This window comes from Atractosteus spatula, chromosome 2 (assembly GCF_055471065.1).
Source record: "Atractosteus spatula isolate fAtrSpa1 chromosome 2, fAtrSpa1.hap1, whole genome shotgun sequence".
Lineage (NCBI taxonomy): Eukaryota > Metazoa > Chordata > Actinopteri > Semionotiformes > Lepisosteidae > Atractosteus > Atractosteus spatula.
This window is the reverse complement of record NC_142707.1, coordinates 210,934-353,451: the sequence shown is the minus strand read 5'-3', so window position 1 is coordinate 353,451 and position 142,518 is coordinate 210,934. Positions and strand designations below refer to the sequence as shown.

The 142,518-nt window shown below is 44.2% G+C and overlaps 6 protein-coding genes and 1 pseudogene across 21 annotated transcripts; 6 read left to right on the top strand and 1 right to left on the bottom strand.

The window, feature by feature from the left end:
* The first annotated feature begins 441 nt into the window (after positions 1-441).
* LOC148838849 (uncharacterized) lies at positions 442-20,030 on the top strand. 3 transcript variants are annotated; one of them, XR_016086366.1, is made up of 10 exons: positions 442-805; positions 8,620-8,655; positions 9,909-10,220; positions 12,440-12,748; positions 17,355-17,660; positions 17,813-18,103; positions 18,326-18,637; positions 18,859-18,987; positions 19,083-19,435; positions 19,988-20,030. XR_016086366.1 is itself a non-coding variant. In XM_088908689.1 (9 exons), the coding sequence occupies exons 1-9, from the start codon at positions 775-777 to the stop codon at positions 19,319-19,321; spliced, it is 1,965 nt and encodes a 654-aa protein (XP_088764815.1). In that variant the 5' UTR covers positions 442-774; the 3' UTR covers positions 19,322-19,945. The 3 variants fall into 3 exon arrangements, 2 of the variants coding, with proteins under 2 accessions (XP_088764815.1, XP_088764817.1); XM_088908689.1 differs by lacking the exon at positions 19,988-20,030 and having other exon boundaries at positions 19,083-19,945; XM_088908691.1 differs by lacking the exons at positions 17,813-18,103; positions 19,988-20,030 and having other exon boundaries at positions 19,083-19,945.
* A 519-nt stretch (positions 20,031-20,549) lies between these two features.
* Positions 20,550-23,330, top strand: LOC148838848 (uncharacterized; annotated as a pseudogene).
* A 3,386-nt stretch (positions 23,331-26,716) lies between these two features.
* Positions 26,717-38,854, top strand: LOC148838847 (ceramide kinase). Of its 4 annotated transcripts, none has more exons than XM_088905895.1 (13): positions 26,717-27,130; positions 29,304-29,408; positions 29,902-30,027; positions 34,331-34,459; positions 34,724-34,787; positions 35,229-35,374; positions 35,455-35,529; positions 35,916-36,068; positions 36,264-36,369; positions 36,636-36,727; positions 37,042-37,259; positions 37,693-37,804; positions 38,076-38,854. In XM_088905895.1, coding segments are annotated over exons 1-13 (1,440 nt in total). In that variant the 5' UTR covers positions 26,717-27,018; the 3' UTR covers positions 38,078-38,854. The 4 variants fall into 4 exon arrangements, with proteins under 4 accessions (XP_088762021.1, XP_088762007.1, XP_088762013.1 ...); XM_088905881.1 differs by having other exon boundaries at positions 26,728-27,130; positions 37,693-37,964; XM_088905887.1 differs by having other exon boundaries at positions 26,766-27,130; positions 34,331-34,561.
* Positions 38,855-39,824: 970 nt separating this feature from the next.
* Positions 39,825-64,219, bottom strand: g6pd (glucose-6-phosphate dehydrogenase). Of its 4 annotated transcripts, none has more exons than XM_088909064.1 (13): positions 64,172-64,219; positions 62,801-62,931; positions 57,003-57,040; positions 56,644-56,752; positions 51,833-52,050; positions 50,995-51,153; positions 50,746-50,871; positions 50,545-50,638; positions 50,248-50,434; positions 49,855-50,090; positions 49,533-49,609; positions 46,219-46,311; positions 39,825-43,453 (listed from the first exon to the last, which is right to left on the bottom strand). In XM_088909064.1, exons 1-13 carry the CDS (start codon positions 64,191-64,193, stop codon positions 43,363-43,365), a joined length of 1,581 nt encoding a protein of 526 aa, XP_088765190.1. In that variant the 5' UTR covers positions 64,194-64,219; the 3' UTR covers positions 39,825-43,362. The 4 variants fall into 4 exon arrangements, with proteins under 4 accessions (XP_088765190.1, XP_088765195.1, XP_088765194.1 ...); XM_088909069.1 differs by lacking the exon at positions 64,172-64,219 and adding an exon at positions 64,012-64,138; XM_088909068.1 differs by lacking the exon at positions 64,172-64,219 and adding an exon at positions 64,024-64,138.
* Positions 64,220-65,096: 877 nt separating this feature from the next.
* ikbkg (inhibitor of nuclear factor kappa B kinase regulatory subunit gamma) lies at positions 65,097-77,482 on the top strand. 8 transcript variants are annotated; one of them, XM_088907951.1, is made up of 16 exons: positions 65,109-65,346; positions 66,503-66,683; positions 67,455-67,711; positions 68,042-68,134; positions 69,704-69,826; positions 72,118-72,282; positions 72,407-72,483; positions 72,706-72,780; positions 72,923-73,058; positions 73,453-73,568; positions 74,099-74,251; positions 74,656-74,746; positions 75,453-75,596; positions 75,684-75,820; positions 76,444-76,529; positions 76,790-77,482. In XM_088907951.1, exons 2-16 carry the CDS (start codon positions 66,521-66,523, stop codon positions 76,948-76,950), a joined length of 1,977 nt encoding a protein of 658 aa, XP_088764077.1. In that variant the 5' UTR covers positions 65,109-65,346; positions 66,503-66,520; the 3' UTR covers positions 76,951-77,482. The 8 variants fall into 8 exon arrangements, with proteins under 8 accessions (XP_088764088.1, XP_088764094.1, XP_088764077.1 ...); XM_088907952.1 differs by having other exon boundaries at positions 65,113-66,130; XM_088907953.1 differs by having other exon boundaries at positions 65,115-65,346; positions 67,455-67,696.
* Positions 77,483-80,113: 2,631 nt separating this feature from the next.
* ssr4 (signal sequence receptor, delta) lies at positions 80,114-83,121 on the top strand. Its single transcript, XM_088907942.1, has 6 exons — positions 80,114-80,278; positions 80,769-80,887; positions 80,971-81,045; positions 81,135-81,224; positions 82,691-82,756; positions 82,883-83,121. The coding sequence occupies exons 1-6, from the start codon at positions 80,224-80,226 to the stop codon at positions 82,985-82,987; spliced, it is 510 nt and encodes a 169-aa protein (XP_088764068.1). The 5' UTR covers positions 80,114-80,223; the 3' UTR covers positions 82,988-83,121.
* A 2,469-nt stretch (positions 83,122-85,590) lies between these two features.
* sephs3 (selenophosphate synthetase 3) lies at positions 85,591-94,242 on the top strand. Its single transcript, XM_088907930.1, has 8 exons — positions 85,591-86,039; positions 88,681-88,784; positions 88,885-88,992; positions 89,839-89,993; positions 90,156-90,246; positions 90,607-90,706; positions 90,925-91,137; positions 91,464-94,242. The coding sequence occupies exons 1-8, from the start codon at positions 85,754-85,756 to the stop codon at positions 91,697-91,699; spliced, it is 1,293 nt and encodes a 430-aa protein (XP_088764056.1). The 5' UTR covers positions 85,591-85,753; the 3' UTR covers positions 91,700-94,242.
* Positions 94,243-142,518: the final 48,276 nt, after the last annotated feature.

The following is a 142,518-nucleotide window of genomic DNA, read 5'->3' as shown; positions in this document are numbered from 1 at the left end:
CAGCTCTTCTGATTGAATTTCGCGTTGAATGAGGAAGCTCAGCGTCAGAATCCACCTGCTGTGATTCAGGGTCAGAGCTGCAGGTGCTGGTAGCAGCTTCAGCACCAGACTTGAAAGTGAAATATTTACCCTCTTCTGACTAACAAGGTTTTGTAAAAGTGAAACAAACAAAACAACCACTAAGCCTCTGACACTCTGTGAGTGTGAAGTGTTTTACTTTCATTCTAAAATGTGGCTCCGCTAATTAAACCATATCTTATGATACAATCAAAAAATTGAGCTTGAGGGAGATGAAAGCCCACATCCTGTGTGCTCAAAAGCAAGAGCTGGAGCCAGAAATCTGTCTTCACATCTAGAGGGAAACACTCACACACCTCCTGTGTGTCTGTTCGGAAATGTTTTGACAGATGTTTGATTTGACACGTGCTAAAAGTGGCTCCTCAGAGGAGATGAGATGCAAACTAACAGCAGAGATTAAAATACAATGGAATGTTTTTGGCTCTTCAATGAATGCTGTAGATTTTAAAATTGGGGTCATTCTACTTTCATCTGTTGGATTTAGCTGAAGCAAAAGGTTTTTGCTTAAAACAGGAACATACAGATGCTTCAAAAATATGTGAAGGGGAAATCTTTTTTTTTTCAGCACAGCTACAAATAGCCTGCACTATGGTGGTTAGAGAAGGAAACCGCGCTGTCTTAAGTCTTCATCTTGGCTGTATTGTCTGAATGTGTCAGCAGGAGTTCTGTTCTGTAGGAGAACCCGACTGAAAGAAGATGCCAAGGACTCTCCTCACTCTGTTGCTCTGTAAGTTCTGTCTTTATTGATAATAAAATGTTTGTGTGCTCAGGCTATCCTAAGAAAATGTGGACAGACGGGCTCAATTAGAGATTTCTGCAACTCCGATAATGGTATTGATACATTTCACAGGGGGGTGGGACAGTGGTCAGCATGGCTGCCTCGCAGTGCTGGGACAGGTCAAACTAGCAAAATGTTACAGCTGTATAGAAATAAAAGTCAAACAACATCTTTTTCTGAACATCTGAATCAGTGTTTATCTTTATAAAATAATCTTCAAAAATTTTAAATACACTTAAATTATTAATACAAATAAATGTACTGAAGAAGTTCAAGTAAGTTGCTAGGTCAGCATGCATAGGCTGCAAAGGTCCAAATGTGCATAAAATAAATGTATACATGCAAAAAATAATTTCATACTTTTCAAAAACAATTGGGCTTTAATATCTTGTACCCAGTGTTCTTGTCCTTTACAGCTTGCTGTCTCTTATCGTATTGTCACGCCCGTTCTTGTTATATTTGTATTTCTTTTAATGCACACAGCTCTGAGCTCTGCAAGAAAGCCCATTCCATTTCCCCACCTCTGCCAATTAAACCCTGAGCTTGAGGCACTTCAGTTCAAATCTGCCCCTTTTCTGTCTTCTAAAGTATCATTGTTTTCCTAATGAAAAACAAATATTTTCACATTTGCAAGACCATACATTTTCTACATGAAAAGTTGTATGTGAACTGTATTTATGTCCAAGGCAGAAAGCTGAAAAATCAACAGTGTGGTTTGGCACATCAGCAGGGCAGGAAGCACAGTTGACTTATCAAGATGCTCTGTGGGTGTGGGAGTTATTGTCACCAGTGTACCATGTAAGAGTTTAACATCAGTAACAGGCCTGTTGGCCAGACACAGCTGCTGATGGGGACTGAATGGACTTAAGAAAGGTTACAAACAAGAGGAGGACATTCAAACCACCTAATATGTAGCTGATTTATTCCAGGATCTCATCCAGCTGTTTTTTTAAAGAAGCCAGGATATTGGCTTCAACAACATGGCTAGGCAGCGTGGCCCCAACCCCTATACCCCTTTGTGTAAATAAGTGTCTCCTGTTTTTATTTCTACTGTATATGCTCTTCCTTGTAGTTTCCACTTGCATCCTTTCATTTATATTTCTTTTCACGTACCTGTCAGTGTAGGGCTGTGTCCCAGTAGGCAAACTTGTGATCTCGTGCCCTTCGTATGTGTGTTCCTGCTCGGGTCTGCGAGGGCTCAGGGTGTCCCATGTCTGAATCGGTGTTTCCCGGGGGGCACATGAGCCCTTCTCTGAAGTCCGCATCAGAGTGGACTTCGCTAAAAGGGATCACCCACGATCCTTTGCAGAATGGTGATGTGTCATGTTCTAACCTATCAAAGCTGAGAGAAGTTGCCATTAAGAATAAAATATTCATGTTCGTAAAATTGAATTATTTAACAATTTTAAAACTCATTATTTTATGTACAAATAAAATTTCATTAGACTACTTTAGATTGATACTGTATATATGCTAGGTAAGAAGTGTTGACATTAATCTTTTATTTCGTCATCCCATTTCAACGGATGAATATTCATTTACCTCCAGTGTATTTTGTACAAGGAAAGACAAATTATTTAATACTACAAAGCTTTGAGGTATTGCCTTTTTTATCTTATTAATTTTACTTTTCCCGCTTTGAATCAATCCTGTTTAACGTGAATGAACACTTTATGTTCCTCACACTGTCATTTTGGTACTGGGACAATCCAGATGAAATGTATTTAATGTATTTAATAGTACAAAACTTTGAATAAACAGACTATGGTATTAACAAGTTTTTCTTAGTTTACTTCGCACGTTTTGAGTTCATACTGCTGCACATGAATGAACACTTAACCTCACTACTTTTGTACTAAGACATTCAATTTAATCAAACTGTGAGCAAAGAATGACATTTTTTTGAAAAAAATTCTCTCCCAGTGTTCGCTTGGCCACTGGAAAAGAAGCTGTGCAAAAACTGCACCAACAGAACGCGTTTCGACTGAGTCGTGTGACCAGCGAGTTGCATCAGGAGAGGATGTCATATTACCCCGTTGGTAACAGTGCTCCTCAAATTCCTGTGCACCTGAAGTCCACACTTGCACTGTGTCACAGAAGTGTGGACTTGGAGGATGGCTTAGGCTAAGTATGACCCCCAGGATGTTCTTCTGCAGAGATTCGAGAGCAGGAAAATCTTTTCTGCCAGTCAGGTCTCCTCAGGTAGGACAACAATCAGGCGATAGTCTCCAGAGTCAAGACAGCTGGGACTATACTTCACAGGGTTTTTAACAAAGGTTCAGGAAGGAGGAGTAATCAGGAAATCAAGGTGTTGCTTATCCCAGCTCTTCTAACCTCTAATTCTCCATGAACCTATAAACACTGCAGTGAGCCTCTCTCTCTTAATCTGATCCGCCCCTCACCTGTGCAGCTGCCCCTGGCCTCTCTCTGCAGGAGTTCCAGCCCCCTCCTCAGCTGCAGTCAGGGGTCTGGCCCTCAGACAGACAGTTTCGTACACCCAACTCATCAGTAAGCACTCCTGAACACATGGTAATGTTCTTCCTCGTGAATAAGTGTTTTTTTAATTGTAGCTCCTTAAATGAAATCTTTCTATTTAAAAAAATTAATAGACTTTTTAAAGTGCTGATTAATTTTCATTACTTCTGCTAAGGCTAGGGAAATCTTCAGTCTTTTAAAAGACATGCATCTTAACCACAACGCCTAGGATTGCGAAATGTGCTTATTTTCAACACAGACTTTCGGAAATTTAAAAACCTCTCCTGTTCCAGTATTTCAGGGTGATTATATATATATATTCTTATATCATCCTAATCATTAACAGTAAAGATGTATATTGTCCTAATTTTCTTCCACAGAACACTAAAATCTATCCACACAAATATTTTTCACAATGAACTTTAAAGCTGTAAAACAACTTTAAATGAGGAAATATACTTCCTTTATCTTATTCTGCATGTAACAAGAAAGAGGAACACTCAGAGGTGCTACTGTACTTGTGAGTTGCAATTTCACATATTTGTACAGAAGGTTAACAAAGTATAATCTAATTTGTGAAACACATTTTGTCAATTAGTGATCTGAGCTGCGAGAACACCACGTTGCACAGCAGAGTTTCTGATGAGGAAATGCATGATTAAGGAAACAGGGAGATTATGTTTTCATTAATAAATTCCTTACATTTATTAGCGCTTTTCATCCCAAAGTGTGTTTTCACAAGGAAGGAGATCCACTTCGTCCTCCTCTGTAGTGTAGCTCTGCCTGGGACACACAGCAGCAATCCTGCACCACTGCCGATCAGGGGGAGGAGAGAGAAATTGCTTCACTAGTTGAATATAGACGAATCTTTAGGAAGTCTGGAGAGTACTTTAGCTGGGACACTGAAGTTAACTCTCCTCTTTTGAAAAGTGCCTTTAATGACCAAGTAGTCAGAGGTCTTCAGTTTAATGTCTCGTCCAGAGAGCAGTATCTACAGCAGCATCTTCCATGAAGATGCAGTGATGTCTGCCCAGCGTTTCAAGAGGACCTTTGAGTACTAACAGCCATTTGGCCAGACAACATAATTTTTGTTTAGAATCATTTTCACATTGATTTGGTGAACTTTCTTAATCACATTATTGTTTAAACAACAGAAGTTATAAAAGTTAGTTGTGTGTACAATTAAATCACCACATGTGGACTACAAATTACCATATAGTTCTTTATTTGTCAATTCAGAACTACCTGTGTTTTTTTTATTTAACCCTATCCTCACACCCGATGAAGGCTCCACAGCTGAAACGTTGTGTTTTCTTTCTTCTCTTTTCAGCATGGAATAAACCTATTACTTACTACTCATATAGCCTGTATATTTTTTGTTAATAGGCTACAGGCAGTTTTTATATTCGTCAAAACTTAAGTCGTACAACATTTGCCAATGTAATCATTCTTGTGAAGCAAGACTCTTCTGTTATTGAGGCTTACGCAGAATGTAGTCGAAGGAACTGGCTTTTTTGATGACCATTTTCCTGTTCATCTGTTGCTAATTGTGACCCAGTTGTGAAGCGATGTGCTCCCTTCAGCTGCCTCCCTAAATTCTTTCTCTTTTTCTTCTTCTGCTCTCCTGTTTCTGTGACTGAACCATGTATACACAACAAAAGAATATGTATGTCAGCTGTTTATATCAAATACAAAAAGACTGGCTTGTCTACTCAGTTAACAAAATTTCTTAAGGAAATCTCAAATCTAGCTAGCTAAGTAGCCATGGAGACAATAACGTGGCGAGTTCGTCGGTTTGCAAACTTAGAACAGGTGAATGAAAACAGTCTTTCTTAAACACAAAGAGCTCAATACGACACCCTTGGTGTGTTACTTTTGGACAGTCGTTCTGAAAAATCTGTGTTTCTTCTCACCGTTCAAAAATTTTAACACGACCTCCACATGTGGAGTAGCCTACTGTACGTTGTTTATCACTGCTTTTTTCTTTGCTTTTTACAATGAACAGGAGGTGGGCACTTGTGCTCTGATGAGATCAATAAGGTACAACATTTTTTTTCCTAACGGGAGATCCGTACTACATACAGAAGGAAAAAAAAAGAAATTGGTTGGACTTTATTTCTACAAGCAGAAATGGGCACTTGGGCCAATGAGGGCTTGAGCCACTGGAGCCAGCCCGCTTTGCAGATCCCTGCTTTCATTATTACATTGAGTAAAAGACACAATTGAGCTGTAGTCACTATAAATGATTCAGTAGTTCTAATTAAGAGAAGAAGTGTGATCCAGTTTATTGGGTAGCACACCTGGCTGAACAAAACAACAGCCCATCTGTAAGACCTGGGCTGGAAGAAGCCCTAAAGAATTGCGAGAGACCTGGAACGCTGATGTGAACAAGGATACAATAAATTGTACATTTGCGGATGATGTAGAATTATATCCAGTTAAAGAAGATTAAGACCAGGATGATTTTAATTGGCTCCCTCCATCAAGTCTCAGATTCTAAAAGTCACATTTGGTGATACAGAAATTTTACCCTCAAATTCTGTTAGACCTTGGGGTGATTTTTTACTCTTTCCTTTCTTTCAAATGACAGTACATGTCTGCAAAGTCTGCAGCACATCCCTCTTTGCAAAATATCCCATTTAAGACCAGTTCTTTCTCTTACTGATGCCAAGTGAGAAGTGTTCAGTGTGGAGAATGAACCCTCTCTGCAAATCTAGATAGTACCTCACCTAATCCAAAAATGTTTGTGCCTGATTTTTATTTCAAGGCTTAGGAGAGTTCTTAATTGCTGCTGCATTAGCCATAAGGGGGCTAACCCCCTCCCACTTTGTACCCCAAATATCTGATATGCACAAAAGCCATGTGACTTTTCGTGGGATTTATTTTTAACTCAGCGTCCCCCAAACTGTCCATGACAGTCTGAGTCTGGCAATGTTTTAAATACAAATCCCAGTCATCACTGGCGATGAACACCTCGTCCAGGTAAGCAGAGGGCCCTGAGGTGTAACGAACAGTTCTTTCCGGACCCTATGCAGACGACACAATCCAAAGTAGTAAGGAAACACTGGGGAAAAAGGTCATGCAGGAATACTCTCCAAAGTGCGCTGGTGCACGGGGGAGGTGTGGCCGAGGCAAACAATCCAAAGGTAATCCAGATGGGGAATCCAAAAACACAAGCATAAGTCCATGCCCAGGCGATCCATCCAGGAGATTAAAACCAGGAACCGGGTCGGAACTGGCAGGGGGAACAGAGACAGAGACTTAAAAACATGACGCATCAGGACCCGGTCTCGCACGATATGGAAATCAGATGCAGAGCCCGGAACTGACTGAGTATCTGGCTTTTAAGGGGGACGGGAAGGAGGCTGGAACAAGGGGCAGGTGCACAGAATTATATCCAAAGTGAAAAGAGCCGGAGCGCCCTTAAGGAGGAGGGACTACAATCGTGACATGAGGATCGCGTCCGTAGGGCTCTGGAATTTCCCCGCAGCACCATGCAGGCCAAACGGTGAAACTGCAGTGGTACAGTTGTGTGGGATGAAGAAAGATGGTTTTCTCTTTAGACGTCTCTGCCTGACATCTAAAGATGTTTCTTTAGACTGGAATTTTCCAGTAACCTTTTCTCAGATCTGGTTTTTACTTTTCCCAGACTTTTTTCGAGCAGTTCATCAACTCAGAGCTTTGAATACTCGTCGATTTTTAAGATTTCATTTAGTTTCCTGAAATTATTACAAATCGCCACCTTGCACCCAGTTTAGATATTAGAACTATGGGGCTAGACCAAGGACTGGAACTCTCTTCTATAACTCCCAAATCTTTCATTTTCTGTACTTCCTAAATTATTTCAGTTTTCTTGCCACTCTATATGGCACCTCCAGTAAATTCACGCCAGTTATTATTGTACGCCGAGTTCTGCCGAGTAGGAAACTAAATCTATTTGCATTTCTTTTAAGGAAAACACTTTATGTCTTGGTATTGCCAAGGACAAAATCTGTCTTCCATACTGTTAGGAGGTTAACATGGTAGATTTGATATTTTCTTGTTTGTTGTTTATATTTTATAATTTAGTGATCCAACCCGTTCACCACCTCATGTGACCCCTACCATTTGTGTCATAGTTTTCTCTCACTAGAAGAAAGCAAAACTAACACTTTATCCCCTCTGTTGAATTCTCTCTCCCTAGCTCTTGGATCATAAGAAGTCTTTTGAGTATACTGTGCTTTTTTTAGATGTTTGTGTACTGTAGGTTTAATCTTACTGATATGATCCAGCATATGTAGCACATATTCCAGGATATTTTTTTGTCTATCTGGAGTCTCCCAGACTCCCTGCTTGATGCCAAGGATTTCTCCCAAAAAGTAATTCAAAAAGAGTTAAGCTTGTGGAAGCCTGGGGCCCTTTTCTTATTGCAAACATTAGAAATTGTAGGACAGGGTCCCAGTCTATCCTCTCCTGACTAATTAACCAGTGGTCTGCTGGTGAAATACCGAGGTTTGTAAAAGATTGAAATGCAGAAAGAAAGCAATGACACAAGTGATACATAAATGGAAAAAGAGTCCTACTTATTCCTTGGAAATGGTTTTGCTGGCAGTATTTTTAAGGGAAACACCTCCGGATAACGAGTAGTATAATAGACCATGACTGAAATATGCCCATCTCCTCTGGCGGTCCTGTCCAGACCTACCAAATCCATGACAATTATGTTCAAAAGGTGAGACAGGACTGGGAAAAAGACCAATGGGCAAATATTGTGGCCCCATTTTTTACTGGAGAGGCTCAGAAAACATACTTTGATCTCAAAGCGACTGAGGCATCCCAGTATGACCTCTTGAAATGGGAGATCTTGGCAAGGATGGGTGTCACTAGTTGTGTGGGGGCGCAACAGTTTCGCACCTGGAAATATCAAGTCAGTGTCCACCAGGCTAAAATAATGATTTCAATCTGAGGTGAATTCAGCTACCACAGTTGTGGAACTACTTGTATTATTACATTGTATTATTGGTAATATTACAATTACACTTCTTCTTCACTTTAATCACTATAATTTATAGCTATTCCAATTTCAGAGCCACTACAGCTTTAAACATTTACAGACTTCACCACCATGTTGCTATGGGTGCCATGTGCCAGTCGTGATCAGTTCAGGTTCCAGGACTTTCACAAGGCAAGCAAGCAGAAGAACAAAACCCAGGTTAGAAAGTATGAAGAAACAAGACCAATTATGCTTGTTGTCCAGTTCCTAGACCTGCAGACTTTGCTGATTTGCCTCTTCTGTTTCTTTCCTGCAGGTCAATGCCTCCTAATTCTCAACAAAAGTTTTACAAGTAGGTACCTTCACATTATATCTTGTCTGTGTGATTTTATAAGTCATGTTTCTAGTGTAAAAATGTCTACTAACATAATTCTAGATCTTTGAACAGTTTTCTCTGTGCAAACTAGGCATTGTGAACTGATTCATTCAGCAAGGAGTGGACACCACTTACACAAAACCTGTGTTACACTTCCCTTTTGCAAATGTTATTATTTGTTTTATTGATAAAAACAAACTGCAATCTACCACCCCACACAGGGAGAGGGGCTGTATAACCTTTATAAAAGTAAGTTTTGAAATAAGATATATGAGTACTGACGGACCTGCAAAGTTCAATGTGAGCTGGACACTCATTCCGCAGCAACAACACACAAAGCAGGTCTCCCGGTGTTTACCGCCTCCTTCTGGGAACAAATGGAACTGCAGAGTCCAAAGAGTGCAAAGACATGTAGGGTCACAGTGCCTTGGAAAAATATCCTTCTATCCATTAGCCATCCGTGACTCTCTGCCTCTCAATTACAAACCCATAGATTCACACAGCTATCTTCTATACAGATATTCCATCCAACACATACTAAAAATTATTTCCCTTCTTCACAGTTCCTCAGGCTCTGACAACTTTGCAGTGACAACTTGGGCTTCCATATCCATGCCCTCAACATGCACTTTGTTTTCTTCAACAGAGGATACCCCACCCATGTTATTGACAGGGCCCTTGCCCGAGCCAAAAACAGCCTCCGATCATCAGCCCAATTAGGAACTCCCGACCTCACAACAGGATTCCACTGGTGCTTCCCTACCACCTTAACACCCTTTCTATCCCCAGGACCATTAACGAAAACTTCCCCATCTTACAGGATGATCCATCTGATGGTACCCTCTTTTCTGACTGCCCCATCATCTCATATCGCGGTCCACATAGTCTGCATAACCTTCTTGTTCACAGCTCCCTTGACCACCCTCAGCAATCATCCACACCAGACACTTTTCCCTCTCACAGAGCTCGATTTAATGTTTTAATTCAATTGTACAGAATACACAATAAAATTGTAATTTCTGTATTTTTACATTTCCTTTCATGTTTCGCTGATGGGCCTGTACAACACTACACAGCACCGGATTTTTTTATCTTTTCCATTATTTTCGGTTGCATGTGTTCTGTCACAATTAGTTTCTTCATTCTTCCCATTCAATTACAGATTGTTTTTTAACAGACTTTTGCGCTGTGTCCTATCAGAATGTTTTTTTGTAATTCTTGCCCGTAAGGTGCAGCCCAGGTCAGGCTGGTCAACGGCGCCGGCTGCTCGGGGAGAGTGGAGGTCTATCACAGCGGCCAGTGGGGGACAGTGTGTGATGACAGCTGGGACACGAATGACGCTCAGGTGGTGTGCAGAGCGCTGGAATGTGGAGGTGCTGTGTCTGCTCCGGGGAGCGCACACTTCGGCCAGGGGAGTGGAAAGATCTGGCTGGACGATGTGTCGTGCTCAGGCAGTGAGTCTTCTCTGACACAGTGCACACACCCAGTATTCGGAACTCATAACTGTAATCATGGTGAAGATGCTGGTGTTGTCTGCTCAGGTAGGAGAGTTACTTTCATCTTACATCTTTCAGAGAAAACATTCTTGACACTTGGAGATTTTTTGACAAAGCACACAGCAGGAGGGTTAAGGTGGCAGCATTTCCGAGTGCCTTCAGAAGCGCCTGCGGTGCCCTCTGTCAGCCTCACCACTGATATGAACTTCTTCTTCAGGCTCAGTAATATACTTAATGCCAAATTAATTTAATTGCATTTTCAGAGAACATGAATGCAATAGGCTATGTGACTAATTATCAGTACTTGAGAATATAACAGATCTGTATTTAAATATGTTCTATTTTCACTGATGTACAGTTTTTGCCAACTGTCCCGCGAAGGACTGGCATCTCAGGATCTGCTCCCACCTTGTTCCCTGAGTTGCCTCTGGCCTCCTGAGGAACAAGCTGCTTTCTGATAACAGATGAAGGGATATTTAAAAATTGAACTCAACTCTATTTGAAAGGTTTTACCTTTACAATGTGCATACACCCATCTTTAACATCAAGTATGCAAATAAGTTAATTAAGTCTGTGGATAACCACGGACGTTTATTGGCGCCACAGAAAAAAACCTAATTTATACGAGATAGTATTGTGTTTATGCGAGAACATTTTCTTGTTTATTCAAGTAAATTATTGTGTTTAGATGCAATAGTTAATTTGTGAAAAATATTGCCTACTATATTAATGTTGTATTATATATTAAAAAATATTGTCCTGTGCAAAGTAGCATTGACTTTAACAACAGTTGAATATCATCACACTCCTATTTTTGAAAAAAAATCTAATGGAGCACATGTTCTGTCTTTTGTATAGATGAAGAACAACACAGTGTCAGTAAGCATTCCAGGTTAAAAGCGTATTGTTTTTGCCATTTATGTAACAGGTAGAAATGACACAGCTTTCCAAACGTATGTTTGGAACTCTCTCCCTGAGGATATCAGAGAGTCACCTTCTCTAAACTCCTTCAAATCCAGACTCAAAACCCTCTTCTTCAGAAAAGCCTTTACTGAACTGGTTCCATTCTTTACCCCTCTGCTTTTCTTAGTACTACCATCCACGGTCTCCTCTATGTATTGTAATTGTGTTTTATCTCATGTATTCTTCTTATTTATTATTGTTGTTATCCTGTAAAGCGCTTTGAGAAGCCACCTTTAAAGGCGCTATATAAAATAAAAGTTATTATTATTAGTATACCAAGTGTTATTGCTGGTAACAGTAAATGGCCAACAGTGTACAAACTGTGTAATGGGTTGTGTGCTGTCCTGGAATTCCTCTTTTGTTTGTTTGGCATTACCCCGTCTCTTTACATTCATGTCTGTGCAACCGGACACACAAATACTGTTTCTTCTCCCTTCAAAATACACTTTTCCTGAATTTTGTAATTCCAAATTCAAATGTATTTGATGTCAGCATACTGTAGGCTAAAAGCTTTTGAGGTTTTTGTGCTTAAAGTCTAAACGAGTGACCAATAATAACAGTACCAGAAGCCAACAGTAGGTGTTAAGTCTGACTGTCAAGTCAACGTGAATGTATTCTGTGCAATGTTAAAGAGTTGGCAAAAATCCATGTACAGGACATGTTTCTGCAGTTTCACATCAAGAAGAACATACGCTTGGAAAGCTGTGTCATTTCTAGTGGCGACAAAAATGTTTAACTCAGGAATGCTCACTGACACTCTTCTCTACTTCATGTATACAAAAGACAGAACATAGATTCTGCTCTTGTAGATAATTTTTTTACAAAAATAAGAGTGTGACGATATTCTACTGTTATTAAAGTCAATGCTACTTTGCAAGGGACAATATTAATGCATATATCATGTAATACATTAATATAGTAGGCAACATTGTTCACAAATTAACTATTGCTTTTAAACACAATAATTTTCTTGTATAAACAAGATACTTTTCTCATGTAAACACAATAAAATCTAATCTAAATTTTATTTATTTTTTCTTCCTGGCACTAATAAGCTACCATAGATAACACCATAAACTAATGAATTAAAGGTTGGTAGAGTATTTTTTGGAATAAAATAGACATGACACTGAAGTCAGATGCATGTTGCTACACTTGACATTCACAACTTCAATATTGAGAAACTGACATCTGCTTCAGAAACATTTTCTACATTTCTGCCATATTTTACATTGACAAGGTTCATTTCCTAGTTGTACTCTTGAGAGTTTGAATTCAGTGTGTTTCTTTGGAATTTGAAGGAGCCCAGGTCAGGCTGGTCAACGGCGCCGGCTGCTCGGGGAGAGTGGAGGTCTATCACAGCGGCCAGTGGGGGACAGTGTGTGATGACAGCTGGGACACGAATGACGCTCAGGTGGTGTGCAGAGAGCTGGGCTGTGGAAGTGCTGTGTCTGCTCCGGGGAGCGCACCCTTCGGCCAGGGGAGTGGAAAGATCTGGCTTGACGATGTGTCGTGCTCAGGCAGTGAGTCCTCTCTGACACAGTGCACACACCCAGAATTTGGAACTCATAACTGTAATCATGGTGAAGATGCTGGTGTTGTCTGCTCAGGTAAGGATGTCCCATTTTTCCTTACTGTTGCTGATATTGTGCGTAAAATTAACAGGATCCTAGGGAAGGCAGGAGATAACTCAGTTGTTGTTATCTATTTTGGCACAATCGGCATCGGTACAAATTTACACTTTCCACCTGTAACAAATTCAGACACTTTGGAATTAAATCAGTGGTTTCTGAACCTCTGAGTGTCTGAATCTGGTTGAAACTAAGGTATAGTTTTTGGAGAACACTGCCACCAAATATTGATGTTGATTCTAATTTAACACTAAGCAATGAAAGTAAAAATTGATGGTGTAGTTTTTATGGGGACTTCAACTTTCCTCTAACGGACTGGGAAAAACACACGGCAGTACCAGCAGCAGAAACTGAAATGGTTAATGACAGGTTTCTTACTCAGTTGGTTGGAGAACCTAAATGAAGAAAAGTTTGAATTGATCTTGTTTTTAAAAAAAAATCAAGACAGAGTGAATAAACTAATAGGGAAAATGTAATATGGCGCGCTTTAAAACTACAAAAGTTCCAATTTCAGAAAAGGAAGTGTTGGAGAAATAAGGTATAATGGGAAAGAATAGATATGGAATTTGTACAAGTGTATTCAAATAACTATTTATTCCAAAAGTGAATAAAATCATAACCTAAAAAAAGAGTGTCCCAAAACTGTCTGACAAATTCATTTGGAAACTATTATGAAAAGAACATTTCAAATGATTAAAAATGGGAAACTGTTAAAGAGAAGGAGGACAGCAAATTTAGAAAAAAGATACTAGAATGTTACTCTGCGACTGCTGCCCATTCCAGGATGTATCCTGTCTTGCACCTGTTGCTTGCCAGGATGGATTCTGGCTCCCCTGGGACACTGGATTGGATAAAGCCAATAGAAAATGGATGCATTGCTATTAGAATGGCCAAAACAATTATTGCAATTGAGGCTAAAATAACTAAGGATTTCGCATGAATACAACAGCCAAAATAACTGTCCAGGATTCAGTAAAATATATCTTTGACACTGCAATGGACTGGTGTCCCACCCAGAGTGTATCCTGGATAGACTCCTGCTCCCCTACGGCCCTGTATTGGTTAAAGCAGTTAGAAGATGGATGGATACCTGGGACAGTGATGGAAACCTTTAGGCCCGTGGTTCTCAAGCTAGGGTACGCAAAATGTCTCTGGAAATTTGTTGTGTGCACGGGTTTTCATGTTTTCTATTTTAATAAAATCAGTTTATGCGTCAAATACGCAGCCTACGTACAGTACTACGATACAGCACGCACTAAGAGTGGACACAAGAGCTACTATGTCGTTCTATACCTTTTATAGGAACGCGTGCTACGAACGTAAGCGGTCAATTGTATTTAAAAAAGTTATCTCAAGCAAATAGGAAGGTAGGAGAATGTGCGTGATTTTGGAACACTGGCAATCTTGTGAGCACAGGAAAGCGTGATATATAACTGAAAAATAGTTCAGGACTGTTCTAGGTAAATTTGAGAAAAATACACCGAGCGTCTCTGCGTCACCGAGCGCATGAAATAAAAACTTCTTTTAACTTCTGAGACGGATTCCTGAAACGGAAACGGGGGGAAATGCAAGCTTGCGGATTGCTAAAGCAGGTAAACCCCACACGATTTGTGAAGATTTGTGTTTACCGTTGGCAAAAGAGCTGACACGTATTATGTGTGGAGAAAAAGCTGCTAAACAGCTCGACCCGCTGCCCCCTCTGAAAGACACAGTCACTCGTAGAATTATTGATATGACGGAAGATGTCAAAAGTACCCCGATAGAGCGCGTTAAGATAAGCAGATGCTTTTCACTGCAATTAGATGAGTCTGTAGATGTCGTTGATTTGCCCAATTTGCTCGTTTACATTAGATATGAGTTTGAGGGCATGTCCCATGAGGACTTTCTGTTCTGTAAGCTGCTACCAACAGGAACTACAGGAGAGCACATATTTCAGCTTCTGAATGAATTTATTGAAGAGAATGGCATCGACTGGAAAAAATGCGTCGGAGTTTGTACAGATGGTGCTAGAGTGATGACAAGCCGACACAGTGGTGTAGTTGCACGAATTAGAGAGGTTGCTCTATACCACCTCCTGAAGAAGACTCCATGCTTGAAACGTTGTGTTTTCTTTCTTCTCTTTTCAGCATGGAATAAACCTATTACTTGTTCCTGTATTTCTATTGTTTTTTATCCCATACTCCAAAGGTGTACAGGCAAGTTTATTGGTTTCTAGAAAAATTGGCCCCGGTGCAAGTGTGTGTGTGTCTGTGTGTGTGTGTGCGCTGAGATGGACTGGCGTCTTGTCCTTGATGGATCCTGCCTTGTGCCCATTGCTTGATGGGAAAGGCTTCCATCCCCCTGCTACCCGCTATTGGACAAAGTGGTTAGAAAATGGACCAATTTATGTGAAGTTAAAAGAGTATAACACACAAGCAAGGCCTCATTTAGAACAGTGGGTACAAATTTGGTCACCACGTTATAGAACAGATATTGCTGCTCTGGAATCAGTCCAGAAAAGAGCAACATGCTACAGTACATTCTGTGGCTTAAATGAATGTTCCACACTGACAGTCGGGAGGAACTTGTTCAAGGCCCAGTCAGACTAAAAAGGAACAGACTAAAAAGGACCTGATATACTGTAAGTATTCAAAATTATCAAAGGCATTGACACAGTCTACCCAGCAGACTTCAGAATGAACAGCAAAACACAAACCAGAGGACACAATTGAAAACTCTGGACAAGCAAAGGTAAGATAGCAGGATAGCAAGCAGTTTTGCAGGGGCTCATGAATGGCTCAGTCATTACAGTGCTCCACCCAGATGGCTGAGCTCTACGATTAAAAGTCTAATTCATTTTCTGGCCCCAAAATTGGACACACAATATTTTAAGTTTCCTACTAGTTGCAGTTTCAGCATGAAACTGGCGCACATGAAATAGTGAGAGACGTTGTGCTGTTCTGTGTTCCAGAGTCCCTGATCCTCCCAGTAATCTCTGGGGTGACTGCAGCAGTGCTGCTCCTGGTGTTCCTGTTCATTGTCTTCCTGGTGTCCCTGATCTGGACACAATTGAAAACTCTGGAAATGCATTTAAAATCATGAACAGGAACCACTTCATTATGGAAATAGTTCCAGGATATATACAGTATATTGTATAGATCTCCCACAGATATATAGTTAGTAATGTAGATTTTAAATCAAGGGAGGTTATGTGAAAATTATATACAGTAATGTACTATACTAGTAATTCTGTCATGGATGTCGGAAGGGACGAACCGTGGAATGGCAGGAGAGTGAAAAGACTCTATGCGTAGCAGCGAGATGGGGGTTAGCCCGGGCTCAGCTGTTCAGGAAATGCCGTATAGAAACCTATGCCCTCAGGCCATGGACAGGAGCGACCTGGTGCTAAGCGGGTCTCAGGACACCCGAACCTCAATGCTGAGCGAGGAGAGAGCAGAAACAGGAAGTAAATCGGCTACCCAACAAGACACACCAGAAAGACATGAATCATCACAGGAAACTAGGAACAGGACAGAAGCAGAACGCCCTCTAGGTGTACTGGGCATGACAAATTCCTTATTTAGAATATTGTGTAAAATTTTGATAAACAAAATTCATGGCTAGTCTGTTGGCAGTTTAGGGAAGAGGAATCCGATATTTCCTCAATTGAGTGTTTTAAACAAGGAGGCAAGCAGCAGAGCCTTCTTACTCTTGAACAGAGAAATGTATGATGGAACCTGATTCGAGATCTCCAAATGGTTACAGAACAAAAGTTTGAATGAAGGTCAGATTTTAATATTGCTTTTCACCTGTCACTTTATCAAAGCTTCCCTGCCGCACATGCTACTGTGTGCTTATTTTTTAGCACTCAGCGTTTCACTTCATCGGAAACAGTCGTGCCTCACACTTGTTGCTTCATTGTGCTCATCCAGGATCAGAGTCGCTTTCTCACCTCTCTAGCCTAATCCCTCCACTGAAATGCGGCTCTGAACACTTTCCTCGCCTTTCCATTCCTTTTCTCTTTCTGATCTTGCCTGCTCTGTTCTTCCTTGGTCCTGAGGTGTTTTGGGGGATGAACACTGACCCCAGCTGTCATTCCTCAGCAAGGCGAATTAAAGCCAAATCATTAAAGCACATATTCCTTTTTTTCTTGGCTCATTTCAGTATTTTAAAAATTTGACCTAAGACCTGAAATAGCCAAAGGCATGAACCAGAGAACAGAACTGGAAGCTTCACGTATTAAATCCACAGTGTATTTAAACTGAGAGCAGGGAGCTCTTCTTTACACAAAGGGTTGAGGGAACGTTGACTGAGATGTGAGGCATTGTCAAAGTCAGTACCATGGCTTCTTTCAATTTATTTGTGTTTCTTTCACATGAAGATGGCAAACTTCTCCATAGAAACCTGGGATTTGTGTTCAAAATAATTGAGCCAGATATGATATATTCTAGATATTATTACATTTTCTTTAATTTGAATCCTTCAGCTTTGTCCAGCCTGTGTTGTTGTACATTACTGAGCTCATTTTCCCAGGTTGTTTTTCCCACTTTGCATATGAAACAATTTTGCAAGAGTGAATGATAGTCTTTTTCTTATCTTTCAACAGGTGTTATTCAGAAGCCCAGCCTGTCCCTGCTGTCCCCTCACCCTGCCTTCAGTCCTGGAGAAGACGTCTCTTTCAATTGCTCTGCCCCCTCCAGGCTCCACACCAGCATTGGCTTTGACTTGTACAGGAGCAGTGCTGGGAGCCCCACTGTGACCCGGACAGCTGGGTCCCCACAGACCACAGTGGAGCTGAGGGTGTCTGACCTGGACTCCTCACACCAGGGCAGCTACAGCTGTCAGTACAGAGTCCAGGGAAGAGCGCAGAACTTCAGCTCTCCTCGCAGCGACTCCATCAACATCACAGTGGGTGAGTATGTTCCAATGTTTTTTTTGTTTAATTTTCTCTAAATACGATTACACGATTAAATACGATTGTTCCTTTGCAGACTACACATGCTGACACAGCTACCCACCTGAACTACTTAATAATAAATATACTGATTGTACTTATTGTCCTAGTTGTCCTGCAGAAGCCACTCATCTCTCTCACTCCCCACTCTGGAGAGGTTCCCTGGGGGAACAGTGTTCACATCACCTGCTCCATCCTCACGCCGCCTGCAGGTGGCACATTTCACCTGTGGCACTCCGGGGAGTCACCAAGCCAGCCACAGAGAGCCAGCCCTGCCACATTCACCTTTCCCGCAGTGGACTTTATTAATGAGGGGTCCTATAGTTGTCAGTATCAGACACAAGTGTCCAGTCGCAATTTCTACTCTCCAAACAGCGATCATGTACATTTATCTGTGATAGGTAAGGATAGTTAAGCTATCCTCATCAGCACAAACATCAGGGTCTTATTTGTATGCTATTGGTTATGTACAGTGCATGTGCTCTGTGTTTGAAAGATTTCCAGGTTCCGTCAGAATGTGAGTTAACTCTGAGTGGCCTTTTTTTCTCCAATGTAGCAGAAAGTTGATGATATATACCGTCATATATACGACCTATATATATACAACCTCTGTTCTTTTCCAGTGACTCTGCAGCAGCCCTACATCTCCCTCAGTGCCCCTGCAGGGAAGGTGACCAGGGGACAAAACCTCACCATCACCTGCTCCACTGTGCCGCAGTACCCAGGTGGAATATTCCAGCTCAGGTTTATTGGGTCCAATGGATCAGTGATCCAGATGTCTTCACCAGCTGTCAATCACTCCGCTTCCTACTCCTTTCCTGCAGTGGAGTTTTCTCACCAAGGGAATTACAGCTGCCTGTATGAGACTCAGGTCTCCAGTCGCACATTCGCCTCCCCTGAGAGTGAACTTCTGCCCCTCACAGTGACAAACAAAGGTAAGATAGCAGGATAGCAAGCAGTTTTGCAGGGGCTCATGAATGGCTCAGTCATTACAGTGCTCCACCCAGATGGCTGAACTCTACGATTAAAAGTCTAATTCATTTTCTGGCCCCAAAATTGGACACACAATATTTTAAGTTTCCTACTAGTTGCAGTTTCAGCAACTGGACTGGTGCACATGAAATAGTGAGAGACGTTGTGCTGTTCTGTGTTCCAGAGTCCCTGATCCTCCCAGTAATCTCTGGGGTGACTGCAGCAGTGCTGCTCCTGGTGTTCCTGTTCATTGTCTTCCTGGTGTGTAAGAAAAAGAAGAGGAGCCAGGTCCAGAAGAGAGCCAGCAGGACAGGTGAGTTTCCACTTCTGTCTAGTGCATCACAAACCTGGTTGCTGGTCTAGTCCTTCCATTTAGTATTGGGATCTTTCTTTGCTCCCATGTTGCAGCTGTGATGAACGCATACGTGTCGAGCACAGGCAAGACCAGTGAAGACGAGGATTCGGAAAATGATTATGTGAATGCAGAGGTCTGTTTGGAGAAGCTTGATCATGAAGAGGCAGAGGAGGACAGCAGGTCTGATTATGAGGAAGTGGAAGAGGAGGAGGAGAGCGAGCCCGATTATGAAAACGCTAGTCTCCCCAACAGAGAGGCAGAGGAAGAAAATGAGTACGAGAACTTTGGCTGATAGTACTGCCCAGACTCTGGAATTCTGACCTTACAAATCGTTTGGAACTTGTCTGGATCTGTATTAAATCTAATGTCGCCCATCAATTGCAATTCACCAGCCTGTTACCTGAGGGTAGGTTTCCAGTGGTGAGAGGCAAGAGGCCATTGGCAAACTAGAAGGTGATCCTGAGTAACGGCTCTGGGGTTTGGGATGGACATGAGTGTCAGCGTGTTGATTCAATCCTGGCTGCAGAAGTGCTTCCCTTTCCCAGAGCAGCACCTCTCCTGCCTTCCATCCCAGCTCCCAGCTGCCTCACAACAGCCCTGAAATCCGAATCTTAGTGTGAGCCACAGCCTGGCAGATCTCACAGTCTCTGAGCTTTGTATGTTCAAAAGTGATTTACTGTATCAATATTCATTTAATTCATGTCTTTGAAATAATTCTAATTCTCAGGTACACATTTTAATTATTTAAATCATACTATGCTGAACTACACAGAATTGTATATTTCTGCATTAAATTTAAGGCAAAACATTTTTTTAAAAAAACTTACCTAACTCAGGTATTTCAATCTTAAACCTGTTTTTTAATTACATACTGTTGTTTAACTCCTTTATTATTTAATAAAGTGTTTTGTATCACAATTTGATTCGTGATAGCCTTGCATGTATTATTTAATTTCAGCAGCTGGCCAGGTGCTGAGAGAGGCGAGAGGGAGAGGAGAGGAGCAGAGCGTGTCGGGGCAGCTCACCTGGCTCAGGGAGGCCTGACCGCTCTGTGCTGCGAGGAATGAGCTGGGGAGCTGCTGCAGGGGTGTGGGTGGGGAGGCAGCTGGGGTTCGAGAGAGAGGCACCGTGGGAAGACCTGGGTGTGGGACTTATAGGCCTGTGGAAGTGTGCGGGATTAGGAACTAACCTTCCTGCTGAATTTCTGCTATAAACTCTAAATTGTTTTGTTAGAATACATGTGCCTTATGAGAGCTGAGTCTCCATGTCAAGAGCAGCCACATGCAGAAATTTGATGGTGCTTTAAAATCTACTCTGTGTTGTAATTATTTTATTTTCTTTCTCTGCTCATTCATGTTTCATACCACATGCTGTATATACAGTTTTTCCCAGTTGCTTATGCACTGTGACCAAATGCACACAGAGAGCGATCTGATCCCCTGAACAAACACAATCAGTCAAATATTTTCACTCAGTTCTCCAATATAAAAAGGTCGCAGAAGTGGTCAGTACAGAAAACAATGGAGCAACAAAGAGCATGTAGAGCAAGAGGTAGGGGAAGAAATAGAGGAAGAGGAAGACAACAAATTTCAAATTGAATAAGAGTCATTCTAATTGATCATGTACCAACCATGGAATGAGTATGCGTGAAGCAGGACGAGAGTGAAGCCCAATCTGAGCCGGTTCACTGTAGCTGGAATCATCCGAACCCTTAGGACTGAGAACAGGTGAGTGGGTAAAAAGCAGGATATTTGGCTTTCATAGCAGCAAGAGGACAGCATGTTTGAGTATTACTTAGTGTAGTTTGTATGCAGAATTCAGAGAAGCCCAGCGGCTGGTGGGCAAGACTGACTGCCCAACCCAGAACAAGAGACTGAAATGGTGAACATGGTGTTTGCAAATAATGCCCTAAGACACAAAGCAAACCAACGCCATATACTACAGGACAATGGAATGTTTCACAACATAGACCGTATATCCATATCCACCATTGTTCATGTGCTGAGAAGGTACAGGATGTCTATGAAGTAAATATATTGTGTGCCATTTGAGAGAAACAGTGATCGTGGAAAGAGATGTGCTACTTATACGCGCGGGTAAGCTTTGAATTTCCAAACAGTAGTACAGTAGTGTGCACTTGTCTTGCACAGATGTGTAGGGGAGTAGTGTGACAGTATACAGTACTATAAGAGAAATGCACAATATCCTCATCACTGTACCAATATGATTATGTCTTTATTCAGAGAATCTTGGAACTTGAAGCAAATGCTGCCCCAAATGAGTTTGTCTATGTTGATGAGGCAGGATTCAATCTGTCTACAAGGCGACAACGGGGAAGAAACATCACAGGACAGAGAGCAATGGTGGAGGTCCCAGGCCAAAGGGGTGGAAATGTCACCCTTTGTGCTGCAATCAGTCACCAAGGAGTTGTCCATCGGCCTGCGACTCTTGGGCCTCACAACTCAACACATCTGTTGGCATTCCCTGATACGCTGCATGACCGTTTGCTCCAACTCAGGGCCCCACACAACACTTACTGTACATGTATTTTGTCATTTGGGATAATGTAAGCTTCCACCACAGTGGTTGTCAGGGAATGGTTCACCAACCACCCTGAAATCCAGGTGGTGTTCCTTCCACCATATTCTCTATTCCTCAATCCAATTGAGGATTTTTTTCTGCATGGTGATGGAAGGTTTATGACCGTAAGTCTTATGAGCAAGTCAGTCTACTCAAGGGACTGGAAGAGACCTGTGATGTTTGTGCAGATGCTTGCCAAGCATGGATTCTTCATGCTAGAAGATTTTTTCCCGCTGCTTGGCCAGGGAAAACATCAGCTGTGATGTAGATGAAAACCTGTGGCCAAATCCACAAGACAGACAGGACAGTTTCTGAAGGCAGCATTTGTTTTTGCTTTCATACAGTAGTTGTGTTTGGCAGTTAACTGTGTTTTTCTTCATTTACAGAAAACATGTTGTGTATTTTACTGTAGTTTGTGTAAAAATGAAAGATCTGAGCATTCATTACAGTGAGTTTTTTTCCAAATGGTTTTATTCCATTTATTGCGTTCCTACAGGCATTTCCCCTTTTGATCAGATAATTTACTTTGTTGACAAACTGTGTTTTATTGTTGCTTTGTGAGAGTTACACATATGACACAAGTGTGTGGCATTCAGACCTGATAGTTTGGTTTTGAGGGCTGTGTACAGGATGTTGTTTTTCAGCCATTATGTGTTTTTTCCCTGCGTGTGCTAGATTTTGCAGCTGTGGTATTGTGTATTGGCGACAGTGTCAATGATTTTGTGATGTTGGTGAATAGTTCTGAGAATGATGTGTAAGCAATTGAGAAAAACTGTAATAACAAACCATGTTACAAACTTGAATAAATGTGTGTTTTTTTAAGACATTGTATTGTAATGTTAAAAATATTTTTAACATTAATTTTAATTTTTAAGATACAAGCACTTGAAGTGTCATAAACACAATAATAAAATACTGTACACTTGCAGAATGTAATCATCCTTTTCTTTAGTCATCAACAATGAAGATCACTCTACCCAGTGTCCATGTAAACATGATTATTACCTAAACCTACAATTCACATTCAGAATTCCCCTTCCTTTCTGTGTGGAATTTGCATGTTCTCCCTGTGAGTGTGTTTTTTTCTGCGTATTTAGATTTAGTCCCACCTCCCAGAAAGATCATTATACATTAGAAACTCTTCTTATTTGACATCTGTTTAAATAAAAGATTGGACAACTGTCCACTCAACATTTTAATACTACTACCTAGGCTACGACTTTTATTGTTTTCTACTGGTGTAAAATCCACCAATCTTTGTTGCAGCACAGACATTGACTAAAACATACAATTTCCCTTCTTTGCATGTCATGAAATGATATGCATGATTTGTAAATCTATATTTAGTCATATCTGTGTTTATGTGTGGGATCAGTAAGGTATAAATCTAACTGCAGCTCAAAATAGCAAATGTCTCAACATGAAAATTGTACATATAAAGAATTGTAACATAAAAATGATTCTTGATTAATACAATTTAACCTTCAACTGAAAATGATTCCTCAGATTGATTTTAAACGAGTGGTATAAATTGTCTTGCCCTTCTGTTATTGCTGTTTAAAACTGAAACACTGATGAGAACCCATGTTGTTCTTTAATTGCCACAGCACAGACATCAAGCGCTGCTGTTCCAGGTTCTCTAGCCTGTTGCCTCCTTGAACACCTCTATCTGGTTTGTTTTCCAGGTCGATTCTGGCCATGGAGGCTGGGAGCTCTGCTGAAATAATTCGTCCTTTTCTTAAAAAACAATTCCATCTCTAAATCATATTTTATGTATATTAGCATGCAATTTATACCATGATATACTATAATAATTTGTAAATTTTCTATACTTCTAAGACCCTCAAAACATGCTGATATTTTCTGAACCTAAATTCTGCAAATTGGTATCTCAGTGAAGTCACTGGTTTTGAAACTGTCACATAAATATATATATACGTTGTTTATACAATGTATGCTAATACTGGAGATGATGTGTCTTTTTACATTACAGCTCGTTCAGAGACATGAACTTGTCTTCTTGCTCAGATCCTTTGATGACACAAAACCGATAGCGTCAAGAAATCTCTTTTCCCAAACCCTTTTAAGTCATATGTTATATTTTTTATAATTCATTATTGATTCTTTATCCTTCTTCCCCTTGAATGGCTTGAACGTGTTTGAACCTGATTCCTACAATATTGTTGTCTGTTAAATCTTTGGGCACCCATCGCAGAAAGTAGCCTTGAGGGCTGTTCCCTGGTGGGGGTGATACAGTATAATAACAGCTTGACCCAGCTTGTAAACAGTCCACCTGCTGGGAACACCTGAGAGTAGGGAGCTGCTGACTCGGAGGGCATGGTGCTGCAGGGGTTTGTGCTGAATGGGAAAAGCTGTTGTTGAAAGGGATGTGATGTGAATGTTTGACTCTTTGCCTGTGTCTGAGAGGGACACGGGTGTGTGGACAGCGCTATTAATAATAAACCGTTGAAACTGTGGTGAGACGCAAAACAATATTCACCCAGCAAGTAAAGAGACGGTAGTTCTAGAATCGAATCCTTAAATTTTAAAATTAAAGTAAGAATGTGGCTCACACGGAAAACTGGAGCAAATTTCCCCGCAGTTAAGAACTCGGCTGGAATAGGCACCCTCCGCATTTTCACGGGAAAGCGATTGTAACTTGTTTAGGATAAAAGCGTCTGCCAAATAAATAAATTAAAAATGGAATAAGACTTGAGAGAATCAAGCTGTCAATTCTGACAGTGACCACAAGGTGGAACATTCAACGCAGAGACAAGTGACGTCATATATCTCCGAGTATGGCACATCAGAACGAGAGCCACACGCCTTCCCATATGGTCTAGCGGTTAGGATTCCTGGTTTTCACCCAGGCGGCCCGGGTCCGACTCCCGGTATGGGAAAAAGTATCTTTTTACTTAAATAATCGGTTTTCTAAATATTAAGTATAAGTAGGGTTTACTGCAGTTTTTGTCACGTGATAAAGTCATTACATAAGGAAATATAGACCGTTGTGCTTCTTCAGTTGCAAAGGATGCAATTCTCTTCCTTGGTTATTTTTAATTGTTTCATGATTGAACTCAAAGTCTTCTAACAGTTCTAAAAATTTTGAGCATATTATTTTACACATAAAAATTCTTATAGAGTTTTTATAATGGAACTTTTGTAGGAGTGAAAAAAAAACTGAACCGAAAATATGTTATCAACAATGTCATCTGCTCGATAAAGACCCTGGAGGAGCAGCTGAGTTCAGACCAGGACACACTGGGGTCAGCAGACAGGACAGACTGGGATCAACAGACAGGACACACTGGGGTCAGCAGACAGGACACACTGGGGTCAGTAGGACACACTGGGATCAACAGACAGGACACACTGGGGTCAGCAGACAGGACACACTGGGATCAACAGACAGGACACACTGGGGTCAGCAGACAGGACAGACTGGGATCGACAGACAGGACAGACTGGGGTCAGCAGACAAGACACACTGGGTTAAACAGACAGGACACACTGGGGTCAGCAGACAGGACAGACTGGGATCGACAGACAGGACACACTGGGGTCAGCAGACAAGACACACTGGGTTAAACAGACAGGACACACTGGGGTCAGCAGACAGGACACACTGGGGTCAGCAGGACACACTGGGATCAACAGACAGGACACACTGGGATCAACAGACAGGACACACTGGGGTCAGCAGGACAGACTGGGATCAACAGACAGGACACACTGGGGTCAGCAGACAGGACAGACTGGGATCGACAGACAGGACACACTGGGGTCAGCAGACAAGACACACTGGGTTAAACAGACAGGACACACTGGGGTCAGCAGACAGGACACACTGGGGTCAGCAGGACACACTGGGATCAACAGACAGGACACACTGGGGTCAGCAGGACAGACTGGGATCAACAGACAGGACACACTGGGGTCAGCAGACAGGACAGACTGGGATCGACAGACAGGACAGACTGGGATCGACAGACAGGACACACTGGGGTCAGCAGACAAGACACACTGGGTTAAACAGACAGGACACACTGGGGTCAGCAGACAGGACAGACTGGGATCGACAGACAGGACACACTGGGGTCAGCAGACAAGACACACTGGGTTAAACAGACAGGACACACTGGGGTCAGCAGACAGGACACACTGGGGTCAGCAGGACACACTGGGATCAACAGACAGGACACACTGGGGTCAGCAGACAGGACACACTGGGATCAACAGACAGGACACACTGGGGTCAGCAGGACAGACTGGGATCAACAGACAGGACACACTGGGGTCAGCAGGACAGACTGGGATCAGCAGACAGGACACACTGGGGTCAGCAGGACAGACTGGGATCAACAGACAGGACACACTGGGGTCAGCAGACAGGACACACTGGGGTCAGCAGGACAGACTGGGATCAACAGACAGGACACACTGGGGTCAGCAGGACAGACTGGGATCAACAGACAGGACACACTGGGGTCAGCAGGACCAAGGCTGGGCAGCGCTGCTCTGGAGGTTGAGCGACTGTATGGCCACACTGGATCATTTGCTTAACAAGGAGGAGTTAACAAGTTTACAATTGTAAACCCACTGGGTTTAACAAACACCTCAAAAATGAACAAGTAAAGATTATTTCTACGGTGAAGAGCAGAAAGGAGAAACACAAGGTGTCTGCTGTTGAGGTGTGAATCGCTAAAACCTATACATGACTGGAGAAGATTTGAATAGAAATTAGTATATTGTTGAGAGAAGACGGAAGCCCTGATCCTAATTTAAAGATAATTTTGTTTCCGATTGTTTGGGAGATCCCTGTTAAACGAAGCAAACAGAAAAGTCAGTGAAATCGTTCACACGAGGGGCGAAAGGGGGAACTATTTTAATATAAAAATATTAGAGTACAAAAAGCCACCGTGCAGAACAGCAGTCTGTGATCGTCAAGAAAAACAGAAGCTGGTTGGTGTCTCTGACCTACTTCTGACTCCAGGGCGGATAGTGTTTCGCCCTCCTGGGCGGATGACGTCACCCAGGGGGCAGCGCACCTCAGGAAACAGCAGGAAATTTAACTCGTGAGGGGGCGTGTTCTTGGGGCCGAGCCAATCAGAGAGCGGCATTCAAAACACAGGTGAGAGGCCGGCACGCAGGACACAGGGGGACAGGTAGAGGGGACAGTCCACGGAAACAAATTGCAGGGTTAGTTTCCGACCAGAAATCTTGTTAATAACAAGTGGTCTGCCTGTCAGTACAGCGCAGTACCGGCCACTCTGAGACTGGACTCCACTGGTCAAGGAGAGGAGGGAGACAATAAACATCCCAGCTTAGTGACCGGAGAGCAGCGCGCCTCCCACGCCGCGTTGTCAGCGTTTTGACCCGATCAGACCCAGGCTGGGTGGTGCCGAGGAAATGGATTGGGTGCAGTCGAGTCTGCGGGTGGGCAGGAAGAAGTACTCGGCCCTGCTGAGCTGGTCCTACTTCAGATGGACCCCGCTGGACCCCAGGAATCGCGAGGATCCGGGTAAGGGCTCGACCCGGCCGCGCGCCACGCCAGGCTGGTCTCTTCCCTTCCGGAGTCGCCGAGTGCAGCAGCTCACGGTTCCCACGCAGATGTACGGCTAGATCTTGTATTATCATGGGATTGTTGTTTACTATTCAGCTTATTGCCCACCGGTATGGATATTACTACAGCTGTATTGAAACTGACACAGATCTGATTACTTACGGCATCATTTGAATGAAAGAGAAGTGCCAGTTACCTGGTTAAAATTTCGTGATGGAGTTGATGACATGAGAAGTCTTTAAGACAGCATGTTTTGTCAGTGTTATGGTTTCCATTCTCTTGTTTTAATCGAAAGAAATCTGGCACCAATGACTGTCTTAAGTGTGCTAGAATACACTGAACACTGTCCATGTAGCCTAGAGAAGGAGGTGACAGCAGGAGTCCTGCCACACGGGACTGTGTTGTAGTCCTTATTACTGTTTGAATTTATTTGGGGCTATATTAGTCGAAACTCACTAACGCTTGCACCCAGTTAGAGAGCTGTGTTTCCTGGAGCTGTCTGAGTGCTGTTCTTTGCTCAAGGGAACAACAACAGTGCCCCACCCAGGATCTGAACCTGCTGCCCGAGAGCCTGCAGCTGGTCGGCTGGTTCCGGTCTGTGGCTTGTGAATGGGCTCTGCTGAGCCCACAGCACACCTCTGAGTTCAGAGCTGGGGCTCGGACAGCCTGGGCACAGAATGGCAGCTGGAACTGGCAGCAGAAACGGCATTTCTGTTGGCTCTGCACTGAGTAAAACAGACAAAGGCAAATACATGATGTGACCAAAAACAGAGAATGAATTGTGTATATATGTTCAGGTGTGTAGCTGCGTCAGCATGCGTAGGCTGCAAAGGAACAAGTAATAGGTTTATTCCATGCTGAAAAAAAAGAAGAAAGAAAACACAACGTTTCAGCCGTGGAGCCTTCTTCAGGTGTGAGCTTTAAATACAAACCTATTGTACAAATAAATACAAACCTATTGTATATATATGTTCACAATGGGAATTCTCATGCATGGATATAAAGGTAGCTGGAAAGAATAAACATCTTGATTTGGTTTGGACAAAACATTCTTTGATCAACCATTTCCTTCCATCTCTATTAGTTATTGTCCAACAAAGGCAACGTTTCTGTTTCTCGTAGAGCTGTGTGCACAGTGTTGCTGAGGATGAAACATTTATAAGCTGAAGGGATGTGGACTTTGGGCTGTCCTGGTGTCTGTCTCTGTCCTCGCACAGGGCAGAGGTGGCTGCCGGTTGAAAAGCCGCAGATCTGCAGCCTCACCAGGCAGCTCTGCTGGAATGACGGGGATGTTGCTAGACAGAACGCACAAGGAGTAAACCTCCCCTCGCCCGGGATCTTAGTCTGTCTGGTTCTGTCAGTTTCAGTGTCTCAGAATAGCAAGTGGAAATATTTGAAAAATGCCTCTCACGAACACAAGGCAGAAGCTGTGGGAGCTGGACTGCAGCACCCTGCTACCCGCACATTTCTCCTGTCTCCTTCACCCTTGAGCTTTATCATGGGAGCCACACCCTCACCTGACACAGGGGCTCTGGACTCCGGCGTGGCGCCTGTCACCTCAAGTTCTAAACAGCTCCTCACATGGGAGACATGTTGAACTGATCCACCTGGTGTTTAGCAGCACCATGATGTCCCTTCTTCACCCTCTGAAAGAGCTGACAATTCAGAGAGACTCAGGAGACTGCTCTAGAGGAGATTGTCCTCTGTCTAGTCCAGTGCAGGTCTTTGGTAAAACGGTGGCTTAAGTGCAACTAAGTAATTCCAAGAATCACCAATTAATTAAACATCTGCTCTGGTTGAACCCTGTTTCTGTAATGGTAGGCTCTGTGTTTAATCTGCTTTCACCTTAATGCTTAAAGGCCTGTCTGCAGCAGTTCCAGCAGCACTAGTGACTGCCCCTCTCCACTGAACACAGTCACACAGCAGTGTAATAATCCCTTTTTAGGTTTTTGTAATATTGTACTGATGTATAGACATATATGTTTTTGATATTTTCCTGCACAAAATTACTTTAAATCGGAAGGTAGGTTTACCACGAGCTGGTGGTGCTTCTAAAGATGGCTGAGCAGTGAGAGTCGGGTCTCCCTGCCAGGCACTGCTGGACACTGAGCTTCTCTGTGTTGTGCTGCAGAGAAGGTGAAGGTTGTGCCAGTGATGGAGCTGATTGCAGTGGAAGAGGGGAAGACGCAGATTCTGCCCAACCGCAACAAAGAGGAATCTGTGAGAGACTTCACCGGTGAGTCCTCTTTGGCTCGAGGCCTTATATACTCTGTGGAGCAGCCCACTGTGGCCTGGAGCTGCAGCACCCCTGATTCTACCGTTGAGCTCAGCACCGTCCAGTCTGTGACACAGGCATGTCAGAAGTACTCAGACCCACACTGTGGTGGCACATTTGGTAAAATTACAAAATGATGCCTAATGTTTTATTTCAACCAAATATTTTATTCAAAATCTGAATGTTTAAATTGAAGACTTCTAGAAGAAAGATAAGTTACAGTAATTGAAATGTCAGTTGCACAAGTATTCAGACCAGTGAGCTCAATATTTGGTGGAAGTCCTTTTGGCAGCAATTACAGCCATCATAGAGGAATGATCAAAGCAGTGGGGTCTTACCATGTCTTGTCCCGTGTCTGCGTGCGTGTGTCCACCCCTGGCCTGTGTCTGGGTGTGTGTCTGGCCCGTATCTGCGTGCATGTGTCCACCCCTGGCCCGTGTCTGCGTGTGTCCAGTGTTTTACGTGCAGCGGAGCAGCAGGAGTCCTCGCTGGTCTGTGGGGCGGACTGTCTTCACGGCTCCCAGCCAGGACCTGCGGGACCAGTGGGTGAACGGGCTGAGGAGCAGAGTTCAGCAGCACAGTAAGTCATTGGAATATAAGCTCCAATACAAAGAGAGGAGGCATTGAGCTCATCTAGCTTGTTTGGTAGTTAATGGCTAATTGATCCAGTTGATCCAAGTTCATCCAGCTGTTTCCTCAAGGAGGCTTCAAGTCACTGATGCATGTCGTATTACACTGTAATACAGTCTGATGTTTTCCACTGTTGTCTGTCTGTTAGTGTCATCAGTTCTGTGTGTTGGGAGACATTTCTTTGCAGTGGTCATGTCAGCAAGGAGATATCTTTCCTCTGCCTTGGCCATTTAATCAATCTAGCCCTTTTGGTTACTAGTTGCTAATTGTTCCAAGAATCTTGCCCAGCATTTTATTTTTTAACATTTTTATGAAAAAAAGTAGGATATTAGCTTCAGCAACATTGCTGGGCAGCTTGTTCTAGACTCCCACAGACCTTTTTCGTAAAGGAGTTCTTCCTGTTCTTGATTTTAAATAATAATAATATAATAATAAACTTTTTTATATAGCGCCTTTAAAGGTGGCTTCTCAAAGCGTAATGCAAATGTATTTTGCCAAAGTTTCTACTTTTGACCTTGGGATACATGTGGCTCCCTGAAATATTAAGAATTCAATACAAAATTCTCTTACTTGCATTGAATTTGCTTTGAATTTGCTTTGAATGGTCTCATGCCCCCTTACCACAATGAACTGCTCTCATGCTACAGTATGCTCCACTCCACCTTGTGTTTGCACTGTCACTGATTCAGTGAGGCAGACTTTGGGTGAATGGATTTTATTCTGCTGTGTAGCAAGGCTGTGGAGCCACTGTCCTAAATGCAGTAGGAATTGTGACACCATCATTACTATTTTTAGACATTGTATTTTAGTATGGTCTGATGATGTATTCTTTTTATGGTATGATGTGAATACCGTGCAATTGTATGTTGTACAATAATCGAGATGCTGATGCATAAAAGCATGTAGCAAAGATGCGGCGCTGTGCTGTGTACTGTGATGTGCAGCACTGTGCACACTCGACTCTGCCCTCTGATACGCACCAGTACAAAGGGGTCACTGCGCACACTCGACTCTGCCCTCTGATACGCACCAGTACAAAGGGGTCACTGCGCACACTTGATCGCTCTGCCCTCTGATACGCACCAGTACAAAGGGGTCACTGCGCACACTCGATCGCTCTGCCCTCTGATACGCACCAGTACAAAAGGGTCACTGCGCACACTCGATCGCTCTGCCCTCTGATACGCACCAGTACAAAGGGGTCACTGCGCACACTCGACTCTGCCCTCTGATACGCACCAGTACAAACGGGTCACTGCGCACATTTGATCGCTCTGCCCTCTGATACGCACCAGTACAAACGGGTAACTGCGCACACTCGATCACTCTGCCCTCTGATACGCACCAGTACAAATGGGTCACTGCGCACACTCGATCGCTCTGCCCTCTGATACGCACCAGTACAAAGGGGTCACTGCGCACACTCGACTCTGCCCTCTGATACGCACCAGTACAAAGGGGTCACTGCGCACACTCGATGGCTCTGCCCTCTGATACGCATCAGTACAAAGGGGTCACTGCGCACACTCGATCGCTCTGCCCTCTGATACGCATCAGTACAAAGGGGTCACTGCGCACACTCGATCGCTCTGCCCTCTGATACGCACCAGTACAAACGGGTCACTGCGCACACTCGATCGCTCTGCCCTCTGATACGCACCAGTACAAAGGGGTCACTGCACACACTCGACTCTGCCCTCTGATACGCACCAGTACAAAGCGGTCACTGCGCACACTCGATCGCTCTGCCCTCTGATACGCATCAGTACAAAGGGGTCACTGCGCACACTCGATCGCTCTGCCCTCTGATACGCACCAGTACAAAGGGGTCACTGCGCACACTCGATCGCTCTGCCCTCTGATACGCACCAGTACAAAGGGGTCACTGCGCACACTCGATCGCTCTGCCCTCTGATACGCACCAGTACAAATGGGTCACTGCGCACACTCGATCGCTCTGCCCTCTGATACGCACCAGCACAAACGGGTAACTGCGCACACTCGATCACTCTGCCCTCTGATACGCACCAGTACAAATGGGTCACTGCGCACACTCGATCGCTCTGCCCTCTGATACGCACCAGTACAAAGGGGTCACTGCGCACACTCGACTCTGCCCTCTGATACGCACCAGTACAAAGGGGCTACTGCGCACACTCGATCGCTCTGCCCTCTGATACGCATCAGTACAAAGGGGTCACTGCGCACACTCGATCGCTCTGCCCTCTGATACGCATCAGTACAAAGGGGTCACTGCGCAACACTCGATCGCTCTGCCCTCTGATACGCACCAGTACAAACGGGTCACTGCGCACACTCGATCGCTCTGCCCTCTGATACGCACCAGTACAAAGGGGTCACTGCGCACACTCGACTCTGCCATCTGATACGCACCAGTACAAAGCGGTCACTGCGCACACTCGATCGCTCTGCCCTCTGATACGCATCAGTACAAAGGGGTCACTGCGCACACTCGATCGCTCTGCCCTCTGATACGCACCAGTACAAAGGGGTCACTGCGCACACTCGATCGCTCTGCCCTCTGATACGCACCAGTACAAAGGGGTCACTGCGCACACTCGATCGCTCTGCCCTCTGATACGCACCAGTACAAAGGGGTCACTGCGCACACTCGATCGCTCTGCCCTCTGATACGCACCAGTACAAAGGGGTCACTGCGCACACTCGACTCTGCCCTCTGATACGCACCAGTACAAAGGGGTCACTGCGCACACTCGACTCTGCCCTCTGATACGCACCAGTACAAACAGGTCACTGCGCACACTCGACTCTGCCCTCTGATACGCACCAGTACAAACGGGTCACTGCGCACACTTGATCGCTCTGCCCTCTGATACGCACCAGTACAAACGGGTCACTGCACACACTCGATCGCTCTGCCCTCTGATACGCACCAGTACAAACGGGTCACTGCGCACACTCGATCGCTCTGCCCTCTGATACGCACCAGTACAAACGGGTCACTGCTGACACGTGAGAGACGACACTCCCCTAGCTGTTGCTGTGGTAGCAGGGCGAATGTCTTTGGGTGGTGTTGCTATTAAATGTTTTATTGACCTGAGGCAATGAGAAGTTTAATAACAATGTTGACTCACACGATAGAGAGAGACAAAAGAAGGAGGGATACAGTGTGAACATCTGCCAGTATCCAAGAGCAGGACTGCTCAGCATGAGCAGTGCCAATGTACTCCTGACCCACAGGCTGACTTTGAACTTGCTCTTATCTTAAACCTTGCGCTAACGCCAACCCACAAGGACCAGGCTGGCTGGAGAGAGAATACTGGATCTAGTTTTTACAAACTAAAATAGTTTTTGATGTGTGTTTCTGCTCTTTTAGTTTAATTTGGTAGATTATGATGTTTTGAAAGTGACTGGTCCACTGTTTAATAAAGAATTTTGCGTATATGTGTACAGATATTAACTGGAAGAACCAAATTTGAGGAGATGCTCTGACAAAGACAGTAACTCCTAAGAAACAGACATCAACAAGGAGGTCCTCATGAGGCAATTTATTTTTACTTTCACCATAGGTGAAATTAATTTCTGTATATAGAACAGTAAATAAGTATAGAAGACCCAGTGTTGTGTGTTTTTCAGAAACTGTCAGGCAATAGCTTGTTTTCTAATGCTGTTGGGAACCTACTTTATTTGCATTCTTCCCTTTCGAGAAATATTCAACTGTTTCCTTCTCGCTCTCTGCCAGTGCCTCCTGCTTCACTCCTCCCAGCTGCCTCTTTGAGAAGAGTCTACTCTGTCTGATGAATTAACCCCCCTCTCTCTCAGTGCAGTGTTCATGTACTGGAGTGTCCAGTCAGTGTGTCTGTATTAACCCCTCTCTCTCTCTCAGTGCAGTGTTAATGTACTGGAGTGTCCAGTCAGTGTGTCTGTATGAACCCCTCTCTCTCTCAGTGCAGTGTTCATGTACTGGAGTGTCCAGTCAATGTGTGTGTATTAACCCCTCTCTCTCTCTCTCAGTGCAGTGCTCATGTACTGGAGTGTCCAGTCAGTGTGTCTGTATTAACCCCTCTCTCTCAGTGCAGTGTTAATGTACTGGAGTGTCCAGTCGGTGTGTCTGTATTAACCCCTCTCTCTCTCAGTGCAGTGTTAATGTACTGGAGTGTCCAGTCAGTGTGTCTGTATTAACCCCTCTCTCTCTCAGTGCAGTGTTCATGTACTGGAGTGTCCAGTCAGTGTGTCTGTATTAACCCCTCTCTTTCCTTCTCTTCTCTCAGGTGACACTCGTCCTCGCCGGCTGCTGGTGTTTATTAACCCCTTCGGGGGGCGGAGGTGTGGTCGGAAGATCTACCAGTCGCAGATCGTGCCCCTGTTTGAGCTGGCAGGCATCAGCACACATGTGGTTGGTGAGAGAGGGAGGGACGGACTCTTTTGGACTTTCTTTATGGTCTGGATTGGAGGGACGGGAGGCTGGTGTGGGGAAGACAGGGGAGGCAGCAGAGATGCAGGTGAGGCAGAAAGAGGGTGGGAGAGAAGGGGCAGATGGAGAAGACAAGGGAAATATTGGGAAAAAAAAACAGAGCGATAGTTTACAAGACTCCTGCAAATTTCCCAGTTTCAGACTCTCTGTTCCAGAGGCTGGACACCTCTTACTTTCCTGTCTCTGCTAGAAACGGAGAGAGCAAACCAGGCCAGGGACCACATCCTGAAGAAGGACCTGGGTGGGTTTGACGGGTGAGTGAGGGAGGGATGGGGGTCTTCTCACAGGCTGCCATTTTCTGTATTCTTTGCATTAACAGTCCATCCTTGTGTATTTCACTTTTCAAACCTAAATGAAAAAACAGTTATTCATTTCAATAATTCTTATTTTGTATTAATTTAGTACAGCCAAAAGGCTATGATGCAATTTAAACAGAAATAAAAAAATCCCACAGGACCACGTAATACAGTTCTGAAATGAGCCTTCTAACTCTAGGGTTAGAGCATTCCCTGCTTATTATTGGTCGATGTGATTTGTCAGAATTAATTAAGTCATCTCTTCTGATTCCATAGCTGACAGATTATTGTATGATATGACAACTGTGAACACACTTGCACTGTGCAACTTCATGTAAAAGCCTTTACGTCCACACAGATGTGTGTATCAGTGAATGACGCTTCGGTGTCTGTGTGCAGGCTGGTGTGTGTGGGCGGGGATGGAATGTTCAGTGAGCTGATGCATGGCCTGATTGGACGGACACAGCTGGAGGCGGGGATATCAGAGCATGACCCCACAGTGACCCTGCAGCCCTGCAGTCTGAGGATAGGCATCATCCCTGCAGGTAGGTCTGGTCCCTGGGGCTCCAGCCTGTGCTGTTGCAGGCACCTGCATAACCCTGCTGTGTGTGTTTGCATCCCTCAGGGTCCACAGACTGCGTGTGCTTTGCCACAGTGGGAGTGAATGACCCCATCACCTCTGCCCTTCACATCATCATAGGTAACCCAGCAGGCCGCTCAGTCACACAGCTACTCTCAATAAAGGTTACTGTGGGATGTCATGCAATAATTGCTTACACTTATGTAGCACTTTTCTGGACTCTCCACACAAAGCACTTTATAGCGCTTTACAGGTAATGGGGATTCCCTCCACCACCACCATCCAGCATCCACCTGCATAAGTTTATTAAAATATTGCACAGTTAAATAAGTCATGGCAAAAGAATGGTACATCCTTGGGAAAACAAAGTTAATACATCGAATCAACAAGGTAAAACCCACCCTTTCTGCCTCAAGGTATAATAAATCAGACTGTGTGCAGTGTGAAATCACATTAGGGCTTGCTCAATCATTGGTCAGTGACACCGACTGCTCCGTCTCTCCTAGGTGACGACCAGCCCCTGGACGTGTGCTCAGTGCATCATCGGAACCAGCTGGTCCGCTACTCCGTCTCGCTGGTGGGATATGGTTTCTATGGTGATGTGCTGGAGGATAGTGACAGGCGCCGCTGGATGGGACCGGTCAGATATGACTACTCGGGTCAGGGAACACTCTCTCTCCCTCTCCCAGGCTCTTTTCTTCTGTCCTGTCTTTTTCCTCCTCTGTCTCTCTTCTCTGGGCTGCCTCTGTCAGAGTCTGCTGATCTGTGTCTGTCATTGGCCTCCTCTCCTGTGTCAGAGTAGTTTCTCTGCACGTCGGAGAGTAGTGTGTTAACAAGCTCTTTCCTTCTTTCAGGTCTGATGATGTTCCTGAGTAATCGTTCCTATCGGGGAACTGTAGAGTACCTGTTAGCAGACAATCAGACTTCCAGCCCCCGAGACAAAACGCGCTGTCGCTCAGGGTAAAAACCGTTCCGTTCTGGTGAAAAACCCTTCTGCACTACATAAATGCCATGACGTACACAGAGTAAATGAATAATTGCACAAGGTAAATATACCTTTACACCAGCTAGGCATTAGGAAAAAAATACTTCTGTACAAGCTAATTAGTGCCTAGCCAGGGGGGTAACTTTCTTCTTGCCCCAAGCCCCTGTGCTGTGTCAGAACTCTCTCCTCAGTGAAGAATGCTTGTCTGTCCTGGAGTTGAGCAGTCTGTCTGTGCTTGCAGGTGTCTGGTGTGCTCCGAGAGTACAGAGCGGCTTTGCAGCCAGACAGATTCTTCTCTGGACACTCTCTCCCAGGACAGCTTCCAGTCTCCAGGTAAGAGCTACTGCTTCAGAGCCCTGAGCACTTCACAGCTGAGCAAAAGCCCTGCCTTGTTTCACCTGCTGCTTCAGTACTGACTGCTCTCTGTATCTGTGCAGTGCCGGTGTCCAGCAGTGTAGAGGCACGTGTTTCCCCCTTTCTGTCCCCTCCTGTCTGCCACAGCCACAAGATTCAAAACAGGTGTATTGAAATGACAGGGAATCACGGTGCATAAAGAGAAGTGCAATACACCATGTAGAGCCCAAGTCCGTATTTCCCTCTTGGTGCAGTGTTAGTGTACACTGCTCATTAATGGCCTCTCTATGAAGCGAGTTCCAGTGATGGAGAGGGGCAGTGGCACACTGTGGAGGGCCGTTTCCGAGCAATCAACCTGACCTGCATGTCCAGCGCCTGTCCCAAGAGCCCTGACGGCTTGTCTCCTTCTGCCCACCTGGCCGATGGCACCGCTGACCTCATCCTGGTCAGGCAGTGTTCTCGCTGGTCCTTCCTGACACACCTGAGCCGGCACACCAACAACAAGGACCAGGTGAGAGAGGGAGCGGGAGCTAAAAGGTACAGACAGACACACGCACCTCTGGACAGCTCACACGGACAGACACAGTGTTCAGTGGTGAGGGGAATATGTGTATTAACCCCCCTCTCTCTCAGTGCAGTGTCAGTGTACAGTAGTGTGCAGGAGGAGTGTGTGTATTAACCCCTCTCTCTCAGTGCAGTGTCAGTGTACAGTAGTGTGCAGGAGGAGTGTGTATTAACCCTCTCTCTCTCTCTCTCTCTCTCTCTCTCTCTCTCTCTCTCTCTCTCTCTCTCTCTCTCTCTCTCTCTCTCTCTCTCTCGGTGCAGTGTCAGTGTACAGTAGTATGCAGGAGGAGTGTGTTTATTAAACCCTCTCTCTCTGTGTGTAGCAGGACAGTGTCAGTGTGTAGTAGGTGTGTATTGACCCTTCTCTCTCTGTCTGGCAGTTTGATCTCCCCTTTGTCGATGTCTACCGAGTCAAGGCACTGAGGTTTTCTCCTCCCCATGAAGAGGAGGATGATGAAGATGATGAAGAACAGAGTCCCACAGCTGACGTGTGTAAGTACCAGCCAGTGGCAGAGAGAGACAGCGGCTCGGCGACGAAGAGGCTGGAGAGAAGGAAGAAGCAGGTCCTGTGTGGAGTTTGTGGAGACGTTCGCTCTCGCTCCTGCTGGAACTGCGATGGAGAGGTGCTGCCACACACTGCTATACTGGCCAGGTGAGCTGTCTGTGGCAGGGCCCTCATCTGTGCGGGCTGGCCAGAGATGTGTGTGCGGGTGTGCTCGTGTGCGAGCGTGAGCTGACCAGAGCCGTGTGTCTGTGCTTCCAGAGTGCACTGCCAGCTAATCCGACTGTTTGCTCGTGGGATTGAGGGGCCGTTCAAGAAGAACAAGGATGTGCGGCTGCTCTGTAGGTGACCTGCCCACCTGCTGCAGAGCAGAGAGAAAACGTTGCTCCTGGGGGACTGCTGCTGCCACAGGGGCTGTGCTGACACGGGGCCGCACCAGGAAAGGGCTGTTAGTGGGTTTGGGTCACTTGACACGCACTGAGAACCTTGGGTATCTACGGCCAGACTGGAGGGGTTCACCTGTGCCGGAAGTTCACAGCTGTTGACACAGCTCAGTGCAGTGACACGAAAATGTGAAGGACTGTCTCCTGAGCCATTTCTCTCTCGTCAGTGGTTCAGTGTACTGTTATTTTTATGGCGCTCGGCAGAAGACCCTTTCTTTGTCTTTGTTTTACTTCCATTAATATTCCTTCTTAAGAGAGGAAGATGATCAGGGGTCCATCAGAGTTTCAACGAGGGCAGGCCCACACTGCAGACACTCTGTAAACCTGCAGACGGGCTCTTTTCCCGATGGAGATCAGCTCTGGCAGATCTGTGCCCCTCCGGGGGCTGGGGGCCGGGGGGCCGGTCACATTCGGGCTGAGCTTCCATGTGCTTGTGATCCCCATAAGACATTCCTTTCCAGGACTTTTTTTATATTGTTTTATAGATGTAGGTGTTGTCCATTTGTTTAATCAAATGTGTATGTGGCTTTGTAAAAATGTGTATTATAATTTGAAATCGCAATAAAATAGGAATTAAATTGTGCCTTTTGAAACAAATACATTCTATTCGTCTAGCCTTGTGTCTTCACACTACGCTGTCACACACACGTGCTTGCCACTAGTGTAACTGCTGCAGACTGACTAGACAGGACATCCTGCATTCTGTAGGATATTCAAATACATGAAGCCAAATCTCACCCCGAGTTTTTTCTAACATGACCGTTTTAAATCCTCTGCAAAAGAAAGTATGAGTCATGAGCTAACAACTCCTTGAACACAATTTACATGAAGTAGATTAAACCTTCTAATTGTATTTTGTAAATTGGATACTAATGTTGACTTACAACAGTCTGGACTGTGGCTCTCCAGGGGCAGGAGGGACACCCCTGGTGTATATGTCTGTTATTCCTACTATTTTAGGCATATATCTCTGTACTCGAAATAATTAAATACACCACAGCTGCTATTGGTTCTAATATTCACTTGAGACCATAAACTGGGTCAGGGTACAAGACCGTAACATCACTGTAAGAATGAGCATCAGATGGGCTCAAGCAGAGACTAAACAAGAGACTTCTTGTCAGACAGCAGCATGAATCTATTTTCAGGAGCAGATGGTGACAAGAAAAGCTGGTGATTTGTCTGAAAGTGTTTAGGACACTGGGGTTACATCATGAGACCATGACCTTGCAGGAGGGGTGGGAGAGTGTGTTTATGGCTTCAAGGAACCCCAACTGTGAATTCACTTCGCCTGTGATGGACTGGGGTGTCAGATCAGGAGTGGCCTCTATCATCACGGTAGCCCAGGCAGGACCATCCTCCTCCTCCTCAGTACGCTTCTTCCTGGGTGCTTGCTCATATAGATGCCATCGTTTAATTCCTGGAGTGCTCACCTCACAGCCCTGCTTCTGCTGGTGGCTGAGGGGAGAGGACTCTTGCTGTGGTGCAGTTTTGAGTTTACAATTCACTAAATCCTGAGCAACCAGCCCATGGCTTCCTGGCTGAAGAAACACCACACACACAAAGCTGCTCCAGAGCTGAAGCTATTTATTAAGACTTTTTTTCAGAAAATCTTTTCCTTTTCTCAAAAAAAAAATACAAAATGCAAAAGCAATTCTGTTACAAAACTGCAGGCTCCAGGCAGTGTGAGGTTTGTGGTGTGAATCAACACCAGCATCATTAACATCACTGCTGGTTAACACTAGAAAAGATAGGAAATAATTAGCTCACAAAGTAATTAAGAGCTCAGCAAACATGAAACCTAGAAACCTCCTGCAACCCTGGCGGCTCAGTCTTGCCACTGTATTTCAAGGTGTCCCCGTCTGTGAGAGGAAGAGGGAAGGAGACTAAAGAGCTGGCTCACTGAGCGATACAGCCTTTCAGCTGCACAAGATCAAGGCAATTCATTCATATGAAGGTAATGTATCAAATCCAGCAATGACAGGGCCTTACCAGGATTGCAATCATCCCAAAACTTTAACTTGCTTCCACACAGCTTCCTTCCAGACACCTGTCCCTTAGGACTGGGTCTGGAAGTTCCAGTCAGCATTGGGGTGATGTTGACGTTGGTTAGAAAAGCCGGCTACTTGGAGGAGATGAGTTGGCTGTTTTTCTTTCAGTTCAGTGAACTGAAACGCAGACTACCAGCAGGGACACCTTATTGCCACTACCCATAGAGCCCCAGCACTGCCTGGGCCATCACACACCCCCAGAACAAGCAAATAAAGAAAAACAAATCTAAAAGCAGCAAAAATGTAGACCACCACCCGTGCGGTTCTTATTACATTATTTCATTGAAGCTTTAATAAAGAATTATTAAAGGATTCTAATACACAAAAAAACTCTCAAAAACTGAAGGTAGCTTTGTATTGTTATGGAAATGCTAATATACTGCCAGAAACACAGCAGCAGCGAGAATAGAGAGGCTGCACAGAGTCTTACCCTATGAGGTACGAATATCCCTTCTCCTCCTCATCAAGCAAGCCTTGCTCTTCAGCACATTGGCCATTGATTTCTTAAAGATTTGAACGTTTCATGGTACTTTATTTGAAATTCACTGTAGAGAATCATGGTGTAATAAGGAATATGTCAGAGACGTTTGCTCTGTGCCTGAGGAAGTGGTTGAGTCACTGAGATCCCTCAAGAGTGCTTTATCAGCTGCTGGAAACCAGACAGACCAGCCAGACCAAGTACCTTCCTCCATTCCCACATACAGGGAAATTCTCATATCTTTCAACTACAAACACAATTGAAAAAAAAAAGATCCCAGCATTTTTAACTATAAAATATTTAAAATATTTGGTGCCCACTTTATTTTTTAAAGAAATAATTAGTTGGATTTTTTTGCAGCCTCCAATTGGGAATTGCCAGTTGTTAATCGGCTGGACTTTATATCTTTGCACCTGCGGAGGAGGAATGGTTTGAATGGGTAATCTCTGAGCTGCGAGGCCAAAACTGCATTCGGACAAGCACCTATGCTAAATATTGCATTGAAAACAAAAATGCAACGTTTATAAAATGGACTCGCAGAGGTCATACTGACTCGCCCACCCCTGCCTGGGTCAGACGCCTGCATGGCCGGGCGGAGCAGTGTGCTCGGCCTCACTGCTGCCACTACGCTGGAGGAAACCACTGAAACCCTGAGGGCCATCTCAGCTGACTGCTCCAGCGGAGCTCCTCAAACACTCACTCTGCTCCAGGACTTGGGGAGCCCCCAAGCAGGCTCCTGTGTAGAGCCCTTTCATAAGACAAAAATCAAGGATTCCTCAAGTCATTCTATGGGATAGCTTCTGGGATCTATAAGGATTTAGGGTCCTTTAATTCTGCAGGAATGCTGTATGTGTCCTGCAGGACTCGGTGTCCTCCTGAGTTTGACAGCAAAAATCACACAGGTTTTAAAACTACAACAATGTACTTCAGCACATGCGATTGATCATTTTCAGGTATATTTCATAAGTTTAAAGAGGAGTGTTTGAATGCAAAGGAATGTATGTGTCCTGGCCTTGTGTACAGCATTATTGTCCATCCCGATATATCATATCAGTGTATATATTTGTACAACAATATAAATGCTGCTTACACTTGAAGTAAAAATACTGATAACAAAGTAAGACCCTGGTTCAGACGCTTTGGTCAGAATAAGCAAGATTCAAAGTTCAAAGCCCCAACCCCTATATTAAGACAGGTGATTCCTGAGCTCCAGGATCAATCAGCAGTATTTACCAAACCTCAATCAATACTAAGCTTTTCAAATTCTAAGACTGACTGCACTGGCTGTGGGTTTATTGCTGTTTATTTTATCGAGGTTTATTACATGCAAATATAAGTATAAATGCAGGTTTGTGTTTTAAAGCAATATTGGAGTTAATTTCCTCATCTGCCCTAGAGGAGCCGGTCAGCAGTGTCACAGCACAGTGCCACTGACCAGACACGTACAGTACCGCACCAACCAGTCGCTGCATATAACAAATCATGGAAAAACATTAAAAAAATAAATATAGGGTAAATGCCCCAAACAAATTTAAATATTAGTGACTTTTTGTCACAGATTGCATTACTAAAAAAAACATTCAAGTTTTATACCATTAAACTTAAAATATAAATTGTCTTGAATATAAGGTTCTTTTCTACGGATACTGAAGTACAGGCTTGAACAGCTGTAGGGGTGCTCTTGTATTCCTGAACAGAACTGTGCCAAGGTGCCCTGGCAGAAAACAGCACTACTGTCCTCTCAGGCAGGGCAAAGGGGGCAATGGGGCACTTTAAAACCATAGTAGTTCAGGTGGGTAGCTGCGTCAGCATGCGTAGGCTGCAAAGGAACAAGTAATAGGTTTATTCCATGCTGAAAAAAAGAAGAAAGAGAACACAACGTTTCGGCCGTGGAGCCTTCTTCAGGTGAGAAGAAGAAGACTCCACCTGAAGAAGGCTCCACGGCCGAAACGTTGTGTTCTCTTTCTTCTTTTTTTCAGCATGGAATAAACCTATTACTTGTTACTTTAAAACCATGCTTGGTGTCCAGTTTCACTGGGGCTAAACAGCAAAGGAGGGCTCAGACCTCAATAGGAGTATTTAGGGAAGAGATGACCGAGATAAGAACTTGAATGTTTTTCCATTAAAAAAGCACAAATCTTGTGTGCAAGCGATTACACATGCGTTCATTCTCACGCACAGGCAGAGGGTGAGTCATAGTGTCGGGGCCAAAACTGATTTATCTGAATTATGAAGCTGTCAAATTTAAATGGCAGTAAATTGGAATGTGTCAAATGACACCAGACAGACTAGTTTTTACAAATGGAGCTTATCCGGTCGAATGCAAGCCAGTAAGTGGCACAAACAATGCTGTTTAGTTAGCTTTGAACACACAGGTTTAACAGCAACTTAAATTTCTTTATTGTATATCAAATAGTTAAGGCACAGCATCCTCTCCCACAGCCTGGTGTCTGTCCCTGAGCACGTTCACCTCTGTGGACCTGATCATCATGATGGTAAACCTGCTGTCAGGCATGTAAACTGGAGCTCACCCACACCCCCCCCCCCCCCCCCCCCATCCTGTGCCTCAGTGTCCCTCACAGTTTGTGGGGATTCACCCACTTGTACGTCCCCTCGTACCGGAACCCCACCTTCTTCAGCAGCCCATCTGCCTCTGCTGGCCCCCGGCTGAGGAGAGAGAGAGGGACAGAGAGAGGTCAGGGGAAGAAGAGCTACCTCCTCTAAAGCCTTCACTGTTTACTGTAATTGTACAGTGCAGACCTAACCCTAGAGAAATCTGAATAGTTCCAAGACAATGAAAAACACAAACATCAGCATAATCCAGAGAAATACAGGGGGAATCCATACAGGAGCTGAAAACTTAAGACAGGGTCTAACATCTGAAGAGAAACAGATCAAATGCAAAAGAAAGAAGAAACGAAATAAGGATAGATAAGGGAAAAAAAGAATGGATGGAATAAAAATGAAAAAAAAAATAGACCAAAAAATAAAAAAGGGTAAAAGACAAAAAAGGAAGCCTATAAAAAGCCTGTATGTAATTTTTTTTAAATATGTTTGGGAATGAAGACTTGCAGTTTAGCTGTTTTGTATTTGAAATGCAAGTTTTGGGGAAACTATCCCCAGAAATAAGGGGGGGGCCCAGTCACCAGGCTCCCCCAAGCCGAGTCTCCGACACCAGCTGACACTGAGCCTGCAAACACAGCAACCGACAGACAGCAGCCCCCGTCAACACTACCGCTGCTCCAGACCACACAGCCCAGACACACAGTTCCCCCCGACTCCCCCCGAAACCACACTGTCGTTGCTATAGATCACACAGGCCACAGCTCACTGAGGTTCCTGAGAAAGAAACACTCTACCCTGGACTTCATAGAGTTCAAAGAAATTATTTTGGCAAGGTTAACAGAGGCAGCTAAAAGATACAATACAAGGTATTGAAATTAGCAAAAGTACGCAAGTCCAGGACGGCACTCAAACAGCACAGGACTGAAATGAAAGACATGCAACAGTGCAACAAAGGACGCAGATGTAGCTGAATTAAGAGAGGTGTTGGAGCTCACAGAGAGGACTATAAAGGTCCACAAAGAATAATTGAGGAAACTCGCCACCTCTCACAGTAGCACCAACAGACATCGAGGAGCCCTGAAGCTCAGGACACAGCATCACCCAAACACAGAGCAACACTGACAGACACCAGCCTGCAGAGACACTCACTCTCCTGTGCTCTGACATCACCAGACCCCCCTTCCATCACACTACAAACACCAGCTTACCCCCCTGCCCAATGCCCCCCTTCACACACCTCAAACCCTCACACCGCCCCTGCCTGCAGCACAGCGCCTCTCAGGCAGACAGATCGGCAAGCACAGAAGCGTGTCTCTCCCTTTCTCCCTGCTCACTGAATCACATACCCAATTCATCCATGAACATAGGCGACCTCATTAATCAGATAAAGGGAAGTAGATAAAGAGAGGAAAACAGTGAGTTCTGTACACAAACCCTCATTCGTGATTAGGCTAGTGCCACAAAGACATCTAAACATCTAAACATGTTCGGGAGAGATCCAGGGCTAAATTCCGTACAGAAGACTGCAAATTTCCTTCAGGACAAGCGTCACACCCAAAGCCGGAACGTTGCGTTTCTTTTCTTCCCTTTTCAGCAGGAATAAACCTTTACTTGTTCCTTTGCAGCCTGCGCCTGCTGACGTAATCAGACTTGACCTACGTAATCTACTGTATAATGTTCTACTGTGACACTGCAAACAGCCCTGAGCTCCTGGGGCAGGAGGGGGGGCACTGCAGAGCCCTTCACAGAAGCCAGGGGGTTTGCTGTCCATATCTCCTGGACACCTGTTTGTGCGTCACTGGGCTCTGTGTCCTGGCAGCCACTCTCCCTGTCGCTCCGCGTTCTGCTCCCCCCTTACATCAATCGGCAGGAGGTGACGGTCGAGAGGAAATGCAGGTGAATACCCAATTGTTAAAACATAGAGCACGTTGTCGATCTAACTTTCCTCCACTCAGGTAAGTCAGGTGCTGCACACTAACAATAGACACGCCAGTGTCGGATTTCAGACTCAGCTGAATTCCAGGAAACGAGCTTAGTGGGAACAAAGGAAAACTAGGCTGGTTTACAGTACATCAGCATTTCTTAAAAGGCAAATAACTATAATTATCTTTGCATTTAGCTGAAGTAACTGGATAACATCAAGCACCCGATAGTAAGTGCATATATTGTCTAACAAACCACATTTCTGTACTTCTAAAGAGCAAATGTATTCAAGGAGGTAAGAGCAGTTACTCAGACCATGATTTAATCGAGGTTTTTCTGCTGAAACTATGTCACACTAACAGTTCTTAGCCATTTAATACAAATGTTACAAGTAACAATGAAACAATCAATGTTATACTGCTGGCTTCAAGCCAGCTCAGAGCTCTGTGCCTCACTTGCCCTGATGAGCACCGAGAATGGACAGCCTGTTCCAGAAACCCCAAGCCTCCGTGCAAAGCAGTGTCTCCTGTCCCACATGTGTTAAATACAGCACATCCCCCTTAGTTTCCCCTAGTTCCCTCTGGGTCATGCACATGTAACACATTTGCTTACACTTTCAGAAATCACCCGAGAACCACAGGGTGAAACAGAAATACTGTATTTCTTATTCAGCAGAAAATATATTTCATATATTATCATAGTGAAGTCAACTTCTTGCATGACCAATAATTAATTAATTTGTCCCAAACATGAAATCTGTTGCTGTGGGGAGAATGTGCTCCTGGCAGCTGTAAGAACACTGTGCAGTCACAACAGAGTCGAGATATTCAACCTGGGTCCCCCATCAGACCAGCACAGTACTGCAACAGCCAGTCACACTGAGACAGTGAGCTGCAAGGAGCTTATTCTCTCCACTGCTGCACTGCCCCACTCTCAGCACCGACCTGCCGTAGGTATAGGGGAGGGGCTGTATTTTCTCAGACTCGATCTTGTGCAGAAGCGGGGTGAAGATCCTCCAGGCCTCCCTCAGCTCGTCACTGCAGGAGAGATAACAAGACACTGTCAGGCACACACAGGACTGAAAGAGCAAGAAATAAAATAAAAAAGACCGAGGTACAATGTGGTCATGTGCAGTGGGTGTGTGAAATGCTACAGACAACAGGAACTGGGGAGGTACGGACCTGAACTCCTGCATACAAGCTACAAGCTTGTATGGAAGCTCTGGAAACTCTTAAAAGCTCTTAAGCTCTTAAAAACTGTTTCCAATGACAGCCTTTGATACGTCCATATGAAGGCACTATAGAGCCGCCCATGACTGCAGAGTCAAACTGTGTGGTTTTACCACAGCATTTCTGCATCCATGTAATAACTATCAAACTTGCAGTGCCAGGTCCTGTATGATACACCAGGCAGAGCGAGACGAGAAGCTGCTGTGTTGGATGTGTGTGCTGGAGCAGCAGTCCGGTTGGTGCAAACACAGATGCTCTGTGAACACGAATCTGTCTGCCGCTGTGTGGGGAAGTAAAGACAGATGACTGGTATGAAGAGAAAAGGAAATGACCTGGATCAGCGCCGAGCTCATGGTGACACAGTGAAACACAGCTCTAACCCTGATGCACGTGGAGCTAAACTTAGCCTGTGGACTGTGCACACCTCTATAACAGTAATCAGCAGGGTGGGGTTTAATAGGGAGAGCTGGAGCTTAATCCATCAGAGCGCCAGTCTCACAGCAGAGGAAGAGAAGTGTGGCCGGAGGTGTCTGACTGGGGCTGCCTGCCATTCTTCACCAAAGCCAGAGCCTGAGACGGTCAAGGACCCTGGTCCTCTTGCACACACTAACCGCCTGCAGCTCAGTCACAGTGGGTATGAGTTCACAGTGATAAGAACAATCACAGTCTTTGTTACTTTCCTTTTCATATCCTCAACAAGCTCTTCAACAGATCCCCTTATAGCTTTATTTTAACCTGCCATCCTGCTCCTTTTAGCATAATCAGTACAGTGACTCAGCCAGCAAGTTCATGCACAGGAGTGATTGTCTGTGAAATGAGAGCAGAGCTCCATCTGCTGGAGAGAGCCTGCACCTCACTCTTCGTTTGCTGGCCCACTCCTCTCGAAGAGATGGACACCAGAGTGTTGTTTTCCTTCAGGGAAGGCCCTGCTGAAGTTCTAAACTGATCTTTCTGAATTGTTATACAGGCACTTTAAAGCTTTTCCGATTTGATAACATTAGGATTTTCCCCTCTTTTTTGTAAATATTTCCCTAAATAGTGGTGGGAAAAGCAGTGGTGCAGCTTTGGTGAGCTGTATTATATTGGTGAATCCAGCAGATGGCAGCAGAGTATAACAACAAAGGTTTTAGACAAAAGAGAAGCGGCCATTCACCTCATCTACCTCATTTCACTGAAGCCAGTCGCTCTGAGGATCTCATCCAGCCACTTCTTGGAAGAAGCCAAGGTTTTCGCTTCAACATCATTGCATCAGCACTGAGCAAACGTGTTCCAGACTCCCACAACCCTTTGTGTTCTCAGTGTTAAACGCACTTCCTCATAGTTTACCTTTATTCATTTGGCAGATGCTTATTCAAAGCAATAAGATCTGCTCAAGATGTAAATACTGAAAGCATTAATCAATTAAAATGGTGACGCATTGACTGCGGCAGACAATTTTGTGTTCCCCAAAACATCTGCATTTATTGCAGTTTGGCATTGTAACATCGTAACTAACTGTGGCTGAAAAGCTGATCAACACATTTGTGTTCTCTAGAATCGACTACTGTAATGCTCTTCTCGCTGGGGTATCTAAATCTACTTTGAACAAACTCCAGTATGTCCAGAATTTGGCAGCCAGAACCCTGACCAGGTCTAGTGCAAGTGATCACATTACTCCTGTCCTGGAGTCCTTGCACTGGCTTTCTGTCAAGTTTCATGTTGACTTCTGCATGGCTTGGCACCTCAATACCTGTCTGAACTATTATCACCCTACTCCCCATCTCACTACCTTCGCTCCTCTAATTCTAGCCTCTTGACTGTCCCCCAAGCCCGTCTACATTGTATGGGTGACAGGGCCTTCTCCTGTTATGGCCCCAAGCTCTGGAACTCTCTCCCCAAGGATATCAGAGGGTCACCTTCTCTAAACTCCTTCAAATCCAGACTCAAAACCTTCTTCATTAGAAGAGCCTTTACTTAACTGGTTCCATTCTTCACCCCTCTGCTCCTACTGTATTTTCTACCACCATCTACAGTCTCCTCTGCGTATTCTCACCGTGTTTATCTTGTGTATTTTTTATTGTTTATTTTTAAATTGTTGTTGTTGCTGTTGTCATTCTGTAAAGTGCTTTGAGAAGCCAACTTTAAAAGGCACTATATAAAATAGTTTATTATTATATTATCATCATCTGCAAACGTCACAAATTTACTCATCATATAGATTCTAACACAGATCTCTGTAGTGCTCTGCTAATTACATCACCTTTATTGGTGCATTCAACAATTCTTAATCTGCACATAGACACTTTTTACACTAGTTTTGGCTCTTATCACACCCTTTTAACAACAGACATGATGTTCGCCATGTTTCTTTAAAACAGAACCAACTACTGTATACATTTCCTCGCCAGTTTATTAAACTCTATGGGCTGCTGTGCTCTAGACTTTGATTCTGGTAAGAAATGTGAATGGCTGCCTGTAAAAGTTCTCACTCAACGTAAATTCCAGTCACTCTGCAGCTGCATGCTGTGCTGCAGATGTCTCCATATCGGATGTATTGCCGATATCCTGTACTGGAAACTGCCAGAGCCAGGAACAGCCTCATAGCAATAAGCACAACAGCTCCACACAACTGCTGCTACTTCCCCCCACTTCCTCCTCCCCCACCACCCCTTACCTGGCGTCTCCCTCTCCCTCCATCACTCATCCTTCGGCCACCTAACTGCCTCCCCCAGACGCTGCCCAGTACCACTGTGGTCCTGTCCCATAGCTCTTTACGAACGAACTCCAGGAAACAGGGGCTCGTCTTGAAAGGACAAATTCATCCAGACATTTTCAAAAACTGCTTTTGAAAAAAAACCCGAACAATACCGGGCCACATTGAACAGGAACCTCACCCAGCAGACGATGAGCACAAGGCTGGATACACCCTGGATGGACAGCCAGTCAAATTAGAGACCCCAGCTAACCTAGACAGCTCATCTTCGCACGACAGGAGGAAGCTGAAGCAGCAAGAGAAAACCAGAGCAAATTCACATCCAAGCTAAACTGACCTGCGGACAAAGTGCATCTGACTCCCGCAGAACACATCCAGGATGAGTCTCTCATAGGCATCGGGCAGCTTCACGTCCTGCAGCACAGAGACAAGGCAGCTAAGCATCAGCAACGGCCCCTCCTGCCCAAACACACTGCCTGCATGGGGGCAGGTAGGGTTTGAGGGGCCAGGTGCTCGAGGTTAGAGCTGAATGTTAACATTACGCTTAGATTATGGTTATTAGCCTTGCGGTCTCCTTTAAGTTAGAACATGATAAGCGGAAATCATTAGATCTAACACTGTCTATTACTCATCAAAATGACAACATCTGTCTCTCTGACCCTGTAGCGGCTGCCATAGGTGAGGTCCAGCTCAGCCTCCTCTGGGTTGAAGAACATTCCAGGCTTTTTGGTCATCATCTTGGCGTAGACGGCTTCGTTGGGCTGCACTCGGATCACCAGCTCGTTGCGCTTGCAGTGTTGGCCAAAGATATCGCCCGGGACATCGCAGAACTGCAGCCGCACCTCCGCCTTGCGCTCATTCAGGGCCTTCCCGCAGCGCAGCACGAACGGCACCCCTGCAGAGGAGGAGACGGGAATGCGGAGACGGGTGTAGAGGCACGCTGCACCGCGGCTTGAGATGAGGGGGAGGAATTAGGAACAGACAAACACCGTGCAACACGAAGAACACTGGAGGGCAGAGACAGGCTGGCAGACAATCAGAAAGTCCCTCACCATCCCAGCGCTCATTCTGGACGAACAGCACAGCTGTGGCAAAGGTAGCTGTCCGGGACCCACGGGGTACGGTCTGGTCGTCTAGGTAACCAAGTTTTGCTTCCCCCTCGCCATTGGGGTCACCCACATACTGGCCCAGAACAACATCATCCAGCGACACTGGCCGGACACACTTCAACACCTTCACCTGCAGGGGAGACAGGGCTCAGAACACACACCGCAGTGTGCGAATGTCGCAGAGAAACATGCTGTCTCTAAGGCTGCCACAGCTTCTTAAAGAGAGTCTGTGTAAGTCACCTTCTCATCTCTGACGTCATCCGAGCTCGTGGAGGCCGGCTTCTCCATGGCAACCAGGCTCAACATCTGCAGCAGGTGATTCTGCATGACATCCCTGGGACAGAGAGAGCAGCTTCAGTCAATTCAGCAGTGAACCTCTGACGAAGACAAACTCTACAGACAACAGGAAAGAGGGGCACAAAGACTTGTGTTGCAACATACCGGATAATGCCGAACTCATCGAAGTATCCCCCTCTGCCCTGTGTCCCAAAAGGTTCCTTAAAGGTCAGAACCACACACGCCACACTGTCCCGGTTCCAGATTGGGCCAAAGATTCGGTTCCCAAACCTGTGGGAGTGACAGTGAACACAGAAGCATTCAATCAGGTCACCAGATCTTGAGTGATATACAGGATCAAGTGCTGATTTGTGTAGACATTTGTTTCGAGAGACAGCTTCCCCGAGTCCTGACCTCAGCACCATGAGGTTCTGGACCATCTCCTTCCCCAAGTAGTGGTCAATGCGGTAGATCTGCTCCTCTGAGAAAAGTGAGGACAGGTGCTTGGACAGCTGGTCCGAGCTCTCCAGGTCCTTCCCAAAAGGCTTCTCCACAATCACCCGATTCCAGCCCCTGGGAGACAAGGAGAGAGAAACAGGAGTAAGGATAAAGAGAGGGAAGTGGTCAATACATACAAAGTCTTATTACTTTGTATGAATATTTGGTACAGCAGAAACATAACCATTGGACCCCACTGTGCACAGACACAATCTCCACTTTCAATTCATATACTTAAAAAAAACCTCTGAAAAGGTTTCTGAAGTCACAGTGTGAGAAGACAGGCTGACCTGAGGACAATTCAAGACCCCAGTTCAAGAGAAACTCTGAGAAACTCTTCTCATACCGAGTAGACAAGTGTCTTTTGATTGTGAATCTTCTCTCCATTAACACCATGACAATGCAAATCTATACACCTACACAGAAAGCAGATAACAGCACTGCTCATGCTGCCTCTGACGTCACCCCCTCTGAAATCTAGAGGGAAACTCGAGCAGCGTTTTGGCAGAGTTCAAGCAGGCAGAGAGGCATTTTTGCCCGTGGAAATTATCCTCTGCCCAGACAGTGGTGTTGTGGATGAATGTTGTGCAGGAATCGTGCTGCAGCAGCACAGACACAGATCAGAGTCACACAGCAACACTGATGAGATGGTGCAACACAGGACCAGTCACATGACTGGGATAAAGAGGAACACGCCTCTGGCACCGAGAGCAATGAGGCACAGGGGCCCAGCTGAGCTGCAGGACGTTCGTACTTGGTGCTCATGCAGGCACGGCGGATATTCCGGGTGACATCCTGGTACACACTCGGGGGCAGCGCCAGGTAGAAGAGGCGATTGGCACAGGTCCCGTTGGGCAGCGAGGAGATGTGGGCATCGAGGCTGCGGAACGACGCCTCTTCACCGTAGCGCCCAGAAAGGTAGGAGTTCCGCTGGAAGAACTGAGTTAGCTTTTCCTGCTCCGACTCCACTGCCTGGGGACACAGAGAGGCATATAGACCGTGAGCTGAGGGAATGCAGGGCTGAGAGGGTACGTTGTGCTGGTAATCAAAGGCTTCAGTCAATGAAAGACCGCACATTTTCATTTCTACTGCTGCTTGGTAAGGAAAAGAAGTCATACTGCAAGCAAATACTGAGACATCTCTCCTGCACACACAAAGCTAATGGTACAGTTCATACAATTAAGTTGATTTCGAATTTGCACATTGTCACTGCCAAAGAAAACAGTACATTTTTTTAATTGAAAGTAAACAAGGGCACTGGAAGTTCAAATTGTGAGTGACAAGGAGGATCACTGAATACCACAGTATTCACTCCAATGGCAGCTTACAGGCACAACAGGTGATACTGCAACTCGCCTGATGTTTACAGGATAATTGAACACCTAGGAAAAGGCACATTAGAACACGGACGTCTGAGTTCTGAGCAATAAAGATCAAGAAACTCCCCTGATCAAACACATCAGAAAGGGCAGCTCAGACTAGACGTCTCAAGGCAAGAGTTTGCCTCCTTTCAAACCTGTACAGTTAGGGTGGGCAGGTTGAAGTTTTCACATGAAATGTTTATGAGAAAGTAGCCAAGAAGGAAAACGAGAAGGGCTCACCAGGAAGGCCAAAGGAGGCTTTAATAAAGCAATTCTTACCTTTATGGCCATCAGGACATATTAAGAGTGTTTGCAGAAGAAAACAGAAGTGATAGGAAAACTGACTCTGTACATCATAAATGGCAGCCGGTACAATCACAGATCTAAAGATACCTGCATAGACAGCAAAAGATGTAACAATACCAAATGTTTAGCAAGCTGTGTTGGTTAAATGCTCTTAGTGATGATAATAATGATTTATTAATTGCGTTTATTAATTAGCTGTCTTCGCACATGCACAGAGGAGCTGTGTATCACTGCGCCACCCAGAGGTCAGAGCAGGCGTTACAATGGCAGGCAGCTCCACTTCAGGGACTTTCACTGGAGGCACAAACCAGCCTGCTGGAGTCACGCTGAGCTAATGGAAACTTCATATTATCTCTAATACAGACAATAACACTACTTCCCTTTGACTTCCCCCCTATAGTCTACATAGGAAACTCTGAGCTAAATATTGCAACACCCTCACTACTGGACCAGAACCAGGAGAACGGGAAAAAAAAACACATTTAGGAACAGTTCAATAAATTGTTTCTTGCAGTAGGGAGCAGTACAGAATTTTATTTAATTATTTATTGCAGAGTCACAAACTAGGTACCAAGGTTTAGTGCATTCTTGTGTGTTGGAGTTCTTCACTTTGTGCCCCAAGTCTCTGATTTAGTAACGTGCCGTTTTCATTTTGCTTTGCAAACTTATTTTAGCTTTTTTAACTGCATCTTTTCATTGCAAGGCTCTTGGTCTATTGCTGTCAGACTTTGTAGCATACTTGCTTTTAATTCATGTGCAATGGGTATAATTTAAAACTGTCACTGTACAAGCTATTATGTTGAAACAGATTACACCCTCAAACCAAGCTTGTGAAGGAGCTAACAAAGCAGTGGTGCTTTTTCTATCACCTTCCACCAGGTGTTAAAATTATTTTTTACACATTTAATGAAATCAAAATTTGTTCAGTGCAGTAGTTTTAAGCTTAGCCTTCAGACATAGTTTATTGTCTCTCTATTGAAACAAGAACTGTTTAGCCGTATGAGATTAGAGGTTATATCTGGGCTTTGTCTTCACTAAATTGTCAATACGTTTATCAAGAATGTAAATTGTATTCTGTGTATTTCTTGTTTCAGATTAATACCCCTGATTAAACCCCTTGCTACTGATTACATTCCTGGACAAATCGATATTTGCAAACATGACAAGTGGGCTTGTCAGCGACTTCTGTGAGAGAGAGTCAGGAAACAGACTTAACCCTGAAAGATGCAGATCAGTTGCTACCCAGCTCTAAATTTTTCTGCAGTTAGAACTGGTTTGATCATCACTTGGCGATGATTCTCAGGAAAGTACCTCTCTCGCTGTCCTCTAGTTGACCTGCTAGGTGCCACTAAATCTAAATTGCAACTGCTCCAGAGAGAAACGAAGAAAAATTTTCAAAAAATGTCCATTGTTTATTCTTGTCCTCAGTCCCTCAGTAATGTCAGCATGTTCATTTCTTCTCAGGAAGTACTTCATGATTTGCGTGCATAAGTGCTCATTAACACTTTTCATTGTCCATCCATCATCGAACTGCTTCATCCAATTCAGGGTCCGTGCAGGACAGACACACAGCCATGCACACACCTGGGACAGTCTTCCCAGAAGTAATAATAATAAACTTTATTTTATATAGCGCCTTTAAAGGTGGCTTCTCAAAGCGCTTTACAGAATGACAACAACACTAAATAAAAAGAATACACAAGATAAAACACAATTACAATATACAGAGGAGACAGTGGATGGTGGTACTAAGAAAAACAGAGGGGTGAAGAATGGAACCAGTTAAGTAAAGGCTCTTCTAAAGAAGAAGGTTTTGAGTCAGGATTTGAAGGAGTTTAGAGAAGGTGACTCTCTGATATCCTTGGGGAGAGAGTTCCAGAGCTTGGGGGCATAACAGGAGAAGGCCCTGTCACCCATACAACGGGCTTGGGGGACAGTAAGGAGACCAGAATTAGAGGAGCGAAGGTTGCGAGGTGGAGAGTAAGGCAATAATAGTTCAGACAGGTACTGAGGTGCCAAGCCAAGCAGAGCCTTGTAGGTGAGCATGAGGATTTAAAAGTCCACACGGAACTTGACAGGAAGCCAGTGCAAGGCCTCCAGGATAGGAGTAATGTGATCATTTGCACTAGACCTGGTCAGGATTCTGGCTGCTGAATTTTGGACATACTGCAGTTTGTTCAGAGTAGATTTAGATACCCCAGCGAGTAGAGCATTACAGTAGTCAATTCTAGAGAACACAAATGTGTTGATCAGCTTTTCAGCCACAGTTAGTGATAGCATAGGGCGTAGTCTAGCGATATTTCTGAGTTGAAAAAAAGATGTTTTGACAATATGCTGCACATGTGGGTCGAATGTTAAACCAGAATCGAATATAACCCCAAGGTTTTTCAATTTAGATTGAAGCTCAAGTACAAAACCATCTACAGATAGGGTTACAGGACTGGCTTTACGAAGTTGATGGGGGGTACCAATAAGCATGACTTCAGTCTTGTCGCAGTTAAGATGAAGGAAGTTTTGAGTCATTCAAATTTTTATGTCAGAGATGCAATTAGATAGAATAGAGACAGCCACATCAGTGTCAGGTTTGGTATGGATGTATATCTGAGTATTGGCAGCGTAGAAATGATAGCTGAGGCCATGTGATCTTAAAAGCTGACCAAGTGGAAACATGTAAATGCTGAAGAGCAAGGGGCCCAGTATTGAGCCCTGAGGAACACCAGATTTAACAAGACCAATTTCAGACCTGTACCCATTGAGAGAGACAAAGTGACAGCGATCAGCGAGGTAAGATTTGAACCATTTGAGAGCAGTGTCAGAAACTCCAAACACAGTCTTGAGATGAGAAAGTAAGATGTTATGGTCAACAGTGTCAAAAGCAGCACTGAGATCAAGAAGGATGAGTATAGAAAGAGAACCAGAATCAGAAGCTATTAGAAGATCGTTAGTGACTTTGATCAGGGCAGTTTCTGTGCTGTGAAGTTGACGGAAGCCAGATTGGAGGGGTTCGAAAAGGTTGTTTGTCATGAGGTAGTTATATAACTGAAGTGTGACAGCACGTTCTAAAATTTTTGCAAGAAAGGGTAAGTTGGAGATGGGGTGAAAATTGTTAAGGTTGTCGAGAGCCATGTTAGGCTTTTTTGGCACAGGGGTAATGGCAGCAGTTTTGAGAACCGTTGGTACGATGCCAGTGCTCAAGGATTCATGTATAATATTGAGGACAATGGGACAGAGAGAAGAGAAACGGGACTGAAATAAAGTGGTGGGAATGGGATCTAAAATAGATGTGGTGGGTTTCATGCGTGTAACCAGTTTACTGAGGGATGCTGAGTCAAGAAGAGAGAAGCTGGAGAGAAGGGAACCAGAGAAGTTGGATGAGGAGGGAGGAGGTATGGAAATGATATGCGTAGTGGAGAGAATGTGATGCCGGATATTGTCGATCTTAGAACTAAAGAAATCTAAGAATGTGTTGCAAAGTTGCGATGAGGCAGGCAATGTGGTGGGGCAGTTTGGCTTGAGCAGTCTGTAATTTAAGTAATTTAACCTACTGTACCAGTATGTCTCCACTCAGCCTGTTGAGTGCAGACAGCAGCCCAGGTCTGGAACTGAACTGAGGGCCCCAGCACTGCGAGGCAGCAAAGCTGACCACTGAGCCTCATGCAGCCCTGTGGTAAATGATCTCTGTTCTTCCACATTAGGCTAAAGGCTGCCGTCACAGAATCTAGCAGGTGTACTTAACGCAGGACAAAGGCACTTGCCAAGTGCAAAATGAATTACATACATTTATTGAATGACAGTTAGTAGAAAAAATTAGTTATATTTCCTTTCCTTTTCCCAGTCCTGTTCCCCATCTCCCTTGTCCCCACGTTCTTTCCCACAGCCCTCCCCTGGTCTCTCTGACCTTGAGATACGGCCCGCTGTTTTTGAGGATGTCGTCCACGGTCAGGTTGGAACGAGCAAACCCCACGAAGCGAGTGTCTTCTGGGAGCAGACTGTCCCTGAACAGCCACCTGTGAGATACAGAGAGGTGAGAGAACAGTGAGCACTGGGCCAAAGAGACAGCACACAGCCCTGCGATATCAAAACAATCTCCCTCGGATAGTGAGACAGTCCGAGCTTTCCAAAACCCCTGTAATAAATATTTTTCATGCCCTGCTTGACCCGACAGCCGAGTTGTATGTCTGTGCTCCTAACTCAGCTGTTGCTTCCCAACAGGGCTCAGTTTCGGACTGCAGGAATATGCACACAGATTGCACTCACCAAAGTGTGGGATATATCTTCTTTTTTGCCAGGTCTCCCTGTAAAAGAAAACAAATGGATAAATAAACGGATTGAGAACGGGTTCATGGAGAGAAAACACAGAGTCCAGATAATCAGAATCCTCACACTGGGGGAAGTGTAATTAGTGGAGGAGCAAAGTGATCTGCATTAGGCTTGATGATCTTACTAGCATGTCAATTCAGGTACAGTTGGTAAACCTGTCAAACTTGTCGATGATGACCAAACAGGAACTGTAGCAAGAAACAGAATTTAGAAACAGCTAAATAAATTCAAAGACCTAGACAACACTCCAGTAATAGAAGCTTGCAAATGATGTTTATATGGAAGAAATATGGAATATGACACACAAGTAAACTATAAATATAACAAGGATGAGAGTGAGCTAGACTAAGCTGTCTATTAAAATAATTTAGATATTCATGCTCTCCCATCATTTTCATTCTCTAGACTATATGGGAAAGAAATCAAAAAGGCCACTGAATCTTAAAATAGATCATTATGATCTCTTGTTTTCTCTTCAGGAATATCACCTTCAAGACTTTATGGATAACAAAGGCATAAAAATAAGACATTTAGTTCCAGTTCCAGTACAGTATATTCCTCGTTGTTTGCCATTATTTCCACAGTAAACTGGCCTCAATGTCAGAATATCCATTCTTGCTGCATGGCAGTCAATTAGCAGGTCAAGGAAGTGTTCCGAATTGTAGTGGATTTATTTTCCTAGATTTGGATTTGATTATTGTAAAACATTCAACGTGATTTATAAAAGCCTACAAAGAGTCAAGGAAATGAGAGCAGGTGTGGGGCTCTGGCCAGGGGGAGGCTGTGCTTGTGCTGCTCCAGAGGAGGGGAGGAGAGGGGCGGTGAACTGATTACAAAACCAAACAGGAAATCAGAACACAAAATCTCCTACATGGAAACACAAACCAGACAAGACCTGAAGACAAATTCCTTTATATCAGCCACTGCTTTGCAAGCCCAGATAAATAAGATTGTGCACAAAATGTGTGTATAACAAATTACATCAGTTCAGCTTCTTTCTCTGTTCTTCTCTGCAGGTAACCATCTGTTTTGGCACAGATGCAGCTACAGATTTATGCAACATTATATAAAAGTTTCTCACTCGTTCCCCTTACTCTACCTCCACTCACCAGCGAGCCCAGAACCACCACAACACAGCTGTGCTGACTGACGTAAGAATCCATCTCTCTCAGGGGCTTGCAGACTCCACACACACCATTCTGCTGCAGGGCCCAGGCAGTGTTACCCGGACACACACACGGACACAGGGAAACACGCACACATGCACGCACACACGAGTGTGTGCTTCTGTTTGTCAGCTGCAAAACTGCTGTGCAAGGATTCCTCAACAAGCTCTATATCCACAGCACAGGGAGAGCTGCTTATTTCTGAACGAGACTAATTCCAGCTGAGCAGCCTGACTGAGTGAACACAAAGCCATGGTAACAGAAGGATGGAGAAGAGGGAGAAAAGGAATTATCTAACTCTTCCAATTAAACACAAATAAGCAAAAAACAATGTTCTTGGCAATACAATCTATGTAGTTATGATTCTATTAAGTTAATCTCTTCTTTTTCTATTGGAAGTGACAAGTGTGATGTTAAACTGCTTTTGTTAATAAGATTACACTGCAGCTGGCCAGAACTCCACTGTGTGCACACACCAACCTCTCTTGCCATGGAGACACAGACACCACAGGACCACACCTGTGCCATCGAGACGCTTATTCCCAATACATCCACTTGTGCTTCCGGTATGAATGCGCGTGGAGCCCCTGGTTCAGCCAGATATTGTTGTATTTCTTTACTCAATTACATTTTTTTTGTCATAATGCTTTTCTTTTAACTGCACTAATTTGCATCAGTGAACTTCTCAGTATCCCAGTTCCTATGCATATTACCTATCAACTACAAGTTGAGGCAGGTAAACTCAAACCACCGTACCCTGTCACTGTTAGAGAAGCATTTTCAATTTATCCCCCACCATTCCACCCAACCTGACAAGATCCTCTCTCACTAATCTGCTGACATAATCACCTCCAATCACCCATCTCAGACAGCAGTGGAGTTTCTGGCACAGCGCAAGCAGCATGCGTCTGACATGATAACCATGAGACAGGTTGTGAAACACTGGGCAGCTCTGATTGAACGATCTGCAATACAAACATCTGGCCAAAATCTCAGACTCCAGTATCACTGCATCTAGGAAAGAGGCTCATATAGAAATTGAAATCTCCACTTGTTTGGATTCAGTAGAATCAAGTTACATTTTTTAAAAGAATCACTTAATGGGATACTAAAGATCATAATGACTTTCATTGCCTTCCAAATATATTCATACCTGTGATGAAATGGCAACAAAAAACATCAAATATTTACATATTCGATAATGTTTTCTACTTTAAAAAAGTCTAAAAATATTATACAGGAACCGTAATTTCATTGCATAGAGCAAAGTCATGTTGGTTGTAAATAAAGTTCCGCAAACACAAGGTTCACATTTACTTATGCTGAACCTCTGTAGGGAGCACGTTGTAAATCCTATTCTGGTAGGGATTACACTGTCTAGACGCCTCCTGTAATGTGCTGTGAGGTTCTGGCACTTCAGAGAGGACAATCTATGAACCTTCATCTGTACAGAGGTGCTCCATCAAACCCTTTGGTTTCCAAGTAAACCAAAACCAATACACAACAGTGAAATGCATGGAATTCCGGAGGGCTGCATTTCTCTTCTAAAGAGCTCTATAATCTACATTAGATTCAAGTTAATTATGACAAATATGGCTCTGTGCACTGCTATTATGATTACAAAAATTATGCATAAGTAAGTACTATATGAATTTATGTCCCTATTTCATTGTGTGTATGAATAAACTTCCAGAATTACAGTACCCTGCAGATTTATCATCATTCTATTTAAAACAGGTCATTGATTATTTTTAGATTTACAGTAACAGCCATATCCAGGAATGCAAGAAAATTGTAGGATTCTGGCATAAAGGCATGACTGAATGCACAAGGTGCTGTATGTTATACACTGTAAAACACCTTCCCAGATGGAGCCCTGTCTATAACAGGCAGCTTGGATAATATGGCCAAGAGAATATGAAACTAAGTAACACTTAGCTCAAAACAAAGCACGTATCAAGAGCAGTAAATGATATAGCCTGACTTTGATCATGCACGGCCTGAAATGTGCAGAAACCTGCCAATTGTTCCACAAGGTTTATGGAATACAAATCACATCCACAGTATTTTAAGGTGCAAAATAAAATAGAAGAGCTCAGCAGAAACATGCATCTGCCAAAGCTGCATTCCGATTGACAAATATTCCTTATCTGAAGATGTTATCTGAATAAGGAAATGTGCAATATGCACTTCACTAGAAAAGCAGATGTTGAGTAAGAATTATTTTGCAATAAACAAAGCTTGCTTCAACCTCCCCCTGTCTGAACAACTAGGAACAGCTCCCCCAGAGTTTCACAACACGCACTGCTTTACAGTGCGACACCACAACTCTTCATCTTCCAGCCATCTACTTTCTCACTGCTTCTTCCAATCCAGGGTCACATGGGAGCTGGAGCCTATCCCTGCAAACAATGGCGCAAGACAGGGTCCCCTGGATGGGACCCCAGTCCATCGATAGGCAAGCACACTTTCACACCATGGCAAATGTCCCCAGAAGACCACTGATCATTATCCCACCAGTAGGTCTATATACCTGTAGCTATATACCACGCAGACAGCACCCCAGGTCTGGGATTGAACCCGGGGCCCCAGCCCTGCAAGGCAGCAGTGCTGACCACTGCACCCTTGTGAATAATCTTAACGGTAATTTTGGGGACCATATTATCCAGAAGTGGAACTGGGGGAAGGTAGTATGTACCTTCAGCACCAGGAAGCTGAAAACATAGCGTGCAGGTGGGGGCTGCATCACCTCCAGTTTTATACAAAAGCGAATCAATCCTTCCAACTGCTTCCCTGGATCACATGTTGGCCTCCAGCCCTACTGCAAGCACAGTGGCGAGAACCCAGAAACAGCATCTTGGTGAATACTTGTCGAGAATATTAGAAAATATTCCGAATATTGTGTATTTTAAATATTGAAAGCAGCAATTTTCTGTCCAAGTCACATTTTGTACCACACTACAAACAGAGTGCCCTGGGGTGTGTTCATGCAGATGAATTGAGAGGCAGCAGCCCTCTCTGTGGAAAGAAAAAAATCTTCAAAGCAAGAAAAGCAAGTGATTGCGACAGTGCTCCATCACCGCTGGTCAGCAGATCTGCTAGTAAACTGTAAACTCCCCCTTAGAAAATGGGTCCAAACCTGGACACTGCAGCTTAGCGATGTTCACCTGCCTAAAGTCAGCGGCCCTGTTGTGGGCACAGTCAGATGATGTCCCGGCCACAGGGCTGCTGGCCTGACTCTTATCATACAAAAAACATCTGAGTCTCTTGTCACACCCAGATCGGTCTTTACAAGAGACCTGTACACACTGGAGAAATCTCAGACTCCTGGAAAAATTTCCAGTCCTGCGATTATACACTGTTGTATTTCAGAACGTGTAGAACACTGTGAACTTGATCTTTTTTCCTTGTGTACCTTTTAAAGCTGAAGAAAAAGTCATAAAAAGTAATCTTTAATTAAACACCAAAAGTAACCCCCCCCCCCCACGTCCTCTAATCTTTCCCCTTCCTCCCTCCCAGCTCCTTCCCTGTTGATTCCTGAAACTCCCTCTCCCGGCCTGATCGCCTGCAGCTCCGTTCGAGAGAAAGTGCTGAGCGGCAGTGACTCTGCACAAACTGCTGCCACACCACAGTCTTCCTTATACAAACAAGCAGCCTTTGTTAAAAGAGGTTACTGTGATTTCTTCAAACAACTGTGAAGCAACAGAATGACTTTGCTTGACTTCAGCTGGAACTACCCTTATTTTTACTGCCTGTCCAAAAATTACATTATTTACTTAGCAAGCACAGGTATGTTGTCTCTTGACAGAATAAAAAATAAAAACATTGAAGAAGAGTTTCAGAAAATCAGATGTTTTTACTCTGAAATAATTTATGAAAATCCATACGGTAAGTCTGTAAAATGTCTAGATATTCCCAAATTAAACAGAGACTGAAGCTTCTCTTTCAGACAGTCCAAACAGCTGTATTAGCACATTCAGGCTGTATCCTGCCTTTGTTGCAGGACCAGTGAACGGCTGCACTTTCATCAGAGGCAGAGGGGAGGGCTGGGTACCGCAGTGCCGTTCCCAGTAAAAATCACCACAGGACGACAGCTACTTTTAAACCACAGAAATAGAAACTATTTTTATTTTCCAAGTATGAGAAATTACCCTAGGCCAGGCTGAAAAAAATAAGGAAGAAACAATCACATGTTCCCCGAGGCAGCTTGATAATGAAAATGTTCATGCGTTCTGTTCACTGACTGTAATCAAACCCATCGCTTCCCTGTCCTGACACCCTGCCTGCTCAGGTCAGAGAACTGCACTTCTCAGAAGCTACAGGGAGCTCACATTACCCCCCATAGCTTGACAACAGGATCGTGGCAATATCTGCATGGAAACACTGAACAAATTAACAGAACAGAGAGCTGTAGACCTTGTGAGCCATTTGAAATCAGGGCAAATGATAGGGTCACTGATAATCGATCACTAGACTGGCAGCACCAAGCACACCACACACCAGACACCCCAAACACTCATGGAGGTGGCTCTCTTCATGCAGCGCAAACTGCAGAAAAGGGGTACTCACAGAAGCACCCATGATGATGAAAATGTGGGTGTCGGACTGGTGGAACTCCTCATCATCATACAGCTCCTTCCTCAGCTGACCGAAGACCTCTGATCGGCTCAGTGGGGTCTGCGGTGGAGAATTCATTCTCTCTGGAGACACAGCGAGACGAGAGACTGGGGATTTCATTCCAGTAGAACCGCGAATGTCTTTTTGTTACTGGTTATTTACTGAATTGCTAGTTTACACATTTCCCAGATCTGCTGACTAAAACTGAGCTGTGTTCTCCAGGAGACAGGCTGCAGATCGCTGCACAAGGGATGGACACAGCTCTCCTGAATGGAAGGAGACACAGACCGGAACGTCCAGCGTCGGGAAGCGGCGGGTCAGCCTCAGTATCGAGTGTTACAGCAGCCTCTTCATCCCTGAAGTCCCTGAATTTAACATTCTTAATAAACCTGGTTGTCTAAACTCAGGGACAGATGGCAGCCGCCTACTATCTTACTGTATAACTGATACAGAAACTCATTTTGCATTTAATTTATTTACCACAAGGTAAAAGAATGTATTAATAAAACCCCATTAAATATAAAAAATTATACAATATTTTTGTTGTGGTCTGTTTTGAGTACTGAAAGATATTACATTTCTGTCAGTACTTACAAATGGACAAATACAGTAATTACTCAAACTATGGTATACTTATTTTTTCGAGGATGTTAATGCACTCTAACCCATAAACAGCACTCTGGAGCAACGAGCTTAACCCAGAGCAGGTTTTCACATCTGACCTATAGCGCCTGATTCAATTGCAAAAAAATAGAAAAGGTGGGCATAACATGTAAAAAGTACGTAATAGTATACTCCATTCATAGTGTAACAGTACAAAATAAGCAAACTCCTGGAGTTTTCAACTCAGCCCGCGTGTGAGTGACTATGGCTGAACACCCTGGGATGCAGCCATCACTCAGGACTAATCCGCGGATAATCGTGCTTACCAACAGAAGACTGATTTCACTTCAAAGCTACTATTAGCAAGACGCATTGACCGCCTCATCTCGCTTTTTGCATAACTGGGCTAGTCAGTGGCACAGTGACACTGCGCGCAGAGGGGCACTACCCGCCCACAGCCCCGCTGCACTGACCCCGACACCACCGACAGCCCAGCGGAGCCAGGGGCAGCCGGGCGATGCTGGAGCATCTGAGCGACCGGCACCGGCGCCAACGCGCACCTCTGCACTTACTTGCGAAGAACAGCGAGTCTGCAAATCCCGGAGCAGGTTCGGATCGTGACACACTCCCAATTTCCCTTCTTGCTTACTTCCCTATAGTCACCCCGCATTTAAATGACTCGGCCGCGTTCTGGAAGGTTATTGGTTGAAAGAAACTCACCAGCACTCGGTCGGCTGCCCATCTCGGGAGTTTTCAATGACGTCACTGAAGCGTTCGATAACAGCGAGCTCGAGGCCGAACAGATTCAGGGTCTGCCTCCGACCAATCAGCGATCCGCCCTGCCCTGACAGCCAGGTCACCTGGACCAATCAGCGGCCCGCGCTAGCTCACCCTGCACTGACAGGCAGGGGCACAGACCAATACAATGGCGCAGCGCTCCGAGAGGCGGGACAGTCGCGGCGGCAGGTGACGCCGAGCGAAGGCGGTGTGGGAGGGAGCGCGGGGTTAAAGCAGCAGTTTTCACACATAAGCTGCAATTGCACTCTCAACGTAGATCTGTGCATGTACCTCACGCAAATTCGGTTCCTCTCAGACCCTCAGTTAATACTCTAACAGGTTCCGGATTATAAAACTGATAGAAGGGTCTCAGGATGCTGCCTTCAACGGGGTGGCTGGGCAGCCTGTTCCACTCCCCTGCAACCCTTCGAGTAAATGCATTCCTCCTGTTCCATCGACACGCAGTTTCCACTCGTTTCCTCTGGTTCGTGTTTCCTGTGGGCTCTGTCCTTCGAGGTTCGGATACCTCCTCGGGTCCGCTCTCTACACTGCAGGAGTATTCATACTCTTATCGTTGTGTTTTCCAAAAGTATAATAATGCGATTAAATATTATTTGTTGTGCTTTTTGAAATCAGGTATTAATCACATGCCAGTGTTATGACATCACACCGCTGCGAGTAAACGCGAGGGTTGTGTGAGGGGGAGAACAAACATTTACAAGAATAAATGGGCTGCATGTGTCGTATGTTATTCTAAGCAAACAGCACGGTAAATACAAATATGACATTTCAAACAAATTTGCGACTGCAGCCCCCCGCGCGAGCCGGTCCCTTCCCCTTTAAGAGCCTCGCGGCCAATGGGGCAGCTCGCGGAAGTGTAGGGCGCCGCGCGGGGCCGGGGATTTCCTGCGCGAGCTAGGAGCTGGGCCGGGACGCCGGGACCGCGGGGACAGCGTGCAAGCCGGGGCTGAGCGGCGCAGGCGCCGCAGAAAGCGAGTCCTCTTGCTTCGTCTGCTGAAATTGGGCGACATGCGTTGAGCCCGCGACTGTGCGACTTGTGAATCGGAGGCGGAAACGCGGACTGGACTCCCTTTAAATCTGCAGTGTATACACCCAGGGTGAGTGTGGAGACTCGCCGGGGAGCAGGCTTGCGGAGCGAGCTGTGATACCTCTCTCCAGGAGAATCTGCACAGCCCTGTCTCGGCCCTAAATCCGGGACAACCCTAACGCAGAGCTCCGCCCTGCCCTTCAGGGTATGGCAGGAGGGGTCTGAAGTGGTTCCGACCCGCAGAGCAGCTCCTCGGTCCCGGGGCTTCTGCATCTGGATCCTCAGATCTGAACGTCACTGCCAGAGCAGAACAGAAGAATTAAAATTCCCACGACTTGCAGAGCTCGCTTTGCCGGACGTTGTATTAATGTGCAGGGACTCCGCCGACAGTGTTTACGGTTTCCCGAGGTCCAGCAAGCTGGTTCAGATTGTTAATTTCCCCAACCATAGTTCAAAATAAATACACCTGAGAAGTATCGTGGGTGTGTTTTGTTGTGAAGCGACGTGCGAGACCACGAAGGGTTAATATCGCCAGAGAAGTCGCCCGCTCGCGTCACCCCAGCCCCTCCCTCCATCGACTGCAGCGAAACTGAAAGCGGATCTTCACCCGGGGCAGATTCAGGAAGAGAGGGCTCGGGCGAGCGGGACCTTCCCGTGGATCGGAACCGGCCGGGGACGCGGCTGCTCCGCTGACACTGTAGCGGGCGGATTCTGGTTCGGCTCCAGCGCCTGGACTCTGAGCAGGGGCTGGCACTGTGCTCGGTTCACACTGCATAGCCTACGACACAGCTTGATCGCACTGATTTCTGACTTTTTCTTCAAGGGTCATTTTTAAACTTTCACGAACGGTGAAGGTAAACACTCGACCCCTGGTTACTGTTCAGCTTTCATAATCTGGTTACCACGAGGGCTGTTTCTGTGGTGTGCTAAACCGTAATTTTAACAAGATCCTTTCTCTCGTGTGTGGTTTGATATTCTCGTAATGCATAATATTGAAAGGGTTTGGGTTCGTTTTAAAGATTAAAACTGCTTCTTGTGTGGCGGGGAAGCAGAGTCGTTTTCAGAATCTCTTTAACTTGGGTGGGAGCCCACTTAATAACTGTTCAATAAAATACTTATTTTTGCAAGTCATGGTCTTGTTTAGTTTTAACAAACCAAGTCAGTGTCTTTGTACTTACAACAGGAGAAGCGATTGACTAACGAACCCTGTGTTGCTGTTTGTCCAGTTACAGCGTGTGGAGACCATGGTCCAGCCCAAGGGCCTCATGGGTAACGAGCTGAAGTCGGACATGATTGGTGGAGACGGGTCGATGGGGCTGCGGGGTCAGGGGTCGACGCAGATCCCCCCAGAGCTGGCGGGCAACGAGATCGTCCAGAGGCTGCTGGTGGAGAACCAGGACCTGCGAGGTACCAGCACGCTGTCCCCGATCTGTGACATTGATCAGGACCCCAGGAAAAATAACATTAAACTTGCGAGTGCAAAGTCCTTCGACTGTAGGTTCTATCTGTTGTTGACTATGACTGAGGTGTCTGTGTACTGCTCTTTTACTACACTTGATAGTTACTATCTTCCTGTGCTGTTCAGGTCTTTGGTTAGATTTCGGACTGCCCTGAACACCAATCACGTGACTCCTGCCCTGTGTGGCACTCAAGCCCACACAGCCTTGGAGTCTGGGCTAAACGCAGTCCGCCTGAAACTCCCCCTGCTCGTTGTTGAAGGAATCGCTCACTTCCTGTGTGGTGGAGCTGCTGGTGGAGAAAGGCAGCTCTGCTGCACTTCAGGGGTGAATGAAGTGGGTCCCCTCTTATATGTGAGGTGCTTTGGATTCCTGTGGAAAAGCACAATTAACACTATTATATTGGATATAACAATAGGCTTCTCCTTCTTTGAAGCTCCAAAGCACATGTGTATTAAAGTATCAAGAACTTTAGTCCATCAGAGCTTGCACTGTTCCTGTGTACAGTGTGACTCTTGTCAGCGTCGAGCTGAACTGTAACAGATCTCAGTGTAGTAGCCTCCACTGTTTGGGGTTTTGTGAATCTCTGGAAAATTAATAATTCTGTGTATATCAAAGGAGTTTTTTCTAAAATTAATTGAAAATCTTCCTTTAGTATGGTCTCCTCTATTTACTCCTTTTCTGCTTGCTGAACTGGATTTTTCTTTCCTGTGCCGGTCAGATGCTATCAAGCAGAGTAACCAGGCGCTGAGGGATCGCTATGAGGAGATGCTGAGTTTCCGGCTGAAGAACCGCCAGGAGCGCCAGTTTCTGATGGAGAAGTTCAGAGAAGCCCGGGACCTGGTGGAGCGGCTCAGCAGGGAGAACCATCTCCTGCAGGGGCAGCTGAACCACCATCTGCTTCAGACCCAGAACCACACTCTGAGCCAGAACCCCAGCCCATCTCCCCAGAGCAGCCGGCAGGTACCCAGTCCTGAGGTGTGCAGATGTTTCAGCTGCAGATTAATATCTAAAATACTTTGTTGTGGTGATTAAAGTTAGAAACTGCTGGAGCTTCTTGGTTTCTTCATTAAATCTAGATAGGTCTAATAGCTAGAGTAACAGGAAATCTCTCTTTACCTGCAATTTAGGCTCTCACCTATCGTGGTTACTCCCACAGTTGAGTGTTCATCAGGGTGCATCCTGGGGGGTCGCAGGCCTGGAGCAGCTGAGCTTGACGTTCCTGCTCACTCTGTATATTTCCAGTTGCCGTTTTACTGTGTGCAGCCCTGCTCAGGAGTGTGATGGTGTCCGTGTTGTGTTTTGCAGGAGAGCCTGGACAGTAGTTCAGAGGAGGTGGTGCTGGAGGCAGGAGTGAAGGCAGCGAGGGAGAGGCAGCCAGAAAGCCCTCCTCAGAGCATGGTGAGACACCTCTCGGCCGCTCCAGCGCCAACTAACCTGCACTGCACGAGCCGATGCTGTGCTGATACTGCACTGACGCTGCCATTGCACTAACCACACTGACACTGCAGGCTGTTGCATTGAGCCCCAGCGCTGGTCACTGATTCACTGGGTTAGTGCTGCAACACGCACTGGATTAATACTGCTGAAGTATGAACAGACTCCTATTGAGCAGAAGTTTTATTTTAGGTTGTATGAGTTGCAGTCTCTCACATAGAGCTACCCCAGTTACTAGAAATTTTATTATAAAAGAAAAACATTTTCAAGAGAGTACAATAAGTTAAAATCCTTAGTATATCAGTTTAAATAAATAATTTATAATTATGGTTTGTGCTATAGAGTCTGCAGCTGACGAAACCCGAAATGAACGACTGAAAAGGGAGTTTATCAGTGATTGCTGTGTCGCTGCACTGACTCCCAGTCCGACTGGTGCAGCAGCCTCATCTCCATTGTGTCGCTGGACTGATGGTCAGCTGAGTGATTAAGAACTTGCCAGACCTCAGTTCCTTCAGTGATGCTGCAGCTGTAGATAACTTACATGTTTAAGAGCTTGTTTTTGGAATAAAGACTCCAGGGGGAGTGAATTGAAAAGGTTCCTCCCACCTGGAAAAGGGCTGGATTGTTATTCATTCTACCTGGAGTCTTTATTTGAAATATAGCGTTGACTCCCCTAGGAGGCAGGGCAGCCCAGCCAGGCTCTAGCGCAGTCCTGGGGGCTGGTGTGTAGAGCAGGGATGTAACCAAGCACAGGACATCTTTTCCTGTTGGCAGCTCTCTGACCAGCTGCCTGCATTAATATGGGGTGTGCTCGTGGTACAAAATCAAAGAAAAGGCCTTTGGATCTCTCATAATGAGTTGTAACATTGAGAATAATGAATGCAAACGGACAAAGGAGAGGAAATGAACTCTGCTTGGTGCTCCTGAGTGCTGTGTTTGCTCGCTGTTGTCTTCTTGATTCAGGGTGTCGGAATCAGTTCCTGAAGGAGCCCAAAGTCTCGGCTTTTGTCCTACTGAGCCTCTTGGCTTAGTGAATGTGACAGGCTTGGTTAGTGGAGGAAAAAGGACACTTCTGTCCTGGGCTGAAAAGGATTTGTAACAGTCTGTTGTGAATCAGGTGTGATATCTACCTCAAAAGACCTTGGATTGTTTTTATACAATTATGTCCAGCAGAGCCAGATGTACTTCTTGGACCTGGTTGCCCAGATAGTATTCTAAATATCACTCAAGCAACACATGAAGATCTAAGGAGAAGAGGTTTATTGGTCCAACTTGAATTGACAGCCATTCAGTTAAACCAAATACTAGATCAGTTATTGTAATTCGGAGGTTTGAATTGAAATGAAAGCCCTAGATCCCCAGTGCCCTGGGAACTGAGTTTGACTCCCCCCTCCACCCCCCATGAGCTAATCAGTCAGCAGGGGGCTGGTTGAGCCGTTGTCACAGCCTCTCCTTTCTTTCTTGCTTGTGTGACTGCGAGCACTCCTGTTGAGCCAGAGGTCTGTGAGTAAGTCTGTGTGTGTGTGTACTCAGGCTCTTTCCAGTGCATCCAGCTCAGTGTGCTCCCAGGGCACTGTCACTCAGAGCCTGTTTGACAGCCTCTCCTCCGAGCCCGAGCAGCCCGACTGCGGGGAGGCCGAGAGAGCGCGCAGCCAGGTGAGACACGTGGGCACGGCAGGGAGGACAAGCCCTGCCAGACCCCTTCTCTTCCGAGGCATGGTCTCAAGATCAACCTGTTGTGTTTAGCAAAATGAGCCCTTTCTACAACAAAACAAAATCAAGATAATGTTTATTATGGTTCAATTAAAAGAGTTTCCTGAAAAGAGCTTGGTTTTGGAGAAACGGTCACGTGTGGCAAAACCTCACTTTAGAATCATTTACATACGAACAGCTGTAAATGAGAAGAGGCCATTCAGCCCCTGTTAGTGATCTGGATACAAAATAGTTGCACTTGTCTACGTGAAGTATCACCTGGCAGATGTTTTACAGTCTTACTTTGGTAATATCTGTGGTAATATGATTAATTTACAACCCCATACCAGGATTCAGATTTCTGATTTGAATTGGGAAGAACAGTAGTCCTACTACAGGTCCTTCTGAGACTCCACTAACCAGCCCACTTTGAACATCCCCCTTATCTGTACACTGCTTTCTGTTTAACTTAATCTCAATCCAAACATGAGTTTCCTTGAATGCTTAGGGCCCCTAACTTGAGAATTCAACCTTTAAAAGCGTGTTTATCAAAAAACATAATCAAATCTCAATACACAATATCATATTTATTGCTGCTGTTAATTATTAAGAAAATGCCTACAAGTTGGTTAGGCAATATGTATCTTTTCTAAAAAGTATTTTTACTGTGTATTATGATCCATATAGGATATTTTCTAACTTAATTCAAATTATTATGCCCTTAACTTTACAGAACAGAAGTCAGATATTTGGCTTGTAATTATTCTTTGTTTAGTCTTTGCCACCCTTCACCCTTGTCACCCAACCCGATGAAGGCTGGGTTACTACAAGGACACTTTTACAGTGTGTGGTTACTGGTACTACAGTTATTGTTTTCAAGAATTTGTAAATACTGTTAAAAAGAAACACAATTATTAAGATTGTAATTTGCCTTCTACTCTTTTATTACACATCTGTGTTCTCTAACTGTACTTGTACGTCTTGCTTGTATGTCTTCAGAACAACTACAGTATTCCAAAATTACATGCATCTACAGCATCTGGAAGACAAGTTAGACTCCGGCTGCACTGCAGTCCAAGCCACACCATGTATTGCCATGTGTTTCAGGCTCTCTAGTGTAAACTGAAAACTGCTGCAATTCTGCCTCGTTTTGAGTATATTTAAGGACATTTTCATGAGCAGTTGATGAGTTAATTTCACATGTACTGTTTTTGCAATTGTGCATAATATAGGTTGTGCAAATGACTGTAGCAGTAAAAATTGAACAGATCAAACTGCTGTGTAAGGCTGGGCTTATTTTGTATCCAGTCAATGTGGCGTCAGATGAATAAGGCACTGTGCCTCTGAGATCGACATGGGTTTGAGTCTCTTTTGTAGTGTTAATATCCTTTGCCATATTTTTATACCAATGGTTGTGGGGGCAAGCTACCCAGCAATATTGTCAAAACCGATACCTTGGCATCCTTCAAGAAACATCTGGTTCAGTGTTAATCAGATCAGTTTGTTTCTGACAACTAAATGGTCAAGTGGGGTTGAATGGCCTACTTTCATCTGTATACTTTCTTCTGTTCTTAAGGGCAAAGTACCCAACCGTACTCCCGAAGCAAAAAAGCCCACTGCCACTGGCATCTTAACAAGCCAGGTGCTGGGCTCCTGCTGCCTCAGGGTTATATTTACAAGTATGTTTGTTTTGCTTGAATGTAAACATGGTTTTATGTTTATTCTTTGGTTTATCATTACAAAATGAGATGAATAAGTCTAGACTTGTTGCTATACTCTCAGTCTGTGAAACTGTCTCTTAAGAGTTTACTGGAAAAAGTGTAATGCAGCACAGTTGGCATTTGAAGCACCTCCTGTGAAATATCCTGTGGCAGAGGGCATCCTAATGGATTAGAGATCCTGGATGTGTATGTTTTCAGTGGTTTAGCAGGGCTTGAAAGTTCTGCCCCTACCCAGTGTCCAGGCGGAGTGAGGACACCATGTCCGGTATCTGGAGGACGTGGTCCTGCCTGAGCAGGCATGATGGGACCACACTGGAAGATGTTTTTCTACCCATGTCTGGTTTACTCTGTGTATCTTCAGGTTTTATGTACCATTTCCCAGTGGACAAAGATCTCAGTAGAACTGTATGATTAAGGAAATAAAGTGAGCAGTGACCGAGAAGGACAGTGTGAACATGTTCTGAGATGCAATTTAAGTTCTCAGTCTTCTGCACGTTTCTTTCCTTGGCCTCTCTGCCCTCTCCCCTTGTCTAGCCCGGTGAAGGAGCAAACGCATTCCTGAAGCTGCTGAAGGCTCACAAGGAGGAGCTGGAGGAGTCGCTGAGGGAGCTGAGGAGACGCAATCAGCTGTTGGAAAAGGAGAAGGAGGAGCTGTTAAGTGCCAATGTCCAGCTGCAGAGTGAACTGGCCCAGTTGAAGGTGCATTTGTACTGCAGTACTGTTACTGTCCAAGACAGCAGCCCTGTTTAAATGTTTCATTTAATAATTACTCAAGTTGACATAACCCCATTTGTGTTTCTCCTCATGTTGCTGTGCTGTGCAGGACAGCAGGGAGCCTGAAGGGGGCAGCAAGGAACCCCAGGGCACAGTGACCCAGGAGAGACTGCAGAGGGCCAACAGGTATAGAGCACTGACTCTTTAGTCTCACTCGGATCTCTGTCGCCATAAACCTTGTTCTTTGGAAGGTGCAGCTTTTTGGGATTATAATTCTGTATTGTCAAAAAAAACAACGTAACATTGTGCAAGATATTGTTAATTAAAACTCCAAAAATATATGTCGGTATCATGTCACATGAAAGGCTAACTGAGTTGTGCGAATGCTGTTGTCTGTACCGGGCTCAGTGCTGATGAGACGGGCTCGGAGCTGTGCAGGAAGGTGGCCCAGCTGTCGGAGCAGATCAGCATCACAGACGCCAGGTAGGGTGCATGCGGAGGGGAGGGGTGTGCCGCTGGAAAGAGGGGGAAAGAAACCGTTTCGGCCGCGGAGCCTTCCTTGTGTGCGTTACATATACTGTGAATGTGTACAGTGTGTGCCTTTGAATGGACTGTCTGCAAACAGGAAAGAGCAGTTGGAGACTGAGTTGCAGGCTAAGGTGGAGGCCTTGAAGATGGCAGAAGCCCGGCTGGAGCATTCGGAAAATTTGAGGAAACAGCGGGAGAGGGATCTGCAGCTCGAGAGGGAGCAGAGCCTGCAGGTACAATGTGACACTTGTGCTGCCTGTGCTCACCCAACTCATGGCTGAGCCGGTCGTCAGTCATCTAACAAATGAAAAAAGTAAAGCTTTCAGAAATTGTGTAGCTTCTGTGGGCTAAACAGTTTGGGATTTAAAGATTTTAATAAAAGTGCAGTGGGATTCTCATTTCTTCATCTGGAGGATTCATGCTCTTCTGGCATTTACCATAGCTGAGCACTCAGCAATTCAATTAGACTGTGATGAGTTGTGATGGTGAAATAGTGAATAATGGTTACCAAGGAGATTCTTCCGGACCTGGAAGGATTCAAGTTGAAGTTTTGTGTCTTTGTGCTGTTCTGTGTGTCTGTGTGTCTGCGACACCCTGGTGACTGAGAGTCTGTGTGCTGTCTCCCAGCTGTCGAAGGACAACGAGTCTGTGAAGGCCCAGGTCACGTCTCTGCTGGCAGAGCTACAGGAGAGCCAGAGCTGCCTGGAGAAGAGTGAGCGGGAGAAGGGCATGATGGAAGACAAGTAAGTCTGCATGAATAATCTCCGCAGTTTCACTTCTTTATGACAGAGAAGTAGAGTAACTCGCTGTTGCAGAGGGCATCTTCCCTTCAGTTAACATGTGCATGTGATAGTAGCACTCCATTACCGTGTGGTGGAATCCAGACTGCAGAATTTATGATTGTTTTTATTTTATTACAATGGCAGATGAACACTGTCGCGATTTCAGACAGTGTTTAGTGTGGTTGTATCTGTGTAGAAACAGTACATCATCTGTCAGCTGTTTGTATGTGTGAAGACACAAGTGGAAACTTGTTAAGTGTGATTCAGTGCTGATACTAGAAAATGGTTTTGCACAGTGAGTTATTAATGCGGGGAATGGATTGCCAACCCACGTTGTGGAGGCTGATACGCTGGGATCTTTCAGAGTTCAGCTTGACGCGGTGATAGAATCACTCAGTGAACAGGAAGATGAAGAGCTGTGATGGGCTGAATGGCCTGTTTGCGTCGTAAGATTTTCTTATGTTCTTATGCGTGTGCATGTGCATGTCCAGGCTGCGCAGGACGAGCGAAGCGCTGCAGTCTTTGGAGAGGGAGACGGAGCAGATGAAGAAGCAGCACAGTGTGGCCACTGATCAGCTGAGGCTGCAGACACAGAGCCTGGAGTCAGCGCTGAAGACAGAGAGACACATCGTCACCGAGGAGAAGTGAGTCAGCTGTGCAGTAGAGAATGTAGCAGTGCATTTTGTAGCTCTACAGCAACATGTATCTGCCTTCTGGAGCTGTTTCAAGCTAAATCTTTCAAGATGGTGCACGGTAAAAATACAAAGCAGTTATTTTGTGGTCATATCAGTCCATTTTCAGTTTGTGTTAAAGGACTCAACGCTGATTATTTTGAATACAATTTTGAGAAGGTTTTGCAAGACTGCATGAGAACCACATATCCTTCACTGCGATGAACTTCACAGTCCAGTGCAGCACCACAGAAGAATGCAGCAGGCAGCCACATCTGTTTCATTACCTTCTGTCTTAGACTACTGTTATCCCTGCTGTCAAGTGCTTTGTATTTTCATGTCAGTCGCTCTGTCTCCACTCTCCCCCTCTGTTGCAGGCGGAAGCTGGCTCAGCTGCAGCATGCCTACACCCAGCTCTTCCAGGACTATGACATGAGACTGAAGAACGAGACAGCTGCCAAGCAGCGGGTCTGTCAGCACTCTCGCCCATTTGTCTCGCTGCGTGATTGCTGCCTGTTTTTTTTATTCACTCAGTGCTGTCAGATTGAAATGTTGGAGCATTCTTTGACTGTAAAATTGTCCAGATTTCCCATAAATGCTTCTGCATACTGGGTATAGTCCTTTAATTACTCAGTAGTATTTTTATGTTCCAGGTTGTTATGATACGTATACATCCACATTTATTAAAGGTTATTAAATGATAAGGTATAACATACTCGATGGTAAGCCTTCGATGTGCAACATATCGCTTAAGAAACTTTTATGGATGATGGACGTTGTCTGTATGTTAAGGTGGCTTGGTTTTGTTAGTTTTAATGTGTTCTGTATTTTTCTACAGCAACACAAAATCATTTTTATCGATCAAATCTCAATGAACGATCTTGTAGCACTGTAGCAAGAAAAAAATATAAAATGTAATTCCTCCCTGAATGATTTTGTTTCTATGTTGAAAAAAATTGAGTTCCCTGTTTAGGAACAGCTGTGGTATAAATATCAGCCCTTTGCATAAGCACCTGTGTTACACCTTGCATGAAGCACAAGACGAAGTTGTTGGATTTGCCTGCTCTGTATTCTCCTCTGTGTCTTGATTGTGTTGTTCTGACGGCAGTGTAGTGCAGTACATTAGAGGAGGCTGTATCATTCCGAAGGCTATAGTCTGCCTCTCTGTGTCCAGGGTGCTGAGCTGGAAGACCTTGCAGCTCAACTTCAGGAGGCAGAGAGAGCTCTGGCTATGAAGCAGGACCTCATCGACAAGCTGAAGGAGCAGGTGGAGCAGCAGAGGGGAGCTCTGGAGACCGTGCCTGTTCTTACTGCACAGGTAGACTCACTCAAAGACTCAGACACTCACTGACATTGAGCTGCTGGCAGGCACACACCCGCATTGAGTGACTGTGCTGTGTCCCAGGCGGAGATCTACAAGGCAGATTTCCTGGCAGAGCGCGAGGCTCGGGAGAAGCTCCATGAGCAAAAGGAAGCTTTGCAAGAGCAACTTGCCCAGCTGCAGGCAGACAGAGAGCGGCTGCTTGCGGAGGGGACGGCCAGGTACAGTGCTGTCTTGCAACCCTTGTCTGCAGTAAAAACCTCTCTTCCAGTTCATCTTCCTCTACGATACACAGGAACACCTGAAATTGAACACCTGATCCGATGGTGTCTTCATTGCTTTTTACCTTAATTCTGCGGTAGTTCAAGTAGGCAGCTGCGTCAGCATGCGTAGGCTGCAAAGGAACAAGTAAAGGTTTATTCCATGCTGAAAAGGGAAGAAAAGAAACGCAACCTTCCAGCTGTGGAGCCTTCTTCAGGTGGCCCTTCCACACCCAAGGAAGGCTCCACAGCAAAAACATTGTTTCTTCTCTTTTTAGCATGGAATAAACCTTTACTTGTTCCTTTAATCCAGGAGTGTTTGGTTTGGATTATTTTAACATTGATGTACTTTAGTGTATTGGAACATGTGTGCTCTCTGCTAGGGGAATTTACAGTGATGTGCACATAAGAGTGGTTGTTGTATTAGCTGTGCGGAGCTCAAAGCCACTTTTATCCTGGGAGAATGGTTCAGATAGCATACAGACATGCACTGTCTAACAGTTTAATATAATGCAGTACAGGCACTTGAAGTGAACATTAGCACCCTACCGATTACACTCACAGTACTTGTCTCCCTCTTGCAGGGCCCGAATGGAGGAGATGCAGCAGAGACATCTGGATTACCACCACCAGCTCCCCCAGCAGCGGCCACTGCTGCCCCCTCAGCCTGGTATATTCATGACATTTCCTTCTTGACGTGGATGCTTGGTTGACAGCAGTGCAGTGAACTGGATTGAGTTGAAAAGCAATATTTTATTGTGTAGAGTGCCTGTTGGTTAAGCAATTCAAAGTGCCTCTGATAAAGGTTCTCGTCCTTGTCTTCGAGGCTCTGGTGTTCATATGCTTCACTTATGTCATGGTTCCTTGTTATCTCTCCCTTTCTTTCTTTTTCTCTTCGTGCCCCTGTCTCCTGCCCCCCTCTGTGCCCAGGTTTCCCCGGCGCCACAGTGCCGTTCAGTCCCGCGCAGGACCTGTCCCTGCGGAGGCGCAGCGTGACGGACGAGCTCCCCGACTACCGCTGCCCCAAATGTCAGTACCAGGCACCCGACATGGACACCCTGCAGATCCACGTCATGGACTGCATACAGTGAGAGACGGGGAGGTGGCCAAAGGATTTCCTGAGGAATATTTTTACAAATTTTGCGAGAAGATCACAGAGTATATTTGAGTGTAAATAATTATATAAACTAGCAGTTAAATTCATACACCCATTAACTTTAATCCTCTGTGTGAATTCAATTGTAAGAGTTTTTCCATAGTGGAGTTGTGTACTAAAAACGAGGTCTGTACGTGTTGGCAAGACAGGATTCTGTTCGAGTCATTCGTCAGGTGTGACAGAGGTTAGAATTGAGAGGGGGTGAGAAAGCCTCAAGTCATGGACCGTTTAAGAACTCTTTGTGCATAACATGTCCATGTGTTGAAATATGCAATATTGTGAAGACTGAAGTTTGTATTTCTCTCATTATTCTTCATAGAGAAAGTTTATTCCACTGTGTTGCCATGATTGTGTCCTTTTAGTTCTAAGTGTCACTTGTTCACTCATTCTTCTGTTGATTTTGAATCATGGGTGTTTCTTCTATTTTTATTGTTTGAATTATTGAAACAGAGATTTGCTACAATACAGTATATTTGTCTTGGCTTCTTTTTCAGTTTTTATTGAACCTAATCTATTGCGCTGTCTATATCACATGGTCACATTTACAGGGTGTGCTTGTGATTTTGAAAGTCTGAATCTTTTTCATTGTGGTAGCAGTTTATGAACACAGAGCAGTGTTTTTAGTTGGCTCGTGTCATAATTGCATCAACTATAAAACCTATCTGACTGGTGATCGTGTTCATCAAAACCAGTCCAGATCGAGCCACCTTGTGCAGCTGCCAGGCCCACTGATCACCTCGCAGTGTCTGCCGATACCCCAGCCCCTTCCTGCAGCCTTTCAAAAATACCTCAATATACGCTTGTGGAAACTTTTATTTTTATTAATCTCTCCTTGATTTATGCGAGGAAATAAGTAATTCCTGTATGAGGTTGTCAACAAAATCTACCAAAAGTGCAACACAGATCGAATCCTTTCCTTTCATTTGTAACCCTGCTTATGTTCCCAAAAGAGTCACTTTGATTTCTGCCAAACTTCCCATGTTTCCGATTTCATGTGCTGCCCTCGTGTGTGCTCTACGTTCTTGAGCTCTAAGATAGGCCTGGTGTTTGCGTAATGCTGAACACATTTATAATAACAAAAATCTTATACATGTTGTGATGCATATACAGTTGTGAGAAAATGTTTGTGAACCCTTGGGAATTATATGGATTTCTGCATGAATGACTCCTAAAATGTGATCTCATCTTCATCTAAGTCATAGTAATGAAGGCAGTCTTATTTAACAACACATACAACATTTTACATTGCTACATCTTTATTGAACAAATAAACAACCAAGGTCATTGATGGAACAAGTATGTGAACCCTTATGTTTAGTAACCAGTGGAACCTTCTTTATTGGCAGTAACCTCAACCAAATGCTTTCTGTAGCTGCTCCTTTTGTAACCCTTTCCAGTCTTATGAGCTTCAGCAGCTCTTCTGAGGTCCTCTGAAGTCCTCTTGATCGGGCCATATTGCACTTCAACAGATTTCTGTTGTGAAGAGCAGGTAAGCAAACTTATGTGATCTTTTTATATGTCAGCGAAGGTCAAACCCACACCTGACTCATTGATTGGAATACCTGACTCCAATTAACCCTCTTTTCAAGATGTCATTATCCTAGAGGTTCACAAACTTTTTCCATCAATTGCCTTGATAATTTAAACCATTTGTTCAATAAAGATATGACAATGTAAAATGTTGTGTGTGTTGTTTGTTAAATTATTGTGACTTAGATGAAGATCAGATCACATTTTAGGAGCCATTCATGCAGAAATCCAGATACTTCACAAACTTTTTCTCACAACTGTATTTTTTATATAAAAGTAAAGAAGTTCATATAACCTGCTCTTACCTGTAGACATTCATCTTTGAATATTAGTGAAAATGTTGTTTAATGCAAACCTGTTAAATGAATATAAATTTGCCAGTCAAGTAGAGATTTTGGAATGCTGCTTACCACTACTACAGGTAAGTTCTTTCAGGTTAAAACCATTTCAATAACACTGACATGATGAGGTTTTTAGTGCCTGTCTCTTCTGGACCACAGCCAAGATTTGCTGGTCATTCTGAAACAGCAGTGGTAACCTTTTGTTGGATAAAGTAGTTAGAAAGTGGCTGGAGAGATGGACCCAGGGACTCTCCGAGAGTTGAGCTGGCTGTCTCTCTTGCCTCTAGTGTCAAACCTGGAAGGTAGGTGTAGGATAATAATAATAATAATGTGACAATGTTTCTTGATTAGCCCTATACAATTTCTTGCATTAGGAATTTGTCTTTTCATATACCCTAGCTTTTCTCCATGAGACACAGACGCACAGACAAGGAGAGAAGCTTTGGGTCAGAGCACAGGGTCAGCCATTGTACCGTGCTTCTGGAGCAGTTGGGGTGAAGGGCCTTGCTCAGGGGCCCACCGGAGTAGGATTCCTCTGCCGGCTGCGGGATTTGAACCGGCAACCTTCCAGGCACAGGCACAGATCCTTAGCCACAGAGCCACCGCTCTGCCCTGCTCCTACCCATACTGCAGTACAGCATGAGGTGCAGTCTTAGACCTGCAGAGAGAAAATCCTTCAGGATTTATATGTATTCTTCTAATTGGCGCTAAAGTTTTGTTCATCCAAATTATTAAAAATTGGGAACTATACATGACCATTGTGTGAGGGTAAATTTGCACGGTCGTTGACTGCTGACTGCTCAAGTGTAGCGAAGGTCAAGTCAATGCCAGAGCGCAGGGGCTCCTGCAGCTGGATCTTATCTGGTTGTCGTGTTTCATTGGTGCAGCTGGGACCTGCTGGTACAGGTGGGTGCACTGGAGCAGCAGGGCTGAGCACCTTACCGAGGGGCACAGCAGCAGTGCGGACGTGAACCCGTGAGGAAGCCAGCGGCCCGCTCCCCACCCTGTGCTACCCTCTTCCGTTAAACAGGACTGCAGTGTGGAGACAGTCTCCATGTTTTCCCCACGTCTCCCTTTTTGTTATCTGCTTTGGTTTTGTCCTGCGGTCCAGAAGGATCCGAGCGCCTCCAGCAGGAGGAACGGAATTCCATAGTGTACCGCTAGAGGCCGCTACTGTGTGCAGTCGAGTGGTGACGTGTTCATAGGGACAGCGCGGCGGTCCGCCTGCCTCCCAAAAGGCTGTGCGAGCGAGCGCTGAGCTGTCCTTCCTGTTTGAGGCTGAGCAGCTGCGAGAGAATTGCTGGGAAGGGGACAGAGAGCTTCAGTAAACTGGAAAAATGAATCAAATCAGTGCGATTGTCTTAGCGGTCTTGTGTTTTACTCTGTGTTCAGGTAAGTGTAATAGGATTAGCCAATGTTGTGTCCGAGCTCGATATTACCTACTTGACACGATGTTCATGTTGCTGTTTGTGTAACCATTTTGAATGATTAAATCGAGAAACTGGGGGGTCGGCGTGGGCACTTTTGCAGGAGATATAGTACTTTTAAAACATTCTCCAGTAAGACGCGGTGATCGGCGAGGATCCGGGAAATTAATCCTCTGTTCTCGGATATGGAAACCAGCTGTTCCGTCTCGAAGGAACCCATTTTTTTAAGACTTTCTTTTACCTTAAGTCTTTCGTAACGTTGAAGTTGTATCCGTGTTGCGTGTCGTGGTCGCAATGGTGTCGATGGAGTGGTCTAAGTTTGCTTTGCTTGAGCAATCTGTTGCTTGCTCGGGATTTTCTGTGTGATGATGACTGTGGATGTGGCTGTTAATCCTAGATGTCTGCATGCGTGTATTGTTTGTTGTCCTTATTTCAGAGACGGTTTGTGTTTTTAGGCGAGAGCTGCTTGGAGCCAGCGATCACCCCGGCGTACTACACCAGTTCCGACGCGGTGATCTCCTCCGAGTCCGTGTTCATTGTGGAGATCAGCTTGGTCTGTCGCAACGGAGCGCAGGTACTGCAGAGAGCGACTGTGCCGCACAGAGTAGTCATATCCCCTCCTTTTTTCTCTCCAACTTCAGCTCTTCTCTCTTTCAGAGTGTGGCGTTGTATGCTGATGTCAATGGCAAGCAGTTTCCAGTCACCAGAGGCCAGGATGTTGGGCGTTATCAGGTTAGAAGTTTACCCACGACCCTCTCGTTCTCCCTGTGTCTTCAGAAATCCGTTTTTGGTTTGTAGTCTCTCACCATCCTGTGTTTCAGGTGTCATGGAGCATGCCCCACAAGCAGGCAAGCTCAGGGCGCTATGAGGTGAAGTTCTTTGACGAGGAATCGTACAGCACACTCCGCAAGGTCAGAGACATTTACTGTTTTATTTATTTGTAAGATGCAGTGATATAGTAGTGATTACAGATCTCATCAGACCTGCAGGGCATCCATAGTAAAATTCTTGCTGTAGAAGTTGAGAATCATCAGGGAACTGTGATCATAATACAGTACGATTTGATGCATAGTTCGACTGCACAGATAGCCCAAAACAATTTCAGGAGCAGGCTGTGATGTGTAAGCAGAGTGCTGTATACCTAGTAGAGAATGAAGGGCAATGCTTCACACTGCCTGCCTGAACTGCAGGGATGGTTTTATAAAATAAGGAAACCTGCTGGAAAAAAAGTACAGGTTAATGATGAATTTTCAAGCACAGGTAAATGTGATCTTGAGCTGAGAGGGAGAAAAGCATATTGGAGTGGTAGCTGACATTTATTCAGTGTAATAAAAGCAAAAGAACAGTGGAGGATGGAGCATCTTGGAGGTGATGTATAACATTTAGATGAAAGAGACTGCTGATATATTAAGAGACTTTTTGCAAGATTTGCACTCATAATATTATGTATATTGGTTTTCAGAAGACTTGATAATATTTTATGAGGATCCAAAAGCATTAGGCATTCAAGGTAATCCATGCATTTGGACAGAGAACTAGTTAATGAGTGGAAAACAGTACAGATTGGGGGTGAATGATGTACGGATCAGTAGAGCGTCACAGCGATCTGTTTGGACTGAACTGTGTGTATGTATTACTAATTTACAGTAATGATCTCCATTCTTGTGTTTTGATGTTTTCTTTTTCTAGACCAGCATTAGGCAACCCTGGTATTCAGAGCTGCATGCAGCAAATTTGACTTCTTATCCTATGAATTGGTTCAATCGGGTACAAGGCCTAAGATGAAAAGAAAGCCATTAACAAATACAGCACTCGGGGACCAGGGTTGCCTTTCTCTAGAGGGAACATAGAGAATTCAGTTGATCTAAATGCAGTATTGAGTTCAGGGAAAGCTAAGTTAAAATTATACAATGGATAAGTAAGGCCTTATTTTGAATATGGTGTACACTTTTGGTCAACATGTTACAAAAAGAACATTGCTGCTCTGGTATGAATTCAGAGAAAAGAAACCAGATTCAATACTAGGGTAAAAGGAATGTCATACTGACAGGCTTTTTAGTTTTAAATGGAAAAGACTGAAGCAAACTTATTTAAGTCTTCACAATCCTTTACATAGAGTTGTGGATTCTTGAACTAGCAGGTCAGCCATGTTGTCAAAATGAACACCCTAAACTCTTGATGAGATCCCTCGATCACTTAGCTGTAGCAACAGATGGGCTCCTTTTCATTTGTGGTCTTTCTTACTCTTTTGTTTACACTGCAAGTCAGGTGTTGTAAGAATCGAATATTGCTCATTGGGCATCACAAATTCTTCATCAGTAATTTTCTCATATAGATCTACTGAACAGGCCCTTTCTTTCTCTCCATCTGCTTGCAGGCTCAGAGGAACAACGAGGATGTGGCCTCGATCAAGCCTCTCTTTACTGTCAACGTGGATCACCGGGTAGGTTTGGAGACTCCTGGTGGAGTGTTTGAGTATGCAGAACTTGCTCCTGCAAAAAGTCTGCTGTGCACATTGGCTTTCATGTTGTCATATCTTTGCATTTAACATTAATTCTATCCTTCTCAGGGAGTGTGGAGTGGTCCTTGGGTGTCAACGGAGGTACTGGCTGCTGCAATTGGGATCATTGTATATTACCTGGCTTTCAGTGCAAAGAGCACTATACAGGCTTAAAGGTGGACAAGACCGAAGGACACAGTGATGGACTGATGCTGATTTCCTGTTGAACATGCTGGGATCAAGTGTGGCTGGTCTGGGAAAAGGAAATATGATTTAGCTACTCGGAATAAAATCTTTTTGTACAGAAACAGTCTTCTCCTCTCATTTCTACTCACATCTGTTAAATCAGAAAGTGTATAAACTGTAAAGAGGGATTTCTACAAAGTATACCTGGTGTATAATTGTAGTTAACATCTTCTATTGATTCTGTCAGGGTTGAAATGTGGCTAATTTCTTTCAGGCGCACTTCGGCTCTGTTCAGGTGGATGTTATTTTGTACAGATGGTTGGTAGGTGTGTGCTACATACACACCAGCCATGTTCTTGTATCATTATTTCCAGATGTGTTAGATGGGTTGAATGGACTGATAGATTTTAACCATTTTTATGCTGTGCTGTACTAAATGAGTATTTCATCCACACATTCATCACAAGAAAACATGACTCGGGGAGCCAAAGGTGAAAGTCCTGAATGAAATAGTAGAGACAAACAAGGTAGATGTGTTTTTCCAGGGCCCAATGGCATCCTGCTAATGTTATAAGACAAAACAGCTCTTCAATAGTCTCTGAAGATAGGGGTAGGACCACTGAATCAAGAATTGCTAGTAGTGTCCATCTAGAATAAGAGGGACAGAAGTGAAGTAATTATGGACCAGTAATTCTTATAAAGCTCTTATTAAATAATTTTTATTTCTATAATCATGAAAATAATTAAGAGCTGAAATGGAATACCTCTTATATTAGGAAATAAGATCTTGGGGGATACTCAGCATGGTTTTAGATTTACTAGTCGACTAGAGTTCTTAAAACTGATAATGGTAATGACCACATCCATAGAGCATAGAATATGGTGTACGTAGGTTTTCAGAAGGGTTTTTTTTCTGACAAAGTTCCTTAAACACTTAATTTTCAAGTTATAATATGGAGTAAGCATTTGGACAAATAGGTGGTTGGATTAAGGGCTGACTAATAGACATACACCAGTGCAGATAAAGGATGAAAGTGTAAGCTGGGGTGATCTGATCAGTGGACCGTTCCTGTTCTTCATTCTGTGTTTGATCTAGTTTCTGGTACTGTTAGAAAATGGGTCATTTAAAGCCCATCACAAACTGGGATTACCAAACACTTTAGTAGAAGCAAATTTATTATTTATTAGTATTATTAAAATACACTTCAAACTGTCTTTTAAATAAAATTAAGCAATATTTGCAAAAGTGGATGGTGGCATAAGGGTCCATGTGGCCGTGGTAAACAAGGGCAGTCTTGTGACAGAAATTATATACTACAGCACAATGCTTAATGTAGATTACAAAATGACTAAGGTAATCGTTACAGATTAAATACTTGCATTAAATGTCTCACAATTTACATTTATAGACATTTAAATGTGTTTATATATTAATTACATAAAATTACATTTATAGACAGTTAAATGAGCATATATATTAATATTGCTTCTTGGAGGTTGAATATGGATACAGCAACATCTGAGCGTAGTTTTGATCAAATGAAAGTGTTTGCTTGATGCTGAATATTATGGAGTTGTTTTAGCCAAATATATAGAATTAGGTCAGAAAAACAAAATTAAAACTAAGTGGTTCTGTCCCAGGTGATGGACCTTGCTCAAACTGTTATCCATTCCTAATATACTGATACATCTCTAATATAAAACAGTTTTTATGCATCATAAAACTGCTTTACAGAGAATCCAACAATAAGATATAACAAGAGTGAAAAAAAACAATTTTTCAAATCACTCAACTAAGAATAAGTATATTTTTGCATTTAGTTCAGGTGGGAGTTGGGGTCAGCATGCATAGGCTGCAAAGGAACAAGTAATAGGTTTATTCCATGCTGAAAAAAAGAAGAAAGAGAACACAACGTTTCGGCCGTGGAGCCTTCTTCGGGTGTGAGCAGAAATGTTTGCATTTAGACTAACACACATAAAGACTCTTTAAAATTTAACGCTTTCGGGAATACAGATTTCAAACGTTTTAACGTTTTTTTACGTAATGTTATCACTTTGTAGCCACATCACACAGAAGCCCCCAATTTAAATAGTGAAGCCCCCCCAATCTGCTATGAGCGGGGCTGCTGGTGGAGAATTGCAACTGCAGAGCCTCGCGGGTGGAGTCGCACTGGATGAAGTGGCCCCCTACCGCATGCAGAGCACTTTATAAATATTATTATTACTATTATTATTATTATCCAGGACCTCGGTCGAGTGTGTTGTTTTTCATTAACTTGGAGTACATGATGTCTTTCAGACCACGCACCTGCTGCTCCGGGGACTGCACGCGGTTTGTCTCGGATTTCGGCTGAACTCGGTTCTTCTCCCTCGGCCCTTTCCGGAGAGCCGGCGGTCAGGTCTCACTTCTCAGTTCTACACAGGGGTATTATTAATACTGCTCGGCCACTGAAACACTATTTACAGCAGTATAGTAAATAAAATAGGATATTATATAATGATATTAAGATATATATTCTACTATAGGCAAGTGCCTTTGATTAAATTAATTTGTTAATAATAGCATAACTATGAATTTACATGAACCCCCCGTGGCGATGATGGTACAGCCAGCAGGAGAGCGATGTTTTAATTTCACTCAGTTGTTCCGTTTACCATCAAATAAGCCACCTTTGGTTATTGGAGATAAGTAGGCGGTGGTTAAAATACATCCCCGAGTTACTTGTTTTAACAGACGGTAACTGCGTTTCTCTGATGTCGGCCTCTTCTCCGCCGACTCCTCCCGCGGACTCCAGCCCCGGACTGGGGATGTTTCCGGGCGGCTACCGCCAGTTCGACCCCGAGGATCACGGCCTGGAACCCGGGTTCAGGCTCACGGCCTTCTCGGACCTGAAGGGATGAGGCTGCAAGGTCCCTCAGGAGGCCCTGCTCAAACTCCTGGAGGGACTGGAGCCGGACCGGCCGCCGGGCGGCGACGGGGAGGACAGCGCTGCCGCGGAGTACCAGCAGCTGGGGGCCGTACTGCAGGGCCCTCGCCTGGGTGAGACGCGGCTGCACAGGCCGGCTGTGGTGCCGGGCGCGCTGGTGACCAGTAACGCACCGACTCACTGCACATTATCTGATACATTTTCTGGTGATCGGTGCAAGAACAGTTTAAAGGATATTGTTAAAGATCATATAACTGTAGAAAAAAACGGGGGTCAAAGTGCAAAACTGCAACGCAGCTTTGCTCCGTTATTCGGTGCTGTCAGCGACTGGGCGCCTCGCTGCTTTCAGGCGGTATGATCTCTCACAGACACGAATGCACGCCTTAGTGCTGCGTTCGAGCAACTTCGTGATGAAACTGGGCGCTTGTCTTTCGAATCCGGTGAGCAGCTCGGGTATTCTGCAGACTTAGACATTGACTACGTTGATGAAGAAATGGATAGTAATTCCTGTTACATCCTTTCTTTGTATTCCAAACTTTAAAAGCTAAAGTATCTTCTTATAAACTGCACTGCTGAAGCAGAAAGATAAGTTCATGCAATGTGATGCATAATTTGCAGTTGATGGATTTATTAGGAATGTCTATACAGTTACTGCTGCGAGCAAGAACTGTCCAGCAGTCACTTCCAGGCCTTGGACGTCCCTTTTCCCAACTCTGTCGGCTACACAGACGTGATGGCAGAGTGGGGTTTCTGGAACCCGGGCCCTTTCCTGATATCTTTCGGTTATAATTGGCTTTTCTCCTGAGAGAACAGTGAAGTTGACCAAAATGGGGTTTTGATGCACTAATTTCTCTTACACTGCCTCCCGGAGCTGGGAGACCCTGTGGTAGAGCTTCTGTGCTTCTGATATTAGATAAACGGTCTGCTTTTGTGAACGATGTACAACACAGAGCTGGAGGTGTCCGTGAGAGAGGTATGTTACTCCATAGCTCTTTGAACAGACAGACACTGTGCTTTTGCCCCAGCTACACTCTGACCTTCTCCAGATTCCAGTCTAGTTAATTGTCAACTCTTCAGTTTTTTAGGATTAACACGCTCTTCAGTAAGACTGCAGCTCACAGTGCTAACAGGAACTCACTTGAGGAATTTGCCATTTTATAATGACTTCCCTTTCCCGTGGGGAAAAAAAAAGAATACTAGTACAATTATCCTGATTTCCTACACTTAAAGGACTGGTATATAAATATTATTTTTAGGAATCTGTCGTCTGTCCCTCTGAAATGTTGTAACTTATGGCGATAGGAATGTCAGCAAACAGAGGAGGTCAGTCACCCTATCTAGTCTGTGTGATACTGTAGGTAGTAGTTTATTAATCCAGTGATCTCATCCAGCTTTTTCTTGAAGGAACCCCTGGGAATGAGCTCTGACGAGATGGAAGGGCAGCTTGTTCCACACCCCTTCCGCATCCCTTTGCTTAAAGAAATTTTATATGCACCTCCAAATAGGGGAAATCTGTTGAGCAGCAGAAAAGCAACAGCCTTTCTGTAATGGGGTGATCAAAATTGTACACAATATTCTAAGTAAGGCCTTACTACTGCCTAATATAATTTTCACATCTCTAGGTTTAAACTATACACTTCTAACTGTGTCTCCTAACATTTTGTTTGCTATTTTTATTGCTTCCCCACATTGTATAGAAGATGTGGCCAATATGTCAACACAAACATAATTTTCAGAAGTACACTCATTTATCTCAGTTTCCCATTTTACGTTTATAGTTCCTATGCCCGGTTTGCAAAGCCCTGCACTTGTCTACACGCGTCTGACCGGTGTTTGGTCGGTCTTGAATTTGATCTGAATCTTTAAAGGTTTAACATTAAGTTTATTAACTGTGCCAGAAACTAAATCTTTGATATAAATTAGGAAGAGCAGTAGTCCTTGTACAAATCCCTGTGGTACTCCACTAAATGTGTTACCCCATCACAGCACTGAGTCAGGAGTGTCCAGTCTAGGTCCTGGAGGTCAGTACATGTGAAAGTTCCCCCATTATTCATCTCTTGTTGATCTAATTCAGTCCATCATTGGCTCGTGTGGATCAGGTCTTAATGCTAAGGATTGAACATTTGATGCTTTAACAAGACCTAGGAAGCCTACAGATTTGCTGGTTCACTGGGACCAGGATTCATTTCCATATTTATATGGCTTAATTACTGCACTGTGGTCACTACTGTCACGCTATTGAAGGATTAGCAGAATCAAGACCTTTAGTGTGTGGTATTTTAATCTATTAAAGATTTTTTAAAATACAGGTTCCTTAAAATGTAATTCACTGCATTCATGCAGCTTTTCATCTTGAATGAGTGCTAAGAGCTTGTTTCTGTGTACGCTCCCCATTCTGCACCAGTTGCTCCTGTTGTACTGTTGAAGCAGAAAAGCTGTTCTAGAACAGGTAAAGGTTTATTCCATGCTGAAAGGACAAGAGACGCAACATTTTGGCTGTGGAGCCTTCTTCACACACCCGGATAAACCTTTACCTGTTCCTTCGCAGCCTACGCATGCTGACGCAGCTCCAAAGCAGTTGTCCTGTTTTCAGTAAATTAATATATTTATAGCGTTCTCAACCAATGAATCTAACGCAATGTAATATATATATACAAGTGCCTATAGCTTGGAAACGTGGAGCAAATTATGCTTTAATGGAAGTCTTTCTTTTGTGTGGATAGTTTGATTCATTGGCTCAACTTGTTTTTTCAGGGATCGGGATGGACTGCTCGGTGACCCCATTGCGACATGGGGGGCTCTCGCTGGTGCAGACCACTGACTTCTTTTACCCCCTGGTGGAGGATCCCTACATGATGGTGAGTGACTCCTTCTGTCAGCCCCTCCCGTCTCAGGGGAGGGGGGGGATGTCCCGTGGGTGGCTGGCTGCACTACACACTATGCTGTGTTGCTCCTCAGGGCCGGATCGCTTGTGCCAACGTGCTGAGTGACCTGTATGCCATGGGGATCACCGAGTGCGACAACATGCTGATGCTCCTGAGCGTCAGCCAGAGGATGAGTGAGAAGGTGAGTTCTCGCTTCTAGAGCAGCTTCCCACTGGCACAGAGACAACTGCGCCGAGCCGCCTGCTGTCTGAGCTGGGCTCGGGGCTGGAGCGGGTGTCCCTGTGGTCACTGATCTCCCTGCTGCTGCCATTTGGGAACAGCAGCAGCAGCAGCAGCAGCAGCAGCAGCAGCAGCAGCGCAGTGTCCCGCAAGTCAGAGGAGAGATGTTTCACTCTTTTTAACTTTGTTGGAGCAAAACATTGGTAAACAAACATTTTTTGTAGGAATATTATCTTATGAATTGCACAAACAGAAAATAATCCTTTTGTTTTATTTTTATATACACATAATAGAAACTAAAAATGATACATTCATAAACAGTTTGCTATCTAGACATAGTCACTCATGTTATTACATGTTATGACACTCTTTTTGGTGAAAATTTGGTGAACTGGACGGACTGGGCTGGTGTACTGGTGTGTTAGGGATTTTACTGGTTTTACTGATTTCAAGCAGAATGGATGGGTCTGTATGTGCCAAATTGATATGTAAAATAATAGTTTAAGCTAGTATGTGGTTTGAACAGATGGTGGATAATTTCAATAATGAACTTTTTAAAAATGAATGCAAGGTATATTGTCCAATAGTTATACTGAAAGATAAGTGGTAAATCCTTTTCAGTTATCTTCATCTGTGGGTGGTAGTGCACTAGACAGTGAGGCTAAACGTGTGCAGGCGCTCACTGGAAATGTGGGGAGCTGTTGTGAAAGGCGTGTATGTGTGTAATGTTCCCCTTTCTTTGTGCTGCTGTCGGTGCACTTTTTGCCATTGTGTGGCAGTGCGTGCAGTGCTAACCTCTCTCTCTCAGGAGCGGGAGCGGGTCATGCCCCTGATGGTGCGAGGTTTCCGGGATGCGGCGGAGGAGGGAGGCACCTCTGTGACAGGGGGGCAGACTGTGATAAACCCCTGGATCATCATTGGGGGAGTGGCCACAGTGGTGTGCCAGCCCAATGACTTCATCATGTGAGAACCCTTTCAGTGTCCCACACAATGATTTGATGACATGCTTGTCAGTGGTATTTTCCTCTTTGCTGCTTCGTGTAATTAGAATCCCCCTTCTGTCCCTGCCTTGGCATAGTATTTGTGTGCATCAGGGTGTGTGTGTTAATCTCCGTCTCCCTTCAGGCCGGACAATGCTGTACCGGGAGATGTGCTGGTGCTGACCAAGCCCCTAGGGACTCAGGTGGCAGTGAATGCCCACCAGTGGCTGGACATGGTAAGGCTGGCTGCAGGCATCAGCTTGGAGTGTGTAGTACTGTTGGGTTTGTGTCATACAACAATAGTATCATTTTTCACTTTTTGACATTCCTTAAAAATGTATAAATTAAAAGATGCAAAAGCACTTCAACAAAAAATGAAAATTTAAACAAGCCTGGGCCTAATATACTAAAGGCTGTGATAAAAGACCACCTTTGTCCTCTGAGTCTGTAATATCTGGAGGACGGTGTAATTTCACCTTCAGAAATGAGGATTTGTTTGGCTCTGCAGAAAATTGAGAGCACTGCAGCAGATTTGCAGGAGAAGGCAGAATTCAATAATTCAATGGCATATGTCTTTCTTTTTTACTCTCTCTCAGCCAGACAAGTGGAATAAGATCAAGCTTGTGGTGTCAAAAGAAGAGGTGGAGATGGCATACCAGGAGGCCATGTTCAATATGGCTATGCTCAACAGGACAGGTCAGCTTGACTTTAGAATACTTGCACACAAGTACTACTGTGTTTTGATTTAACTCCAACAAGTGCACCACTAAAGCAAGCTTGCTGGTACACTTTTCACACAAATATATCTTGACCTGGCACTAATGAGCATCTGTATAGTGATGCACTTATACAGCTGTAAACTGATGACTTGATGCCAATGTAGTAAAGTGGTTTATATCTCTTTGTCTCCTCAGCGGCAGGACTCATGCACACCTTCAACGCCCACGCGGCTACAGACATCACAGGGTTCGGTATTCTCGGTCACGCCCAGAACCTGGCCAGGCGGCAACACAATGAGGTGGCCTTTGTCATCCACAACCTGCCCATCATTGCCAAGATGGCTGCTGTCAGCAAGGCCTGTGGCGTCCTGTTCGGGTTATTGCAGGGCACATCTGCAGAGACCTCTGGTAAGACAGATGAAGCTGTACATTGCTCCCAAAGTGCACTTTGCTGGTTATGCAGCACATGGTGTGTTGGTCTGTACTCACTACACACTGTTTAACTACTGTGCAGTATACCAGTTGTTTGCCTGTACCACTGGCTCCTCAAGTATATTTAATTTTATTTGGCAGATTTTATTAGCCAAGTTTCCTTATAATATAGCATTATTATTGCAGCACAGCAGGCGAGCAGGATGAGTGTAGTAACCTACCTCTCTCAGGAATGTGTGTGATTATAAAGCCGTATCAGTGGATAGTGTGAGAATTATTGGTGGTCTCCTTCTTTTTTTAAGGGGGTCTGCTGATCTGTCTGCCTCGGGAACAAGCTGCACGGTTCTGTGCTGAAATCAAGTCTCCCCGCTACGGCGAGGGCCATCAGGCCTGGATCATTGGCATCGTGGAGAAGGGTAACCGTAGTGCCCGCATCATCGACAAGCCGCGCATCATCGAGGTGGCACCCAGGGGGGCAGCTTGTTCCCAGGACAGCAATACTAATCCCAGCCCTGAAATCCAGCCACCCCTGTCCTGAGAACAGCTCTGAAGACCTTCTCCCTCCCTCCTCCTCCCTTTCTTCGGCCTGCCTCTCTCCCCGTCACTCCTGCACTCATTACTGCTACCGCTGTGTCTTTTCCTTGCCTCGCAAGAACACTGCAGCACCGCTGCCCTCTCTTCTCATTGACAGCCGATTGTGTCCTCGTGGCCTTACTGTGCAGCAGCCCTCTTCTGGACTGGCTTTCGAACCTGAATGTGTACACGCACGTTAATGTTTCTTTTTTCTAGTTTGAGATGTAATAACGGATAATTCCCTTTTCAACTCCTATACGTCTGTGTGCTGTGCTTTTACGACTGTGCAGATTGTGGGTGACTACAGTGGGTTTTTTTTAAAAAGTGAATGAAGCTGTCATTGCCTCCCAGCTCTGTGAGCATTGAACAGGTGTACACTTATCCCCCTCTTTTTTATGCCTGAAAGCTCAAGTGTCCACTCTGCTTCCCTATTCAGCCATTAGGTTGAGAGCAACAGACCAAAAATGATTTTTTTTAACTGGTGGGAGGGAGGGTGAACGCAACGCTTTCTCCCTTATTCATCAGTCATTGTGTCCTTCTGACCAAACCTTACTGCACTGTGCTGTGCTGGGGTTGGTGAAATCAGATTAATCTGTTATTGACTAATTGGGAATTGGTCTTTGAATAAAAACAAAACCATCATCCCACCTAATACTGGGTTTAGAATTGATTTTTAGGAGGTAGGTGGAAGTTTTGCTTTAATGCGGACTCAGACCAGGGTTCTTAAATTTGATAACATGGTAGACCTCTAGTAACTTCTGAACTGTTACTACTTCTTGACATACTTGAACATGTTGTTTGGGTATGTTATTTAGAATTAATGGATTTATATACACCTGTTTAATGCTTCCATCTTTTGCTTATCTGTTAGACTCCTTTCAGTTCTTTGTGATTCAGTTGTTTTCCAAAATTAGCTTTCATTAAGGCAATTTTAAAAAAGTTATAAAACTCAATTCAAGAGATAAAACATACTTCCTTTTCTTGAAGTTGCTTGACCACGTGGACCTTGACCTGAAAGTCTTTTCAGACAGCAAGCAAGCACTAGCGAAACCAAAATTCTATGTTACAATCTAGTGCTAAACAGATTGGTTCTTGTTTATTGAAAATGTATGTTTTTCTAAGAGGTTGTAAAATTGTTTGCTTCTACTCTAGAAATGTAAAGGCTATGACAGGGTAAGGGTACTTTCAGGAAGAGCAGTTCCATTTTGCCTCTAAATTGGCAGAAGCATGTTCAAAATGAACTTTTCAGTATGCAAACGGCTGGAAAATGATCAGATCATTAAATTGGATCCTGATAAGTTAATTGTAATTTATATTGATTGGCTCATGTGGTCCTGTTGAGTACATTACAATGATGAAATGCAAAATAGAATATATCTTAAATGTTTACAGGTTAGTATGTGTTTAAGTTGCTAAAGTCCAATCTGTAAAGCATGCTTCCAACAAGGACTGGAGATGACAACTAATTGGGTCCAAAGAGACTTTCTGGCCAGGGCATGTCTGTTCAACATGCACAATGCAGCCTTTCGGCTTGGTCTAGGTGGAGAAATGTGGGAAGAGCTTTGAACCGAAAGGTTTGCCAAAAAATGTTGCCCTGTAGAGTTGTATGTCCCGAGTGCATAGTCAGAGTGCAGTGCTCACTGCAGGGCTGAGGAGAAGTAGCCTGTTGCCACACTGTGTACCCTCATCCATGCTTGCTGCAGGTATCTCCTTAACGATTCTTGCATTTAAGTTAATTATTCAATAGTCAAATTGGCAAAGAAACAGTTTATACAATAATCCTGCATTGGGGTAGATGAGAGGTGGTATCCAATTCCTGTTCAATCATGGTAAGTCACTGTGGTGCAGGATTGTTTGAAAAGTAGAGCTGTGTGTTTGTCAGAAATCCCACTGCTTAGTTTCCTGTTGGTTTATATTATGGTACAAGTGGCTTTACTATTTTACTAGTGATTGCTAAACAATAATGCCATGGAGTGAGATTTCAGGCTAAGAATCATTTGAAGTGCTTTAGAATTTTTCTTCTGGGATTTGTTCAATTTGTAACTTTCCCTTGGTAGTTTGAATGAAGCTTTAATTCTTCCATATCAAGCACATTAAAAGAAGATTGTACATTTTTCAGATGTTTTTTGCTAGCCTGTATATCAAATTATTTGTAGCTGTGTTTGGGTGCTCCCTGTATACACCCGTGCTGTTCTGCTGTCCAGTAATATATATATACAGGTGGCTCCCTACCCCCTTGTCTCAGATCGAGGCTTGAGCAGCTCTTTCTGAAACAGGTGGTTCAGTCCAGCTGAAACTGAGGCTGCTGATTGGCTGAGTTGAAGGTCAGCTGTCTTGCTCTTTGCCAATGAAGCCCTGCCTCCTAAACCCCATTGAGTGGGACAGGTAGAGCTGATATGCCAAACAAAGGGAAGGCACTGACTCACAGAGCCAATCTGCTACCTTCTTTCGCTTTGTAATTCACCAAATCCATGATCTGAAAAAATAAAATGTAGTTTCTTTAAGAAACAGTCATGACTCATTCATTTGTACTGAAGCTGCTGGTTGTTTAATGTGTTTCTGACAATTGTATGCTGTGGCTCACCAGGTGTTAACATGACTCAAGACTATATCCCTTGTAGTACCACTGGGCAGAATGCAGACTGTATAATTTTAGGTACTCAATCCCTTTTTTTCCCCATGTGTGTGGAGTTCAGCTGTGCAGAAGAGCTAGTATAATTGAGAGAAGTGATCTGGTTCTCACTTAATGATGCATTTACATGTCTGGAAGCTCTGTTTGAGTACAGTAAACCCTCTGTTTAATGGACTTTGGATTTAATGGCTAAATTTTGCTGAAGGTGAAATGTATATCTGTGCATTTACATTTTTTTCCTAATTGTGTTATGGACCTAAAATATGTCATTTGTGATTTAATGGGTACTGCTTTTCTCCTTTTTAGTCCATTGAACCTAGGGTGTACTGTACTTTTCAGTGATGAAATAGTGATGCTGCTGTTGCTTTCTTGCAACTACTTGAGTACACCCTGGCTGACTAAGCTCCACTGGTCCCCACCTGTTACAAGGACAAGTGGAAACTTGGCCCCAATAAGAAATTTGGTAAGAGGTGTGGCTGTTCAGTATCGTGAGGGATACACGAGAGCTCTTCCATTCTTTAGTTGGTCCCCTTGGAGTCGCTAGGGAGACCTCATGTACAGACAGCACTTGTCCTCATAATCCTCCAGACAGCAACTTCATATCCCAGGTGGGGAAGAAGTCGATACAGATGGTTACCTCTTAATTTGAAATAACCTTTTTGATGATGCATAACACCCTTATAATGTTGAGTTGCACATTATTTGTATTTGTGGTAAGGTTACCACAAAAACCCTGGGCCACTGGTGTAAGAAGAACAGGGTGTGACAGTTCTCTTTGGTGAGCAAATAATTACAGTATTCTGCCATCATATTTACTAGTCCTATCTTAGTTTAAGTGCCTTCAGCTGAAATGGTGTGGCTCTTTTCTTTTCAGCGTGGAATAAGTGGAATAAACTTTTTCTTGTTCTTTTGCACTCTACACATGCTGACACAGCTCCCTACTTGAACCAATTTAATATTATTTGCCAAAAAGCAGAGAAGTGAAAGTGTGCCCCCGAAGACTGATGTCTGTAGTGTATTTTAAGTGACCAAGGACAGCTAAAAGTTCACCTTTTGAATGAGATTTAGTGCAAAGGAAGCTGGTAAGATACAAGCTCTAAGAAGTTGTCACCCTTGACAAAAAGCAAAAACTATAACCCACCATACTTGTTAGCTCCCCATTTGTCTAAGTTTGTGACGTTGAAAGTAAAGAGTTAGTGCTGCATTCATTGGCAAGATACAGCTATAACACTGCAGTCACTGAAGACTCGGGTCCATGGCAAAGGGCAAGCTGAGCTCCAAGCACAGGATCATAGAGAAGCCTGTGGAGTCTTTGGGAAAGGATCAGCTGTGTGCAGGCTATTTGACATCGAAGAATTATTACTGAGCAGGAAAAAGGCTGCCTTAAAGCTGTGGAGAAGCTGTCCGGAACTAACAAAAGAGCGTGTGTGTCTGGTGACCATCTCAGTACTGTGAAGCTAGCACTGAATGTTTAGCTCACTGTTAGAGAACTGGATAAGTGGAGAAAAAATCCTTAAATAGTCTCCTTTATTGTCTTAATGAGTTTGGGAGGGTCCCTCTCTTACCCTTATCTCTTACTCTCTGATCCTTACCCTAACTGGGGTGTCCACTGAGCATTTCCACGAACTCTAGTTGAAGTTCTCTGGGCATGGGATTTTGACATGTTACCCAAACCAAAAGGAATGAGTGGGAAACAATCAAGACAACGGATAGAAGCACTTGCATTTGAATGAGTTTCAAGCATGCTTGGGTACTCGTGTGATCTGAGTGACTCAGTTTTGGAATACAACTGTTGCGTGGTGCACCGCGACATCCAGGCACCCCGGAGTTTCTGAAAAAAAATTTTCAGCGATTTTCACGAAAGCACTTTTCTTCAACTTGAATTGGGCTAAAAATCCATCCCTGAAAATAAAAATTCTCTGAGTAGTGTGTAAATTCTGATCCTTACCCTACCTGGGGTGTCCACTGAGCATTTCCGCGAACTCTAGTTGAAGTTCTCTGGGCATGGGATTTTGACATGTTACCCAAACCAAAAGGAATGAGTGGGAAACAATCAAGACAACGGATAGAAGCACTTGCATTTGAATGAGTTTCAAGCATGCTTGGGTACTCGTGTGATCTGAGTGAGTCAGTTTTGGAATACAACTGTCGCGTGGTGCACCGCGACATCCAGGCACCCCGGAGTTTCTGAAAAAAAATTTTCAGCGATTCTCACGAAACCACTTTTCTTCAACTTGAATTGGGCTAAAAATCCATCCCTGAAAATAAAAATTCTCAGAGTGGTGTGTAAATGCTGATCCTTACCCTACCTGGGGTGTCCACTGAGCATTTCCGCGAACTCTAGTTGAAGTTCTCTGGGCATGGGATTTTGACATGTTACCCAAACCAAAAGCAATGAGTGGGAAACAATCAAGACAACGGATAGAAGCACTTGCATTTGAATGAGTTTCAAGCATGCTTGGGTACTCGTGTGATCTGAGTGACTCAGTTTTGGAATACAACTGTCGCGTGGTGCACCGCGACATCCAGGCACCCCGGAGTTTCTGAAAAAAAATTTTCAGCGATTTTCACGAAAGCACTTTTCTTCAACTTGAATTGGGCTTAAAATCCATCCCTGAAAATAAAAATTCTCAGAGTGGTGTGTAAATGCTGATCCTTACCCTACCTGGGTTTTCCACTGAGCATTTCCGCGAACTCTAGTTGAAGTTCTCTGGGCATGGGATATTGACATGTAACCCAAACCAAAAGGAATGAGTGGGAAACAATCAAGACAACGGATAGAAGCACTTGCATTTGAATGAGTTTCAAGCTTGCTTGGGTACTCGTGTGATCTGAGTGACTCAGTTTTGGAATACAACTGTCGCGTGGTGCACCGCGACATCCAGGCACCCCAGAGTTTCTGAAAAAAAAATTTCAGCGATTCTCACGAAACCACTTTTCTTCAACTTGAATTGGGCTAAAAATCCATCCCTGAAAATAAAAATTCTCTGAGTGGTGTGTAAATGCTGATCCTTACCCTACCTGGGTTGTCCACTGAGCATTTCCGCGAACTCTAGTTGAAGTTCTCTGGGCATGGGATTTTGACATGTTACCCAAACCAAAAGGAATGAGTGGGAAACAATCAATACAACGGATAGAAGCACTTGCATTTGAATGAGTACTCGTGTGATCTGAATGAATCAGTTTTGGAATACAACTGTCGCGTGGTGCACCGCGACATCCAGGCACTCCGGAGTTTCTGAAAAAAAATTTTCAGCGATTTTCAAAAAAGCACTTTTCTTCAACTTGAATTGGGCTAAAAAAAAATCCATCCCCGAAAATAAAAATTCTCAGAGTGGTGTGTAAATGCTGATCCTTACCCTGCCTGGGTTGTCCACTGAGCATTTCCCCGAACTCTACCTGAAGTTCTCTGGGCATGGGATTTTGACATGTTCCCCAAACCAAATGGAATGAGTGGGAAACAATCAAGACAACGGATAGAAGCACTTGCATTTGAATGAGTTTCAAGCATGCTTGGGTACTCGTGTGATCTGAGTGACTCAGTTTTCGAATTCAACTGTCGCGTGGTGCACCGCGACCTCCAGGCACCCCGGAGTTTCTGAAAAAAATTTTCTGCGATTTTCACGAAACGAATTTTCTTCAACTTGAATTGGGCTAAAAATCCATCACTGAAAATAAATATTCTCTGAGTAGTGTGGAAATGCTGATCCTTACCCTACCTGGGGTGTCCACTGAGCATTTCCGCGAACTCTACTTGAAGTTCTCTAGGCATGGGATTTTGACATGTTCCCCAAACCAAAAGGAATGAGTGGGAAACAATCAAGACAACAGATAGAAGCACTTGCATTTGAATGAGTTTCAAGCATGCTTGGGTACTCGTGTGATCTGAGTGACTCAGTTTTGGAATACAACTGTCGCGTGGTGCACCGCGTCCTCCAGGCACCCCGGAGTTTCTGAAAAAAAAATTTCTGCGATTTTCACGAAACCACTTTTCTTCAACTTGAATTGGGCTAAAAATCCATCCCTGAAAATAAAAATTCTCTGAGTAGTGTGGAAATACTGATCCTTACCCTGCCTGGGTTGTCCACTGAGCATTTCCGCGAGCTCTACCTGAAGTTCTCTGGGCATGGGATTTTGACATGTTCCCCAAACCAAAAGTAATGAGTGGGAAACAATCAAGACAACAGATAGAAGCACTTGCATTTGAATGAGTTTCATGCATGCTTGGGTACTCGTGTGATCTGAGTGACTCAGTTTTGGAATACAACTGTCGCGTGGTGCACCGCGACCTCCAGGCACCCCGGAGTTTGTGAAAGAAAATTTTCTGCGATTTTCACGAAACCACTTTTCTTCAACTTGAATTGGGCTAAAAATCCATCACTGAAAATAAAAATTCTCTGAGTAGTGTGGAAATACTGATCCTTACCCTGCCTGGGTTAACCACTGAGCATTTCCGCGAGCTCTACCTGAAGTTCTCTAGGCATGGGATTTTGACATGTTCCCCAAACCAAAAGGAATGAGTGGGAAACAATCAAGACAACAGATAGAAGCACTTGCATTTGAATGAGTTTCAAGCATGCTAGGGTACTCGTGTGATCTGAGTGACTCAGTTTTTGGAATACAACTGTCGCGTGGTGCATCGCGACCTCAAGGCACCCCGGAGTTTCTGAAAAAAATTTTTCTGCAATTTTAACGAAACCACTTTTCATCAACTTGAATTGGGCTAAAAATCCATCCCTAAAAATAAAAATTCTCTGAGTAGTGTGGAAATGCTGATCCTTACCCTACCTGGGGTGTCCACTGAGCATTTCCGCGATCTCTACTTGAAGTTCTCTGGGCATGGGATTTTGACATGTTCCCCAAACCAAAAGGAATGAGTGGGAAACAATCAAGACAAAAGATAGAAGCACTTGCATTTGAATGAGTTTCAAGCATGCTTGGGTACTCGTGTGATCTGAGTGACTCAGTTTTGGAATAGAACTGTCGCGTGGTGCACCGCGACCTCCAGGCACCCCGGAGTTTCTAAAAAAAATTTTTCTGCGATTTTCACGAAACCACTTTTCTTCAACTTGAATTGGGCTAAAAATCCATCCCTGAAAATAAAAATTCTCTGAGTAGTGTGTAAATGCTGATCCTTACCCTGCCTGGGTTGTCCACTGAGCATTTCCCCGAACTCTACCTGAAGTTCTCTGGGCATGGGATATTGACATGTTCCCCAAACCAAAAGGAATGAGTGGGAAACAATAAAGACAACAGATAGAAGCACTTGCATTTGAATGAGTTTCAAGCATGCTTGGGTACTCGTGTGATCTGAGTGACTCAGTTTTGGAATACAACTGTCGCGTGGTGCACCGCGACCTCCAGGCACCCCGGAGTTTCTGAAAAAGAATTTTCTGCGATTTTCACGAAACCACTTTTCTTCAACTTGAATTGGGCTAAAAATCCATCCCTGAAAATAAAAATTCTCTGAGTAGTGTGTAAATGCTGATCTTTACCCTGCCTGGGTTGTCCACTGAGCATTTCCCCGAACTCTACCTGAAGTTCTCTGGGCATGGGATTTTGACATGTTCCCCAAACCAAAAGGAATGAGTGGGAAACAATCAAGAAAAAAGATAGAGGCACTTGCATTTGAATGAGTTTCAAGCATGCAAGGGTACTCATGTGATCTGAGTGACTCAGTTTTGGAATACAACTGTCGCGTGGTGCATCGCGACTTCAAGGCACCCCGGAGTTTCTGAAAAAATATTTTCTGCAATTTTCACGAAACCACTTTTCTTCAACTTGAATTGGGCTAAAAATCCATCACTGAAAATAAAAATTCTCTGAGTAGTGTGGAAATACTGATCCTTACCCTGTCTGGGTTGTCCACTATGCATTTCCCCGAACACTACCTGAAGTTCTCTGGGCATGGGATTTTGACATGTTCCCCAAACCAAAAGGAATGAGTGGGAAACAATCAAGACAACAGATAGAAGCACTTGCATTTGAATGAGTTTCAAGCATGCTTGGGTACTCGTGTGATCTGAGTGACTCAGTTTTGGAATACAACTGTCCCGTGGTGCACCGCGACCTCCAGGCACCCCGGAGTTTCTGAAAAAAAATTTTCTGCAATTTTCACGAAACCACTTTTCATCAACTTGAATTGGGCTAAAAATCCAGCCCTGAAAATAAAAATTCTCTGAGTAGTGTGTAAATGCTGTTCCTTACCCTACCTGGGGTGTCCACTGAGCATTTCCGCGAGCTCTACCTGAAGTTCTCTGGGCATGGGATTTTGACATGTTCCCCAAACCAAAAGGAATGAGTGGGAAACAATCAAGACAACAGATAGAAGCAGTTGCAGTTGAATGAGTTTCAAGGATGCTTGGTTACTCGTGTGATCTGAATGACTCAGTTTTCGAATACAACTGTCGCGTGGTGCACCGCGACCTCCATGCACCCCGGAGTTTCTGAAAAAAAATTTTCTGCGATTTTCACGAAACCACTTTTCTTCAACTTGAATTGGGCTAAAAATCCATCCCTGAAAATAAAAATTCTCTGAGTAGTGTGTAAATGCTGATCCTTACCCTGCCTGGGTTGACCACTGAGCATTTCCACGAGCTATACCTGAAGTTTTCTGGGCATGGGATTTTGACATGTTCCCCAAACCAAAAGGAATGAGTGGGAAACAATCAAGAAAAGAGATAGAGGCACTTGCATTTGAATGAGTTTCAAGCATGCTTGGGTACTCGTGTGATCTGAGTGACTCAGTTTTGGAATACAACTGTCGCGTGGTGCACCGCGACCTCCAGGCACCCCGGAGTTTCTGAAAAGAAATTTACTGCGATTTTCACTAAACCACTTTTCTTCAACTTGAATTGGGCTAAAAATCCAGCCCTGAAAATAAAAATTCTCTGAGTGGTGTGTAAATTCTGATCCTTACCCTACCTGGGGTGTCCACTGAGCATTTCCGCGAACTCTAGTTGAAGTTCTCTGGGCATGGGATTTTGACATGTTACTCAAACCAAAAGGAATGAGTGGGAAACAATCAAGACAACGGATAGAAGCACTTGCATTTGAATGAGTTTCAAGCATGCTTGGGTACTCGTGTGATCTGAGTGACTCAGTTTTGGAATACAACTGCCGCGTGGTGCACCGCGACCTCCAGGCACCCCGGAGTTTCTGAAAAAAAAATTTCTGCAATTTTCACGAAACCACTTTTCATCAACTTGAATTGGTCTAAAAATCCAGCCCTGAAAATAAATATTCTCTGAGTAGTGTAGAAATGCTGATCCTTACCCTGCCTGGGTTGTCCACTGAGCATTTCCCTGAACTCTACCTGAAGTTCTCTGGGCATGGGATTTTGACATGTTACCCAAACCAAAAGGAATGAGTGGGAAACAATCAAGACAAAAGATAGAAGCACTTGCATTTGAATGAGTTTCAAGCATGCTTGGGTAATCGTGTGATCTGAGTGACTCAGTTTTGGAATACAACTGTCGCGTGGTGCACCGCGACCTCCAGGCACCCCGGAGTTTCTGAAAAAAATTTTCTGCGATTTTCACGAAACCACTTTTCTTCAACTTGAATTGGGCTAAAAATCCATCCCTGAAAATAAAAATTCTCTGAGTAGTGTGTAAATGCTGATCCTTACCCTGCCTGGGTTGTCCACTGAGCATGTCCCCGAACTCTACCTGAAGTTCTCTGGGCATGGGATTTTGACATGTTCCCCAAACCAAAAGGAATGAGTGGGAAACAATCAAGACAACAGATAGAAGCACTTGCATTTGAATGAGTTTCAAGCATGCTTGGGGACTCGTGTGATCTGAGTGACTCTGTTTTCGAATACAACTGTCGCGTGGTGCACCGCGACCTCCAGGCACCCCGGAGTTTCTGAAAAAAAATTTTCTGCGATTTTCACGAAACCACTTTTCTTCAACTTCAATTGGGCTAAAAATCCATCACTGAAAATAAATATTCTCTGAGTAGTGTGGAAATGCTGATCCTTACCCTACCTGGGGTGTCCACTGAGCATTTCCGCGAACTCTACTTGAAGTTCTCTGGGCATGGGATTTTGACATGTTACCAAACCAAAAGGAATGAGTGGGAAACAATCAAGACAACACATAGAAGCACTTGCATTTGAATGAGTTTCAAGCATGCTTGGGTACTCGTGTGATCTGAGTGACTCAGTTTTGGAATACAACTGTCGCGTGGTGCATCGCGACTTCAAGGCACCCCGGAGTTTCTGAAAAAAAATTTTCTGCAATTTTCACGTAACCACTTTTCATCAACTTGAATTGGGCTAAAAATCCATCCCTGAAAATAAATATTCTCTGAGTAGTGTGTAAATTCTGATCCTTACCTTGCCTGGGTTGTCCACTGAGCATTTCCCCGAACTCTACCTGAAGTTCTCTGGGCATGGGATTTTGACATGTTCCCCAAACCAAAAGGAATGAGTGGGAAACAATCAAGACAACAGATAGAAGTACTTGCATTTGAATGAGTTTCAAGCATGCTTGGGTACTCGTGTGATCTGAGTGACTCAGTTTTCGAATACAACTGTCGCGTGGTGCACCGCGACCTCCAGGCACCCCGGAGTTTCTGAAAAAAAATTTTCTGCGATTTTCACGAAACCACTTTTCTTCAACTTGAATTGGGCTAAAAATCCATCACTGAAAATAAAAATTCTCTGAGTAGTGTGGAAATACTGATCCTTACCCTGTCTGGGTTGTCCACTATGCATTTCCGCGAGCTCTACCTGAAGTTCTCTGGGCATGGGATTTTGACATGTTCCCCAAACCAAAAGGAATGAGTGGGAAACAATCAAGACAACAGATAGAAGCACTTGCATTTGAATGAGTTTCAAGCATGCTTGGGTACTCGTGTGATCTGAGTGACTCAGTTTTGGAAAACAACTGTCGCGTGGTGCACCGCGACCTCCAGGCACCCCGGAGTTTCTGAAAAAAAATTTTCTGCGATTTTCACGAAACCACTTTTCTTCAACTTGAATTGGGCTAAAAATCCATCTCTGAAAATAAAAATTCTCTGAGTAGTGTGTAAATGCTGATCCTTACCCTGCCTGGGTTGTCCACTGAGCATTTCCCCGAACACTACCTGAAGTTCTCTGGGCATGGGATTTTGACATGTTCCCCAAACCAAAAGGAATGAGTGGGAAACAATCAAGACAACAGATAGAAGCACTTGCATTTGAATGAGTTTCAAGCATGCTTGGGTACTCGTGTGATCTGAGTGACTCAGTTTTGGAATACAACTGTCCCGTGGTGCACCGCGACCTCCAGGCACCCCGGAGTTTCTGAAAAAAAATTTTCTGCAATTTTCACGAAACCACTTTTCATCAACTTGAATTGGGCTAAAAATCCAGCCCTGAAAATAAAAATTCTCTGAGTAGTGTGTAAATGCTGTTCCTTACCCTACCTGGGGTGTCCACTGAGCATTTCCGCGAGCTCTACCTGAAGTTCTCTGGGCATGGGATTTTGACATGTTCCCCAAACCAAAAGGAATGAGTGGGAAACAATCAAGACAACAGATAGAAGCAGTTGCAGTTGAATGAGTTTCAAGGATGCTTGGTTACTCGTGTGATCTGAATGACTCAGTTTTCGAATACAACTGTCGCGTGGTGCACCGCGACCTCCATGCACCCCGGAGTTTCTGAAAAAAAATTTTCTGCGATTTTCACGAAACCACTTTTCTTCAACTTGAATTGGGCTAAAAATCCATCCCTGAAAATAAAAATTCTCTGAGTAGTGTGTAAATGCTGATCCTTACCCTGCCTGGGTTGACCACTGAGCATTTCCACGAGCTATACCTGAAGTTTTCTGGGCATGGGATTTTGACATGTTCCCCAAACCAAAAGGAATGAGTGGGAAACAATCAAGAAAAGAGATAGAGGCACTTGCATTTGAATGAGTTTCAAGCATGCTTGGGTACTCGTGTGATCTGAGTGACTCAGTTTTGGAATACAACTGTCGCGTGGTGCATCGCGACCTCAAGGCACCCCGGAGTTTCTGAAAAAAATTTTTCTGTAATTTTCACGAAACCACTTTTCATCCACTTGAATTGGGCTAAAAATCCATCCCTGAAAATAAAAATTCTCTGAGTAGTGTGTAAATGCTGATCCTTACCCTACCTGGGGTGTCCACTGAGCATTTCCGCGAGCTCCACCTGAAGTTCTCTGGGCATGGGATTTTGACATGTTCCCCACACCAAAAGGAATGAGTGGGAAACAATCAAGACAACAGATAGAAGCACTTGCAGTTGAATGAGTTTCAAGCATGCTTGGGTACTCATGTGATCTGAATGACTCAGTTTTCGAATAAAACTGTCGCGTGGTGCACCGCGACCTCCAGGCACCCCGGAGTTTCTGAAAAAAAATTTTCTGCGATTTTCACGAAACCACTTTTCTTCAACTTGAATTGGGCTAAAAATCCATCACTGAAAATAAAAATTCTCTGAGTAGTGTGGAAATGCTGATCCTTACCCTGCCTGGGTTGTCCACTGAGCATTTCCCCGAACTCTACCTGAAGTACTCTGGGCATGGGATATTGACATGTTCCCCAAACCAAAAGGAATGAGTGGGAAACAATCAAGACAACAGATAGAAGCACTTGCATTTGAATGAGTTTCAAGCATGCTTGGGTACTCGTGTGATCTGAGTGACTCAGTTTTGGAATACAACTGTCGCGTGGTGCACCGCGACCTCCAGGCACCCCGGAGTTTCTGAAAAAGAATTTTCTGCGATTTTCACGAAACCACTTTTCTTCAACTTGAATTGGGCTAAAAATCCATCCCTGAATATAAAAATTCTCTGAGTAGTGTGTAAATGCTGATCTTTACCCTGCCTGGGTTGTCCACTGAGCATTTCCCCGAACTCTACCTGAAGTTCTCTGGGCATGGGATTTTGACATGTTCCCCAAACCAAAAGGAATGAGTGGGAAACAATCAAGACAACAGATAGAAGCACTTGCATTTGAATGAGTTTCAAGCATGCTTGGGTACTCGTGTGATCTGAGTGACTCAGTTTTCGAATACAACTGTCGCGTGGTGCACCGCGACCTCCAGGCACCCCGGAGTTTCTGAAAAAAATTTTCTGCGATTTTCACGAAACCACTTTTCTTCAACTTGAATTGGGCTAAAAATCCATCCCTGAAAATAAAAATTCTCTGAGTAGTGTGTAAATGCTGATCCTTACCCTGCCTGGGTTGTCCACTGAGCATGTCCCCGAACTCTACCTGAAGTTCTCTGGGCATGGGATTTTGACATGTTCCCCAAACCAAAAGGAATGAGTGGGAAACAATCAAGACAACAGATAGAAGCACTTGCATTTGAATGAGTTTCAAGCATGCTTGGGGACTCGTGTGATCTGAGTGACTCTGTTTTCGAATACAACTGTTGCGTGGTGCACCGCGACCTCCAGGCACCCCGGAGTTTCTGAAAAAAAATTTTCTGCGATTTTCACGAAACCACTTTTCTTCAACTTCAATTGGGCTAAAAATCCATCACTGAAAATAAATATTCTCTGAGTAGTGTGGAAATGCTGATCCTTACCCTACCTGGGGTGTCCACTGAGCATTTCCGCGAACTCTACTTGAAGTTCTCTGGGCATGGGATTTTGACATGTTACCAAACCAAAAGGAATGAGTGGGAAACAATCAAGACAACACATAGAAGCACTTGCATTTGAATGAGTTTCAAGCATGCTTGGGTACTCGTGTGATTTGAGTGACTCAGTTTTCGAATACAACTGTCGCGTGGTGCACCGCGACCTCCAGGCACCCCGGAGTTTCTGAAAAGAAATTTACTGCGATTTTCACTAAACCACTTTTCTTCAACTTGAATTGGGCTAAAAATCCAGCCCTGAAAATAAAAATTCTCTGAGTGGTGTGTAAATTCTGATCCTTACCCTACCTGGGGTGTCCACTGAGCATTTCCGCGAACTCTAGTTGAAGTTCTCTGGGCATGGGATTTTGACATGTTACTCAAACCAAAAGGAATGAGTGGGAAACAATCAAGACAACGGATAGAAGCACTTGCATTTGAATGAGTTTCAAGCATGCTTGGGTACTCGTGTGATCTGAGTGACTCAGTTTTGGAATACAACTGCCGCGTGGTGCACCGCGACCTCCAGGCACCCCGGAGTTTCTGAAAAAAAAATTTCTGCAATTTTCACGAAACCACTTTTCATCAACTTGAATTGGTCTAAAAATCCAGCCCTGAAAATAAATATTCTCTGAGTAGTGTAGAAATGCTGATCCTTACCCTGCCTGGGTTGTCCACTGAGCATTTCCCTGAACTCTACCTGAAGTTCTCTGGGCATGGGATTTTGACATGTTACCCAAACCAAAAGGAATGAGTGGGAAACAATCAAGACAAAAGATAGAAGCACTTGCATTTGAATGAGTTTCAAGCATGCTTGGGTACTCGTGTGATCTGAGTGACTCAGTTTTGGAATACAACTGTCGCGTGGTGCACCGCGACCTCCAGGCACCCCGGAGTTTCTGAAAAAAAATTTTCTGCGATTTTCACGAAACCACTTTTCTTCAACTTGAATTGGGCTAAAAATCCATCCCTGAAAATAAAAATTCTCTGAGTAGTGTGTAAATGCTGATCATTACCCTGCCTGGGTTGTCCACTGAGCATTTCCCCAAACTCTACCTGAAGTTCTCTGGGCATGGGATATTGACATGTTCCCCAAACCAAAAGGAATGAGTGGGAAACAATCAAGACAACAGATAGAAGCACTTGCATTTGAATGAGTTTCAAGCATGCTTGGGTACTCGTGGGATCTGAGTGACTCAGTTTTGGAATACAACTGTCGCGTGGTGCACCGCGACCTCCAGGCACCCCGGAGTTTCTGAAAAAGAATTTTCTGCGATTTTCACGAAACCACTTTTCTTCAACTTGAATTGGCCTAAAAATCCATCCCTGAAAATAAAAATTCTCTGAGTAGTGTGTAAATGCTGATCTTTACCCTGCCTGGGTTGTCCACTGAGCATTTCCCCGAACTCTACCTGAAGTTCTCTGGGCATGGGATTTTGAGATGTTCCCCAAACCAAAAGGAATGAGTGGGAAACAATCAAGAAAAGAGATAGAGGCACTTGCAGTTGAATGAGTTTCAAGCATGCTTGGGTACTCGTGTGATCTGAGTGACTCAGTTTTGGAATACAACTGTCGCGTGGTGCATCGCGACTTCAAGGCACCCCGGAGTTTCTGAAAAAAAATTTTCTGCAATTTTCACGTAACCACTTTTCATCAACTTGAATTGGGCTAAAAATCCATCCCTGAAAATAAATATTCTCTGAGTAGTGTGTAAATTCTGATCCTTACCTTGCCTGGGTTGTCCACTGAGCATTTCCCCGAACTCTACCTGAAGTTCTCTGGGCATGGGATTTTGACATGTTCCCCAAACCAAAAGGAATGAGTGGGAAACAATCAAGACAACAGATAGAAGTACTTACATTTGAATGAGTTTCAAGCATGCTTGGGTACTCGTGTGATCTGAGTGACTCAGTTTTCGAATACAACTGTCGCGTGGTGCACCGCGACCTCCAGGCACCCTGGAGTTTCTGAAAAAAAATTTTCTGCGATTTTCACGAAAGCACTTTTCTTCAACTTGAATTGGGCTAAAAATCCATCACTGAAAATAAAAATTCTCTGAGTAGTGTGGAAATACTGATCCTTACCCTTCCTGGGTTGTCCACTGAACATTTCCGCGAGCTCTACCTGAAGTACTCTGGGCATGGGATATTGACATGTTCCCCAAACCAAAAGGAATGAGTGGGAAACAATCAAGACAACAGATAGAAGCACTTGCATTTGAATGAGTTTCAAGCATGCTTGGGTACTCGTGTGATCTGAGTGACTCAGTTTTGGAATACAACTGTCGCGTGGTGCACCGCGACCTCCAGGCACCCCGGAGTTTCTGAAAAAGAATTTTCTGCGATTTTCACGAAACCACTTTTCTTCAACTTGAATTGGGCTAAAAATTCATCCCTGAATATAAAAATTCTCTGAGTAGTGTGTAAATGCTGATCTTTACCCTGCCTGGGTTGTCCACTGAGCATTTCCCCGAACTCTACCTGAAGTTCTCTGGGCATGGGATTTTGACATGTTCCCCAAACCAAAAGGAATGAGTGGGAAACAATCAAGACAACAGATAGAAGCACTTGCATTTGAATGAGTTTCAAGCATGCTTGGGTACTCGTGTGATCTGAGTGACTCAGTTTTGGAAAACAACTGTCGCGTGGTGCACCGCGACCTCCAGGCACCCCGGAGTTTCTGAAAAAAATTTTCTGCGATTTTCAGGAAACCACTTTTCTTCAACTTGAATTGGGCTAAAAATCCATCCCTGAAAATAAATATTCTCTGAGTAGTGTGGAAATGCTGATCCTTACCCTACCTGGGGTGTCCACTGAGCATTTCCGCGAACTCTACTTGAAGTTCTCTGGGCATGGGATTTTGACATGTTACCAAACCAAAAGGAATGAGTGGGAAACAATCAAGACAACACATAGAAGCACTTGCATTTGAATGAGTTTCAAGCATGCTTGGGGACTCGTGTGATTTGAGTGACTCAGTTTTCGAATACAACTGTCGCGTGGTGCACCGCGACCTCCAGGCACCCCGGAGTTTCTGAAAAGAAATTTACTGCGATTTTCACTAAACCACTTTTCTTCAACTTGAATTGGGCTAAAAATCCAGCCCTGAAAATAAAAATTCTCTGAGTGGTGTGTAAATTCTGATCCTTACCCTACCTGGGGTGTCCACTGAGCATTTCCGCGAACTCTAGTTGAAGTTCTCTGGGCATGGGATTTTGACATGTTACTCAAACCAAAAGGAATGAGTGGGAAACAATCAAGACAACGGATAGAAGCACTTGCATTTGAATGAGTTTCAAGCATGCTTGGGTACTCGTGTGATCTGAGTGACTCAGTTTTGGAATACAACTGTCGCGTGGTGCACCGCGACCTCCAGGCACCCCGGAGTTTCTGAAAAAAAAATTTCTGCAATTTTCACGAAACCACTTTTCATCAACTTGAATTGGTCTAAAAATCCAGCCCTGAAAATAAATATTCTCTGAGTAGTGTAGAAATGCTGATCCTTACCCTGCCTGGGTTGTCCACTGAGCATTTCCCCGAACTCTACCTGAAGTTCTCTGGGCATGGGATTTTGACATGTTACCCAAACCAAAAGGAATGAGTGAGAAACAATCAAGACAAAAGATAGAAGCACTTGCATTTGAATGAGTTTCAAGCATGCTTGGGTACTCGTGTGATCTGAGTGACTCAGTTTTGGAATACAACTGTCGCGTGGTGCACCGCGACCTCCAGGCACCCCGGAGTTTCTGAAAAAAAATTTTCTGCGATTTTCACGAAACCACTTTTCTTCAACTTGAATTGGGCTAAAAATCCATCACTGAAAATAAAAATTCTCTGAGTAGTGTGGAAATACTGATCCTTACCCTTCCTGGGTTGTCCACTGAACATTTCCGCGAGCTCTACCTGAAGTACTCTGGGCATGGGATATTGACATGTTCCCCAAACCAAAAGGAATGAGTGGGAAACAATCAAGACAACAGATAGAAGCACTTGGATTTGAATGAGTTTCAAGCATGCTTGGGTACTCGTGTGATCTGAGTGACTCAGTTTTGGAATACAACTGTCGCGTGGTGCACCGCGACCTCCAGGCACCCCGGAGTTTCTGAAAAAGAATTTTCTGCGATTTTCACGAAACCACTTTTCTTCAACTTGAATTGGGCTAAAAATCCATCCCTGAATATAAAAATTCTCTGAGTAGTGTGTAAATGCTGATCTTTACCCTGCCTGGGTTGTCCACTGAGCATTTCCCCGAACTCTACCTGAAGTTCTCTGGGCATGGGATTTTGACATGTTCCCCAAACCAAAAGGAATGAGTGGGAAACAATCAAGACAACAGATAGAAGCACTTGCATTTGAATGAGTTTCAAGCATGCTTGGGTACTCGTGTGATCTGAGTGACTCAGTTTTGGAAAACAACTGTCGCGTGGTGCACCGCGACCTCCAGGCACCCCGGAGTTTCTGAAAAAAATTTTCTGCGATTTTCAGGAAACCACTTTTCTTCAACTTGAATTGGGCTAAAAATCCATCCCTGAAAATAAATATTCTCTGAGTAGTGTGGAAATGCTGATCCTTACCCTACCTGGGGTGTCCACTGAGCATTTCCGCGAACTCTACTTGAAGTTCTCTGGGCATGGGATTTTGACATGTTACCAAACCAAAAGGAATGAGTGGGAAACAATCAAGACAACACATAGAAGCACTTGCATTTGAATGAGTTTCAAGCATGCTTGGGGACTCGTGTGATTTGAGTGACTCAGTTTTCGAATACAACTGTCGCGTGGTGCACCGCGACCTCCAGGCACCCCGGAGTTTCTGAAAAGAAATTTACTGCGATTTTCACTAAACCACTTTTCTTCAACTTGAATTGGGCTAAAAATCCAGCCCTGAAAATAAAAATTCTCTGAGTGGTGTGTAAATTCTGATCCTTACCCTACCTGGGGTGTCCACTGAGCATTTCCGCGAACTCTAGTTGAAGTTCTCTGGGCATGGGATTTTGACATGTTACTCAAACCAAAAGGAATGAGTGGGAAACAATCAAGACAACGGATAGAAGCACTTGCATTTGAATGAGTTTCAAGCATGCTTGGGTACTCGTGTGATCTGAGTGACTCAGTTTTGGAATACAACTGTCGCGTGGTGCACCGCGACCTCCAGGCACCCCGGAGTTTCTGAAAAAAAAATTTCTGCAATTTTCACGAAACCACTTTTCATCAACTTGAATTGGTCTAAAAATCCAGCCCTGAAAATAAATATTCTCTGAGTAGTGTAGAAATGCTGATCCTTACCCTGCCTGGGTTGTCCACTGAGCATTTCCCCGAACTCTACCTGAAGTTCTCTGGGCATGGGATTTTGACATGTTACCCAAACCAAAAGGAATGAGTGAGAAACAATCAAGACAAAAGATAGAAGCACTTGCATTTGAATGAGTTTCAAGCATGCTTGGGTACTCGTGTGATCTGAGTGACTCAGTTTTGGAATACAACTGTCGCGTGGTGCACCGCGACCTCCAGGCACCCCGGAGTTTCTGAAAAAAAATTTTCTGCGATTTTCACGAAACCACTTTTCTTCAACTTGAATTGGGCTAAAAATCCATCCCTGAAAATAAAAATTCTCTGAGTAGTGTTTAAATGCTGATCCTTACCCTGCCTGGGTTGTCCACTGAGCATTTCCCCAAACTCTACCTGAAGTTCTCTGGGCATGGGATATTGACATGTTCCCCAAACCAATAGGAATGAGTGGGAAACAATCAAGACAACAGATAGAAGCACTTGCATTTGAATGAGTTTCAAGCATGCTTGGGTACTCGTGGGATCTGAGTGACTCAGTTTTGGAATACAACTGTCGCGTGGTGCACCGCGACCTCCAGGCACCCCGGAGTTTCTGAAAAAGAATTTTCTGCGATTTTCACGAAACCACTTTTCTTCAACTTGAATTGGCCTAAAAATCCATCCCTGAAAATAAAAATTCTCTGAGTAGTGTGTAAATGCTGATCTTTACCCTGCCTGGGTTGTCCACTGAGCATTTCCCCGAACTCTACCTGAAGTTCTCTGGGCATGGGATTTTGAGATGTTCCCCAAACCAAAAGGAATGAGTGGGAAACAATCAAGAAAAGAGATAGAGGCACTTGCAGTTGAATGAGTTTCAAGCATGCTTGGGTACTCGTGTGATCTGAGTGACTCAGTTTTGGAATACAACTGTCGCGTGGTGCATCGCGACTTCAAGGCACCCCGGAGTTTCTGAAAAAAAATTTTCTGCAATTTTCACGTAACCACTTTTCATCAACTTGAATTGGGCTAAAAATCCATCCCTGAAAATAAATATTCTCTGAGTAGTGTGTAAATTCTGATCCTTACCTTGCCTGGGTTGTCCACTGAGCATTTCCCCGAACTCTACCTGAAGTTCTCTGGGCATGGGATTTTGACATGTTCCCCAAACCAAAAGGAATGAGTGGGAAACAATCAAGACAACAGATAGAAGTACTTACATTTGAATGAGTTTCAAGCATGCTTGGGTTCTCGTGTGATCTGAGTGACTCAGTTTTCGAATACAACTGTCGCGTGGTGCACCGCGACCTCCAGGCACCCTGGAGTTTCTGAAAAAAAATTTTCTGCGATTTTCACGAAAGCACTTTTCTTCAACTTGAATTGGGCTAAAAATCCATCACTGAAAATAAAAATTCTCTGAGTAGTGTGGAAATACTGATCCTTACCCTTCCTGGGTTGTCCACTGAACATTTCCGCGAGCTCTACCTGAAGTTCTCTGGGCATGGGATTTTGACATGTTCCCCAAACCAAAAGGAATGAGTGGGAAACAAACAAGACAACAGATAGAAGCACTTGCATTTGAATGAGTTTCAAGCATGCTTGGGTACTCGTGTGATCTGAGTGACTCAGTTTTGGAATACAACTGTCGCGTGGTGCATCGCGACCTCAAGGCACCCCGGAGTTTCTGAAAAAAAAAATTCTGCAATTTTCACGAAACCACTTTTCATCAACTTGAATTGGGCTAAAAATCCATCCCTGAAAATAAAAATTCTCTGAGTAGTGTGGAAATGCTGATCCTTACCCTACCTGGGGTATCCACTGAGCATTTCCGCGAACTCTACTTGAAGTTCTCTGGGCATGGGATTTTGACATGTTCCCCAAACCAAAAGGAATGAGTGGGAAACAATCAAGACAACAGATAGAAGCACTTGCATTTGAATGAGTTTCAAGCATGCTTGGGTAGTCGTGTGATCTGAGTGACTCAGTTTTGGAATACAACTGTCGCGTGGTGCACCGCGACCTCCAGGCACCCCGGAGTTTCTGAAAAAAAATTTACTGCGATTTTCACGAAACCACTTTTCTTCAACTTGAATTGGGCTAAAAATCCATCCCTGAAAATAAAAATTCTCTGAGTAGTGTGTAAATGCTGATCCTTACCCTGCCTGGGTTGTTCACTGAGCATTTCCCCGAACTCTACCTGAAGTTCTCTGGGCATGGGATTTTGACATGTTCCCCAAACCAAAAGGAATGAATGGGAAACAATCAAGAAAAGAGATAGAGGCACTTGCATTTGAATGAGTTTCAAGCATGCTTGGGTACTCGTGTGATCTGAGTGACTCAGTTTTGGAATACAACTGTCGCGTGGTGCATCGCGACCTCAAGGCACCCCGGAGTTTCTGAAAAAAAATTTTCTACAATTTTCATGAAACCACTTTTAATCAACTTGAATTGGGCTAAAAATCCATCCCTGAAAATAAAAATTCTCTGAGTAGTGTGGAAATGCTGATCCTTACCCTACCTGGGGTATCCACTGAGCATTTCCGCGAACTCTACTTGAAGTTCTCATGGCATGGGATTTTGACATGTTCCCCAAAGCAAAAGGAATGAGTGGGAAACAATCAAGACAACAGATAGAAGCACTTGCATTTGAATGAGTTTCATGCATGCTTGGGTACTCGTGTTATCTGAGTTACTCAGTTTTGGAATACAACTGTCGCGTGGTGCACCGCGACCTCCAGGCACCCCGGAGTTTGTGTAAGAAAATTTTCTGCGATTTTCTCGAAACCACTTTTCTTCAACTTGAATTGGGCTAAAAATCCATCACTGAAAATAAAAATTCTCTGAGTAGTGTGGAAATACTGATCCTTACCCTGCCTGGGTTGTCCACTGAGCATTTCCGCGAGCTCTACCTGAAGTTCTCTGGGCATGGGATTTTGACATGTTCCCCAAACCAAAAGGAATGAGTGGGAAACAATCAAGAGAACAGATAGAAGCACTTGCATTTGAATGAGTTTCAAGCATGCTTGGGTACTCGTGTGATCTGAGTGACTCAGTTTTGGAATACAACTGTTGCGTGGTGCACCGCGACCTCCAGGCACCCCGGAGTTTCTGAAAAAAAATTTTCTGCGATTTTCACGAAACCACTTTTCTTCAACTTGAATTGGGCTAAAAATCCAGTCCCTGAAAATAAAAATTCTCTGAGTAGTGTGGAAATGCTGAGCCTTACCCTACCTGGGGTGTCCACTGAGCATTTCCGCGAGCTCTACCTGAAGTTCTCTGGGCATGGGATTTTGACATGTTCCCCAAACCAAAAGGAATGAGTGGGAAACAATCAAGACAACAAATAGAAGCACTTGCAGTTGAATGAGTTTCAAGCATGCTTGGGTACTCGTGTGATCAGAATGACTCAGTTTTGGAATACAACTGTCGCGTGGTGCACCGCGACCTCCAGGCACCCCGGAGTTTCTGAAAAAAAATTTTCTGCGATTTTCACGAAACCACTTTTCTTCAACTTGAATTGGGCTAAAAATCCATCCCTGAAAATAAAAATTCACTGAGTAGTGTGTAAATGCTGATCCTTACCCTGCCTGTGTTGTCCACTGAGCATTTCCGCGAGCTCTACCTGAAGTTCTCTGGGCATGGGATTTTGACATGTTCCCCAAACCAAAAAGGAATGAGTGGGAAACAATCAAGACAAGTTGATAGAAACACTTGCATTTGAATGAGTTTCAAGCATGCTTGGGTACTCGTGTGATCTGAGTGACTCAGTTTTGGAATACAACTGTCGCGTGGTGCACCGCGACCTCCAGGCACCCCGGAGTTTCTGAAAAAAAATTTTCTGCAATTTTCACGAAACCACTTTTCATCAACTTGATTTGGGCTAAAAATCTATCCCTGAAAATAAAAATTCTCTGAGTAGTGTGTAAATGCTGATCCTTACCCTGCCTGGGTTGTCCACTGAGCATTTCCGCGAGCTCTACCTGATGTTCTCTGGGCATGGGATTTTGACATGTTCCCCAAACCAAAAGGAATGAGTGGGAAACAATCAAGACAACAGACAGAAGCACTTGCATTTGAATGAGTTTCAAGCATGCTTGGGTACTCGTGTGATCTGAGTGACTCAGTTTTGGAATACATCTGTCGCGTGGTGCACCGCGACCTCCAGGCACCCCGGAGTTTCTGAAAAAAAATTTTCTGCGATTTTCACGAAACCACTTTTCTTCAACTTGAATTGGGCTAAAAATCCATCCCTGAAAATAAAAATTCTCTGAGTAGTGTGTAAATGCTGATCCTTACCCTGCCTGGGTTGTCCACTGAGCATATCCCCGACCTCTACCTGAAGTTCTCTGGGCATGGGATATTGACATGTTCCCCAAACCAAAAGGAATGAGTGGGAAACAATCAAGACAACAGATAGAAGCACTTGCATTTGAATGAGTTTCAAGCATGCTTGGGTACTCGTGTGATCTGAGTAACTCAGTTTTCGAATACAACTGTCACGTGGTGCACCGCGACCTCCAGGCACCCCGGAGTTTCTGAAAAAGATTTTCTGCGATTTTCACGAAACGATTTTTCTTCAACTTGAATTGGGCTAAGAATCCATCACTGAAAATAAAAATTCTCTGAGTAGTGTGGAAATACTGATCCTTACCCTGCCTGGGTCGTCCACTGAGCATTTTCGCGAACTCTACTTGAAGTTCTCTGGGCATGGGATTTTGACATGTTCCCCAAACCAAAAGGAATGAGTGGGAAACAATCAAGACAACAGATAGAAGCACTTGCATTTGAATGAGTTTCAAGTATGCTTGGGTACTCGTGTGATCTGAGTGACTCAGTTTTGGAATACAACTGTCGCGTGGTGCACCGCGACCTCCAGGCACCCCGGAGTTTCTGAAAAAAAAATGTCTGCGATTTTCACGAAACCACTTTTCTTCAACTTGAATTGGGCTGAAAATCCATCCCTGAAAATAAAAATTCTCTGAGTAGTGTGTAAATGCTGATCCTTACCCTGCCTGGGTTGTCCACTGAGCATTTCCCCGAACTCTACCTGAAGTTCTCTGGGCATGGGATATTGACATGTTCCCCAAACCAAAAGGAATGAGTGGGAAACAATCAAGACAACAGATAGAAGCACTTGCATTTGAATGAGTTTCAAGCATGCTTGGGTACTCGTGTGATCTGAGTTACTCAGTTTTCGAATACAACTGTCACGTGGTGCACCGCGACCTCCAGGCACCCCGGAGTTTCTGAAAAAAAATTTTCTGCGATTTTCACGAAACCATTTTTCTTCAACTTGAATTGGGCTAAAAATCCATCACTGAAAATAAAAATTCTCTGAGTAGTGTGGAAATACTGATCCTTACCCTGCCTGGGTTCTCCACTGAGCATTGTCGCGAACTCTACTTGAAGTTCTCTGGGCATGGGATTTTGACATGTTCCCCAAACCAAAAGGAATGAGTGGGAAACAATCAAGACAACAGATAGAAGCACTTGCAGTTGAATGAGTTTCAAGCATGCTTGGGTACTCGTGTGATCTGAGTGACTCAGTTTTGGAATACAACTGTCGCGTGGTGCACCGCGACCTCCAGGCACCCCGGAGTTTCTGAAAAAAAAATTTCTGCAATTTTCACGAAACCACTTTTCATCAACTTGAATTGGGCTAAAAATCCATCCCTGAAAATAAATATTCTCTGAGTAGTGTGGAAATGCTGATCCTTACCCTACCTGGGGTGTCCACTGAGCATTTCCGCAAACTCTACTTGAAGTTCTCTGGGTATGGGATATTGACATGTTCCCCAAACCAAAAGGAATGAGTGGGAAACAATCAAGACAACAGATAGAAGCACTTGCATTTGAATGAGTTTCAAGCATGCTTGGGTACTCGTGTGATCTGAGTGACTCAGTTTTGGAAAACAACTGTTGCGTGGTGCACCGCGACCTCCAGGCACCCCGGAGTTTCTGAAAAAAAATTTCTGCGATTTTCACGAAACCACTTTTCTTCAACTTGAATTGGGCTAAAAATCCATCCCTGAAAATAAAAATTCTCTGAGTAGTGTGTAAATGCTGATCCTTACCCTGCCTGGGTTGTCCACTGAGCATTTCCCCGAACTCTACCTGAAGTTCTCTGGGCATGGGATTTTGACATGTTCCCCAAACCAAAAGGAATGAGTGGGAAACAATCAAGACAACAGATAGAAGCACTTGCATTTGAATGAGTTTCAAGCATGCTTGGGTACTCGTGTGTTCTGAGTGACTCAGTATTCGAATACAACTGTCGCGTGGTGCACCGCGACCTCCAGGCACCCCGGAGTTTGTATAAGAAAATTTTCTGCGATTTTCTCGAAACCACTTTTCTTCAACTTGAATTGGGCTAAAAATCCATCCCTGAAAATAAAAATTCTCTGAGTAGTGTGGAAATACTGATCCTTACCCTGCCTGGGTTGTCCACTGAGCATTTCCGCGAGCTCTACCTGAAGTTCTCTGGGCATGGGATTTTGACATGTTCCCCAAACTAAAAGGAATGAGTGGGAAACAATCAAGACAACAGATAGAAGCACTTGCATTTGAATGAGTTTCAAGCATGCTTGGGTACTCGTGGGATCTGAGTGACTCAGTTTTGGAATACAACTGTTGCGTGGTGCACCGCGACCTCCAGGCACCCCGGAGTTTCTGAAAAAGAATTTTCTGCGATTTTCACGAAACCACTTTTCTTCAACTTGAATTGGGCTAAAAATCCAATCCCTGAAAATAAAAATTCTCTGAGTAGTGTGGAAATGCTGAGCCTTACCCTACCTGGGGTGTCCACTGAGCATTTCCGCGAGCTCTACCTGAAGTTCTCTGGGCATGGGATTTTGACATGTTCCCCAAAGCAAAAGGAATGAGTGGGAAACAATCAAGACAACAGATAGAAGCACTTGCATTTGAATGAGTTTCAAGCATGCTTGGGTACTCGTGTGATCAGAATGACTCAGTTTTCGAATACAACTGTCGCGTGGTGCACCGCGACCTCCAGGCACCCCGGAGTTTCTGAAAAAAAATTTTCTGCGATTTTCACGAAACCACTTTTCATCAACTTGATTTGGGCTAAAAATCCATCCCTGAAAATAAAAATTCTCTGAGTAGTGTGTAAATGCTGATCCTTACCCTGCCTGGGTTGTCCACTGAGCATATCCCCGAACTCTACCTGAAGTTCTCTGGGCATGGGATATTGACATGTTCCCCAAACCAAAAGGAATGAGTGGGAAACAATCAAGACAACAGATAGAAGCACTTGCATTTGAATGAGTTTCAAGCATGCTTGGGTACTCGTGTGATCTGAGTAACTCAGTTTTCGAATACAACTGTCACGTGGTGCACCGCGACCTCCAGGCACCCCGGAGTTTCTGAAAAAGATTTTCTGCGATTTTCACGAAACGATTTTTCTTCAACTTGAATTGGGCTAAGAATCCATCACTGAAAATAAAAATTCTCTGAGTAGTGTGGAAATACTGATCCTTACCCTGCCTGGGTCGTCCACTGAGCATTTTCGCGAACTCTACTTGAAGTTCTCTGGGCATGGGATTTTGACATGTTCCCCAAACCAAAAGGAATGAGTGGGAAACAATCAAGACAACAGATAGAAGCACTTGCATTTGAATGAGTTTCAAGTATGCTTGGGTACTCGTGTGATCTGAGTGACTCAGTTTTGGAATACAACTGTCGCGTGGTGCACCGCGACCTCCAGGCACCCCGGAGTTTCTGAAAAAAAAATGTCTGCGATTTTCACGAAACCACTTTTCTTCAACTTGAATTGGGCTGAAAATCCATCCCTGAAAATAAAAATTCTCTGAGTAGTGTGTAAATGCTGATCCTTACCCTGCCTGGGTTGTCCACTGAGCATTTCCCCGAACTCTACCTGAAGTTCTCTGGGCATGGGATATTGACATGTTCCCCAAACCAAAAGGAATGAGTGGGAAACAATCAAGACAACAGATAGAAGCACTTGCATTTGAATGAGTTTCAAGCATGCTTGGGTACTCGTGTGATCTGAGTTACTCAGTTTTCGAATACAACTGTCACGTGGTGCACCGCGACCTCCAGGCACCCCGGAGTTTCTGAAAAAAAATTTTCTGCGATTTTCACGAAACCATTTTTCTTCAACTTGAATTGGGCTAAAAATCCATCACTGAAAATAAAAATTCTCTGAGTAGTGTGGAAATACTGATCCTTACCCTGCCTGGGTTCTCCACTGAGCATTTTCGCGAACTCTACTTGAAGTTCTCTGGGCATGGGATTTTGACATGTTCCCCAAACCAAAAGGAATGAGTGGGAAACAATCAAGACAACAGATAGAAGCACTTGCAGTTGAATGAGTTTCAAGCATGCTTGGGTACTCGTGTGATCTGAGTGACTCAGTTTTGGAATACAACTGTCGCGTGGTGCACCGCGACCTCCAGGCACCCCGGAGTTTCTGAAAAAAAAATTTCTGCAATTTTCACGAAACCACTTTTCATCAACTTGAATTGGGCTAAAAATCCATCCCTGAAAATAAATATTCTCTGAGTAGTGTGGAAATGCTGATCCTTACCCTACCTGGGGTGTCCACTGAGCATTTCCGCAAACTCTACTTGAAGTTCTCTGGGTATGGGATATTGACATGTTCCCCAAACCAAAAGGAATGAGTGGGAAACAATCAAGACAACAGATAGAAGCACTTGCATTTGAATGAGTTTCAAGCATGCTTGGGTACTCGTGTGTTCTGAGTGACTCAGTATTCGAATACAACTGTCGCGTGGTGCACCGCGACCTCCAGGCACCCCGGAGTTTGTATAAGAAAATTTTCTGCGATTTTCTCGAAACCACTTTTCTTCAACTTGAATTGGGCTAAAAATCCATCCCTGAAAATAAAAATTCTCTGAGTAGTGTGGAAATACTGATCCTTACCCTGCCTGGGTTGTCCACTGAGCATTTCCGCGAGCTCTACCTGAAGTTCTCTGGGCATGGGATTTTGACATGTTCCCCAAACTAAAAGGAATGAGTGGGAAACAATCAAGACAACAGATAGAAGCACTTGCATTTGAATGAGTTTCAAGCATGCTTGGGTACTCGTGGGATCTGAGTGACTCAGTTTTGGAATACAACTGTTGCGTGGTGCACCGCGACCTCCAGGCACCCCGGAGTTTCTGAAAAAAAATTTTCTGCGATTTTCACGAAACCACTTTTCTTCAACTTGAATTGGGCTAAAAATCCAATCCCTGAAAATAAAAATTCTCTGAGTAGTGTGGAAATGCTGAGCCTTACCCTACCTGGGGTGTCCACTGAGCATTTCCGCGAGCTCTACCTGAAGTTCTCTGGGCATGGGATATTGACATGTTCCCCAAAGCAAAAGGAATGAGTGGGAAACAATCAAGACAACAAATAGAAGCACTTGCAGTTGAATGAGTTTCAAGCATGCTTGGGTACTCGTGTGATCAGAATGACTCAGTTTTCGAATACAACTGTCGCGTGGTGCACCGCGACCTCCAGGCACCCCGGAGTTTCTGAAAAAAAATTTTCTGCGATTTTCACGAAACCACTTTTCATCAACTTGATTTGGGCTAAAAATCCATCCCTGAAAATAAAAATTCTCTGAGTAGTGTGTAAATGCTGATCCTTACCCTGCCTGGGTTGTCCACTGAGCATATCCCCGAACTCTACCTGAAGTTCTCTGGGCATGGGATATTGACATGTTCCCCAAACCAAAAGGAATGAGTGGGAAACAATCAAGACAACAGATAGAAGCACTTGCATTTGAATGAGTTTCAAGCATGCTTGGGTACTCGTGTGATCTGAGTAACTCAGTTTTCGAATACAACTGTCACGTGGTGCACCGCGACCTCCAGGCACCCCGGAGTTTCTGAAAAAGATTTTCTGCGATTTTCACGAAACGATTTTTCTTCAACTTGAATTGGGCTAAGAATCCATCACTGAAAATAAAAATTCTCTGAGTAGTGTGGAAATACTGATCCTTACCCTGCCTGGGTCGTCCACTGAGCATTTTCGCGAACTCTACTTGAAGTTCTCTGGGCATGGGATTTTGACATGTTCCCCAAACCAAAAGGAATGAGTGGGAAACAATCAAGACAACAGATAGAAGCACTTGCATTTGAATGAGTTTCAAGCATGCTTGGGTACTCGTGTGATCTGAGTAACTCAGTTTTCGAATACAACTGTCACGTGGTGCACCGCGACCTCCAGGCACCCCAGAGTTTCTGAAAAAAAATTTTCTGCGATTTTCACGAAACCATTTTTCTTCAACTTGAATTGGGCTAAAAATCCATCACTGAAAATAAAAATTCTCTGAGTAGTGTGGAAATACTGATCCTTACCCTGCCTGGGTTCTCCACTGAGCATTTTCGCGAACTCTACTTGAAGTTCTCTGGGCATGGGATTTTGACATGTTCCCCAAACCAAAAGGAATGAGTGGGAAACAATCAAGACAACAGATAGAAGCACTTGCAGTTGAATGAGTTTCAAGCATGCTTGGGTACTCGTGTGATCTGAGTGACTCAGTTTTGGAATACAACTGTCGCGTGGTGCACCGCGACCTCCAGGCACCCCGGAGTTTCTGAAAAAAAAATTTCTGCAATTTTCACGAAACCACTTTTCATCAACTTGAATTGGGCTAAAAATCCATCCCTGAAAATAAATATTCTCTGAGTAGTGTGGAAATGCTGATCCTTACCCTACCTGGGGTGTCCACTGAGCATTTCCGCAAACTCTGCTTGAAGTTCTCTGGGTATGGGATATTGACATGTTCCCCAAACCAAAAGGAATGAGTGGGAAACAATCAAGACAACAGATAGAAGCACTTGCATTTGAATGAGTTTCAAGCATGCTTGGGTACTCGTGTGATCTGAGTGACTCAGTTTTGGAAAACAACTGTTGCGTGGTGCACCGCGACCTCCAGGCACCCCGGAGTTTCTGAAAAAAAATTTTCTGCGATTTTCACGAAACCACTTTTCTTCAACTTGAATTGGGCTAAAAATCCATCCCTGAAAATAAAAATTCTCTGAGTAGTGTGTAAATGCTGATCCTTACCCTGCCTGGGTTGTCCACTGAGCATTTCCCCGAACTCTACCTGAAGTTCTCTGGGCATGGGATTTTGACATGTTCCCCAAACCAAAAGGAATGAGTGGGAAACAATCAAGACAATAGATAGAAGCACTTGCATTTGAATGAGTTTCAAGCATGCTTGGGTACTCGTGTGATCTGAGTGACTCAGTTTTCGAATACAACTGTCGCGTGGTGTTCCGCGACCTCCAGGCACCCCGGAGTTTCTGAAAAAAAATTTTCTGCGATTTTCACGAAACCACTTTTCTTCAACTTGAATTGGGCTAAAAATCCATCACTGAAAATTAATATTCTCTGAGTAGTGTGGAAATGCTGATCCTTACCCTACCTGGGGTGTCCACTGAGCATTTCCGCGAACTCTACTTGAAGTTCTCTGGGCATGGGATTTTGACATGTTCCCCAAACCAAAAGGAATGAGTGGGATACAATCAAGACAACAGATAGAAGCACTTGCATTTGAATGAGTTTCAAGCATGCTTGGGTACTCGTGTGATCTGAGTGACTCAGTTTTGGAATACAACTGTCGCGTGGTGCACCACGACCTCCAGGCACCCCGGAGTTTCTGAAAAAAAATTTACTGCGATTTTCACGAAACCACTTTTCTTCAACTTGAATTGGGCTAAAAATCCATCCCTGAAAATAAAAATTCTCTGAGTAGTGTGTAAATGCTGATCCTTACCCTGCCTGGGTTGTCCACTGAGCATTTCCCCGAACTCTACCTGAAGTTCTCTGGGCATGGGATTTTGACATGTTCCCCAAACCAAAAGGAATGAGTGGGAAACAATCAAGAAAAGAGATAGAGGCACTTGCATTTGAATGAGTTTCAAGCATGCTTGGGTACTCGTGTGATCTGAGTGACTCAGTTTTGGAATACAACTGTCGCGTGGTGCATCGCGACCTCAAGGCACCCCGGAGTTTCTGAAAAAAATTTTTCTGCAATTTTCATGAAACCACTTTTCATCAACTTGAATTGGGCTAAAAATCCATCCCTGAAAATAAAAATTCTCTGAGTAGTGTGGAAATGCTGATCCTTACCCTACCTGGGGTATCCACTGAGCATTTCCGCGAACTCTACTTGAAGTTCTCATGGCATGGGATTTTGACATGTTACCCAAACCAAAAGGAATGAGTGGGAAACAATCAAGACAACAGATAGAAGCACTTGCCTTTGAATGAGTTTCATGCATGCTTGGGTACTCGTGTGATCTGAGTGACTCAGTATTCGAATACAACTGTCGCGTGGTGCACCGCGACCTCCAGGCACCCCGGAGTTTGTGAAAGAAAATTTTCTGCGATTTTCACGAAACCACTTTTCTTCAACTTGAATTGGGCTAAAAATCCATCACTGAAAATAAAAATTCTCTGAGTAGTGTGGAAATACTGATCCTTACCCTGCCTGGGTTGTCCACTGAGCATTTCCGCGAGCTCTACCTGAAGTTCTCTGGGCATGGGATTTTGACATGTTCCCCAAACCAAAAGGAATGAGTGGGAAACAATCAAGACAACAGATAGAAGCACTTGCATTTGAATGAGTTTCAAGCATGCTTGGGTACTCGTGTGATCTGAGTGACTCAGTTTTGGAATACAACTGTTGCGTGGTGCACCGCGACCTCCAGGCACCCCGGAGTTTCTGAAAAAAAATTTTCTGCGATTTTCACGAAACCACTTTTCTTCAACTTGAATTGGGCTAAAAATCCAATCCCTGAAAATAAAAATTCTCTGAGTAGTGTGGAAATGCTGAGCCTTACCCTACCTGGGGTGTCCACTGAGCATTTCCGCGAGCTCTACCTGAAGTTCTCTGGGCATGGGATTTTGACATGTTCCCCAAACCAAAAGGAATGAGTGGGAAACAATCAAGACAACAGATAGAAGCACTTGCATTTGAATGAGTTTCAAGCATGCTTGGGTACTCGTGTGATCTGAGTGACTCAGTTTTGGAATACAACTGTCGCGTGGTGCACCGCGACCTCCAGGCACCCCGGAGTTTCTGAAAAAAAATTTTCTGCGATTTTCACGAAACCACTTTTCTTCAACTTGAATTGGGCTAAAAATCCATCCCTGAAAATAAAAATTCTCTGAGTAGTGTGTAAATGCTGATCCTTACCCTGCCTGGGTTGTCCACTGAGCATTTCCCCGAACTCTACCTGAAGTTCTCTGGGCATGGGATATTGACATGTTCCCCAAACCAAAAGGAATGAGTGGGAAACAATCAAGACAACAGATAGAAGCACTTGCATTTGAATAATTTTCAAGCATGCTTGGGTACTCGTGTGATCTGAGTAACTCAGTTTTCGAATACAACTGTCACGTGGTGTACCGCGACCTCCAGGCACCCCGGAGTTTCTGAAAAAAAAATTTCTGCAATTTTCACGAAACCACTTTTCATCAACTTGAATTGGGCTAAAAATCCATCCCTGAAAATAAATATTCTCTGAGAAGTGTGGAAATGCTGATCCTTACCCTACCTGGGGTGTCCACTGAGCATTTCCGCGAACTCTACTTGAAGTTCTCTGGGTATGGGATATTGACATGTTCCCCAAACCAAAAGGAATGAGTGGGAAACAATCAAGACAACAGATAGAAGCACTTGCATTTGAATGAGTTTCAAGCATGCTTGGGTACTCGTGTGATCTGAGTAACTCAGTTTTCGAATACAACTGACACTTGGTGCACCGCGACCTCCAGGCACCCCGGAGTTTCTGAAAAAAAATTTTCTGCGATTTTCACGATACCACTTTTCTTCAACTTGAATTGGGCTAAAAATCCATCACTGAAAATAAAAATTCTCTGAGTAGTGTGGAAATACTGATCCTTACCCTGCCTGGGTTGTCCACTGAGCATTTCTGCGAACTCTACTTGAAGTTCTCTGGGCATGGGTTTTTGACATGTTCCCCAAACCAAAAGGAATGAGTGGGAAACAATCAAGACAACAGATAGAAGCACTTGCATTTGAATGAGTTTCAAGAATGCTTGGGTACTCGTGTGATCTGAGTGACTCAGTTTTCGAATACAACTGTCGCGTGGTGCACCGCGACCTCCAGGCACCCCGGAGTTTCTGAAAAAAAATTTTCTGCGATTTTCACGAAACCACTTTTCTTCAACTTGAATTGGGCTAAAAATCCATCACTGAAAATAAAAATTCTCTGAGTAGTGTGGAAATACTGATCCTTACCCTGCCTGGGTTGTCCACTGAGCATTTCCGCGAGCTCTACCTGAAGTTCTCTGGGCATGGGATTTTGACATGTTCCCCAAACCAAAAGGAATGAGTGGGAAACAATCAAGACAACAGATAGAAGCACTTGCATTTGAATGAGTTTCATGCATGCTTGGGTACTCGTGTTATCTGAGTGACTCAGTTTTGGAATACAACTGTCGCGTGGTGCACCGCGACTTCCAGGCACCCCGGAGTTCCTGAAAAAAATTTTTCTGCGATTTTCACGAAACCACTTTTCATCAACTTGAATTGGGCTAAAAATCCATCCCTGAAAATAAATATTCTCTGAGTAGTGTGGAAATGCTGATCCTTACCCTACCTGGGGTGTCCACTGAGCATTTCCGCGAACTCTACTTGAAGTTCTCTGGGCATGGGATTTTGACATGTTACCCAAACCAAAAGGAATGAGTGGGAAACAATCAAGACAAAAGATAGAAGCACTTGCATTTGAATGAGTTTCAAGCATGCTTGGGTACTCGTGTGATCTGAGTGACTCAGTATTTGAATACAACTGTCGCGTGGTGCACCGCGACCTCCAGGCACCCCGGAGTTTGTGAAAGAAAATTTTCTGCGATTTTCACGAAACCACTTTTCTTCAACTTGAATTGGGCTAAAAATCCATCACTGAAAATAAAAATTCTCTGAGTAGTGTGGAAATACTGATCCTTACCCTGCCTGGGTTGTCCACTGAGCATTTCCGCGAGCTCTACCTGAAGTTCTCTGGGCATGGGATTTTGACATGTTCCCCAAACCAAAAGGAATGAGTGGGAAACAATCAAGACAACAGATAGAAGCACTTGCATTTGAATGAGTTTCAAGCATGCTTGGGTACTCGTGTGATCTGAGTGACTCAGTTTTGGAATACAACTGTTGCGTGGTGCACCGCGACCTCCAGGAACCCCGGAGTTTCTGAAAAAAAATTTTCTGCGATTTTCACGAAACCACTTTTCTTCAACTTGAATTGGGCTAAAAATCCAATCCCTGAAAATAAAAATTCTCTGAGTAGTGTGGAAATGCTGAGCCTTACCCTACCTGGGGTGTCCACTGAGCATTTCCGCGAGCTCTACCTGAAGTTCTCTGGGCATGGGATTTTGACATGTTCCCCAAACCAAAAGGAATGAGTGGGAAACAATCAAGACAACAGATAGAAGCACTTGCAGTTGAATGAGTTTCAAGCATGCTTGGGTACTCGTGTGATCAGAATGACTCAGTTTTCGAATACAACTGTCGCGTGGTGCACCGCGACCTCTAGGCACCCCGGAGTTTCTGAAAACAAATTTTCTGCGATTTTCACGAAACCACTTTTCTTCAACTTGAATTGGGCTAAAAATCCATCCCTGAAAATAAAAATTCACTGAGTAGTGTGTAAATGCTGATCCTTACCCTGCCTGGGTTGTCCACTGAGCATTTCCGCGAGCTCTACCTGAAGTTCTCTGGGCATGGGATTTTGACATGTTCCCCAAACCAAAAAGGAATGAGTGGGAAACAATCAAGACAACTTGATAGAAACACTTGCATTTGAATGAGTTTCAAGCATGCTTGGGTACTCGTGTGATCTGAGTGACTCAGTTTTGGAATACAACTGTCGCGTGGTGCACCGCGACCTCCAGGCACCCCGGAGTTTCTGAAAAAAAATTTTCTGCAATTTTCACGAAACCACTTTTCATCAACTTGATTTGGGCTAAAAATCCATCCCTGAAAATAAAAATTCTCTGAGTAGTGTGTAAATGCTGATCCTTACCCTGCCTGGGTTGTCCACTGAGCATTTCCGCGAGCTCTACCTGAAGTTCTCTGGGCATGGGATTTTGACATGTTCCCCAAACCAAAAGGAATGAGTGGGAAACAATCAAGACAACAGACAGAAGCACTTGCATTTGAATGAGTTTCAAGCATGCTTGGGTACTCGTGTGATCTGAGTGACTCAGTTTTGGAATACAACTGTCGCGTGGTGCACCGCGACCTCCAGGCACCCCGGAGTTTATGAAAAAAAATTTTCTGCGATTTTCACGAAACCACTTTTCTTCAACTTGAATTGGGCTAAAAATCCATCCCTGAAAATAAAAATTCTCTGAGTAGTGTGTAAATGCTGATCCTTACCCTGCCTGGGTTGTCCACTGAGCATTTCCCCGAACTCTACCTGAAGTTCTCAGGGCATGGGATATTGACATGTTCCCCAAACCAAAAGGAATGAGTGGGAAACAATCAAGACAACAGATAGAAGCACTTGCATTTGAATAATTTTCAAGCATGCTTGCGTACTCGTGTGATCTGAGTAACTCAGTTTTCGAATACAACTGTCACGTGGTGCACCGCGACCTCCAGGCACCCCGTAGTTTCTGAAAAAAAAATTTCTGCAATTTTCACGAAACCACTTTTCATCAACTTGAATTGGGCTAAAAATCCATCCCTGAAAATAAATATTCTCTGAGAAGTGTGGAAATGCTGATCCTTACCCTGCCTGGGTTGTCCATTGAGCATTTCTGCGAACTCTACTTGAAGTTCTCTGGGCATGGGTTTTTGACATGTTCCCCAAACCAAAAGGAATGAGTGGGAAACAATCAAGACAACAGATAGAAGCACTTGCATTTGAATGAGTTTCAAGAATGCTTGGGTACTCGTGTGATCTGAGTGACTCAGTTTTCGAATACAACTGTCGCGTGGTGCACCGCGACCTCCAGGCACCCCGGAGTTTCTGAAAAAAAATTTTCTGCGATTTTCACGAAACCACTTTTCTTCAACTTGAATTGGGCTAAAAATCCATCACTGAAAATAAAAATTCTCTGAGTAGTGTGGAAATACTGATCCTTACCCTGCCTGGGTTGTCCACTGAGCATTTCCGCGAGCTCTACCTGAAGTTCTCTGGGCATGGGATTTTGACATGTTCCCCAAACCAAAAGGAATGAGTGGGAAACAATCAAGACAACAGATAGAAGCACTTGCATTTGAATGAGTTTCATGCATGCTTGGGTACTCGTGTTATCTGAGTGACTCAGTTTTGGAATACAACTGTCGCGTGGTGCACCGCGACTTCCAGGCACCCCGGAGTTCCTGAAAAAAAATTTTCTGCGATTTTCACGAAACCACTTTTCATCAACTTGAATTGGGCTAAAAATCCATCCCTGAAAATAAATATTCTCTGAGTAGTGTGGAAATGCTGATCCTTACCCTACCTGGGGTGTCCACTGAGCATTTCCCCGAACTCTACTTGAAGTTCTCTGGGCTTGGGTTTTGACATGTTACCCAAACCAAAAGGAATGAGTGGGAAACAATCAAGACAAAAGATAGAAGCACTTGCATTTGAATGAGTTTCAAGCATGCTTGGGTACTCGTGTGATCTGAGTGACTCAGTATTCGAATACAACTGTCGCGTGGTGCACCGCGACCTCCAGGCACCCCGGAGTTTGTGAAAGAAAATTTTCTGCGATTTTCACGAAACCACTTTTCTTCAACTTGAATTGGGCTAAAAATCCATCACTGAAAATAAAAATTCTCTGAGTAGTGTGGAAATACTGATCCTTACCCTGCCTGGGTTGTCCACTGAGCATTTCCGCGAGCTCTACCTGAAGTTCTCTGGGCATGGGATTTTGACATGTTCCCCAAACCAAAAGGAATGAGTGGGAAACAATCAAGACAACAGATAGAAGCACTTGCATTTGAATGAGTTTCAAGCATGCTTGGGTACTCGTGTGATCTGAGTGACTCAGTTTTGGAATACAACTGTCGCGTGGTGCACCGCGACCTCCAGGCACCCCGGAGTTTCTGAAAAAAAATTTTCTGCGATTTTCACGAAACCACTTTTCTTCAACTTGAATTGGGCTAAAAATCCAATCCCTGAAAATAAAAATTCTCTGAGTAGTGTGGAAATGCTGAGCCTTACCCTACCTGGGGTGTCCACTGAGCATTTCCGCGAGCTCTACCTGAAGTTCTCTGGGCATGGGATTTTGACATGTTCCCCAAACCAAAAGGAATGAGTGGGAAACAATCAAGACAACAGATAGAAGCACTTGCAGTTGAATGAGTTTCAAGCATGCTTGGGTACTCGTGTGATCAGAATGACTCAGTTTTCGAATACAACTGTCGCGTGGTGCACCGCGACCTCCAGGCACCCCGGAGTTTCTGAAAAAAAATTTTCTGCAATTTTCACGAAACCACTTTTCATCAACTTGATTTGGGCTAAAAATCCATCCCTGAAAATAAAAATTCTCTGAGTAGTGTGTAAATGCTGATCCTTACCCTGCCTGGGTTGTCCAATGAGCATTTCCGCGAGCTCTACCTGAAGTTCTCTGGGCATGGGATTTTGACATGTTCCCCAAACCAAAAGGAATGAGTGGGAAACAATCAAGACAACAGACAGAAGCACTTGCATTTGAATGAGTTTCAAGCATGCTTGGGTACTCGTGTGATCTGAGTGACTCAGTTTTGGAATACAACTGTCGCGTGGTGCACCGCGACCTCCAGGCACCCCGGAGTTTCTGAAAAAAAATTTTCTGCGATTTTCACGAAACCACTTTTCTTCAACTTGAATTGGGCTAAAAATCCATCCCTGAAAATAAAAATTCTCTGAGTAGTGTGTAAATGCTGATCCTTACCCTGCCTGGGTTGTCCACTGAGCATTTCCCCGAACTCTACCTGAAGTTCTCTGGGCATGGGATATTGACATGTTCCCCAAACCAAAAGGAATGAGTGGGAAACAATCAAGACAACAGATAGAAGCACTTGCATTTGAATAATTTTCAAGCATGCTTGGGTACTCGTGTGATCTGAGTAACTCAGTTTTCGAATACAACTGTCACGTGGTGCACCGCGACCTCCAGGCACCCCGGAGTTTCTGAAAAAAAAATTTCTGCAATTTTCACGAAACCACTTTTCATCAACTTGAATTGGGCGAAAAATCCATCCCTGAAAATAAATATTCTCTGAGAAGTGTGGAAATGCTGATCCTTACCCTACCTGGGGTGTCCACTGAGCATTTCCGCGAACTCTACTTGAAGTTCTCTGGGTATGGGATATTGACATGTTCCCCAAACCAAAAGGAATGAGTGGGAAACAATCAAGACAACAGATAAAAGCACTTGCATTTGAATGAGTTTCAAGCATGCTTGGGTACTCGTGTGATCTGAGTGACTCAGTTTTGGAATACAACTGTCGCGTGGTGCACCGCGACCTCCAGGCACCCCGGAGTTTCTGAAAAAAAATTTACTGCGATTTTCACGAAACCACTTTTCTTCAACTTGAATTGGGCTAAAAATCCATCCCTGAAAATAAAAATTCTCTGAGTAGTGTGTAAATGCTGATCCTTACCCTGCCCGGGTTGTCCACTGAGCATTTCCCCGAACTCTACCTGAAGTTCTCTGGGCATGGGATTTTGACATGTTCCCCAAACCAAAAGGAATGAGTGGGAAACAATCAAGAAAAGAGATAGAGGCACTTGCATTTGAATGAGTTTCAAGCATGCTTGGGTACTCGTGTGATCTGAGTGACTCAGTTTTGGAATACAACTGTCGCGTGGTGCATCGCGACCTCAAGGCACCCCGGAGTTTCTGAAAAAAATTTTTCTGCAATTTTCATGAAACCACTTTTCATCAACTTGAATTGGGCTAAAAATCCATCCCTGAAAATAAAAATTCTCTGAGTAGTGTGGAAATGCTGATCCTTACCCTACCTGGGGTATCCACTGAGCATTTCCGCGAACTCTACTTGAAGTTCTCATGGCATGGGATTTTGACATGTTACCCAAACCAAAAGGAATGAGTGGGAAACAATCAAGACAACAGATAGAAGCACTTGCCTTTGAATGAGTTTCATGCATGCTTGGGTACTCGTGTGATCTGAGTGACTCAGTATTCGAATACAACTGTCGCGTGGTGCACCGCGACCTCCAGGCACCCCGGAGTTTGTGAAAGAAAATTTTCTGCGATTTTCACGAAACCACTTTTCTTCAACTTGAATTGGGCTAAAAATCCATCACTGAAAATAAAAATTCTCTGAGTAGTGTGGAAATACTGATCCTTACCCTGCCTGGGTTGTCCACTGAGCATTTCCGCGAGCTCTACCTGAAGTTCTCTGGGCATGGGATTTTGACATGTTCCCCAAACCAAAAGGAATGAGTGGGAAACAATCAAGACAACAGATAGAAGCACTTGCATTTGAATGAGTTTCAAGCATGCTTGGGTACTCGTGTGATCTGAGTGACTCAGTTTTGGAATACAACTGTTGCGTGGTGCACCGCGACCTCCAGGCACCCCGGAGTTTCTGAAAAAAAATTTTCTGCGATTTTCACGAAACCACTTTTCTTCAACTTGAATTGGGCTAAAAATCCAATCCCTGAAAATAAAAATTCTCTGAGTAGTGTGGAAATGCTGAGCCTTACCCTACCTGGGGTGTCCACTGAGCATTTCCGCGAGCTCTACCTGAAGTTCTCTGGGCATGGGATTTTGACATGTTCCCCAAACCAAAAGGAATGAGTGGGAAACAATCAAGACAACAGATAGAAGCACTTGCATTTGAATGAGTTTCAAGCATGCTTGGGTACTCGTGTGATCTGAGTGACTCAGTTTTGGAATACAACTGTCGCGTGGTGCACCGCGACCTCCAGGCACCCCGGAGTTTCTGAAAAAAAATTTTCTGCGATTTTCACGAAACCACTTTTCTTCAACTTGAATTGGGCTAAAAATCCATCCCTGAAAATAAAAATTCTCTGAGTAGTGTGTAAATGCTGATCCTTACCCTGCCTGGGTTGTCCACTGAGCATTTCCCCGAACTCTACCTGAAGTTCTCTGGGCATGGGATATTGACATGTTCCCCAAACCAAAAGGAATGAGTGGGAAACAATCAAGACAACAGATAGAAGCACTTGCATTTGAATAATTTTCAAGCATGCTTGGGTACTCGTGTGATCTGAGTAACTCAGTTTTCGAATACAACTGTCACGTGGTGTACCGCGACCTCCAGGCACCCCGGAGTTTCTGAAAAAAAAATTTCTGCAATTTTCACGAAACCACTTTTCATCAACTTGAATTGGGCTAAAAATCCATCCCTGAAAATAAATATTCTCTGAGAAGTGTGGAAATGCTGATCCTTACCCTACCTGGGGTGTCCACTGAGCATTTCCGCGAACTCTACTTGAAGTTCTCTGGGTATGGGATATTGACATGTTCCCCAAACCAAAAGGAATGAGTGGGAAACAATCAAGACAACAGATAGAAGCACTTGCATTTGAATGAGTTTCAAGCATGCTTGGGTACTCGTGTGATCTGAGTAACTCAGTTTTCGAATACAACTGACACTTGGTGCACCGCGACCTCCAGGCACCCCGGAGTTTCTGAAAAAAAATTTTCTGCGATTTTCACGATACCACTTTTCTTCAACTTGAATTGGGCTAAAAATCCATCACTGAAAATAAAAATTCTCTGAGTAGTGTGGAAATACTGATCCTTACCCTGCCTGGGTTGTCCACTGAGCATTTCTGCGAACTCTACTTGAAGTTCTCTGGGCATGGGTTTTTGACATGTTCCCCAAACCAAAAGGAATGAGTGGGAAACAATCAAGACAACAGATAGAAGCACTTGCATTTGAATGAGTTTCAAGAATGCTTGGGTACTCGTGTGATCTGAGTGACTCAGTTTTCGAATACAACTGTCGCGTGGTGCACCGCGACCTCCAGGCACCCCGGAGTTTCTGAAAAAAAATTTTCTGCGATTTTCACGAAACCACTTTTCTTCAACTTGAATTGGGCTAAAAATCCATCACTGAAAATAAAAATTCTCTGAGTAGTGTGGAAATACTGATCCTTACCCTGCCTGGGTTGTCCACTGAGCATTTCCGCGAGCTCTACCTGAAGTTCTCTGGGCATGGGATTTTGACATGTTCCCCAAACCAAAAGGAATGAGTGGGAAACAATCAAGACAACAGATAGAAGCACTTGCATTTGAATGAGTTTCATGCATGCTTGGGTACTCGTGTTATCTGAGTGACTCAGTTTTGGAATACAACTGTCGCGTGGTGCACCGCGACTTCCAGGCACCCCGGAGTTCCTGAAAAAAATTTTTCTGCGATTTTCACGAAACCACTTTTCATCAACTTGAATTGGGCTAAAAATCCATCCCTGAAAATAAATATTCTCTGAGTAGTGTGGAAATGCTGATCCTTACCCTACCTGGGGTGTCCACTGAGCATTTCCGCGAACTCTACTTGAAGTTCTCTGGGCATGGGATTTTGACATGTTACCCAAACCAAAAGGAATGAGTGGGAAACAATCAAGACAAAAGATAGAAGCACTTGCATTTGAATGAGTTTCAAGCATGCTTGGGTACTCGTGTGATCTGAGTGACTCAGTATTTGAATACAACTGTCGCGTGGTGCACCGCGACCTCCAGGCACCCCGGAGTTTGTGAAAGAAAATTTTCTGCGATTTTCACGAAACCACTTTTCTTCAACTTGAATTGGGCTAAAAATCCATCACTGAAAATAAAAATTCTCTGAGTAGTGTGGAAATACTGATCCTTACCCTGCCTGGGTTGTCCACTGAGCATTTCCGCGAGCTCTACCTGAAGTTCTCTGGGCATGGGATTTTGACATGTTCCCCAAACCAAAAGGAATGAGTGGGAAACAATCAAGACAACAGATAGAAGCACTTGCATTTGAATGAGTTTCAAGCATGCTTGGGTACTCGTGTGATCTGAGTGACTCAGTTTTGGAATACAACTGTTGCGTGGTGCACCGCGACCTCCAGGAACCCCGGAGTTTCTGAAAAAAAATTTTCTGCGATTTTCACGAAACCACTTTTCTTCAACTTGAATTGGGCTAAAAATCCAATCCCTGAAAATAAAAATTCTCTGAGTAGTGTGGAAATGCTGAGCCTTACCCTACCTGGGGTGTCCACTGAGCATTTCCGCGAGCTCTACCTGAAGTTCTCTGGGCATGGGATTTTGACATGTTCCCCAAACCAAAAGGAATGAGTGGGAAACAATCAAGACAACAGATAGAAGCACTTGCAGTTGAATGAGTTTCAAGCATGCTTGGGTACTCGTGTGATCAGAATGACTCAGTTTTCGAATACAACTGTCGCGTGGTGCACCGCGACCTCTAGGCACCCCGGAGTTTCTGAAAACAAATTTTCTGCGATTTTCACGAAACCACTTTTCTTCAACTTGAATTGGGTTAAAAATCCATCCCTGAAAATAAAAATTCACTGAGTAGTGTGTAAATGCTGATCCTTACCCTGCCTGGGTTGTCCACTGAGCATTTCCGCGAGCTCTACCTGAAGTTCTCTGGGCATGGGATTTTGACATGTTCCCCAAACCAAAAAGGAATGAGTGGGAAACAATCAAGACAACTTGATAGAAACACTTGCATTTGAATGAGTTTCAAGCATGCTTGGGTACTCGTGTGATCTGAGTGACTCAGTTTTGGAATACAACTGTCGCGTGGTGCACCGCGACCTCCAGGCACCCCGGAGTTTCTGAAAAAAAATTTTCTGCAATTTTCACGAAACCACTTTTCATCAACTTGATTTGGGCTAAAAATCCATCCCTGAAAATAAAAATTCTCTGAGTAGTGTGTAAATGCTGATCCTTACCCTGCCTGGGTTGTCCACTGAGCATTTCCGCGAGCTCTACCTGAAGTTCTCTGGGCATGGGATTTTGACATGTTCCCCAAACCAAAAGGAATGAGTGGGAAACAATCAAGACAACAGACAGAAGCACTTGCATTTGAATGAGTTTCAAGCATGCTTGGGTACTCGTGTGATCTGAGTGACTCAGTTTTGGAATACAACTGTCGCGTGGTGCACCGCGACCTCCAGGCACCCCGGAGTTTATGAAAAAAAATTTTCTGCGATTTTCACGAAACCACTTTTCTTCAACTTGAATTGGGCTAAAAATCCATCCCTGAAAATAAAAATTCTCTGAGTAGTGTGTAAATGCTGATCCTTACCCTGCCTGGGTTGTCCACTGAGCATTTCCCCGAACTCTACCTGAAGTTCTCTGGGCATGGGATATTGACATGTTCCCCAAACCAAAAGGAATGAGTGGGAAACAATCAAGACAACAGATAGAAGCACTTGCATTTGAATAATTTTCAAGCATGCTTGCGTACTCGTGTGATCTGAGTAACTCAGTTTTCGAATACAACTGTCACGTGGTGCACCGCGACCTCCAGGCACCCCGGAGTTTCTGAAAAAAAAATTTCTGCAATTTTCACGAAACCACTTTTCATCAACTTGAATTGGGCTAAAAATCCATCCCTGAAAATAAATATTCTCTGAGAAGTGTGGAAATGCTGATCCTTACCCTGCCTGGGTTGTCCATTGAGCATTTCTGCGAACTCTACTTGAAGTTCTCTGGGCATGGGTTTTTGACATGTTCCCCAAACCAAAAGGAATGAGTGGGAAACAATCAAGACAACAGATAGAAGCACTTGCATTTGAATGAGTTTCAAGAATGCTTGGGTACTCGTGTGATCTGAGTGACTCAGTTTTCGAATACAACTGTCGCGTGGTGCACCGCGACCTCCAGGCACCCCGGAGTTTCTGAAAAAAAATTTTCTGCGATTTTCACGAAACCACTTTTCTTCAACTTGAATTGGGCTAAAAATCCATCACTGAAAATAAAAATTCTCTGAGTAGTGTGGAAATACTGATCCTTACCCTGCCTGGGTTGTCCACTGAGCATTTCCGCGAGCTCTACCTGAAGTTCTCTGGGCATGGGATTTTGACATGTTCCCCAAACCAAAAGGAATGAGTGGGAAACAATCAAGACAACAGATAGAAGCACTTGCATTTGAATGAGTTTCATGCATGCTTGGGTACTCGTGTTATCTGAGTGACTCAGTTTTGGAATACAACTGTCGCGTGGTGCACCGCGACTTCCAGGCACCCCGGAGTTCCTGAAAAAAAATTTTCTGCGATTTTCACGAAACCACTTTTCATCAACTTGAATTGGGCTAAAAATCCATCCCTGAAAATAAATATTCTCTGAGTAGTGTGGAAATGCTGATCCTTACCCTACCTGGGGTGTCCACTGAGCATTTCCCCGAACTCTACTTGAAGTTCTCTGGGCTTGGGTTTTGACATGTTACCCAAACCAAAAGGAATGAGTGGGAAACAATCAAGACAAAAGATAGAAGCACTTGCATTTGAATGAGTTTCAAGCATGCTTGGGTACTCGTGTGATCTGAGTGACTCAGTATTCGAATACAACTGTCGCGTGGTGCACCGCGACCTCCAGGCACCCCGGAGTTTGTGAAAGAAAATTTTCTGCGATTTTCACGAAACCACTTTTCTTCAACTTGAATTGGGCTAAAAATCCATCACTGAAAATAAAAATTCTCTGAGTAGTGTGGAAATACTGATCCTTACCCTGCCTGGGTTGTCCACTGAGCATTTCCGCGAGCTCTACCTGAAGTTCTCTGGGCATGGGATTTTGACATGTTCCCCAAACCAAAAGGAATGAGTGGGAAACAATCAAGACAACAGATAGAAGCACTTGCATTTGAATGAGTTTCAAGCATGCTTGGGTACTCGTGTGATCTGAGTGACTCAGTTTTGGAATACAACTGTCGCGTGGTGCACCGCGACCTCCAGGCACCCCGGAGTTTCTGAAAAAAAATTTTCTGCGATTTTCACGAAACCACTTTTCTTCAACTTGAATTGGGCTAAAAATCCAATCCCTGAAAATAAAAATTCTCTGAGTAGTGTGGAAATGCTGAGCCTTACCCTACCTGGGGTGTCCACTGAGCATTTCCGCGAGCTCTACCTGAAGTTCTCTGGGCATGGGATTTTGACATGTTCCCCAAACCAAAAGGAATGAGTGGGAAACAATCAAGACAACAGATAGAAGCACTTGCAGTTGAATGAGTTTCAAGCATGCTTGGGTACTCGTGTGATCAGAATGACTCAGTTTTCGAATACAACTGTCGCGTGGTGCACCGCGACCTCCAGGCACCCCGGAGTTTCTGAAAAAAAATTTTCTGCAATTTTCACGAAACCACTTTTCATCAACTTGATTTGGGCTAAAAATCCATCCCTGAAAATAAAAATTCTCTGAGTAGTGTGTAAATGCTGATCCTTACCCTGCCTGGGTTGTCCAATGAGCATTTCCGCGAGCTCTACCTGAAGTTCTCTGGGCATGGGATTTTGACATGTTCCCCAAACCAAAAGGAATGAGTGGGAAACAATCAAGACAACAGACAGAAGCACTTGCATTTGAATGAGTTTCAAGCATGCTTGGGTACTCGTGTGATCTGAGTGACTCAGTTTTGGAATACAACTGTCGCGTGGTGCACCGCGACCTCCAGGCACCCCGGAGTTTCTGAAAAAAAATTTTCTGCGATTTTCACGAAACCACTTTTCTTCAACTTGAATTGGGCTAAAAATCCATCCCTGAAAATAAAAATTCTCTGAGTAGTGTGTAAATGCTGATCCTTACCCTGCCTGGGTTGTCCACTGAGCATTTCCCCGAACTCTACCTGAAGTTCTCTGGGCATGGGATATTGACATGTTCCCCAAACCAAAAGGAATGAGTGGGAAACAATCAAGACAACAGATAGAAGCACTTGCATTTGAATAATTTTCAAGCATGCTTGGGTACTCGTGTGATCTGAGTAACTCAGTTTTCGAATACAACTGTCACGTGGTGCACCGCGACCTCCAGGCACCCCGGAGTTTCTGAAAAAAAAATTTCTGCAATTTTCACGAAACCACTTTTCATCAACTTGAATTGGGCTAAAAATCCATCCCTGAAAATAAATATTCTCTGAGAAGTGTGGAAATGCTGATCCTTACCCTACCTGGGGTGTCCACTGAGCATTTCCGCGAACTCTACTTGAAGTTCTCTGGGTATGGGATATTGACATGTTCCCCAAACCAAAAGGAATGAGTGGGAAACAATCAAGACAACAGATAAAAGCACTTGCATTTGAATGAGTTTCAAGCATGCTTGGGTACTCGTGTGATCTGAGTAACTCAGTTTTCGAATACAACTGTCACTTGGTGCACCGCGACCTCCAGGCACCCCGGAGTTTCTGAAAAAAAATTTTCTGCGATTTTCACGAAACCACTTTTCTTCAACTTGAATTGGGCTAAAAATCCATCACTGAAAATAAAAATTCTCTGAGTAGTGTGGAAATACTGATCCTTACCCTGCCTGGGTTGTCCACTGAGCATTTCTGCGAACTCTACTTGAAGTTCTCTGGGCATGGGTTTTTGACATGTTCCCCAAACCAAAAGGAATGAGTGGGAAACAATCAAGACAACAGATAGAAGCACTTGCATTTGAATGAGTTTCAAGAATGCTTGGGTACTCGTGTGATCTGAGTGACTCAGTTTTCGAATACAACTGTCGCGTGGTGCACCGCGACCTCCAGGCACCCCGGAGTTTCTGAAAAAAAATTTTCTGCGATTTTCACGAAACCACTTTTCTTCAACTTGAATTGGGCTAAAAATCCATCACTGAAAATAAAAATTCTCTGAGTAGTGTGGAAATACTGATCCTTACCCTGCCTGGGTTGTCCACTGAGCATTTCCGCGAGCTCTACCTGAAGTTCTCTGGGCATGGGATTTTGACATGTTCCCCAAACCAAAAGGAATGAGTGGGAAACAATCAAGACAACAGATAGAAGCACTTGCATTTGAATGAGTTTCATGCATGCTTGGGTACTCGTGTTATCTGAGTGACTCAGTTTTGGAATACAACTGTCGCGTGGTGCACCGCGACTTCCAGGCACCCCGGAGTTCCTGAAAAAAAATTTTCTGCGATTTTCACGAAACCACTTTTCATCAACTTGAATTGGGCTAAAAATCCATCCCTGAAAATAAATATTCTCTGAGTAGTGTGGAAATGCTGATCCTTACCCTACCTGGGGTGTCCACTGAGCATTTCCGCGAACTCTACTTGAAGTTCTCTGGGCATGGGATTTTGACATGTTACCCAAACCAAAAGGAATGAGTGGGAAACAATCAAGACAACTTGATAGAAACACTTGCATTTGAATGAGTTTCAAGCATGCTTGGGTACTCGTGTGATCTGAGTGACTCAGTTTTGGAATACAACTGTCGCGTGGTGCACCGCGACCTCCAGGCACCCCGGAGTTTGTGAAAGAAAATTTTCTGCGATTTTCACGAAACCACTTTTCTTCAACTTGAATTGGGCTAAAAATCCATCACTGAAAATAAAAATTCTCTGAGTAGTGTGGAAATACTGATCCTTACCCTGCCTGGGTTGTCCACTGAGCATTTCCGCGAGCTCTACCTGAAGTTCTCTGGGCATGGGATTTTGACATGTTCCCCAAACCAAAAGGAATGAGTGGGAAACAATCAAGACAACAGATAGAAGCACTTGCATTTGAATGAGTTTCAAGCATGCTTGGGTACTCGTGTGATCTGAGTGACTCAGTTTTGGAATACAACTGTTGCGTGGTGCACCGCGACCTCCAGGCACCCCGGAGTTTCTGAAAAAAAATTTTCTGCGATTTTCACGAAACCACTTTTCTTCAACTTGAATTGGGCTAAAAATCCAATCCCTGAAAATAAAAATTCTCTGAGTAGTGTGGAAATGCTGAGCCTTACCCTACCTGGGGTGTCCACTGAGCATTTCCGCGAGCTCTACCTGAAGTTCTCTGGGCATGGGATTTTGACATGTTCCCCAAACCAAAAAGGAATGAGTTGGAAACAATCAAGACAACTTGATAGAAACACTTGCATTTGAATGAGTTTCAAGCATGCTTGGGTACTCGTGTGATCTGAGTGACTCAGTTTTGGAATACAACTGTCGCGTGGTGCACCGCGACCTCCAGGCACCCCGGAGTTTCTGAAAAAAAATTTACTGCGATTTTCACGAAACCACTTTTCATCAACTTGAATTGGGCTAAAAATCCATCCCTGAAAATAAATATTCTCTGAGTAGTGTGGAAATGCTGAGCCTTACCCTACCTGGGGTGTCCACTGAGCATTTCCGCGAACTCTACTTGAAGTTCTCTGGGTATGGGATATTGACATGTTCCCCAAACCAAAAGGAATGAGTGGGAAACAATCAAGACAACAGATAGAAGCACTTGCATTTGAATGAGTTTCAAGCATGCTTGGGTACTCGTGTGATCTGAGTAACTCAGTTTTCGAATACAACTGTCACTTGGTGCACCGCGACCTCCAGGCACCCCGGAGTTTCTGAAAAAAAATTTTCTGCGATTTTCACGAAACCACTTTTCTTCAACTTGAATTGGGCTAAAAATGCATCACTGAAAATAAAAATTCTCTGAGTAGTGTGGAAATACTGATCCTTACCCTGCCTGGGTTGTCCACTGAGCATTTCCGCGAACTCTACTTGAAGTTCTCTGGGCATGGGTTTTTGACATGTTCCCCAAACCAAAAGGAATGAGTGGGAAACAATCAAGACAACAGATTGAAGCACTTGCATTTGAATGAGTTTCAAGAATGCTTGGGTACTCGTGTGATCTGAGTGACTCAGTTTTCGAATACAACTGTCGCGTGGTGCACCGCGACCTCCAGGCACCCCGGAGTTTCTGAAAAAAAATTTTCTGCGATTTTCACGAAACCACTTTTCTTCAACTTGAATTGGGCTAAAAATCCATCACTGAAAATAAAAATTCTCTGAGTAGTGTGGAAATACTGATCCTTACCCTGCCTGGGTTGTCCACTGAGCATTTCCGCGAGCTCTACCTGAAGTTCTCTGGGTATGGGATTTTGACATGTTCCCCAAACCAAAAGGAATGAGTGGGAAACAATCAAGACAACAGATAGAAGCACTTGCATTTGAATGAGTTTCAAGCATGCTTGGGTACTCGTGTGATCTGAGTGACTCAGTTTTGGAATACAACTGTCGCGTGGTGCACCGCGACCTCCAGGCACCCCGGAGTTTCTGAAAAAAAATTTTCTGCGATTTTCACGAAACCACTTTTCTTCAACTTGAATTGGGCTAAAAATCCATCACTGAAAATAAAAATTCTCTGAGTAGTGTGGAAATTCTGATCCTTACCCTGCCTTGGTTGTCCACTGAGCATTTCCGCGAGCTCTACCTGAAGTTCTCTGGGCATGGGATTTTGACATGTTCCCCAAACCAAAAGGAATGAGTGGGAAACAATCAAGACAACAGATAGAAGCACTTGCATTTGAATGAGTTTCAAGCATGCTTGGGTACTCGTGTGATCTGAGTGACTCAGTTTTGGAATACAACTGTTGCGTGGTGCACCGCGACCTCCAGGCACCCTGGAGTTTCTGAAAAAAAAATTTCTGCGATTTTCACGAAACCACTTTTCTTCAACTTGAATTGGGCTAAAAATCCATCCCTGAAAATAAATATTCTCTGAGTAGTGTGGAAATGCTGATCCTTACCCTACCTGGGGTGTCCACTGAGCATTTCCCCGAACTCTACTTGAAGTTCTCTGGGCTTGGGTTTTGACATGTTACCCAAACCAAAAGGAATGAGTGGGAAACAATCAAGACAAAAGATAGAAGCACTTGCATTTGAATGAGTTTCAAGCATGCTTGGGTACTCGTGTGATCTGAGTGACTCAGTATTCGAATACAACTGTCGCGTGGTGCACCGCGACCTCCAGGCACCCCGGAGTTTGTGAAAGAAAATTTTCTGCGATTTTCACGAAACCACTTTTCTTCAACTTGAATTGGGCTAAAAATCCATCACTGAAAATAAAAATTCTCTGAGTAGTGTGGAAATACTGATCCTTACCCTGCCTGGGTTGTCCACTGAGCATTTCCGCGAGCTCTACCTGAAGTTCTCTGGGCATGGGATTTTGACATGTTCCCCAAACCAAAAGGAATGAGTGGGAAACAATCAAGACAACAGATAGAAGCACTTGCATTTGAATGAGTTTCAAGCATGCTTGGGTACTCGTGTGATCTGAGTGACTCAGTTTTGGAATACAACTGTCGCGTGGTGCACCGCGACCTCCAGGCACCCCGGAGTTTCTGAAAAAAAATTTTCTGCGATTTTCACGAAACCACTTTTCTTCAACTTG

Coding starts and splice junctions, on each gene's coding strand:
- LOC148838849 (XM_088908689.1), top strand. CDS start 775: ATGCCAAGGACTCTCCTCACTCTGTTGCTCT. Junction 10,221..12,439: donor TGCTGGTGTTGTCTGCTCAG/GTAGGAGAGTTA, acceptor TGGAATTTGAAG/GAGCCCAGGTCAGGCTGGTC. Junction 17,661..17,812: donor CTCCATCAACATCACAGTGG/GTGAGTATGTTC, acceptor TTATTGTCCTAG/TTGTCCTGCAGAAGCCACTC.
- LOC148838847 (XM_088905872.1), top strand. CDS start 27,019: ATGGATTGGGTGCAGTCGAGTCTGCGGGTGGGCAGGAAGAAGTACTCG. Junction 29,409..29,901: donor ATCTGTGAGAGACTTCACCG/GTGAGTCCTCTT, acceptor GCGTGTGTCCAG/TGTTTTACGTGCAGCGGAGC. Junction 34,562..34,723: donor GGGAGGCAGCAGAGATGCAG/GTGAGGCAGAAA, acceptor TGTCTCTGCTAG/AAACGGAGAGAGCAAACCAG.
- g6pd (XM_088909064.1), bottom strand. CDS start 64,193: ATGGGCAGCCGACCGAGTGCTG. Junction 57,041..62,800: donor TCATCATCATGGGTGCTTCT/GTGAGTACCCCT, acceptor TTTCTTTTACAG/GGAGACCTGGCAAAAAAGAA. Junction 52,051..56,643: donor ACAGCGGGCCGTATCTCAAG/GTCAGAGAGACC, acceptor CTGTGTCCCCAG/GCAGTGGAGTCGGAGCAGGA.
- ikbkg (XM_088907951.1), top strand. CDS start 66,521: ATGGTCCAGCCCAAGGGCCTCATGGGTAACGAGCTGAAGTCGGACATG. Junction 69,827..72,117: donor CCGAGAGAGCGCGCAGCCAG/GTGAGACACGTG, acceptor CCCCTTGTCTAG/CCCGGTGAAGGAGCAAACGC. Junction 72,484..72,705: donor AGACTGCAGAGGGCCAACAG/GTATAGAGCACT, acceptor TACCGGGCTCAG/TGCTGATGAGACGGGCTCGG.
- ssr4 (XM_088907942.1), top strand. CDS start 80,224: ATGAATCAAATCAGTGCGATTGTCTTAGCGGTCTTGTGTTTTACTCTG. Junction 80,279..80,768: donor GTGTTTTACTCTGTGTTCAG/GTAAGTGTAATA, acceptor TTGTGTTTTTAG/GCGAGAGCTGCTTGGAGCCA. Junction 82,757..82,882: donor CTGTCAACGTGGATCACCGG/GTAGGTTTGGAG, acceptor TATCCTTCTCAG/GGAGTGTGGAGTGGTCCTTG.